General features: G+C 42.0%; 3 protein-coding genes, 1 long non-coding RNA gene and 2 pseudogenes across 15 annotated transcripts in view; 3 read left to right on the plus strand and 3 right to left on the minus strand.

The window, feature by feature from the left end:
* The window catches only part of CD1A (CD1a molecule), a 9,869-nt gene extending 917 nt beyond the window's left edge, over positions 1 to 8,952 (minus strand). Inside the window, exons 1-4 of one of the 4 annotated variants that reach the window (XM_063796441.1) lie at positions 8,876 to 8,952; positions 1,987 to 2,253; positions 1,055 to 1,333; positions 280 to 558 (exon numbers count right to left, since the gene is read on the minus strand). In XM_063796441.1, the coding sequence (XP_063652511.1) occupies positions 280 to 558; positions 1,055 to 1,333; positions 1,987 to 2,253; positions 8,876 to 8,900 (850 nt within the window). In that variant the 5' untranslated portion in view covers positions 8,901 to 8,952. Of the gene's footprint in view, positions 1 to 279; positions 559 to 1,054; positions 1,334 to 1,986; positions 2,254 to 2,583; positions 3,194 to 8,875 lie in introns of those variants that run through there. The other 3 variants (XM_063796442.1, XM_009434964.5, XM_001169121.6) reach the window with 3 other exon arrangements.
* Positions 8,953 to 41,412: 32,460 nt separating this feature from the next.
* Positions 41,413 to 53,326, plus strand: LOC107968850 (small ribosomal subunit protein eS10-like; annotated as a pseudogene).
* A 7,071-nt stretch (positions 53,327 to 60,397) lies between these two features.
* CD1D (CD1d molecule) lies at positions 60,398 to 67,541 on the minus strand. 6 transcript variants are annotated; one of them, XR_010152716.1, is made up of 8 exons: positions 67,222 to 67,349; positions 64,135 to 64,478; positions 63,572 to 63,838; positions 62,983 to 63,261; positions 62,141 to 62,419; positions 61,815 to 61,922; positions 61,262 to 61,364; positions 60,398 to 61,168 (listed from the first exon to the last, which is right to left on the minus strand). XR_010152716.1 is itself a non-coding variant. In XM_063798012.1 (7 exons), exons 3-7 carry the CDS (start codon positions 63,585 to 63,587, stop codon positions 61,147 to 61,149), a joined length of 696 nt encoding a protein of 231 aa, XP_063654082.1. In that variant the 5' UTR covers positions 63,588 to 63,803; positions 64,135 to 64,478; positions 67,222 to 67,541; the 3' UTR covers positions 60,398 to 61,146.
* On the plus strand, positions 67,449 to 69,537 carry LOC129144471 (RNA polymerase II elongation factor ELL2-like; annotated as a pseudogene).
* Positions 69,538 to 71,352: 1,815 nt separating this feature from the next.
* Positions 71,353 to 104,606, minus strand: LOC134808722 (uncharacterized). Of its 4 annotated transcripts, XR_010152210.1 has the most exons (8): positions 104,428 to 104,606; positions 92,615 to 93,595; positions 89,069 to 89,163; positions 84,722 to 84,838; positions 82,301 to 82,497; positions 81,134 to 81,312; positions 75,586 to 75,739; positions 72,095 to 72,215 (listed from the first exon to the last, which is right to left on the minus strand). It is a non-coding gene; the product is annotated as an uncharacterized LOC134808722 (long non-coding RNA). The 4 variants fall into 4 exon arrangements; XR_010152214.1 differs by lacking the exons at positions 72,095 to 72,215; positions 75,586 to 75,739 and adding an exon at positions 71,353 to 72,069; XR_010152212.1 differs by lacking the exon at positions 75,586 to 75,739.
* A 12,386-nt stretch (positions 104,607 to 116,992) lies between these two features.
* SMIM42 (small integral membrane protein 42) lies at positions 116,993 to 117,993 on the plus strand. The gene has a single exon (XM_054687255.2). It carries the CDS (start codon positions 117,220 to 117,222, stop codon positions 117,430 to 117,432), a length of 213 nt encoding a protein of 70 aa, XP_054543230.1. The 5' UTR covers positions 116,993 to 117,219; the 3' UTR covers positions 117,433 to 117,993.
* The last annotated feature ends 22,688 nt before the right edge of the window (positions 117,994 to 140,681 follow it).

Consider the following 140,681-nt stretch of genomic DNA (forward strand, 5'->3'; position numbering starts at 1 on the left):
CCTGGGCTTCTTTTTTTCATTTGAGTATCCAACTTACCAATCTCCTTTCTTTCTATGTTTTTCTCTCATCCCTGCTCAGAGACGGATTCTTCAGCTAACCCTCAGCATCCTCCTGCATCTACAGGGCCCTCATTTTCAACACTTCCGTTTCTTAGATTATCTATTTTTATTCATGTTTGGGCTATAATCCCTAAAATCCTAAAATTTTCAGCTTGCCCTCCCTCTATGCCTGAGGTCCACTTCCTGGCATTTCCAGCCTGGGCCTTAGCTTTTTCTCACCCCAGTAGAGGACGATGTCCTTGCCCTCTAGACTGCTGTGCTTCACCCGACAGGACAGGTCAGCTGCCCCCCCAGCGGCCACCTCCAGGGTTGCGCGGAGATACCATGTCCCATCAGCACTGGGCAAGAGGTCCCCTCGCTGAGTGCCCTGCTGCTCCTGCTCACCCCGCATCCACATCACCCACACGGGCTTTGGGTAGAATCCTGAGACATGGCACACAAGCTGCAGATGGCCAGGGCCAGGACTGGGGCCGTGGGACAGCCAGGCCTCGGGCTTCACTGCAAAGGACATAAAAGATATTCAAATACAGACTTGGAGTTTCATATCTCCACAACAGTTTAGAAGTTTAGATAGACACACCGTTCCCATTTCTCTTTTTTTGAGACAGGGTCTCACTCTGTCACTATGCTGCAATGCAGTGGCATAATTATAAATTATAGCTCACTGTAACCTCAAACTGTTAGGCTCAAGCGATCCTCCTGCCTCAGCCTCTTAAGTAACTGGGACTACAGGTGTGTGCCACCATGACTAGCTAACTTATTTTTATTTTTTAGAGACACTGGTCTCACTCTGTTGCTCAGGCTGGTCTGGGACTCCTGCCCTTAAGAAGTCCTCCAGCCTCAGCTTCCCAAAGTACTGGGATTACAGATGTGAGGCACTGCACCCAGCCTTTCCCACTTCTGGGTGGCTCTTCCTTATTCTAAATTGGAAGGGGGTGGTGGAAGGGTGTGATTTTCAAATCAAAAATTCTTGGAGGGAGAGTGCAGGACTGACCTTGCCGCTGGAGATGTGCCTTTCCTGCATCAGGAAGACCCAAGATGAAACGTGGGCAGGTGTCACTGAGGAGATTGTGTGTTATGTCGTTTTCATGCTGATTCTGATTGAACACTTTGCAGAAACGCTTGGCCATATTCCCAGCCACTGGATATGGCAACCATGAATTGTTCTGGAAGCTCACAAAGTCTGATCCTTGATAAGCTAACTGCAAGAAACTTCCTGAGACCTTTCCAGAGTGCAGCTCACAGCCTCCTGTCACCTGTATCTCAAAAGGATCTGGGGTTATGAAATAGAGGAAAGAGGGAGAAAAAAATATGAAATGAAATGAGTAGAAGCAAAGATTGTAGAAGCAGAAGGGGGAAGTGTGCAGGGTTTGACATAATGGAATAAAATTTGGTTTGGTCAGGGATTCAGAGAAAGAGGAATTGGTGGGAGCTGTAGGTGGAGGAAAAGATTAATAACATGAGGAAGAGGGCAAACTGGGCAAAGAAGGTGATGTGAATGCTGTGGGTGAGGAAGAACCTGGTGTAAGAGAACTGGGATTATAACGACTTAGGTTGAATGAAATGCAATGGGTTACAATTGAGTATATATAGAGAGACTGCTGAAGAGAATGAATGAGAAAGTGAGAAAGCTGAAGGTATCTGGTTGTAGGGCAGGCAGAAGGGTGGTCATGGGATACCTCTAAGAAAAGATAATAACGCACAACCCTGCAATCAATGAGAGAGGAGTTCATAAGTAGCAGAAGTGTTTGAAGAATTAAGGTCTGGATGATAGCCCTTGCCCAAAAATATGCAATTGCAGTTTTATGGTGGAAAGAATAGAATAAGATACAGAAGAGAGTCAGGCTGTTTCCGAAAGGAATAAGAAACATTGAGACAACCCCTCTCTCCCACCTCACCACTCTCCATGGAGGAAACTGAACTCACATTCAAACTGCAATTCATGGGCGTATCTACGAATTCCCTCAGATGACCGAATGGTGTGTATACGGAATAATGTTTCCAGTTCCTTCCACTCCTCATTGCTGAAGTTTCCCCTGGACCAGGGCCACAGGAAAATGATGGTGCTGGAATTGCTGTCCCAGGTATGAGTCTGCAAATCACTCAGCCAACCTGAGATCAGATTTCGTTTCCAGGAATGGTTGTAAAAGGATGCGATCCAGGTGACATGGAAGGAGAGAGGCTCCTTGAGCCCTGCGACAAAAGAACAGATAGAATGGGGAGAAAGACATTGAGAAAGAGAATGGAGAGAGAAAGGTGCCAGAGTGGGGGAACTCAGAATCTGGAGAAAAGGGGATCCATCATGATCTTAGCAGACATTCACTTGCCACACAGTCCCATGCCTTATCAACCACCTTCATAAGAGCTCGGGGACCTGGAGTCATGGATAGTCAGAATGGAACCAGCCTGGCACTCTCACTTTCCAGGTATATGCTAGGGAAACCACACACACACACACACACACACACACACACAGAGAGACCTTCACCCACCACCCAACTGGGCAGTTGTCAGAGTTCTTACCGTCTGCATTGCCATCACCTGGGAGAACAGCTAACAATGGAAGTAGCAAAAACAGCATGTCATTTGCAGATGTTATTTCCTTCTCTCAGAAAAATTGGTCTTTGATTTCTGTTCCAAACAAACCTACCCCACGATATCTCTATTCTGACTTCTTTCTGCAACCAACAGACAAACCTCCCCTGACTGCAACAAAGAAAATCCACTCCTTCAAAAACCCTGAGATGCCTACTCAGTCTCTCATTTCCCTCTGGTTCTGACTCTCCTGTCTGTTCCAGCTTCTCTCCTTGTCACCAACCTCCAACTTATTCACCTTCCCCTAATTCAACCGCTATGGAACAAGTCTGATGTGGCATTGAAAAGCCACTTAACCACTAAGGACATTTTTTTCTCAATCATACAATAAGAGCATAAAATGAAATGGCTCCTAGTGTGCTGCCCAATGCTCCCATGTCCCTACTCTTTTTGATCACTCTGTCCTTTTCAATATTTTCCCATGTATTCTCTTCCCCTGTCTCTTCAGCCCCTTACTACATTCACATTTCTGATTTAACATTGATTTATTTGCTTTTTCAGAGTCTCCTACGACTGCCCTGTGCGACAGTACAAACTAACACCTTTTCTCCATTATTCTTAGAGAAGAGCCAGTAACCATCACGAAAAAAAAAAAAAAAAAACACAGGAACACTAAAACATATAAAGAAAATTTCCTCTGTTTGATTTTCATTGATATACATTCACTCACCCAACAGTCTCTCTTAGCACCTGCCTGGAGTCAAGCATCTTGGTACACTTAAGAATATGCAGTGGTTGACAACACAATCACTTTATTGAAGGAGCTTCTTCTCTACTTAGGGAGAAAAACACGCCATGAACTATAAATCTTGGTGTACTGAGTTTTATTATACTGTATACACTCTCTGGATAAAAACAAGGCCTGCTTGAAATAATATTTTCTAAAATGGGGGCTCCTAACTAATGTATGCCAGCCCAGAATTTTGATTTCAATGTTTGACTTGGAGTGTTAGTTCCATACAGTTATCATACTGTATCCCCACCTAACAGAGCACCTCGCAAGTGGTAGGTGCTTAGTGAATCTTTGTCAAATGAATGAATGAATTCAGCCTATGCATCCATTTTTTAATTATGGAGGTGATATTCAACATGAAACTTTTTAAAGATATCATAAAAGTTACTTGTAACCCTACATAGTGAGATGAGAATCTCATACAGTTTTATTTAGGATAAAAGTACAAGTTACTGGCATGAGATTTACATAAAAGATCCTGCTATAAATTTCCTATTACTTATAAGAAACTAGTCAGAACTTGTGAGCAGTGAAGTTAATGGAGTATTCCAAAGTCTTTATCCCAGGATCCCTTTTTATTAGTCCTATTTGGATGTTTCAGGGTTGTTTTGTTATAAATGAGTCTTTGCTGGACACATTTACATTCCTCTTTTATGCTGCTTGTAACTGTTGAAGGGCTTCCAAATATATGTTTGTGCTTTGTAGGTATCATCCATATAAATGTGTTTGGGCTATTTACTTTATTTTTTGGTTTTCAAAAAACAAGCATCTGAAGCTAATTTAGGGGGGAAAAAATTTTTTTTCTTGAGACAGGGTTTCACTCTGTTACTCAGGCTGGAGTGCAGTGGAATAATCATAGCTCACTGTAACCTCAAACTCCCGGCCTCAAGCAATCCTCCTGTGTCAGCCTCCCAAAGTGCTGGGATTGTTGGCATGAGCCACCAGGCATGGCCTGCAAATAATTTTTTTATTTGTTTTGTTTTGTTTTGTTTTGAGACAGAGTCTCACTCTGTCACCCAGGCTGGAGTTCAGTGGCATGATCTCAGCTCACTGCAACCTCTGCCTCCCAGGTTAAAGCAATTGTCCTGCCTCGGTTTTGCAAGTAGCTGGGATTACAGGTATGCACCACCATGCCTGGCTAACTTTGATATTATTAATAGAGATGGGGTTTCACCATGTTGGTCTCAAACTCCTGACCTCAGATGATCCACCTGCCTCAGCCTCCCAAAGTGCTGGGATTACAGATAATTTTTTTAAAGTTAAGATTAGCATGCAAAAAGCTGGAAAGAGCTTCATTTTCATACTTGTAATTTTTTGAAGCCAGACTATCAAAATCATAACTTGAGTTTATCAAAGAACTGAAATATCAGGGCAACCAGTTAACCCAAAATATAAAGAAAGACAGACTCCTCCAAGGACACATGGAATGCAAACCCTTGTTTACTTGGGACAGATGCCAGATATTATACAAGACAGTAAGAATAAGAATTCAGCTAAAATTTTAGACAAATTAGTAAAGGCTAGCACGAGTATATAGAAGCCCTGGGAGTCACAAAAACAGGGAAATTCACATCAGTCTCTAAGCCCTTTTCTATGAACCTCACCAGGGTCTTCTGAAACATTAGGGTCAGAGATGTAGACCAGATAAATCCTCTCTCATGATGCGGGCCTGAGGTATGAGAACAGCTACTGCATGGGAAGGGTGGTAAGTCACAACCAGACCCATCTCCTCTATTGCAACATAGAAAAAAAAAAAAAAACCGTGGCCGGGTGCGGTGGCTCACACCTGTAATCTCAGCACTTTGGGAGGCCAACGTGGGCGGATCACAAGGTCAGGAGTTCGAGACCAACCTGGCCAACATGGTGCAACCCCATCTGTACTAATAATACAAAAATTAGCCAGTTGTGGTGGTGTACACCTGTAGTCTCAGCTACTTGAACCCAGGAGGCGGAGGTTGCAGTGAGCCGAGATCGCGCCACTGCACTCCAGACTGGGTGACAGAGCAATATTCCATCTAAAAGAAAAAAAGCCCTAACCTGGTGGGGAAAGGGCAGAAAGCCCTGCTGCCCTCAGGGCATATGTGAAAACCCACTGCAGCTGAGGAGAATAAAAACAATGGGAAAGAACAAGAAAACATCCTGGTTCCAGACTATTAGAGGTCCCAAACTGCTGGAAGAAAGGCAGGAACACTTACATGACAAAACTTCAAAAACTTCAAAAATAACTGACCTGCCTAAGAATGAGACTGCACCAGAACAAAAGACAGTGCTCTTACTCCTTCTCCCAAGCAGTATCATAAATATCAATTACAAGACGAGTCTGCAGCTAGAAGAATGGAAAGCATGGTGGTAGGTCCTCTAGAGATATTTCACAAAGAAAACACCAAAACCTGAGAGTGGAGACATTAACAAAACCTTCTGGCAAACCAGCCCCACCCTAGGAACAGAGCAATGTAGAGGAACTTGAAGACTATTGCAGCAACAGCAAAACAGCAAACCCAGTTAGCTCCAGACTAGATTGACTCAAACCCTCACACTGCAGTTCACTCTTGAATAACATGGGTTTCAACTGTGTGCATTTACTCACACGTGGATTTTCTTCTGACTCTGCCACCATTAAGACAAGGCAACTCCTCTTCCTCCTCCTCTTCTGCCTACTGTACATGAAGACAATGAAGATGAACATGTGATGATCCACTTAATAAATAGCAGATATATTTTCTCTCCCTTCTGATTTTCTTTAAAATATTTTCTTTTCTCTTGCTTACTTTAAGAATATCATATATAATACATATAACATACAAAATATGTGTTCATCCACTGTTTATGTTAGCAGTAAGGCTTCCAGCCAATAGTAGGCTATTCATAGTTAAGATTTGGAAAAGTCAAAAGTTATACATGGATTTTTGACTGCACGGGGCCGTCATCACTCCTAACCCCCATGTTATTCAAGGGTCAGCTGTACAAGTTTAGCAAGCTTATCCTGATTTCTCACGTGGAATGGGTCCTGGGAAAACCTTAGAGATATAGGGACTGTAATCCTTAAAAAGCTCTTTTAAAACTTTATGAGGCTTCTCCCTCATTCAAATGAAATAGAGCTGCAGGGATGGCAGACTTCACGCCAAGGTAACAAAATGAGGGCACTAAAGCTAGCATACACACACAAATGTTTCCCAAGTTAATGCAAAGAGCAGGGAATGAAAAGGTGAGGGAGATGGGAAGAGAGGAACAACGTTGGTCTGATCAGGCACAAGACATCCGCATGACTGAGACCAAGGTGGAAGATGGCAGAAATGGTTGGGGAAGACTGAGCTAACCAGAGTCGTAGGATGGAAAGTCTGAAAGAGGCAAAATTCTCCGAAGGTTGTAAAGAGGCAAAGTCAGGATCATCCCCCACATAGTGAGTTAATCGGTGTATTGTATATCCCGGGCTTGCTTCATGGGGCATGCAACCAATGCAGCATCATAGTTGATGCCCTATGATCATCATCCTTAAATTCTTCATAATTTTATCTTAATGTGTGTTTTATAAATGAAGTCAAATGAGCCAAAAAAAAACTTGTGTGAGGGCTTCTCTGCTGACATGTGGTCTTGGCTCCCATCACCTCACCTCCCCAGCACTGATTCTCTGCCATCTGCTCCCCAATGTCTGGGGCCACAGGCAATTCTTGCCCTCCTGTCCACCACTACCCTGCCACTGCCTGCCCATACAGCCGTCTGATCTCATCAGCAGAGGTGGCCCCTTCTGCCATCACCTTTCACAATTCCCTTGCTTTTGCCAGGGACACAGGGAGAATAAGATTTGGGGGCATGCATCCCACAGTGTCTGCACAGAGGTTGGCTTTAGCCATCCCCACCCAGGCTGCACCACAGAGTGTTTTGAGACAGATCAGGACGACATGCTTTCCCACCCTTGATCCAAGAATCAAGTGCATCTCCATACAGTGGTTGCAATTTCATGGTGGTCACCCATCTGTGGAGGGTTGGAGTGGCCACTGTGGGAAGGAGAGACTGACTTCCTCTTCCCAGCAAGGGGAACCCAGCAGCCAGTGGGCAGCTTGCATGCACCGGAGTCATGGAGTGAGGCCCCCAGGCACCTAAGAGCCTCTGTGCTCACACTGTGAGTATCCCTGTGCCCAAGGGGTACAACATCAGCAAATTAAACAAACAAACAAGAATAACAAAACAAAACACCATAACAGGTTGAGACAGAGAGAAAGAGAGAGAAACTTCAGAAGGAATGAAAAGGTTTTATATTTTAATACTTTTAAAAGCACTCTTCTCCTGCCTATTTGAATACAGACCTGCTATGTTCTGAATCTTTGTGTCTTCCCGAAATTCATATGTTGAAATTCTAACCCCCAGTGTTATGTTATTAGGAAGTGGGGCCTTTGGGAGGTGATTAGATTATGAGATTGGAGCCCTCATGAATGTGATCAGTTCCCTTATGAGAGACCCAAGAGAGACCCCTGACCCCTTCCACCATGTGAGGACACATCCAGAAAGTGTAGTCTATGTACCAGAAAGCAGGCCTCCACTAGACACTGAATCTTCCTTGATCTTGGACTTCCCAGCCTCTGAAACTGTGAGAAATAAATTTCTGTTGTTTATAAGCCACCCAGTCTGTGGTATTCTGTTGTAGCAGCCTGAATGGAGAAAGACAGGGCCCCAGATTTTTATTCTGCACAACCCCACAAATTATGTGCCCTACACCGTTGAATATGGGGTCAGAAAAGCAAAGAAGAGTCAGCTTAGGTTTGATAAGGAAAAGAAAGAGAATTAACTAATTGAGAAATGGAGTTCTGGGACCAAAGTTTTGGGAGCTGATCAGAAACACCAGGGGCATAAAAGATGCTAAAGAAGGAAGAAGCGGGAGAAGAGGAAGTTGGGCACAGATTGGAAAGAGAAGTGGAGACAAGCCACAAGTATCTCCACCCCAGCTTTCTGTGGGCAGAGCTGATCTTTATCAGAGACGCAGGCAGCAGCTGGTGAGAGCTGTAGTCCTACTGTGGGTCTGCAATTTTCCCAGCCAACTCCACTCCTGAGTGTTCACTCAGCTATGATGGGTACAGGGCAGGATCTGAAGGAGGGAACAGAAGGGAACAGGGCTTCTTGGGAGCTGGCTGGGGGTGCTGAGAAATTGGGGTTGAGGGCTGAGAAAGAGCAGAATGCTAGGCAAAAATCAAGAGATAAAATAGGTAAGGAAGGTGACCAGAACTGGAGAAAAGGAAAATAATTAAGAGAGAAGGGGATGGCTATCACTAATCACTGATAATTTTGTACTCCCTGGACACAGGAAACCCCAGAGAAGCAAACTAGTGTGAATAACATATACCCTGATTAGAACTCAATCAGACCGGTGTCCCAGCTATCCTAGGCAAGTCCATATTCTTCCCTTTGCCACCAAACCTTTCCCCAGGATCCACTTTCTTGAACCATTGGTGTTCAGGCCAAAAGCATGTTCCTGTTCACTGTAGCAGCGCTTACCTGTTGCTCCTCCAAACACAAACATGGCTCCTAAATTCTTCCTTCCCCATTGAAGCTCTCCTCAGAACTCAGATATGAAATCTCCCCTCCCCACATGGTCTCATCTCATCTGACTTCCTCCTCTTCACTAACAGAAACCTCAATTTCCTGGCCACAGAAACCACTGCCTCTCATAACCACATGCCTTTTCTGGGCTTCTCATTTTCCCTCTCACTCTGCTTCAAGTTTTTCCTTGCCATTCTGGCTTCTGGAAGGACTCGCTTTATCTGCCTGTGTGCTTCTGGCCTCTCACGCACCTCTCTTACAGTAAAAGGAGCTGTAGCGTGAGTCAAGATGAACCCCCACATGGGACACCTGTTGGATGTGTTGAATTGGAGAGATCCTTAACACTTTGGCCTCAGTTTCTTTATCTGTAAAATAACTAGATTGAAAGAACTGAATAGTCTCTAATATCACTATGGCTTGTTCTTTGTGTCTTACCGTGCTCCTGTTCCTTCCCATACATGTGTTCTTCTTCCTCCATCTTTCTCACTCTTCTGTGTCTTCACTGTCATCCTCCCTTAGCCTTTATCTCAGCTCCCAGAGCCTCCTCTTCATTTTCTCATACTTCCTATCCATTCAATCTAACCTCAGTCCCTCCTCCTGGACTCACTTTCCTAACCTAAAGCATTGCCTTGTCACATGATCCTTGGATTTCTGTGTGTAACACATAAAACAGCCAGGGATTCTGCTTCTGGAAAGACAGCACACTACATGACCTGCAAAGACATACTAACACAAAACACCCAGAAATGCAAGATTTTAAAAAATTATTTTTAAATTCATAGCTGCATTTACAATGAAATAAAGGAAGCCCTCTAGGGGAAAAAGAAATGGAAACCCAGAAAGGCAAACAGGATCCACACCTGGACATATTAAACATTGTCTTGTATAGATCCCTAGGAGTTTGGCTACTGTTAGTCACTTGGATCAGGAAACAAGGCCTTAGGATTTAAAAAAAAAAAAAAGGTAATAAGAGTTGCAACTGAGGCTTCTGCTATATCCTCACTTCAGTGATAGAATGGACAAATAGAGTAGAAAAAAAAATCCATCCAATTATATGGATTGGATTGTTTTTTGGTTTTTCTCCTTCTGAGAATTGCTAATCACAGGTCTGAGTTTGAAGTTCAAAAGTATCTACTTGCATGAGCCTGAAATTCACAAACTAAGAAATTAATTTTAAAAGTAATTCCATGCTGTGCACAGTGGCTCACGCCTATAATCCCAGCATTTTGAGAGGCCTAGGCGGGCGGATCACTTGAGTTCAGGAGTTTCAGACCAGCCTGGCCAACATGGCGAAACTTTGTCACTACTAAAAAGACAAAAATTAGCCAGGCGTGGTTGCGCACAACTGTAATCTCAGCTACTCAGGAGGCCTAGGCACGAGAATCTCTTGGGCCCAGGAGGCGGAGGTTGCTGTGCCTCTGCACTCCAGCCTGGACGACAGAGCAAGTCTCTGTCTCAAAACAAAACAAAACAAAACAAATGTAATTCCAGGCGTGCCACCTGGTGGAATTTAAAGCAAAGTTATCTCAAGAGAACCACCCTCAATACAAGCTGCAAAGGATATTTCACAAAAAGCCTTTCCTAAGATGAGGTCACCATCCAAAATTAGCACAGGGAGAAAGATTCCATGATGAAGGAAAGTTGGCAGACAGAATAAACAGTTTCATTTCCCTAAGATATCACATATAGAGGAATTTGTATTTTAAAACCTTAAAGTCAAAAGGTTTGAAAAGAAAAGAAGGACATTATCAAAAAATATCAAACATATTTTAAAGCAAATTAAACTTCTAGAAATATAAACACTAATTACTATAAAAACTCAATGAGTAGATTAAACAACAAAGACAGAAAGCAATTTAAAAAGACTTCTAAATTGGGAGAGCTGAAGAATTTCCTCTAATGCAATATAGAGATGAAGTGTTGAATACGAAAGAAGTTAAGATATATGAAAATTAGTATGAAATCCAATATGAGCCCAATAGGACTTTCATTAAAAGACAAAACACATAATTGGAAGAGGAACTATTTAACGAAAGCATGGCTGAAAATTTTCCAGAAATAATGAAAGACATGAATGTTTAGATTCAGAAAAGGCAAAAGCACCAAAGCAGAACTAATGAGTTTTTAAAATAATCTTTATTTTTCATAGTGAAGAAAAAAACTTAAAGATGTAGGTAACTCAGAATATAAGACAATAGAAAGCAAAGTTCCTTTTAATTATATTTCAGTTATTATATTTCAGTTATAAACAATCATCTACAAATATCAAATGTTATGCTAAACACTTAGATTACCAAGAGTAGACAGATAAAAGCTCAAACTCTACAGAAAGAAACCTGTAAATCAATCATAGAGTGTGATAATTCTCTCATGAGAGAAAGTATAGGGAAATGAACGAACCTGATTAAATCTTTCTTCTCCATATTTTCACTGTTTGCAGGGCTTTGCTCACTCTGAGCACAAGACTTTTGTCTGCAATAATCAGGCAGGAACTAGACAGTGAGACCATATATTCGTGAGAATATCTCAAGTGATTTTTTAATTCAGGAATGTATGAAGGTATTAAAAAGGATTGAAACTGCCTGGACATAATGAGCACCACATATGACACCTCATTCAGGTATCAACTTCTCCTAACTCCTCAGTGAGAAGCTGATGAGAATTCTTGGGCAATCAGACAACATCTTTTTAGCCATGCTTAGTAGTTCTCATCAGTTCTAGCAATAACTAAAGGATAACAGGTAACACACTTGGGAGATGCCAGGGGTACTCTTGTATCAGTTGTAATTAATGTTGCTTTTTTCTTGTTTGTCAGGGCCCTTATTACCATACAGAAGGTAGGTGAAGACACTCTTTGCTATGTGATTGCTCAAAGTTCTCCTTAAGAGGATTCTTTACAAATATTATGCTAAGAAGACTTTGATTTTCCCAATATGTTCTGAAAATGCTGCGTAAATGTTTAATTGTCTTGCAATGCCTGTTATATGCGTGTTTGCTCTCTTGCTTAACGACTAATCCTCTCCTAGAAGAAAAATTTGCCAACAGTGGATGTATTCCTTTACAGGACCATCATTAAAAAAATCACAGACTGGGTATGTTAAACAACAGAAATTGGTTTCTTGTGAGGCCTCTCTCCTTTGCTTGCAGGTAGCCCTCTTCTTGTTCCACCCTCACATGGTCTTCCTTCTGTCTATGAGACTATATCTGGTCTTTATCTCTTTAAAGGTTCTGTCTCCAAATATAGTAACATTCGGAGGAACTGGGAGTTAGGGCTCCAACAATGGAATCATGATGGGACACAATTCAGCCTATAACATGGGACATGCTCCCTTTCCAAATTCTTCTCCATTTTTGGAAGCTACGCTTGCAAAATTTTTTTTAAAACAGAAGTGTCTTACAGACATCTAGACTTCAAAGGCTCTTGCTAAGGCCCATGAAAATAACCTTTAACTTTCAAAAATGTTTGTAATTCCATACAGTTTTCTTTTTAATAATTGTTGCCATAAGATTTATGTTTAACATCTCTGTTTTCTAATATATATAATCAATTCTGATTTTTTTATTTAAGCCCAAAAGGAATATTATATTTTTCCCCTTTTTCACATGATTGCAGAAACAATAACTAAAACCCTTGATACTGCTAGATTACTTATTTAAGTAAAGAATTTGAAGATCTATCGCCTAAAATAATACTACCCTATTACTAAAATTATGCAATATTTTCTTTGTTTCTATGTTTTGTTATATAGCAGGTATACATGTTTATGGGGCACATGAGGTATTTTAATACAGGCATACAATGTGTAATAATCACCTCAGAGTAATTGGAGTATCCAATACCTCAAGCATTTATGCTTTCTTTGTGTTACAAACAATCCAATTATACTCTTTTATTTTTAAATGTGCAATAAATTATTGTTGGCTGTAGTCACCCTGTTGTGCTATCAAATACTAGTTCTTATTCAGTCTAATTATATTTTTGTACCCACTAATCTCTACTTTCCCCCACCCCCACTACCATTTCCAGCCTCTAGTAACCATCATTCTACTGTCCATCTCCATAAGCTTAATTGTTTTACCTTTTTAGCTTCCAAAATAAGTGAAAACATACAATGCTTGTCTTTTTGTGCCTGGCTAATTTCTCTTAACATAATGCCCTCCCATTCCATCCATGTTGTTGCAAATGACAAGATCTCATTTGTTATGGCTGAATAGTACTCCATTATGTATATGTACCACATTTTTTTATCCATTCATCTGTTGATGTACACTTAGACTGCTTTCAAATCTTGGCTATTGTGAATAGTGCTACAATAAAAATGGGAGTGCAGATATCTCTTCAATATACTGATTTCCTTTCTTTTGGGTATATACCTAGCAATGAGACTGCAGAATCATATGGTAGTTCTGTTTTTGGTTCTTTGATTTAATCCATGTGTATGGTGAGAGATACAGGTCTAGATTCATTCTTTTGTATGTTGATATCCAGTTTTCCCAGCACCATTTACTAAAAGGACTGTTCTTTCCTCAATGTATGTTTTTGGTACCTTTGTCAAAAATTCATTCACTGTAGATGTATGAATTTATATCTGGGTTCTCCATTCTGTTCCATTGATCTATGTGTCTATTTTTAGGTCATTACCATGCTGCTTTGTTTACTATAGCTCTGTAGTATAATTTGAAGTCAGGTAATGTGATTCCTCTAGTTTTGTGCTTTTTGCTAAAGATAGCTTTGGCTTTTCTGCATCTTCTGTGGTATCATATAAATTTTAGGATTATTTTTTCTATTTCTGTGAAGAATGTCATTGGTATTTTGATAGAGATTGCTTTGAATCTGTAGGTTACTTTGGGTAGTATAGATGTTTTAATGGTATTGATTCTTCCATTCCTGAACATGGAATATCTTCTTTGTGTCTGTGTCTACTTCAATTTCTTCCATCAATGTTTTATACTTTTCATTGTAGAGATCTTTCACTTGTTTGGTTCATTTAATTCCTAGCTACTTTTTAGGAATTTTTTAGCTATTGTAAATGAGATCACCTTCTTGGTTTATATTTCCAATTGTTTTCTGTTGGCATATAGAAATGCTACTGATTTTTGTATGTTGGTTTTGTATCCTACAACTTTACTGAATTTCTTTATCACTTCTAATAGTTTTTTGGCAAAATTTCTGGGTTTTTCCAAATATCAAATCATAGCATTTGCATAGAAGCAAAATTGGACTTCTTCCTTTCGAATTTGGATGCTCCTTATTTCCTTCTTTTTTCTGATTGCTTTAGCTAGGACTTTCAGTACTATGTTGAATAACAGTGGTGAAAATGGGCACCCTTGTCTTGCTCCAGATCTTAGAGGAAAGGATTTCAGCTTTTTCTCCATTCAGTATGATACTAGCTGTGGGTCTGTCATATATGGCTTTTATTGTGTTGAGGTTTGTTGCTTCTATACACAGTTTTTTGAGGGTTTTTATCATTAAGGAATGTTGCATTTTATCAAACACTTTTTCAGCATCAACTGAAATGATTATATGATTTTTGCCCTTCATTCTATTGATGATTAATGGATCAAATCAATTTATTTGCATATGTTGAATCATCCTTACATCCCTGGGATAAATCTCACTTGGTAATGATGAATGATCTTTTAACATGTTGAATTTGGCTTGCTGGTATTTTGTTGAGGATTTTTGCCTCAATATTCATCAGGGATATTGACTTGTAGTTTTTTTTGGTTTGTTTGTTTTTTGTTTTTCGTTTTTATGTGTCTTGTCTGGTTTTGATATCAGGATAATACCGGCCTCATACAATGAGATTGGAAGTTTTCCCTCCTCCTCTATTTTTTGAATAGTTTAAGTAGGATTGGTATTAGTTCTTCTTTAAATGTTTGGTCAAGCCCAGCAGTGAAGCCATTGGGTCCCAGGCTTTTCTGTGCTGGGAGACTATTTATAATGGCTTCAATCTCATTACTTGTTATTGGTCTGTTCAGGTTTTGGATTTCTTCATGACTCAGTCTTTTTAGGTTGCATGTGTCCAGGAATTTATCCATTTCTTCTAGGTTTTCCAGTTTATTGGCATACAGTTGCTCATAGTGGCCACTAATGATCCTTTGAATTTCTGTATTGTAAGTTTTAATGTCTTCTTTTTCATTCCTGATTTTATGTATTTGGGCCTTCTCTCTTTTATCTTAGTTAGGCCACAGCTTTGTTGGTTTTGTTTATCTTCCCAAAGCCAACTTTTCATTTCATCGATCTTTTGTATTTTTTATTTCAATTTTATTTATTTCTGCTCTGATCTTTATTATCTCTTTTCTTCTACTAATTGTGAGTTTGAGCTTACTTTTTTAGTTCTTTAAGATGCAACATTAGGTTGTTTATTTGAAGTTTTTCTACTTTTTCGATGTAAGGACTTACAGCTATAAACTTTCCTCTTACTACTGCTTTTGCTGTAACCCATAGAATTCAGTATGTGGTATTTCCATATTTGTTTGTTTCAATAAATTTTTTAATTCCCTTCTTAATTTCTTCATTGACCCACTACTCATTCAGAAGCATGTTGTTTAATTTCCATGTGTTTGTATTGTTTTCAAAATTCCTCTTGTTATTGATTTCTAGTATTATTCCATTGTGGTCAAAAAAGATACTTGATATGATTTCAATCTTTTTAAGACTTGTCTTGTGGCCTAATGTATGGTTGATCCTTAAAAATGATCCATGTGCCAAGGAGAAGAATGGGTATTCTGCAGCCAGTGGATGAAATGTCTTTAAATATCTATTACATCCATTTGGTCTATGGAGCAGATTAAGTCCAATGTTTCTTTATTGATTTTCTGTCCAGATGATTTCTCCAGTGCTGAAAGTGGGCAGTTGAAGTCTTCAGCTATTACTGTATTGGGAACTATCTCTCTTTAGCTCTAATAATATTTGCTTTATATCTGGGTGTTGCAGTGGTGGGTGCACATATATTCATTTATTATACCCCATTGCTGTATTTGATCCCTTTATGATTATAAAATGACTTTCTTTGTCTCTTTTTATAGTTTTCTTTCCTTGAAATATATTTTGTCTGATATAAATAAAGCTACTCCTGCTCTTTTCTGGTATCTATTGGCATGGAATATCTTTTTCATCTCATAATTTTCAGCCTATGTGTGTCTTTATAGGTGAAGTGTGTTTCTTCCAAGGAACAGATGTGTTGGGTCTTTGTTCTTTCATCCATTCAGCCACTCTGTGCCTTTGATTGGAGAATTTAGTCCATTTACAGTCAATGTTATTATTTGTAATAAAGACTTACTCCTGCCATTTTATTATTTGTTTTCTGGTTATTTTGTAGTCTTCTCTTCCTTCTTTCCTTCCTTTCTGTCTTCTCTTTACTGAAGGTGACTTTCTCATGGTATGTTTTAATTTCTTGCTTTTTATATTTTGTGTATATTTTTTATGTTTTTTATTTGAGGTTACCATGAGGCTTGCAAATAATATCTTGTAACCCATTATTTTAAACTGATGACAGGTTAACACTGATTACATAAACCAACTAATAAACAAGCAAAAAGAAAACTAATAAAAACTCTATACTTTAACTTAATCTCCCCACTTTTTAGCTTTTTGTCATTTCTATTTGTAACTTATTATACTGTCTATGTCTTGAAAAGTTGTTTTCATTATTATTTTTGATAGGTTCATTGCTTAGTCTTTCTAATCAAAATATGAGTAGTTTACACACCATAACTACAGTATTATAATGGTCTGTGTTTTTCTGTGTACTTGCTATTACCAGTGAATTTTGTACCTTCAGATGATTTCTTATTGCTCATTAACATCTTTTCTTTAAGATTGAATATCTCCCTTTAGCATTCCTTGTAGAATAGGTCTGGTGGGATAAAATCCCTGCTTTTCTTTCTCTGGGAAAATCTTTATTTCTCCTCCATGTTTGAAGGGTATTTTTGCTGAATATACTACTCTAGGATAAAAGTTATTTTCCTTCAGCACTTTATATATGTCATGGCACTCTATCCGGTCCTGTTTTAAGGTTTCCACTAAGAAGTCGGTAGTCAGACGTATTGGAGCTTCTTTCTGCTATTTGTTTCTTTTGTCTTGCTGCTTTTAAGATCCTTTCTTTATCCTTGACCTTTGGGAGTTTGATTATTAAGTGTCTTGAGTTAGTCTTGTTTGGGTTATATCTACTTGGCATTCCATAACCTTCTTGTACTTAAATATTAATATCTTTTTCTAGGTTTGAGAAGTTCTCTGTTATTATATTTTTAATAAACTTACCATGCCAATCTCGCCCTCTACCTCCTCTTTAAGGCCAATAGCACTTAGATTTGCCCTTTTGAGGGCTGTTTTCTAGATCTTGTAGGCATTCTTTTTCTTTTTCTATTTCTTTTTCTTTTGTCTTCTATGACTGTGTATTTCAAATAGCCTGTCTTAAAGCTCACTAATTTTTTCTTCTGCTTGATCTAGTCTGCTGTTAAGAGACTCTGATGTGGACCAGGCACGATGGCTCATGCTTGTAATCTCAGCACTTTGGGAGGCCATGGTGGGAGGATCACTTGAGCCCAGGAGTTTGAGACCAGCCTGAACAACTTGAGGAGACCACCATCGCTACAAAAAATATTAAAAAATTAGCTTGGCATGGTGGCATGTGCCTGTGTTCCTAGCTACTTGGAAGGCTGAGGTGGGAGGATTGCTTGATCCCAGGAGGTCGAGGCTGGAATGAGCTATGATTGTGCCACTGCATTCCAGCCTGAGTGACAGAGTAAGACCCATCTCCAATAAGGGAGAGAGAGACAGAGAGACTCTGGTGAATTCTTCAGTATATGAATTGCATTTTTCAACTCCAGAATTTCTGCTTGATTCTTTATAATTATTTCAATCCCTTTGTTAAATTTATCTGATAGGATTCTAAATTCCTTATCTGCATTATATTGGATTTTGTTAAGCTTCCTTAAAACAGTTATTTTGAATTATCTGCCTGAAAGGTCACATATCTCTGTCTCTCCAAGGTTGGTCACTAGTGCCTTATTTAGTTCATTTAGTCAGGTCATGTTATTCTGGATGCTCCTGATGCTTATGGACGTTCATGAGTGTCTGGGCATTGAAGAGTTAGGTATTTATTGTACTCTTCTCAGTCTGGGCTTATTTCTACCCATCCTTCTTGGGAAACCTTTTCAGATATTTGAAGGAACTTGGGTATTATGATCTAAATATTTGGTTATTGCAGCTATATTTGCTTTGGGGGACACCCCAAACCCAGTAATGCTGTGGCTCTTGCAGACTCATAGAGGTGCCACCTTGGTGGTCTTGGGTAATATTCAGGAGAATTCCCTGGATTGCTAGGCAGGGACTCTTGTTCTCTTCCCTTACTTTCCTACAAACAAAAAGATTATCTATCTCTGCCTTGAGCTGCCTGCAGCTGGGGGAGGGATGACACAAGCACCCCTGTGGCCACCACCACTGGGACTGTGCTCTGTCAGACCTGAGGCCATAACAGCACTTGGTCTTTCCCAAGACCCACAGTGACCACTGCCTGGCTACCGTCTGTATTCAGTCAAGACCTTAGGGCTCCCAAATCAGCAAGTGGCAAATCTAACCAGGCTTGTGCTTACCTTCTGAGTGGCAAGTTGCCCCCAGCCCTGGGCAGGTCTGGAGATGCTTCCTGAGAGCCAGGATTTAGAGTGGAGAACCTTTGTAATCTACCTACTGCTGTATTCTACTGCAGCTGAACTGGCACTAAAACCACAAGACAAAATCCTTCCTATTCTTCCCTCCCCTTTCCTCAAGCACAGAGGTCTCTCCCCAGGGCCACAACTGCCCCAGGCCTACAGCAAATACTGCTTGGCTACTGCTGATGTTTACTCAAAGAACAAGGGCTCTTCAGTCTGTTTGTGGTGAATGCTGCCAGACCTGAGTGTCTCTCTTCATGGCAGGGGACTCCCCTCTAGCCCAGGGCAGGTCCACAAATGCCATCCAGGAGCCAAGGTCTAGAATCAGGGACCCCCAAGTGACCACTTAGTGCTCTGCCCCACTGGCCAAGCTGGTACCCAAGTTGCAAGACAAAGTCCCCTTTACTTGTCCCTCTCTTTTCCTTAAACAGAAGGGTCTCTCTCCATGGCTACCACAGCTGGCAATGTGCTAAGTCACACCTGAAGCCAGCACAGCTCTGAATCTTTCACAAGGCCTGCAGAATGTACTGCATAGCTACCACTATTGATTATTCAGGGTCCAAGGGCTCTTTAGTCAGCAGGTGAAGAATCCTGCCAAAAACAGGTCCTTCCCTTCAAGGCAGTAGGTCTCCTTCTAGCCCAGGATGTGTCTAGAAATGTCTTCTAGGAGCTAAGGCCTGAGATGGAGGCCTCAGCGCTCTTCCTGGTGCTCTATTTATTGTGGCTGTCTTGTGGGATTTATGAGGATGAGAGAGACCTTGGGTTGAAACAGGGGAATCTTTTATTGAGTGCACTCGGGCCCAGCAGACTCACCTCCAAAGACCGGGCCCAGAACAAAGACAGCACTTGACTTTTATATGCACTTCACAAAACGGGGTGGGCTAACTTGAAGCAAGCTTACAGTGGCATGAAAGCAGGAATACAGAGGCAGGACAAAGACAGTTAATCAAATTGTAACAGGTTCATAACTCAGGATTGCATACCACCATTGCTATGCAACCCAGATGTCCATTATCTAGGTTTGCCTAGGCACGGGCTTATCCCATAACCTTCACTGTGGTGCCTAGACAGCTGGAGTTCAGGCCCGCTTAGGCTTCTCATGACCTTCGCTGTACATCTTAGATAAAACAGAATACTTGAAGTTACTAGTTACAGAGAACAAGAATCTATAAACTCATACCATAAAACAAAGGAAAATTTGTTTTTCTTCTCCCTATGTTGAGGGAGTGCTGGGAGAGTCTCCAGAGCACATTAGATAATATTATCAAGACTTTTCCTGGGTCTGGGCTGTGCCTGTTGCTGCCTCTGGGACAAGTCAGCCTAATACAGGAAAGTTTATTTTTCTTTCTTTTTAATTTTATTTTTCTTTAATTTCCCACCTCAGCTGAGCTCATATCCAAGTTGCAAGAAAAAGTCCTCTTTGCTTTCCCCCATCCTCTCCTCAAGCAGAGAGAAGCAGTCTCTCCTGGAGCTGTAAGCTTCACTGCCTGGAGTTGGGGAGGGGTGATGCAAGCACTCCCTCAACCACTCTGGCTGGTGTCTCATTAGGTTGCATGTACCCAAAGTCCACTGGCTCTGAGCCCCACGTAGCACCAGGACTTGCTCAGCAATTGCAGTCTTTGTGGCCTCGACTACCTTTCAAGTTTACTTAAGACCCCATAGCACTTTAGTCCAGGGCTTTAGCAGGGCTTACCAGAATGATCTGCTTCTGATTTGGGCTAATCTAAATATGCTCCCTCTGCGGGTTCTGCCCCATGTTGTTTTCCAGTAAAAAAAGCAACATGGGGCAGCACCAAGTTCCAATGCGAAGTCCCACAATCACTGCACTCTCCCTTTCCTAAGCACACAGATTCTCTCTCCATGCCAAGCGGCTACTGCTGCGGAATCAGGGAGGGGCGGTGTAGGTGATTCAAGACTGTTTTTCCTACCCACTTTAGTGTCTCTTTCCTTAATAGGATATTAAAGCCAAGTGATGTGAACCACTCACCTGATTTTTGGTTCTTAGGAAGGTGCTTTTTGTGTGGATAGTTGTTCAGTTTGATTTTTCTGCAGGGAAAATGAATGCTAGAGGCTTCTCTTTGGCCATCTTGCTGCACCTTCTATCAAGTTATATAATTTTTAAAGTTACAGCTGGGCACAGTGGCTCATGTCTGCAATTCCAGCACTTTAGGAGGCCAAGGCAAGCTGAGTGCAGGAGTTTGAGACCAGCCTGGGCAACATGGAGAAACCCATATTGACTAAAACAAAAGTTAGCCAGGTGTGGTGGTGTGTGCCTATAGGCTCAGCCATTTGGGTGGCTGAGGTGGAAGGCTCTGAGGTGGGGTTTCAAAAGAAAACATAACAAAATTAATCAGCTAATCCAAAAGAAGGCAAGAAAGAGGAATAGATGAATAACAAAAAAAGAACAAACAGAAAACAAATAGTAAAACAATAGATCTAAATCCAATTTATCAATAATTATAATAAATGTTAAAGGACTAAACACCAATTAAAAAGTACACGTTGTCAGAATGGATATAAGTGCAAGACACAACTATATGTTGTCTACCAAAAAAACCCACATTAAACTTAAAGACACATAATGTGAGAGCAGATTGATGGATTGATTGAAAAACAAAAATGATACAAATATTAAGCATTAAAAACTCGACTGGTTTTACTAATATCATGTGAAATAGACTTTAAAACAAAGAGTATTATCAGAGATAGAAAAAGGACAGTTTATAATGATAAATGGATCAACTCATTTGAAAACCTAACAACCATTAATGTGTGAATCGGAAACTTTAAAGAATAATGGATATGTTCATTATTTAGACGTGGTGATAGTTTCATGAGTGTGTACATTTGTCAAACATCAAATTGTACACATTAAATACAAGCAGCTTAATATATGTTAGTTAAGAGCTGAAAATATTAAATATAAGTGAAAAGAAAAGTTATGGCTATTTGTAAAGGTCTCTTTAATCAATCAACCTTCAATTAAGACAAAACAACCCCATTCTACAGAATTTAGATTATACATATTTCTGATATGGATGATTTACGACATGAGAAAGGTGTGTGTGATTCTATTCTGGGGGGTTCTGAATCAAATATATTGTAGAGTGGGGAGGCTGTTGAGATGGCACATAATATCTTTTCCTATTTCCAAAAAATTCATTGCCCCTGGGAATCCCTTAAGAACAAGCAAACAGATCACTTTTTAAAAGTGGAGCTTCTTTGTGATCCAGACAACAAACTCATGCTTATACTAATCTGCCACAAAGCCCAGTCTCTGTGGTGGAGACTGTTAATACCTTCTTCTCAGCAAACAAATGATTCATGTACTCATTCTATAATTCTTAGTATCCTCAACATCCTAGAAAATGTTCACTATCAGAAAATCTTGAGGTCTTTCACATAGCATTCTAAGAATGTGCTTTTGCAAACCCCACCCACAAAAGAATTTCAAACAACAGCATAACCATACTACATAAGCCAACATCTAAAATTTTCCTCATAAATTTAAGTAGTTCCAAACAATACAATTTCTAGTATGTTGTAGATATTGACACTTTAAAATGAACGTGTTATATCACCCTTTTCAGTATATCTATGGGAATCTAAATATGAGAATTTAATATTTACCATCATCCATTTAAAAAATACATAAGCAAACATTTTTAGACAAAAAAATACATAATTTATTTTTCACCTTGTATTAGTCCATTTTCAAGTGGCTGATAAGACATACCTGAGACTGGGCAACTTACAAAAAAAGGAAGTTTATTGGACAGCTCCGCATGGCTGGGGAGGCTTCACAATCATGGCAGAAGGCAAGGAGGAGCAAGTCACATCTTACGTGGATGGTAGCAGGCAAAGAGAGAAAGCTTGTGAAGGGAAACTCCAATTTTTAAAACCATCAAATATCATGAGACTCATTAAGACCCACCACCATAATTCAATTGCCTCCCACCAGGTTCCTCCCATGACAGGTGGGAATTGTGGGAGTTACAATTCAAGATGAGATTTGGGTAGGGACACAGCCAAACAATTCCATTCCAACTCTGGCCCCTCCCAAATCTCATGTCCTCACATTTCAAAACCAATCATGTCTTTCCAACAGTCCCCAAGAGTCTTAACTCATTTCAGTGTTAACCCAAAAGTCCACAGTCCAACATCTCATCTGAGACAAAGCAAGTCCCTTCTGCCTATGAGCCTGTAAAAGCAAAAGCAAGTTAGTTACTTCCTAGAAACAATGGGGGTACAGAAATTGGGTAAATACAGCCATTCCAAATGGGAGAAATTGTCCAAAATAAAGGGGCTACAGGCCCCATGCAAGTCCAAAATGCAGCGTGGCAGTCATCTTAAAGCTCCAAAATAATCTCCTTTGATTCCATGTCCTGCATCCAGGTCACACTGATGCAAGAGGTGGATTCACATGGTCTTGGGCAGCCTCCCTTCTGGCTGCTTTCATGGGATGTTGTTGAGTGTCTGCAGTTTTTCCAGATACACAGTGCAAGCTGTATGTGGATCTACCATTCTGGGGTCTGGAGAACAGTGGCCCTCTTCTCAAATTTCCACTAGGTGGAAGTACCCCAGAAGAGACTCTGTGGGGGGGCTCCAACCCCACATTTCCCTTCCACACTGCTCTAGCAGAGGTTCTTCATGAGAGCCCTATCTCTGCAGCAAATTTCTGCCTGGACATCCAGGCATTTCCATAAATCCTCTGAAATCTAGGCAGAGGTTTCCAAACCTCAATTCTTGACTTCTGTGCACCCTCAGGCTTAATACTATGTGGAAGCTGCCAAGGCTTGGGGCTTGCATTCTCCACAACCATGGCTCATACTGTACCTTGGTCCCTTTTAGAAATGGCTGGAGTGGCTGGGATGCAGGGCACCAAGTCCCTAGACTGCACACAGCATGGGGACCTGGGCCCAGCCCACAAAACCATTTTTTCCTCCTAGGCCTCTGGGCCTGTGATGGAAGGGGCTGCTGCAAAGTTCTTGGACATACCCTGGAGACATTTTCCCCACTGTCTTGGTGATTAACATTCAGCTCCTCATTGCTTATGCAAATATCTGCAGCCAGTTTGAATTTCTCCTCAGAAAATGGGATTTTCTTTTCTATCACATTGTCAGACTACACATTTTCTGAACTTTTATGCTTTATTTCCCTTTTAAAACTGAATGCCTTTAACAGCACTCAAGTCACCTCTTGAATGCTTTGCTGCTTAAAAATTTCTTACACCAAATACCCTAAGCCATCTCTCTCAAGTTCAAAGTTCCACAGATCTCTAGAGCAGGGGCAAAATGCCGCCAGTCTCTTTGCTAAAACATAACAAGAGTCACCTTTGCTCCAGTTCCCAACAAGTTCCTTCTCATCATCTGAGACCACCTCAGCCTGGACCTTATTGTTCATATCACTATTGGCAATTCTGTCAAAATGATTCAACAAGTCTCTAGGAAGTTCCAAACTTTCTCACATCTTCCTGTCTTCTTCTGAGCCCTCCAAACTGTTCCAACCTCTGCCTGTTACCCAGTTCCAAAGTCATTCCCACACTTTCAGGATTAATTAATTTTTTTAATTTTTATGGAAGAAAGCAGAGAGATAACATGCTCACATAAGTTAATATACAACAATGAAAGAATTTTAAATACAGTGTTACATAATTTCTTGTATTCCAGCTAAGTCATGCCTCAAAATTCATGTAATGATGTATCACCAAAAATTTTCAGCAACGCCCCACTCTACTGGTACCAATTTACTGCATTAGTTTGTTTTCATGCTGCTCATAAAGACATACCCGAGACTGGGAAACTTACAAAAGAAAGAGGTTCATTGGACTTACAGTTCCACATGGCTGGGGAGGCCTCACAATCATGGCAGAAGGCAAGGAGGAGCAAGTCACATCTTATGTGGATGGCAGCAGGCAAAGAGAGAGAGAGAGAGCTTGTGCAGGGAAACCCCCATTTTTAAAACCATCACATCTCGTGAGACTCACTCACTATCATGAGAACCATGCAGAAAAGACCCACCCCTATAATTCAATCACCTCCCAACAGGTTCCTCCTATGAGGAACTGTGGGAGTTATAATTCAAGATGAGATTTGGGTGGGGACACTGCCAAATCATACCACACCTTAAACTCATATTTTCACCTCACTTTCTTTACATAATTTTATGGTAATTTATTGTTTTATACTTGAAAATCTTTTATTAATCACCTTCTCATACATACTTTGCTCCAATAAAAATTTTATACCAATTGAAATTTTAAAAAATTTAATTTTCTGTGACTCTAACCTCCACATGTTAAAAGCTCTCCTCTAGATGAAGTTATTATTATTATTATAAATTCAAGATTGATCAAAACAGTCAAAATATATCATAAATTTTAATGTTATTATTAAGTCTATAAAATAGAAATGCATTGAAAATACATCTCTTAATGAGATGAATGAAATTGAAATTATCTTCAATTAGTCATATATTTATGGATGAATATTACTTATTGCTAGAATAAGACAGGGTTTGACACCAACTTTTTTCTAATTTTTTAATTTTTATGGAGGAAAACAGAGAGATATCATGTTCACATAAGTTAACATATAGTAATGAAAGAATTTTAAGACAGGAGGTGGAGCCAAGATGGCCGAATAGGAACAGCTCCAGTCTACAGCTCCCAGCATGAGTGACGCAGAAGACAGGTGATTTCTGCATTTCCAACTGAGGTACCGGGTTCATCTCATTGGGGAGTGCCGGACAGTGGGTGCAGGACAGTGGGTACAGTGCACCATGTGTGAGCCTAAGCAGGGTGAGGCATCACCTCACCAGGGAAGTGCAAGGGGTCAGGGAATTCCCTTTCCTAGTCAAAGAAAGGGGTGACAGATGGCACCTGGAAAATTGGGTCACTCCCACCCTAATACTGTGCTTTTCCAACGGGCTTAACAAATCGCAAACCAGGAGATTATATCCCGCACCTGGCTTGGAGGGTCCTATGCCCACAGAGGCTCACTCATTGCTAGCACAGCAGTCTGAGATCAAACTGCAAGGTGGCAGCGAGGCTGGGGGAGGGGCGTCTGCCATTGCTGAGGCTTGAGTAGGTAAACAAAGCCGCCTGGAAGCTCAAACTGGGTGGAGCCCACCACAGCTCAAGGAGGCCTGCCTGCCTCTGTAGGCTCCACCTCTGGGGGCAGGGCACAGACAAACAAAAAGACAGCAGTAACCTCAGCAGACTTAAAGGTCCCTCTCTGACAGCTTAGAAGAGAGTAGTGGTTCTCCCAGCACGCAGCTTGAGATCTCAGAACAGGAAAACTGCCTCCTCAAGTGGGTCCCTGACCCTCAAGTAGCCTAACTGAGAGGCACCTCCCAATAGGGGCAGACTGACAATTCACACGGCCAGGTACTCCTCTGAGACAAAACCTCCAGAGGAACAATCAGGCAGCAGCATTTGCAGTTCAACAATATCCGCTGTTCTGCAGCTACCACTGCTGATACCCAGGCAAACAGGGTCTGGAGTGGACCTCCAGCAAACTCCAACAGACCTGCAACTGAGGGTCCTGACTGTTAGAAGGAAAACTAACAAACAGAAAGGACATCCAAACCAAAAACCAATCTGTACGTCACCATCATCAAAAATCAAATGTAGATAAAACCACAAAGATGGGGAAAAACAGAGCAGAAAAACCGGAAACTCTAAAAATCAGAGTGCCTCTCCTCCTCCAAAGGAACACAGCTCCTCATCAGCAATGGAACAAAGCTGGACGGAGAATGACTTTGATGAGTTGAGAGAAGAAGGCTTCAGAAGATCAAACTACTCCGAGCTAAAGGAGGAAGTCTGAGCCAATGGCAAAGAAGTTAAAAACCTTGGAAAAAATTGGATGAATGGCTAACTGGAATAGACAATGAAGAGAAGTCCTTAAAGGACCTGATGGAGCTGAAAACCATGGCACGAAACCTAAGTGACTAATGCAAAAGCTTCAGTAGCTGATGGGATCAACCGGAAGAAAGGGTATCAGCAATGGAAGACGAAATGAATGAAATGAAGTGAGAAGAGAAGTTTAGAGAAAAAAGAATAAAAAGAAATGAACAAAGCCTCCAAGAAATATGGGACTATGTGAAAAGACCAAATCTACGTCTGATTGGTGTACCTGAAAGTGACGGGGAGAATGGAACCAAGTTGGAAAACACTCTGCAGGATATTATCCAGGAGAACTTCCCCAATCTAGCAAGATAGGCCAGTATTCAAATTCAGGAAACACAGAGAATGCCACAAAGATACTCCTCGAGAAGAGCAACTCCAAGACACAAAATTGTCAGATTCACCAAAGTTGAAATGAAGGAAAAAATGTTAAGGGCAGCCAGAGAGAAAGGTCAGGTTACCCACAAAGGGAAGCCCATCAGACTAACAGTTGATCTCTCAGCAGAAACTCTACAAGCCAGAAGAGAGTGGGGGGAATATTCAACATTCTTAAAGAAAAGCATTTTCAAACCAGAATTTCATATCTACCCAAACTAAGCTTCATAAGTGATGGAGAAATAAAATACTTTACAGACAAGCAAATGCTGAGAGATTTTGTCACCACCAGGCCTGCCCTAAAAGAGCTCCTGAAGGAAGCACTAAACATGGAAAGGAACAACCAGTACCAGCCACTGCAAAAACATGCCAAATTGTAAAGACCATCAAGGCTAGGAAGAAACTGCATCAACTAATGAGCAAAATAATCAGCTAACATCATAATGACAGGATCAAATTCACACATAACAATACTAACATTAAATGTAAATGGGCTAAATGCTCCAATTAAAAGACACAGACTGGCAAATTGGATAAAGAGTCAAGACTCATCAGTGTGCTGTATTTGGGAAACTCATCTCATGTGCAGAGACACACATAGGCTCAAACTAAAGGGATGGAGGAAGATCTACTAAGCAAATGGAAAACAAAAAAAGGCAGGGGTTGCAATCCTAGTCTCTGATAAAGCAGACTTTAAATCAACAAAGATCAAAACAGACACAGAAGGCCATTACATAATGGTAAAGGGATCAATTCAACAAGAAGAGCTAACTATCCTAAATATATATGCACCCAATGCAGGAGCACCCAGATTCATAAAGCAAGTCCTTAGTGACCTACAAAGAGACTTAGACTCCCACACAATAATAATGGGAGACTTTAACACCCCACCATCGACAGACAGATCAACGAAACAGGAAGTTAACAAGGATATCCACGAATTGAACTCAGCTCTGCACCAAGCGGACCTAATAGACATCTACAGAACTCTCCACCCCAAATCAACAGAATATACATTATTTTCAGCACCACACCACACCTATTCCAAAATTGACCACATACTTGGAAGTAAAGCACTCCTCAGCAAATGTAAAAGAACAGAAATTATAAAAAACTGTCTCTCAGAACACAGTGCAATCAAACTAGAACTCAGGATTAAGAAACTCACTCAAAATCGCTCAACTACATGGAAACTGAACAACCTGCTCCTGAATGACTACTGGGTACATAATGAAATGAAGTCAGAAATAAAGATGGTCTTTGAAACCAATGAGAACAAAGACACAACATACCAGAATCTCTGGGATACATTCAAAGCAGTGCGTAGACGGAAATTTATAGCACTAAATGCCCACAAGAGAAAGCAGGAAAGATCTAAAATTGAGACCCTAACATCACAATTAAAAGAACTAGAGAAGCAAGAGCAAACACATTCAAAAGCTGGCAGAAGGCAAGAAATAACTAAGGTCAGAGCAGAACTGAAGGAGATAGAGACACAAAAACCCTTCAAAAAATCAATGAATCCAGGAGCTGGTTTTTTGAAAAGATCAACAAAATGCATAGACCACTAGCAAGACTAATAAAGAAGAAAAGAGAGAAAAATCAAATAGACCTAATAAAAAATGACACAGGGGATATCACCACCGATCCCACAGAAATACAAACTACCATCAGAAAATACTATAAACACCTCTATGCAAATAAACTAGAAAATCTAGAAGAAATGGATAAATTCCTCAACATATACACCCTCCCAAAACTAAAGCAGGGAGAAGTTGAATCTCTCAATAGACCAATAACAGGCACTGAAATTGAGGCAATAATTAATAGCTTACCAACCCAAAAAAGTCCAGGACCAGATGGATTCACAGCCCAAATCTACCAGAGGTACAAGGAGGAGCTGGTACCATTCCTTCTGAAACTATTCCAATCAATAGAAAAAGAGAGAATCCTCCCTAACTCATTTTATGAGGCCAGCATCATCCTGATACCAAAGCCAGGCAGAGACACAACCAAAAAAGAGAATTTTAGACCAATATCCTTGATGAACATCAATGCAAAAATCCTCAATAAAATACTGACAAACCAAATTCAGCAGCACATCAAAAAGCTTATCCACCGTAATCAGGTGGGCTTCATCCCTGGAATGCAAGGCTGGTTCACCATGTGAAAATCAATAAATGTAATCCAGCATATAAACAGAACCAAAGACAAAAACCACATGATTATCTCAATAGATGCAGAAAAGGCCTTTGATAAAATCCAAAAACGCTTCATGCTAAAAACTCTCAATAAATTAGGTATTGATGGGACGTATCTCAAAATAGTAAGAGCTATCTATGACAAACCCACAGCCAATATCATACTGAATGGGCAAAAACTGGAAGCATTTCCTTTGAAAACTGGCACAAGACAGGGATGCCCTCTCTCACCACTCCTATTCAACATAGTGTCGGAAGTGCTGGCCAGGGCAATCAGGCAGGAGAAGGAAATAAAGGGCATTCAATTAGGAAAAGAGGAAGAAAAATTGTCCCTGTTTGCAGAAGACATGACTGTATATCCAGAAAACCCCATCTTCTAAGCCCAAAATCTCCTTAAGCTGATAAGCAACTTCAGCAAAGTCTGAGGATACAAAATCAATGTGCAAAAATCTCAAGCATTCTTATACACCAATAACAGACAAACAAAGACCCAAATCATGAGTGAACTCCCATTCACAATTGCTTCAAAGAGAATAAAATACCTAGGAATCCAACTTACGAGGGATGTGAAGGACCTCTTCAAGGAGGACTACAACCACTGCTCAATGAAATAAAAGAGGATACAAACAAATGGAAGAACATTCCATGCTCATGGGTAGGAAGAATCAATATCGTGAAAATGGCCATACTGCCCAAGGTAATTTATAGATTCAATGCCATCCCCATCAAGCTACCAACGACTTTCTTCACAGAATTGGAAAAAAACTACTTTAAAGTTCATATGGAACCAAAAAAGAGCCTGCATTGCCAAGTCAATCCTAAGCCAAAAGAACAAAGCTGGAGGCATCACACTACCTGACTTCAAACTATGCTACAAGGCTACAGTAACCAAAACAGCATGGTACTGGTACCAAAACAGAGATATAGACCAATGGAACAGAACAGAGCCCTCAGAAATAATGCCGCATATCTACAACCATCTGATCTTTGACAAACCTGAGAAAAACAAGCAATGGGGAAAGGATTCTCTATTTAATAAATGGTGCTGTGAAAACTGGCTAGCCATATGTAGAAAGCTGAAACTGGATCCCTTCCTTACACCTTATACAAAAATCAATTCAAGATGGATTAAGGACTTAAACGTTAGACCTAAAACCATAAAAACCCTAGAAGAAAACCTAGGCAATATCATTCAGGACATAGGCATGGGCAAGGACTTCATGTCTAAAACACCAAAAGCAATGGCTACAAAAGCCAAAATTGACAAATGGGATCTAATTAAACTAAAGAGCTTCTGCACAGCAAAAGAAACTACCATCAGAGTGAAAAGACAACCTACAGAATGGGAGAAATTTTTTGCAACCTACTCATCTGACAAAGGGCTAATATCCAGAATCTACAACAAACTCAAACAAATTTATAAGAAAAAAACAAACAACCCCATCAAAAGGTGGGCAAAGGATATGAACAGACACTTCTCAAAAGAAGACATTTATGCAGCCAAAAAACACATGAAAAAATGCTCATCATCACTGGCCATCAGAGAAATGCAAATCAAAACCACAGTGAGATACCATCTCATACCAGTTAGAATGGCGATCATTAAAAAGTCAGGAAACAAGAGGTGCTGGAGAGGATGTGGAGAAATGGGAACACTTTTACACTGTTGATGGGACTGTAAACTAGTTCAACCATTGTGGAAGTCAGTGTGGCGATTCCTCAGGGATCTAGAACTAGAAATACCATTTGACCCAGCCGTCCCATTACTGGGTATATACCCAAAGGATTATAAATCATGCTTCTATAAAGACACATGTGCATGTATGTTTATTGCGGCACTATTCACAATAGCAAAGACTTGGAACCAACCCAAATGTCCATCAATGATAGACTGGATCAAGATAATGTGGCACATATACACCATGGAATACTATGCAGCCATAAAAAAGGATGAGTTCATGTCCTTTGTAGGGACATGGATGAAGCTGGAAACCATCATTCTCAGCAAACCATCGCAAGGACAGAAAACCAAACACCGCATGTTCTCACTCATAGGTGGGAATTGAACAATGAGAAACATGGACACAGGAAGGGGAACATCACACACCGGGGACTGTTTTGGGGTGGCGGGAGAGGGGAGGGATAGCATTAGGAGATATACCTAATGCTAAATGACGAGTTAATGGGTGCAGCACACCAACATGGCACATGTATACATATGTAACAAACCTGCACATTGTGCACATGTACCCTAAAACTTAAAGTATAATAATAATAAAATTTAAAAAAATAAAAATAAAAATAAAATCAACTCACTTTTGTAAGAAAAAGTTTTATTTTTAATATTTATAAACTACAAATGTTATTCCACACTCAAAGAATATTTCTAAGGTATTCAGTCACAGTTTACTAAAATAGCTGTTTTCTGATTCATAAAATGAATAATAACACTTAATTTTAAGACTTATTTTGAAGATTAAATGAGGTAATACATTCAAATAAAACCTTTTAAACTGAAAGTACTTTCATTCTTGTGTAAGGAAACCATGAAAGTAAGAGACACAACATTCTATTTTGCCACTGTATCTTAAATTAACTAGCTTTTATTGTCAGTTTAGTGTTCAGGGCACCAAGGGTACATTTCATACTAAGATTGTGCAAGTGACAGTAAATGCCTCCTTAAATTTTCCATCTTAGGCACCTCCATTGCTTTTAGACCTGGCTATGTTTTATATTGCTTATATGCATTTTTTTTTCTTTTGGAAAAAAGATAAGCTGAAAAACGTTTTTGTTGATGACATGCTATTGCTGAAATAAAAACCCAGAACATACTGGTGTGTAGGAAAAAAAAAAAAAGAATTTTAAATACAATGTTACATAATTTCTTGAATTCCAGCTAAGTTGTACCTCAAAATTCATATAATGATATATCACCAAAAATTATTTTTAATAATTACACAGATGAAAACTCACTTAGATCTTATTTCAGTTTTTTAAATTAAAAAAAGTAACTCCAATTAATTTGAAAAGGGATTTCTTATCTAGCCAACAGAAGAACTTACTTTCTCAACCACATCAGCAATGTTTCAAGTTGTTCTTTTGTTTAGAACCCCTGAAGTTTAGCATCATTCCTTGACAATACACCAAAATAAGATTTTGAGGGGTGAGCTATATGCTTTTCCTCATGGGAAATCAATTATGAAAAGGGTCATGGGAAGTTAGAAGCATCAAGACAATTACCTAAGCATGTGAATTTTGGTGAAGAGTATGTATAAAATTTGGAAATTTATCCCCTTAATACTATCCATCCCTACACCCCCTTTGAAAGTTTTTATGTACCTACTAGGTATATATAAAGTCTTTATGTAACTACTAGAATATACTTCGGCAGAGCAATGATTTGTAGGCCTATGAAGATCCACAGAGGGACATCACGCAAAAGGGAGAATTCGTCTGGTTCTTGTCCATGTACATTTATGGTATCTCCTTGTTCTAGACACTGAAAGAATCTACCTGTATTTTTCTAAGTGATGGAGATTATGAGTCCTGCTATGGTCTTTGTGCTTGAGTTGACTCCTTCCATGAAACTTCAATCTGCCTTCTACCACCTTATGCTCTTAAGAGATTCACAAGAATCCACAAACCAGCCTAGACCCAGTGGGCTTCTGTCATTTGGGATTGGCTTCCAAATATTCCATATAAAATATTTTAGACTTCTATCAATAACATAAATGACTAGAATACTTAGTTTATACAGAAGAACTAAGAAATACCTTTTGAGAAAATGATAAAGGGGACATTCCCAACCAGAAATCTAGATTATCCTTATCCATTTAAGGGGTGAAAGTGTTATGGGATCTTTGGGGTGTCAATTTTCTGGCTGGAATCTTCTGTGGCCAGTGGCACCTTTATCCAACTTTTGCTCAGAGACTGCTGGGTTCATTCCACCCACTTGGTCTGGCAGGCTGCACTTGGCTCACACTACCAGTCTGGATCCCACACCTGCCAAGGGTGAGCCAGGTGCAGAGTAACAAGAGGTGTGTGAGAGAGTGTGGGATCCAGCCACTGTACACAGTCAGACACACCAGCTGCTGCCACGGGGTGGGCAGTTCCAGGTACTGGCATGGATGCTGGCTCTCTGCAAGGCTGTGGCTGGATCAGGTGCACTGCAAGAAGCTTCCCTGGCTAGCACCAGGGAATGCAGTGGCACCCAGAAAGTTTGAGACACCAGGAACCACAGGACCCCAAAAAGGAAGCCACAGCCCTGGCATGGGGAACTCTTCTTAGGTCTGGGCTCCCAAAGAGCCACAGCTCTTCTCTTCTTCTCATCACCCACAATGTGGCAAGTAAGGGGCATGTCTCAGCCCCATTTGTGTTACAGCTCTTTTAGCCTTGCCATTTGGTGGCTCCTGAGTTTTTGTCCTGCAACCAGGAAGAATGAGGTATGCAGACAAGTGGAGGATGAACAAGATGAAGATGAGCTTTACTGAGCAATAGAACAGCTCAAAGGAGGGCAGCTCCTCTCCATAGCCAGTGTGTGCCAATGGTGTTTTCACCTCCCAGCAGAGAGGGTAGCTCTTCTCCGCTGGGTAGGTCATCCCCACAAGTGTCCAGCTCTCAGCAGAGAGGGTAGTTTCCCTCTGCAACTGGTCATCTCATCATCTCCTCAGCTCTCAGCAGAGAGGAGACCCTGGGGTGTGCAGCTCCTCTCTGCAGCTGGTTGTCCTGTCCTGCCATCTCCCCATCGTCTCTACATCCTCTCCTGGAGTCTGGCTGAGTCCAGGGTTTTTACGGGCCTCAAAGGGAAGGAAGTGCATGCTGATTGGTCCATGGGTGGCCATCAGCGGGCCCAGGAAAAAGCATCATGGGTTCCCCCTGTGATCTGTAGAACTGGCAGACCATCCCCCAAGCTTCAGGCCTTCCGTGGCTTGAAGGTGGGGCTTCAGTGGGGACCCACCCCCTTCTGCCTCCTACTGCCATTCATGGCACCCAGGCTGTTTATGTCAAGAGGCACCTGAAGGCCAGCACCAGCCTGTCCTCAGCTCTCCCTTGGCCTCCCTCCCATGCTTGTCAGAGCCCAAAGTCCAGAGGAGGATGAGGCAGCAGGCAGCTGGTGTGTCAGGGCTGCCTGAGCATGTGCACCGTTGGCCAGGCTGTGACAGTGCCTTGGCTCAGCGCCACATTGCTCTTAGATCGGAGCAGGCACTGACAGCAGGGAAAACGCAGGCAGGAGGAGCAGGCACTTCTGAGCCTTCAAGGGCTGGGGGACCTTCCCAGGCCTCCAAGAGTGCAGAGATGCCTGGGTCCACAGCTGCAGTTTGGGCAGCTGCAGCCAGGCCCAGGAGGGCAGGGCTGTTGCCTGCTCCTGGCTCCTGCTGGCTCTGTGGAGTGCTACATCACTCCAGATCCAGCTCCACCTCGGGGCTCCTCTCTGCCTGCTCCTCTGTAGCCAATCAAGTTGCTCCCCCGCTGGTGGGTAACCCAGCCCAGTCCCATGGCAGCGGCTCCCAGGGCAGAGGGCTCCATGGGAGGATCCTAGGGGCGGGCCCCAGGGACTGTCTGCCTCCTCCCCATGCCCTCCCCACAGCAGTGGTGGGCGAGAACAGTGAGGCAGAGCCAGGATCCAGAGCGGCAGAGGCTCCGGGCCTGGGAGCAGATCCCACCTGGCTGCACAGGGATGGGGGTGGCACAGTTGGCTATCACAGGGATACAGGCACAGAGAACCCACCACCACCATTGCTGCTCCTGCAGCCCCTCTCGCTGCCACCAATCATGCCTCCCCACTGCAGCTGGCATGATGGCAGTGGCCACTCCAGGCAGCCCTCCACTGCCATCAAAAGGTTATCAAAATGACTTTCCATAAGTAACATATTGCTAGCCACTCAGAGGCACAGCCAAAATCAGCTCATCAAAAATTTGAGGATAAATGTGATACATCACATAAACAAAATTAAAAACAAAAATCATGTGATCACCTCAACAGACGCAGAAAAGGCATTTGACAAAATCCAGTATGCCTTTACGATTAAAAACCTTTGACAAAACTGGCATGTAAGGTACATAAAGTAATAAAAGCCATCTATGACAAGCCCACAGCCAACATCATACTGAATGGGGAAAAGTTGAAAGCATTCCCCTTGAGAACTGGAACAAGACAAGGATGCCCACTTTCACCACTTCTATTCAACATAGCACTCAAAGTCCTAGCCAGAGCAATCACATGAGAGAAAGAAATAAAGGGCATCCAAAACAGAAAGAGGAAGTCAAGCTGTCACTATTTGCCAATTATATGATCATAGACCTAGAAAATACTAAAGACTCATCAAAAAACTTCTAGATCCGATAAATGAATACACTATAGTCTCAGAATACAAAATCAATGTACACAAATCAGTAGCACTGTTATATACCAACAATGACCAAGCTGAGAATCAACTAAAAAATTCAATCCCTTTTACGACAGCCACAAAAAATAAAATAAAATACTTAGAAATATGTTTAGCCAAGGAGGTGAAAGATTTCTGCAAGGAAGACTACAGAATGCTGCTGAAAGAAATCACAAATGACACAGACAAATGGTAACACATCCCAGGCTCATGAATGGGTAGAAACAATATTGTGAAAATGACCAAACTGCCAAAAGCAATCTACAGATTTAATGCAATTCCCATCAAAGTACCATCACCACTCTTCACAGAACTAGAAAAAAAAATCCTAAAATTCATATGGAACTAAAAATGAGCCTGCATAGCCAAAGCAATACTAAGCAAAAAGAACAAATTTGGGGCCATAACATTACCTGACTTCAAATTACACTACAATACTATAACTATAGTTACCAAAAAAGCATGGTATCAGTATAAAAATAGGCATGTAGACCAATGGCACAAAATAGAGAACCCAGAAATAAAGCCAAATACTTACTACCAACTGATCTTTGACAAAGCATACAAAACCATAAAGTAGGGAAAGGACATCCTATTAAAGAAATGGTGCTAAGATAACTGGCAAGACACATGTAGAAGAATAAAATTGGATCCTCATCTCTCACCTTATATAAAAATCAACTCAAGACAGATCAAAGACTTAAATAGAAGACCTGAAAACATAAAAACTCTATAAGATAAAATCAGAAAAACTCTAAAAGATAAAATCAGACATTGGCTTAAGCAAAGAATTCATGACTAAGAAGCTAAAATCAAATGCAACAAAAACAATAATAAATAGAAGGGATATAATTAAGCTAAAAAGCTTCTGCACAACAAAAGAAATAATCAGCAGAGTAAACAGACAACCCACAAAGTGGGAGAAAATATTCATAGATTATGCAGCTGACAAAGGACTAATACCCAGAATCTACAAGGAATGCAAACAAATCAGCAAGAAAGAAAACAAATAATCCCATCAAAAAGTGGGCAATGGACATGAATAGACAATTATCAGAAGAAGATATAAAAACAGCCAATAAACATATGAAAAAATACTCAACATCACCAATGATCAGGGAAATGCAAATTAAAACCGTAATAAGATACCACCTTACTCCTGCAAGAATGGCCATAATTTTAAAATAAAAAAATATTAGATGTCAGCATGGATGTGTTGAAAACGGTACACTTTTACACTGCTGGTGGAAATGTAAATTAGTACAACCACTATTGGAAAACAGTATGGAGATTTCTTAAATAACTAAAAGTAGAAACACCATTCAATCCAGCAATCCCACTACTGGGTATCTGCCCAAAGGAAAGAAGTCATTATAGAAAAAAGACACATACATGAACAGGTTTATAGCAGCACAATTCTCAATTGAAAAAACATGGAATCAACCTAAATACCCATCAACCAACAAGTAGATAAAGAAAATGTGGTATATATGCACCATGGAGTACTACTCAGCCATAAAATGAAATGATATAATGGCCTTTGCACGAACCTTGATGGAGTTGGAGACCATTATTCTAAGCGAAGTAACTCAGGAATGAAAAACCAAATATTGTGTGTTCTCACTTATAAGTGGGAGCTAAGCTATGAGGATGCAAAGGCATAAGAATGATATGATGGACTTTGGGAACTTGAGGGGAAGGGTGGGAACAGGCTGAGAGATAAAAGACTACATAACGAGTACAGTGTACACTGTTCAGGTGACAAGTGCACCAAAATCTCAGAAATCACCATTAAAGAATTTATTCATGTAACCAAAAACCACCTATTACCCAAAAACTATTGAAATAAAGTAAGATAAAATTTGAGGATATTTGATGAGAGTTACAGAAAAACTAGAAAGGAAAAACAAAATGAAAATATATGAGAATATAAAAATGTGTGAATTTACAAGGACCAAAACTCTATTCTTAATGGAATATATGTCTTAGCTAGTACAGCAGATTTCTCTTTCTTTTCTTTGCCTCCACTCTACTGACAAATTCCCATATGAAAGGTCAAGAACCAAAGTTCAATATGTTTGGTCACACAAATTCCGAATTCTTCCATTAAACCATCTCTCTCCCTCTCCCTCTTTCTACCTTTTTCATTCGCTTTCCTTTTCACATATGAATTCCAGTCTTCATCCACAATGAAGCAGCAGGTACCTGTATATAAATACCCATCATTGGATAGGGATGAGAAATTCACGTTTCTTTGGATGCATGAGCACAACAATCACTGAAGCCATCATAAAGCCCAATGGCATATTTCCCCTTAATTGAGAGGACAAAATATATATCTCTTTAAAGACTCAAACCACAAGAGTTTAGTATCACATGGCTAAGAAAAAGGAGAATTTAAAAGCTACAGAAAAGATAAAAATAGTTGCTTTTAAAAAGAAAGGATTTTTTGGCCACCAATTACTCCTGTAAAGTTTATGCAGAATTCTGCTTACAGCCATGATGAACTAATTAGACCTGGACTTAACTTCCCACTATAAACAACTAGGAAATGACAAAAAATATGAAACAACTGTTTTCAGATATTAACCATGATCCATTAGCAAATAGAAACAAACAAAATCAGCCATGTGACAGCTGTAGTTCAATGCACAGATGCACTTTCCAGACTACTATGTTGGAGGACAAAGAGTCTCAAAGAGAGCATGACATGCATGCTGAGTTAAGGAGATAGAGAGGGAGTTTGGGGAGGCTGTGGTGGCTGTAATTTGTAAAACAATGTACTAGAAAAGGGGCACTTAGGTACACAAAGACTGCATAGGACTTCCCTTGAGTCTGTTGACAAATACAAAGCTGTCCACACATACTACAAAAGTTCACAAGGCATGGCAAAGAATGACTAAGGTTTCATGAGCTGTAAAATCAAAATCCCCTGAGCTCACACAGAGTAGGAAAATTTTTGAATTCTGAATAATTAGAGTGGGGAGTCTTAATGGAATAGCCAGGGCATTCAATAATAACTCCAAGATCATAATGACTTGTAATATGATGACATAGCCTCAAAATAGACTATTTTACACCTACCCTAATAAAGCTTCAAAACGAGCCTTGTAAAGCTCAATCTGATCCTTAAATAATTTAACAGCATGCCATAACAAAGTCCAACACTTTAAAATAAGAAAACAAAATCTTGAGCTTAACAATACAAAATTCATAATGTTTAGCATCCAATCTCAAATTGCTAGACATTACAACCAACCAGAAAACCATTAACAAAATGGCAGCAATAAGTCTTAACCTACCAATAATAACTTTGAATGTAAGTAGATCCAATTTCCCATTTAAAACATATAGACTGGCTTAGTGGATTAAAAAAAAAAAAAAACTACCCAACAATATGTTTCCTAGAAGGGATTTGCTTCACCTTAAAGGACACTTATAGACTGAAAGTAAAGGGATGAAAAAAGATATTCCATGCAAATGGAAATCACAGGAGAGCATAAGTAGCTATACTTATTTCGGCCAAAATAGACCTTAGGTTAAAAAAAAACTATGAAGAGAGACAAAGAAGGTCATTATAGAGTGATAAAGGGATCGATTCACCTTAAGGATATAACAATTGTAAATATATATGCACCCAACATTGGAGCAACTAAATATATAAAGCAAACATTAATAGATTTAAAAGGAGACACAGACTGCAACACAATAGTAGTGGAAGATTTCAATAACCCACTTTCAACAATAGCCATACCATCCAGACATAAAACAATAATAAGAAACACTGGACTTGAACTACACTTTAGACCAAATAGACCTAGCAGAACTATATAGAACATTCCCCCCAACAGCAACGAAATACATATTATTTTCAAATACATATAGAAAATTCTCCAGAATAGATTATATGCCAGGCCACAAAAGAAGTCTTAATAAATTTAAGAAGATTGAAATTATAGCAATTATCTTTTTGGCTACAACAGAATAAAACTAGAAAGCAATAACGGAATAAATTATGGAAAATTAACAAATATGTGGAAATTAAACATTATGCTCCTGAATATTGAGTCAAAGAAGAAATTAAGAAGAAAATTTAAAAATATCTTGAGGCAAATGGAAATGGCAACATAACATACCAAAATGTATAGGATGCAGCAAAACAGAGTTCTAAGAAGGAGGTTTAAAGGAATAAATTCCTGCATCCAAAAAGAAGAAAGATCTAAAATCAACAACCTAACGCTACACCTCAAGGAAACTGGAAAAAGAAGAACAAAATAAGCCCAAAGTTAGCAGAAGGAAAGACATAACAAAAATCCAAGTAACACCTAGAAAAACAACAGACAAGGTCAACTAAACTAAGAGTTGATTTTTTGGAAAGCTAAACAAAATTGACAAACCCTTAGATATACTAAGTAAAAAAAAAGAGAGAGAGAGCAAGAAAGAAGACTCAAATAAATAAAATAAAAAATGAAACAGGAGGCTCACACCTGGAATCCCAGCACTTTGGGAGGCAGAGGCAGGCGGATCACTTGAGGGCAAGAGTTTGAGATCGCCTGGCCAACATGGAAAAACCCGGTCTCTACTAATAATACAAAAATTAGCTGGGCGTGGTGGCAGGTGTCTGTAATTCCAGCTACTCAGAAGGCTGAGGCAGGAGAATCACTTGAACCTGGGAGGCAGAGGTTGTAGTGAGCTGAGATTGTGTCACTATGCTTCAGCCTGGGCGACAGAGCAAGACTTCATCTAAAAAAAAAAAAAAAAAAGAGGCTGAGCACAGTGGCTCACGCCTGTAATCCAAGCACTTTGGGTGGCCAAGGCGGGTGGATCACCTGAGGTCAGGATTTCAAGAACCAGCCTGTCCAACATGGTGAAACCCCATCTCTACTGAAAATACAAAAATTAGCCGGGTATGGTGGCACCCACCTGTAATCCCAGCTACTCGGGAGGTTGAGGCTGAAGTGAGCCAAGATCACACCACTGCACCGAGCGAGACCCTGTCTCAAAAAAAAAGAAAAGAAAAAAGAAATTACGAAGGCAAACAAAAAATAGTACTGGCCAGGATTCCTGTAATGTGAAGTTCAAAAATAGAACTAATAGATTATTAGTTCTCTTTTAAAGAGCGTTGAATGGGAAGAGGAGCCATGAAGGAGAGTTCTGGGTGCTGAAAATGTTCTTTATCAGGGTAGTAGGTTATGCTTGGGTTTCTTACAGGAAACCAACTCTAAAACAGGAAAGGAGAGGAAGCCAAAGTAAACTATATTAACGTGGGGAGCTTTATAAATGACTTTACTTTGGGGCATGTTACCAGATACTAAGGCTAATATATTGGAAAGAGTAAAACAAGAAAGGAGAGAAAGTCAATACAGTGGTGCTATCAAGCTGGTCGCCACTATGGAAAACTGGATCTGACCTCACCGGAATCCTCTGATGAGCAATGAAGATCTTGCCTCAGAATTGTCCACCTGAGGGGTATGAGAGGAACACAAAGCCCTGACTCCCATCCCCTAATAGTCACGGATTGCCCATTGGGTCTTAATTCCCCCACACTTGCAGTTTTGAGCATTCATAAATGCTAAGTAGCTTCTCACAGGTGTCCCAACCACATTGGGAATAAAGACTTCGTGCAAAAAAGCAGGGGATATGCAGTGAGCTGAGCTGAGGTTCTGTAACCAAGAGCCTCACCAAGAGCTGGAGGAAAACAAATGGGCTGAGGTGTAAGGCACGGTACAAGAGATGTCTGCTACTACTATGTTTTAAGGTCAAATGAAGAATATATAGACACAAAATAAAAAATCAAATTTTTTTCCATAGGAAAACTTCAATATTCCACAGCCTGTTCAGTAACTGTTTAACTTTCAGTGCCACCTAGTGGTGACATTCACAAGCATCATGTTACAGCTCTTTAATGGTTTCAAGGGAAAATCCTCATAATATTGTATGTGGTTCAACGTCACTCCATTATGAGTTGAAAATCCCGTGCCTGATGTAGAACACTCACCTGCAGTAACAGCTGTTCATCTGTTGGGACCCTTATCTTAACTCACCACTTTCAGAAGAGCAGACAAACTCAATTTGGTACTTGTAAGTAAACTACCTTGATGTGGGGAGCTTTGTAGATAAGACCTCACTGTATATGGAGGATTTTAGCTGCCTCTGGGCTACTTCCCCCGTATTTTATCTCAAAGTTACCGTCATTGTTAAATGAGATCTCCATATTGCATCTGTAATCTAAAAATCCTAATTTCTCTAGCCTCCTGGAGTCACTGTTTACTTAAATCTCCAAATTAAAGTATACCAAATGAATTCCATTAAGCCAAGTTAATTATTATAAAACCAAAGTTAAATAATGTTTTTCTCATTTTATCTTTGTTGTATTAAAAGTATATTCATTAGCATCAAGTCTTTTTCATATGAAAAAAATTATTCATGGTGGAAATAAAAACACTAATTGGTGAATCAAATACGAATTTCACCTATACAAAGGGTTTGCATTTGTGAGTTTTCTTTTGTACCCATTATTTCTTAAAAATTCAATTTTTCCAGATTTCCAAATTGATTTCAATGTTTCTATATGACATTTTATCCATTATAATCCATTATAAATCATAGTTTGTGTTGGTTTTGCTGCTATTCATAGTTATTTAAAGTTTTAGATAGAGCAAAGGTAGCTTGTTAACACATTAATGCATTTCTAATCAAATTTCTATGATTGTCCTTTGTCCTGAATTTGATTACCATATTGCTAATTTGGTTCTCTTACCAACTTTGCAAATTGTATACTAATTATGCAGGCTAGGGACTGAGTAAAAAGCATAGAATGGAATTAAATGTTCTTTGTTGTATAGACAATGATTATGTCACCTACAAATAAATGTAGTAGACTTATTATTTTCCAGTTTATGACTTTAACTTCTTGCCTTTGCCTAATTAATTCTTAACTAATGAGATTGGGACATCCAGTACAGTGCTGAATAGATATGCAGAGCACAGACATTCTTGCCTTGTTCCCAACATAAGAAAAGTATACAATATCACCATTAAGTATTATGTTAGCTATAACTTTTTGCTGTTGCTTTTTGTCAAATTGAGGAAATTCCTTTTTATTTCTAATTTACTAGTAGCTTTTTGTCATAAACAGATGTTGAATGTTTCGAAACTTCTGTTTGTTCAAATAAACACATGATTATTTTTCTATAATTCTCTACATTCTCCAATATTTTGAATATAGGAATTATATAGGAACAAAATATAGGAGAATATAGGAATAAAGTATCGGCAAATTATTGAGATTAATTACACTTTAATTTTCAAATATTAAGACAATATTTATTTTCTGTGATAAACCCCACATAATTATGATTTAATAAACTTTTATATATTGCTAGATTTTATTAAACTATTTAAAGATGTTTGTGTCTAACTTTATGAGTAATATTATTCTGAATTTTCTTTTCTTCTAATTTGTTTATAAAGTTTCAGTATTAGGAATATGCTATCTTCCTAAAGTAAGATTTTAAGTAAGATTGATATTTTTTCTTCTTTAAATGTTTGATAGAATTCACTAAGCCTTCTGGGTGATGCTTTTTCTTTATGAGGGGTTTTTAAAACAAAATATGTTAATATTTTTTATTTATTATTTTATTTTTGCTTTATCGTACTTATTATTTACTATTTATTTTAATGACAAATTATCATCATAGAGCTATTCAAACGTTCTGTCTTTCTGTCTCACTTTCAGTAAATTGAGTTCATTAAGGATTTTTTTCATTTAAAAGTACATTTTCAAATATATTGGTATAAATTTTTTCATTAAATTTTCAACTTATCTCTTTAATAGTAAGATTTGTTATAATATTCTTTTTTATTGTTAATACTGGTAATTTGTTATTTTTCTCTTTTTTCTTGATCATTCTTGCCAGGAAGCTATCAATTTTATTAATCTCAAAACTAAACATTTGGCACTATTTATTTTCTCTATTGTTTGTTTTCTGTTTTATTGATTTCTTCTTTATCTTTATTATTATCTCCTATTTATGTTGGGTTTACTTTGCTCTTTTTGTTCTTGCTTTTTAAGGTGGAAGTTAGCTCACTGATATTAAACATTCCTTCTTGTTGTTCTATAACATTAATATTTGAAGCTCTGAAGTTCCTGTTTTCACCACGTTTAAAGTATCTCACATAATTCGATATGTTGTGTCTTTATTATCATTTATTTAAAAATGTTTTCTAATTTCTTTTTTGAATTCTTTACTAATCCATGAAATATTTAGAATTGTGTTGCTTAATTTTTAAATATTTGGGTATTTTTTAGATTTCTTATTGTTATTGATTCTAAATTCAATTCCATTGTGATCAGAGAACATACTCAGTGATTTCAGTCCTTTCATGTTTATTTAGACTTTTTTATGGCTCAGCATGTGGTCTACCATGGTAAATGTACTATGTGTGCAGGAAAAGAACACATATATTCAGAAGTTATTAGATGTAATGTTCAATAGGTGTATATCAGGCCATATTGATTGGTAGTATTGTTCAAACCTTCTATATCTTTATTGATTTTTGTTCAGTTTATCAGTTGCTGAAAGAAGGTGTGTTAAAAATCTCCAACCATGTTTGTGATTTAATTTTTACTTTGTTTTTATTAATCTTTTTATCATTAATTTTGAGTTGTTATTATTAAGTGCATTGCCATTTATAATTTTTATTTCTTCTTTGTGAACGATTAATTTATTATTATAAAGTATTCTACTTAGTTACTATTTTCAGTTCTTTTCCATCCTTCTTTTATATCTGAGTTTATAACTTGTATTATATCTCTTCATCTTGACAGACTTCTTTTAGCATTTCTTAGTAGGTCTACAGGCAACAAATTCCCTGCACTTTCATTTTCATTTTCAAAATGTCTTTATTTCACTTTTATTTGTAAAGGATATTTTTGCTGCAAGTAGAATTCTAAGTTGATGGGTTGTTTCTTCTTGCTTGTTTGTTCTTAGTAATTTAAAGATGTGTTTTATTCCCTCTTCTCTGGCTTCCATTTCTAATAAGAAGTCAATTGCCATTCTTCCCATTGTTCCCCTGGATGTGCTGTCTTTTTTCATGGTTGTTTTTAAAATTATCTTATCATTGGTTTTCAGCAGCTTATCTATGCTGAAAAGTTTCTCTATGCTTTGCTCTGTCAGCAGTTTGACTATGACATGCCATGGCATAGTTTCTTTGTATTTATTCTGTTTGAAATTCACTAGGATTTCTGAACTTATAGATTAATATTTTTCAATTTGGGGAAAATTTGGTCATTATTTCTTAAAAGATGATTTCTGCCCGAGTCTAATTATTATTTTAAAAAGTTGTAGACACTGTATAGATTTATAAATATTTCAGTATTTTTTCTCTATGTCTTATCTTGGATGATTTCTATTGACCTTTCTTCAAGACAACTGACTCTTCCTTCTGCATTGCTTGTTCTGCTGTTAAGGCCACCAGGTATGTTTTTGTTTTTCAGAATTCATTCTATGAGTTTCTTTTCTAATTTTTATTTATTTTACAAGATTCTTCATATATTCATCCATTCATTTCATCTTTTACTTATAATTTCCCAAATATATTTATAATACTAGTTTTTAAAATCCTTTTCTGTCAGTTCCAATGTCTGGGTTATCTGTGAATTTGTTTCTTTTGATTTGTTGATTTTCTTATGGGTCCCTTTTTTTTTACATCTGTGGTCATGTTTTATGTCATACTGAACACAGTATTTACATCTGTGGTCATGTTTTATGGTATACTGAACGTAGTACATGGATAACAGTGAAGAGTGAGTTATGCAACTCTTTTGCTTTGTTTTTATTTCCAGGCATGCGCAATCTCTTCTATGTGTGGCTGCCAAAGTAGGAAAGTGATTATTCATATTTCACTGAGTATCAGGTTAATCTTGAACTAAGCAGCAATTTTTAAGATTGAATTCATCACTGGTTAGGCTTTCCTCCTGATGCCACAGCTGATTCTACCAAAGCCTAATTTCTTTTTACTTTTCTTTTTTTTTTTAGACGGAGTTTCGCTCTTATTGCCCAGACTGGAGTGCAATGGTGCGATCCCGGCTCACTACAACCTCCGCCTCCCAGGTTCAAGTGATTCTCCTGCCTCAGCCTCCTGAATATCTGGGATTACAGGTGCCCGCTACCATGCCCGGGTAATTTTTGTATTTTTTAGTAGAGATGGGGTTTCACCATATTGGTGAGGCTGGTCTCGAACTCCTGACCTTGTTATCTGCCCACCTCGCCTCCCTAAGTGCTGGGATTACAGGCATGAGCCACTGCGCCCGGCCTCCAAATCCTAATGTCTTTGATCTTATCAATGTTCAATCCTGGAGCCTAGTGTGTCTTGGACCTGCGTTTTGCCTTTTGAATCAGTAGGAGCAGAACTCTGTTGCCAGGCACCACAAGAATACGTAAGACTAGAAAGTTGTTTCTGCTTTTTTCTTTTTTTTTCTTTTTTTTTTTTTTTTTTTTGAGACGGAGTCTCACTCTGTCACCCAGGCTAGAGTGTGCAGTGGCGCGGTGTGGGCTCACTGCAAGCTCCGCCTCCCGGGTTCACACCATTCTCCTGCCTCAGCCTCCCCAGTAGCTGGGACTACAGGCGCCCACCACCACGCCTGGCTAATTTTTTTTTTTTTTTTTTTTTTTTTTTTGGATTTTTAGTAGAGATGGGGTTTCACCGTGTTAGCCAGGATGGTCTTGATCTCCTGACCTCGTGATCCGCCCGCCTCGGCCTCCCAAAATGCTGGGATTACAGGCGTGAGCCACCGCGCCCGGCCGTTTCTGCTTTTTAGCCCCACCCTATTCTTAGTAAAATGGGAATGGGACGCCAGAAAGCATTTCTGAGTTAAGTATATTATTGCTGCATTTGGGAGTCTTCTAGACTCCAATGTCCCTGCCTGGCCACCAAAGTGCCAATAGCTCATCTATCTCAGTCTTTGGCAGGCTTTCTTCTCTGCCTTTGCCTCCACAAACTGCCACTGCTTAACGGTCACTCACAAAGGGCTCCCCTCTCTGAAAATTGGTCCTTCTGGACTTTTCTTGCAACTACCATTCTTCAGTAGTTTCATAAATGAGTAAGAGTTTTATAACATCTGAGGGGTGGGGGTTTTTTTATGTTACCATAGGAGCAAATGTGTTCCACATCCTTTCACACGCTACACAGAAAATTGTATATTGTGTTTAAATCATAGCCAAATTGCAAAGAAAATTATGGTTTCTTTATTTTGTTCATAACTGATCTAATCTTTCTCATTATTATCTCCTTCTAGGTTGAAAGGATTATAAAATGTAATTATGTTTAAAATTCCATGTGATCTAAAATTCCATCATTCTGTCATGAGCCCAGGAGCTCCTGCTGCATAAAACATATGCTAATCAATAAATGTGATACATCACATCAACAGAATAAAAAACAAAAAAATCATATGATCATCTCCATAGATGCAGAAAAAGCATTTGATAAAATTCAATATCCCTTCATAATAAATACTGGCAACAAATTAGGCATAGAAGGAACATATTTCCACATAACAAAGGCCATATATGACAAACCCACAGCTAACATTATACCGAACGGGGAGAAGCTGAATGCCTTTCTTCCAAGAACTGGAACAAAACAAATATGCTCTCTTTCACCACTCCTACTCAACACAGTGCTAGAAGTTCTGTCTAAAGCAATCGGGCAAGAGAAAGAAATAAAGGTTTTCCGAATTAGAAAACAGGAAGTCTAATTGCCCCCTTTTTGAAGATTACATGATCTTATATCTAGAAAAATGTAAAGACTCCACCAAAAATTCTCAGAACTGATCAACACAGTAAAGTTGCAAGATACAAAATCAGTCAACATGCAAAAGTCAGAAGCATTTCTATATACCAACAACAAGGTAGCTGAAAAAGAAATCAAGAAAGCAATCCCATTTATAATAGCTACAAAAAAAAAAAAATACCTAGGAATGAATTTAACCAGGGGAGTGAAAGATATCTAAGGAAAACTGCAAAACATTATTGAAAGAAATTGAAGATGACACAAACAAATGGAAAAAACATCCCATCTGCAAGGAATGGAAGAATTATATTGTTAAAATATCCATACTACCCAAAGCAAAATATAGATTCAATGTAACTGCTATCAAAATGCCAATGACAGTCTTCACAGAAATAGAGAAAACAATCCTAAAATTTGTGTGGAACCACAAAAGACCCCAAATAGCCAAAGCAATACTGAGCAGACAGAACAAAGTTGGAGGCCCGTCACGCCACCTGACTTCAAAATATACTACAAAGCCATAGGAAGCAAACGTCCTCGTATTTGTATAAAAACAGACACACGGACCAGGAGAGAGAAACTAGAAATAAGTCCACATTTACAGCCAACCGATTTTTGACAAAGGCACAAGAACATACATTAGGGACAGGACACGCTGTTCAATAAATGGAGCTGGCTCTACTACTATTTGGAAGGTCCTTGGGCTCTACTTTGTCCTTTGCATTGAAAACAGTGTGGGATCAATGTGTGTGTATGTGATTTGGTTGTTGGATTGGCTTTGCTTTTTCATTTTTTATTTTCCTTATTTTAAAAGTACATCTTTTCCTCTCACATTTTACTAAGTTAATTTCTGCTTTTGAAAAGTTGAGTCTCAAAGCATAAAAACTAAGCCTTCATTTCTAAGGTGGATGTGAAAGTCATTTAACTTTATTCATGCCTTATCTTACAGCTTTAATATCAAATAGGTTAGGAGAGCCCAGGGGAAGTAATGGGGGAGGGGAGAAGGAAATTCTTTCTGAATGAATATATTTTTTGTTGTTTTGCATGTTTAATGTACAAGATCCTCGAGAGATCATGGCCTTTGAATATGCATACAACCTTTAAATTGTGCCTACTAATTTATAGCAGGATGCTTTGGTGTCTAAAAACTTCTGACTTTCTGGGATTATAATAATAATTCCCAGCCATACTCCTACTTAATTTTACCAACCATAATTGAACACTGTAAATTACTGATATATTAATGTTTTATAGCACTTGGGTAGTCTAACTGTGACTTTAATTATGTTTGCCAGTTATCTGTTTGAAATCAATTTGTATCTGAGCAGCTACTGAGACTGTTAAGTTGTACAGATATTATTCATGACAGTTTGTACCGTGGAAGGTGCTTAATAAGAAACAAAAGGTTTGGCCTTTGTCCAATAAATCACTAACTAATGTCAATAAATCAAGTACAGTATGATGCACTAAAATAAAATAAAATATGGTGCTGTGAAAACTTGCTATCCACAAGCCGAAGAATAAGACTAGATTCCTATCTCTCACCATATACAAAAATCAAATCAAAACAGAATAAAGACTTAAATGGAAGACCTGAAACTATAAAACCACCAGAAGAAAACACAGGGGAAATGCTTCAGGACATTGTTTAGGCAAAGATTTTATGGCTAAGACCCCAAAAGCACAGGCAACAAAAACAAAAATAGACAAGTGGGACTATCTTAAACTAAAAAGCTTTATTCGCTCAGCAAAGGAAACAATCAACAGAGTGAAGTGACAATCTGCAGAATGGGAGAAAATATTTCCAAATTATTCATTTGGTAAGGGCCTAGTATCCACAAAATACAAGAAATTCAAACAACAGCAAAAGGAAGGAAGGAAGGAAGGGAGGGCGGCTTTCCAGCCCCAGACCCCGACCCTGCAGCCGCCAAGATGTTGATGCCTAAGAAGAACTGGATTCCCATTTATGAACTCCTTTTTAAGGAGAGAGTCATGGTGACCAAGAAGGATGTCCACATGCCTAAGCACCTGGAGCTGGCAGACAAGAATGTGCCCAACCTTCATATCATGAAGGCCATGCAGCCTCTCAAGTCCCAAGGCTAAGTGAAGGAACAGTTTGCCTGGAGACATTTCTACTGCTACCTTACCAATGAGGGCATCCCGTATCTCCGTGATTACCTTCATATGCCCCAGAGATTGTGCCTGCCACCCTAAGCCGCAGCCATTCTGAGACTGGCAGGCCTCAGCCTAAAGGTCTGAAGGGTGAGCGACCTGCAAGACTCACAAGAGGGGAAGCCGACAGAGATACCTACAGGCAGATTGCTGTGCCCCCTGATGCCGACAGGAAGGCTGAGGCTGAGGCTGGGGCTGGGTCAGAGACGGAATTCCAGTTTAGAGGCAGATTTGGTTGTGGAGGTGGTCAGCCACCTCAGTAAAGTTGGAGAGGATTATTTCGCATTAAACAAACTTACAGCCAAAAAAATTAAAAAAAAAAAATCTCATTAAAAACTCGGCACAGGATACGAATAGAAATTTCCCAAAAGAAGACAAACAAATGACCAACAGGTATATCAAAAAATGTTCAACATCACTAGCCATCAAGGAAATGCAAATCAAAACCACAATGAGATATCACCTTACTCCAGTTAAAATGACTACTATCAAAAAAAAAAAAAAAAAACCATAACGAATGCTGGCGAAGTTGTGTAGAAAATGGAACTCTTATACATTGTTGATGGGAATGTAAATTAGTATAGCTATTATGGAAAACAATAGCACTAGTCACAATAGCCAAGATATGGAATCAATCTAAGTCCATCAATGGATAAATGAATAAAGAAAATGTGGTGTGGCCACATTAATGCATACAAACATACAGTTAGATAGAAGGAATAAGTTTGGTGTTCAATACTATAGCAGGGTAACTATAGTTAACATATTGTATATTTCAAAATAGCTGGAAGAAAAGATTTGAAATGTTACCAAGCACAAAGAAATGGTAAATGTTTGAGGCGATGGGTATATTAAACACTCTGATTTGACATTACACATGTATACATGTATCAAAATATCTCATACACCCCATAAATACATACAATTATTATGTATCAACTTAAGAATTTTTTAAAAAGTAAATAGGAGAGGTTATTCTTTATGAGAGGGACAATGGGAAGCGGAGAGGAAGGGATACTAATTTTCTTTTCTGTCAGCATTTGTTTGAATTTTTAATCATATGTATGTTACATGATTTTTGTCATCAGGACTTATCTGCTGAAGAGGCACAATTTATTTTCTTTGTGTCACTAATTAAACTAGCTATTAATTGTTTTTTAAAGAAATGGATAAAGATGTCAAATCAACAGCTTCAGCTTTTATCTTTAAAAGCTAGGGGGAAAAGAACAAACTAAACCCAAATTAAACAGAAGAAAGAAATCAATGAAAAGATTAATAAAACCAACAAACCTCTAGCCTGATTAATCTGTGGAGAAAGAGGAACAATAGAAATTATCAATATCAGAAAAAGTTATTCAGATTATCTATTTCTTTTTTTTTTTTTTTTTTTTTTTGAGACAGAGTCCCACTTTGTCACTCAGGCTGGAATGCAGTGGTGCGATCTTGGCTCATTGCAACCTCCACCCCCCAGGTCCAAGCGATTCTCCTGCCTCAGCCTCCCGAGTAGCTGGGACTACAGACGCCAGCCACTGTGCCCAGCTAATTTTTATATTTTTAGTAGAGACAGGGTTTCACCATCTTGGTCAGGCTGGTCTTGAACTCCTGACCTCGTGATCCACCCGCCTTGGCCTCCCAAAGTGTTGGGATTACAGTCGTGAGCCACCACGCCTGGCCATCTGTTTCTTTTTGAGTGAACTTTGGTAGTCTGTATTTTTCAAGGTGTTTATTCATTTAATCAGAGTTGTTAAATAACTCTATATCTGCTAAAGAAAAGTGCATTTGTAGTTAAAAGCCTGCCTAAAAATGTCCCAAGACTGCATCTAAATGTTAAAACCAAATATACATCCAAAACTGAAAATGAAAAGTAGTCTGAGAAATGTGCTTTTGCCTTTCCAGTTTCAGCAAACCAATTCATAGCATCCACGACCCTGCGTTTTAGATGAAGCATTTCTTCACCTAGATTCCAATAATTTGGAAAAGAAAAGAGAAAATGGTATCTCTACAAAATAAACTATTTTTCCTCCATTTTGAAAAGCCCTTGAATGACCTGCAATTGATTAATAGATTCTGGAGCAAGAGAGCCAGCACACTGATCAGGGGAGCTAACAAAGAATTAATAGATTCCAGGAGGGTGAGGAGTAGAGCCCAAAAAATGGTCTCCAGGGTGTTAGATACCAGAAGTCAGGAAGATGTGCTGTGGTAGCACAAAGCCATGCATTAAGATTTTACTTATCGGCCAAGCACCGCGACTCACGCCTGTAATCTCAGCACTTTGGGAGGCCAAGGTGGGCAGATCACCTGAGGTCAGGAGTTCAAGACCAGCCTGGCCAACATAGCCAAACACCATCTTTATGAAAAAAAATACAAAAATTAGCCAGGCATGGTAGCGGGCGCCTGTAATCCCAGCTACTTGGGGGGCTGAGACAGGAGAATCGCTTGAACCTTGAACCTAGGAGACAGAAGTTGCAGTGAGCCGAGACTGCACCATTGTACTCCAGCCTGGGGGACAGAGTGAGACTCTGTCTCCAAAGGAAAAAATATATATTTTACCTGTTCTTTTGAGGTGATAACTATTGGGGGACCTGCCCCAATAATCATGTAGGTTCATTTCTATTTTCCTAAGCGTCGGCTGGCTTGAGAAATAAAGGGACAGAGTACAAAAGAGAGAAATTTTAAAGCTGGGCATCCGGGGGAGACATCACACATTGGTAGGATCCGTGATGCCCCACAAGCCACAAAAACCAGCAAATTTTTATCAGGGAGTTTCAAAAGGGGAGGGAGTATACGAATAGGTGTGGGTGACAGACATCAAGTACTTAACAGGGTAATAGAATATCATAAGGCAAGTGGAGGCAGGGCGAGATCACAGGACCACAGGATGGAGGCGAAATTAAAATTGCTAATGAAGTTTCAGGCACCATTGTCATTGATAACATCTTATCAGGAGACAGGGTTTTGAGATCAACCGGTCTGACCAAAATTTATTAGGCGGGAATTTCCTCTTCCTAATAAGCCTGGGAGTGCTATGGGAGACTGGAGTTTATTTCACCTCTGCAATCTCGACCATAAGAGACAGGTACGCCCCGGGGGGGCCAGTTCGGAGACCTACCCCTAGGTGCGCATTCTCTTTCTCAGGGACGTTCCATGCTGAGAAAAAGAATTCAGGAATACTTCTCCCATTTGCTTTTGAAAGAAGAGAAATATGGCTCTGTTCTGCCCGGCTCACCGGCAGTCAGAGTTTAAGGTTATCTCTCTTATTCTCTGAACAATTGCTGTTATCCTGTTCTTTTTTCAGGGTTCCCATGTTTCATATTGCTCAAACACACATGCTGTACAATTTGTGTAGTTAACGCAATTATTACAGGGTCCTGAGACGATATACATCCTTCTCGGCTGACAGGATTAAGAGATTAAAGCAAAGACAGGCATAGGAAATCACAAGGATATTGATTGGGGAAGTGATAAGTGTCCATGAAATCTTTACAATTTATGTTTAGAGACTGCAGTAAAGACAGGCATAACAAATTACAAAAGTATTAATTTGGGGAAATAATAAATGTCCATAAAATCTTCACAATCCACATTCTTCTGTCATGGCTTCAGCCGGTCCCTCCGTTTGGGGTCCCTGACTTCCCGCAACAGATAACCAAGAGTAAAAATTTTGTAAAATTTTAGGAAAGTAAACGGAGGTATTATCAGAGTCATATGGTATCTATTGTCTTAATGTTTTATCATACTTTCATATTAATTTAAATTGTGGTATCATATTTCATCATGCTAAGATGTCACCAATTGTAATTATGCAAATATTTTATGTACCACTAAGAAAAGAAAAAAACTGTCAAATAACCAACACAATATTTTTATCTCTTTGTGTTTTAACTTTTCAAGTGGTCTTTTGAACTTTTTTAGACAAGCATATTAATTATATATAATTTTTGTGAATAAACAAAAGAAAATGTAAGAGAAATAAATTGGTTTACAGATTCTCAAAACTTAGTAAAGTTGTTCTAGTTCTTTCAAGTCAAAGTTAATATATCTAACTCATTTCTTTCAATGACTGCCCCTTGTTCCATGGTTTGCCTGTAACAGAAACTGCAAGTTGCCTCATCAAATTCATTAGCAACAAAATCTGATTTTTAGTTAGGCGTATTCTCACCAGATTAAATGCTAGCTATCCCAGCCTCACTGGCATGTAGATGTGGTCGCATGAATGCTTCTTATCAAGACAATAGAATAAGGTTTGTGTTCATGTATCCTACTTCTGTTAATTCACTTTAAAAGTGGGGATAAAGGCGGTGTCCTTTTTTCTTCCTCCATCCTGCTACCCAGAAAACTCTTGTGATGGATCACACTTTAGCATTTAACATGGGGCATAACAACAAGTAACAGAGCAATGAGCTCGACAAAGCCGGGTCCCTATTAACCTCAGGAAGCTAGCCTTTGAGTGCTTATGTCTGGACTTCTATTCTGTAGGATAATAGAAGTCTCGTTTAAGACTTTTACTTGTTTAAGTCTCCTTTTTGGGGTGCTGTTTTTGCTTTAAGCAACTGCACCTATTCCTAATTAATGTCTATTTTCAGTTTTTGGCCACTACAAAATGTACACATATATACATAAAGGGCTGCAACTATCATCTTGTACATACATCCTCAAACACTGGTGCTTTCGTTTTAATAAAATATGTTCCCCAAAGTAGGATTTTTGAGTTCAAGGGCCCATTAATTTTTCATGTAAAGAGATTTTTGCCAAAAAGCTTTCAAAAAGCTGTTTAAAAAAATAATATATTATCCTCCTTCATTGTTATCAATTTGATAAGTTAGAATGGATATCTCATGATTCTTCTGTGACTACTAATGAGAATAGTTATCTTTGTTATGTTGGCAATGTTAAATTTTTCTTCATGAGTTATCTTTTCATAGTCTTTTCCCATTTATTATCTGAATGTTGAACTTATTCTTATAAATTTGTGAGTGACTATGCTCATTATTAATATTAACTAACACTATCTGTCATTTGTAATATAGATATTTTCCCAATCTATAGTTGGTTTATGCCATCTATTGCCTTAAGAACTTTTTATTTGTTAGTATATCTATATTTTATTTATAGTTTCTGTATTTCTGTTTTGATTAAAAATATTCAAAACTTCCATGTCTTTAATACATCTGGAGTTTATTTATGGTTATTCTATGAGGCAAAGTTCCAATTAGTTTTTTTCTACATGAATAGGAAGTCCATCCATTAATTATTCTTTGCAGTAATATGCAATAGCATCTCATACATAAATTTCCATATATATTGAGATCTATTTCTTAGCTTTCTATTCTATTCCTCTATTCTTCTATTTGTCAACTTCTATTTTGTTACCATGATGTTTTGATGACATTGGCTCTGGGTTTTAATATCTATTATGGCAGACTCCCCATTTGTACTATTTTTTATATGTTGGGGTCATTTTAATACTACTTAGAATTTTATTTAATTTACAAATTTGAAGAGATAATTAATATTTAACTATATTAAATGTTCTAAACTAAGACTATAGCATGGCTTTTCATAAATTCAGAACATGTTTATTGTCTTTCAGAGGACTCTATACTCTTTTTCATATGGGTCGACAATATTCTTGTGAAAGGTATTCTTAAGTCTTTAAAATTCTTGTCTTTTTTTAATGGACTATTAATAGACTATTATTTCCCATTTACATTTCTACTTGGTTATTGTTAACAGGAAAAATAGCTTTGATTTTCATATATTCATCTTTTTTACCTGCTGAAATTCCCTTATAAATTCTAGTATTTGTTTTTCCAAATAAGGTTGCTTGGGTTTTCCAGGTATATGGTGACATCATCAGTGAAAAGAGCTAAGTGTATCTATTCCTTTTCCATGCGTGGGTGACATGATGGTTCCTTTGCCTTAAGAGCCAGCTCTCAGGCCCAATAGAAGGCTGCTTTTGCTTGGCTCCCCAAAGGCTGCAAAGTCAGTAGGCTATTTCAACCACCACATTTTTTAACTACCTCACTTGGTCTAGAATTATACCACCAACATGACATTAACTGTGTCAAGTTTCTTTTGATCATGGTGGTGAGAAACCAACTTCACTTCTGTTTCTCCTTTATGAGCTTCAGTTCTTTGAAGGTCTATAAGGCAATACGATTTTACACCTACCCAAAACTGTTCCCTATGAGCCAGATTCACATTTTTCAGTGGAAATTTCTCCAGGCCCGTGCCCATCTCTTACCAAGAAGCTGATGTTGCTGTGATAGCTGTGTTACTATTGTTACTATTGTTGAAATGTACAGTCTGAAATACAGGCCATTTATGTAACTTTCCACTTTCCTTCATTTCTAGTTATTTTTCTGAAACTAACAGAATTTAATCTTCTCAGAAAATTCTAACAAGACTGGTTTTATCCTGTTTTTTTCATCTTCCAACCACCGTATGTCCACTATGGGCTATCGATCATTCTATAGTCATCTTGCAAACTGTGTTTACTATAGTCCACAGAAATTTCAGGAATCAGTATTAAATTCTAAGTCCATCTCCAGACTTCAAATAAATGTCCCCACACAGTCACAGCAATTGTCTCAAAATGTACTGGCTCCAGTGCTAGAGGTTATGATTTATCCAGGAGATAGACATGTTCTGTAAAATAATTCTTGGTAATCCCACACAAATCCCACAGGTAATACATGTGAATCTTAGACAATATGTTGGATATCACTTTATTTTCCATTAGTTAACATAATTTCTAACTCTGAGCATCATTCGTCCAATGGTAGAAAACATGTAATTTTAGTTCTTCCTGATTTCTGCCCCCAATCCGTAGAATTCTAACCTTATACTCACTGACACTCATTTGTGAAGCCATACTGATTATCCCTGAAATAAACATATCACTTTCTGCACAGCCTTTTAAGACACAGTATCCTTTCTGATATTTCTGTGCCACAATTACAGGTATGGGTGTTTTGCTAAGGCTACCCATGACCTGTTGTCCAGCAGGTCTCTGGGTTTTTGTCCCCTCCCTGATAGTGCTGCTGGAAATAACACAGAATGACTGGGAAACTATTTCTGTTTTCTATCTTGCCACATTCTTCCCCTGAGGCAAAGAGAAATGTGTGAATATCTTGCATAGACAAGGAGGAGAAAAGAGGAAAAATGTAAGGAAAGAAATAAATACATATGTTAAAATGTCAAAATATTATCCTCTGCTGAAGCAGAGGGCTCTCTTGAGCCCAGGAGTTCGAGGCTGCTGTGAGCTTTGATTCTACCACTGTACTCTAGCCTGAGTAACAGAGCAAGACCCTAACTCCAGAAAAAAGAGAGAGAGAGAGACAGATTGCCCTACAACAAAAAACATGTAGAAACTCATCAAAATATATTAAACAAGTGTTTTCAGACATTGAGAAAAACAGAAAGTGAGTGTTGTGATACTGAGTATGGGAAAATAATCTAGGTGAGCCATTAATTATTCCCTGCGTTTCCACCTAGAGGCAATTTTCAAATCACATCACAGGGAATGGGAAGTGAGAAGACATATGTGGCCTGAGAATAGGGTCCAGACCACAAAGGAAGAAGAGCCAGTTTAAGCAACTGCACAGGACAAATAGAAAAGAATAAATGAGCAAAGTTTGTCTGAGCCAGTCTCAGTTTACACCTGTCATCCTGCTTAATTATTAAGTGCGCCCTCTCAATTACAGTTACCCTAAGCAACAGAGACCCCAGGGGATGAGACGAGAGGATACACTAAGAGTGGGGCAGCATCAACTCCAGATTGGATAAAGAAAATGTGGTACATATATTCACCATGGAATACTAGGCAACAATTTAAAAGACTGAAATCATGTCCTTTGCAGCAACATGGAGGCAGCTGGAGGCCATTATCCTAAACGAACGAATGCAGGAACAAAAAACTAAATACCACACGTTTTCACTTATAAGTGGGAGCTAAACATTGAGTACACATGGACATAAAGATGAGAACAATAGACACAGCGGAGCACAAGAGTGGGGAGGGAGGAAGGGGGGCAAGGGCTGAAAAACTACCTATTGGGTACTATGCTCACTATCTGGGAGACGGATTCATTTGTGCTCCAAACCTCAGCATCACACGATATACCTTTGTGACAAACCTAAACATGTATCCCTCGAACCTATAATAAATGTCGAGGCTGGGTGTGGGGGCTCATGCCTGTAATCCCAGCACTATGGGAGGCTGAGGTGGGTGGATCACGAGGTCAGGAGTTCGAGACCAGCCTGGCCAACATGGTGAAACCTCATCTCTACCAAAAATACAAAAATTAGCCGAGTGTGGTAGTGTGCGCCTGTAATCCCAGCTACTTGGGAGGCTGAGGCAGGAGAATCACTTGAACCCAGGAGGTGGAGGTTGCAGTGAGCCGAGATCACGCCACTGCATTCCAGCCTGGGCGACAGAGCAAGATGCCATCTAAAATAAATAAATAAATAAATAAATAATTGAAGAAAAAAAAAGGTGGAGCAGGCACTTCCAAGGATGGTTTTGGCAAAAAAAGAACATCCATTCTCAGGTCTTAAAGAAAGCGCTACACTGCAAAGCAAAGCAAACCAATTCCATGCCATACACTCATGAGCAAAAAGCAAATTCAAGTAGTAGCTTTGGGAAGTTCACAGATTTCTGTGTATAGCTGAGAAGACACATGTATCCTCCTGAATCCAATCAGGAAATAGAAACTCCACCATGAGTTTAACAGAGGAAGTTTAACAGAATTATTAAACATAATAAGAAAATAATTATAATATGTAAGAAAACTCAACAAAAAACCCTAGGGTGGAAGGAGAATATACAAAGAAGAGCAACTCGGAAGTGTGACTCCTCCCCAAGTGTGGGGCGCAGATCTTATTGGAGAAGGTGTGGTTCAGTCCCATACCTTGGGTAGCAGAGACATTCACAGGTTTACCCAGGCCAAAGCTGGCCTGAAGTAGCTAGACAAGCTGGAAGAAACCCTCCTGGCTTGAGGCAGGGGCTTGCAGAGGAAGTACTGCTCAGTGGAAACCTCCAGGCAGTGGGTGGATTAAGCACAGGTGATGCGAGGGTCTGCAGATAGAATGGGGTATAGGGAGGGGCAGGGACCACAGGCAGCGCCACACAGGATGTCTTCCCACCCCCTTCATTGACCCACCATGCAGTAGATGGAAGCTGCAGGAGAGCCCCTTCCTCCTGCTGTGTCCCTCCAGGGCCCTTTACTGAAAAAGCTTAACAATGTGCTGACTTTTTAAAGGAACTCTGTTCATTGTCACTGAGCCTATTATGAAGAATGAATTTGGAGCAGAGTGGTAATAAATTGACAATCAGCACAACACTCAGTAAGAAACATGATATTCATAAAAAGAGTATTAACATGTTCTAAAATGAATTCTCAGGATTTTCTGAGATATTTGGAACTGAGTATTTATTTGAAGGAAGAAAAAATTTCCTGGAGAGATAAGCCTTTATTTTCTAAATAAATTAAAATTGTTTAAAGATGAGTCAGAGCTACCATAAATTCATGCAGAAGCATTTCCAAAAGGACGTCAGCAGAGACTTTAACACACGTGCCCTCAGAATGCAGAAGGCCAGTGGGGTTGGTTCACAAACTTGACACTGCTAGAGGAACCTAAGCTGAAGAGCGCCACGTGAGGGCGGGCAATGTGGTACCAAACACAGCAACAGCCTCCACATCTTTTAAGGCATTACACACTTGAACTCCACAAGTCTAGGAGATAATCAATAATAGATAATTATTATCCTCCTTTGGCACAGGAGGAAACTGGTTCAGAGGCTAGAACTCCAGTCCCCTCAGCCAGTGCACTTGCTGGTTCACCTCACTGCCTTTGTTTTTCAAAGCTCTGCTTCAAATTCCCCTCCCTCCAGGACGCCTTCCCTGACTAACGCCAGGCCAATGTCCTTTTCACTTAGCACTTTGAGGAAGTTGTTGTATAACATTGCACAATGTCTAAGAACAGTGGTTCTCTAACTTTAGCTAAGCATCAGAATCACCAGGGGGCTTGACTATTGAGCCTGCTCCCAGACCCAGAGTTTCTCATTCAGCGGGTATAGGATGAGGCCCAAAACAATTTGCATTTATAACAAGTTCCCAGGTCCTGCTGAGGCTGTTGGTCAGGTTACTGCAATTTGGGAACCATTGATTTAGAAGCTAGCGTAATTTTTTTTTTAAGACAGGGTCTCCCTCTGTCATCCTTACAGTGTAGTGACACAATCACAGCTCACACTAACCTGGAATTCATGGGCTCAAGGGATCCTCCCACCTCAGCCTCCAGAGTAGCTAGGACTACAGGCGCTCACCACCATGGGTGGCTAATTTTTTAATTTTTTTGTAGAGACAGGGTCTCACTATGTTGCCCAGGCTGATTTCAAATGCCTGGCCTTAAGAAATCCTCCTACCTCAGCCTCCCAAAGAACTTGGATTATAGGCATATCCAAGTGCTTTGGGATATGTTGAAGCTAGCAGCATCTTCACCCACATCCTAAATTCATATGTGCAAGTCTAGTATAGAGAGTGTGAAATGTTACTTTTCTCAAGCAAACACTCTCCAACAGTTAAGTCTCACTTATTTTTTCTGGGTGTTCAGGGGCCCTGACTGCCAGGAGATTTACCTCCCAGCTAGGCAAACATGATTTTGGCCTCCTTATTTCTTTGGCATCAGAAAGGTCTGCTACCCCTGTAAGTTTCCTGCTCTGTCCTCTCTAAGATAAGAACACAGCATGGCTGGGCTACCATCACCATCATCGCTGCAGCTCATGCTTGCCCAAGTGGTGTTGGCCCTTTCCCTACATTGTTTCTTTTAATAGCTGTAAGTAAAGGAGACTGTTGTTGCTGTTGTTGTTTTGGGAAGGAAGGGATGCCTTCATGACAATCTTCTTCCAAGGAAAAAAAGTGATGACCATTTGAGAGAAATATCCTTACTCAGAGTAGCTGTTTTCAACATAATACACATACACTACGATTTATCTTCATTTATTAATTACACTAAGTAAAAATGTGAGACCCCTCTGTTTCTTATAACCTAACTTTCTTTTAAAGAGAAAATGTCCTTCTTCAGTCGTAAATCCAAATTTACAATAGAAACTGTGTCCTCCAACTACCAATATGACATCCAGGGCAAACTTTTTATAAAAGAGACACAAACTCCTGGGTTTGTCATCAGTCAGTAGGTATGTATTTGAGGTGTCCCACATAGTATTTTGTAAAAACTTGAGTCAACCTTTTAAAATCAGGCATGTTCGCTGAAAATCCAGATTTCCAGTTTTCTTGAAAAACGGTTAAAGCCAAGCCAGGTCCTGACTTTATACTTGACAACAAGCAGCTGCAGCTGATTCCTTTGGATAGGATATGTGTGTTCCAGTTCCTTGCAGATCCCATCACACACACTCACATCAGCTCTTACCTGCTTGTCTCTGGTAGGTCTTCAGATACAAGTTTGCACACCTCTGCACTTCTGATTTCACAGAGCCATTTGGGCTTATAAACTTGTAGTGTAATTTTTGAAAAAGAATTTAAATTCTTTTAGATAAATGTTAAAAGGGTGTGATGAAAGCTGCCTCATGACTGTTCTCTACTTTTTCAAGGTATCTCTCCTTTCATCTTCAATTCCTTTCATCTTCAATTCCTGAGCAGACCAGGACTGAAGTCTTGGGAACCTGAGGTCCAGAGGTCCTGGGTTCCAGAGACACAGATGTGGCAAGGCGAGTCACAGGACGCCCTGATAGGAACTGTGAGAGAATAGAAAGGGAAAGACCATTAAGGAAGAGGGAAGCCAGGAATGAAGAGGAGAGAGGTTGAGGAAAGGGAAAGGGGAGACTTACGTTTGCCTCTTAAGCCGGGAGGTAAAGCCCACAATGAGGAGGAACAGCAAGCAAGCCAAGACTGCCAAGACAATCAAGCCCACGGAGGTGTAGCTCCCACCTGCTTTGGAGGAACATAGGCTGTCTCTCAGCACAGGACCCCTCTCTACATATATCCAATCCCCTGGTCTAGGCATGTGTGAGGGTATCAGGTGCTTCTTATTTCCTCCTCCACTTAAAACACCAATTTCTATTCCTCATAAGTTTAGATTCCCCATCTTGTTTTCAGTGCCTGGGCGTCCCAAATTCAGCCCACTTTGGCATTTGCTAGTGTAGCATAGAGGGAAAGGGCAACAGCTTTGTAGCAAGGCAGACCTGAATCTAAATCCAGCCCGTCCACTTTCTATGTGGCTCTGGGCAGTTAACCTATCTCGGCCTTCATTTCCTCATCTATAAAATGAAAAGAGCAGTACTGGCTTCAAAGAAAACTGTGAATGATGAGATGAGATATTATATGCAGATTCATTGACCCCTACACAGGGAGCGCTCAACCAACCAAGCTATCTTTGCTAACCTGCCTTCCCAAAGGCCTGGCTCCCTTTATGCCAAGGAATGAATCGTCCTGGGATTGTTTATTCGCTGCCTACTTCTGGATCCTTGAGTTTTGTAGTCTTGTTTCTTCCTGTATATAGAAAGCACTATTTCAATCCTTTTTGACTTTCAGATCTTTATTTCCCTCCTTCCTGTATCTGGAACCCCTCTCTCTATCCTTTTATTGGGGGCCTCATCTCTGAAACTCCTCTAACCTGGGTATATCAAGCCACATCCCTCCCCAGTGCCTCCCTCTATGCCTGAGGACCACCTCCTGCCATTTCCAGCCTGGGCCCAGCTTTTTCTCACCCCAGTAGAGGATGATGTCCTGGCCCTCTAGACTGCTGTGCTTCACCCGACAGGACAGGCCAGCCGCCTCCCCAGCCGCCACATCCAGGGTTGCTCGGAGATACCATGTCTCGTCAGCATTGGGCAGGATGTCCCCTGGCTGAGTGTCCTGCTGCTCCTGCTCACCCCGCATCCACTTCACCCATACAGGCTTTGGGTAGAATCCTGAGACATGGCACACCAGCAGCAGACGGCCAGGGCCAGGACTGGGGCCACGGGACAGCCAGGCCTTGGGCTTCACTGTGTCCAACAAGGGAATGGGGGGGATCTTAAAGTGAAAACTCTGCATTAGAGGCTCCAGGCCTCATATCATCCTTTTTGACTTTCAGGTCTTTATTTCCCTCCTTCCTGTATGCCCCTGACATGTTCACTTCTGGAAATGAAGTCTCCCACAACTTTCAATCCATTTGTCCCACCTTCTTCAGGGAGCCTGCCCTGATACTCCTTCTTCTTCTCTGGTCCCAGCCTCCTATGAATGCCCCTTGTCTGTTCCCCTATAACACCCTTTGTTTTGAAGTAACATATGTAGCCTATTTCAAGCATTGCATTAATTAACATCCCCCTACCAAGCAGGGATCCTAACTGCCTGACACCTTTCACCCCCAGTTGTTCATTAATTGAATTCATAGAACCCAAGAGGTGCTCAGTTGATGTCTGTGAAATGAATAAATACCCTCACCCCTTATCCAGCCCCTCCTGGGCCTTCCTCTTCTTTGAATGCTCAAAGGGATGAGAACCCTGGAATGGAAAAGCCCGTTTGGAGCCCTGAAGTGGAATGTAGGGAGTAAGGAAGGCAGGCTGACCTTGCTTCTCCAGTTCCGACTTCCCTGACTCAAGGAGGCCACTGACAAATTGGGGGCAGGTGCCATTAAGGAGCCACTGCACTGTTTCCCTCGTCCACTTGTCCTGGTTGAGCACTTGAATGGCCAAGTTTACCCAAAGTGGGGCCTCTTGGGTTGGCTCCCAAGAAGTTCCTTGGAAACTCAGGATATCTTTTCCTTGAAATGCTACATGGAAGAAGTTATTTGAGGCGTTCCCAGGGTGCACCTCACAGCCAGCGGACACCTGGAGCTCCAAGGGATCTGTGGAGAGGAATGGAGAAAGATCAAAGAAGGGTTTAAAAGACTGGGAGAGATGAAAGAGAAGAAATTGATGTGCAGGTTATAATGGGGACCCAGACTTCAGGGAAAGGAAAGTAAGTGACCTGGAGTAGGCAGGAACGAGGGACACTTTGAAGAGTCAAAGCCTGGGACATCTCCAGGTAGAAGGGAAATCAGAAGAGGGTGGACAGAGCAGAGAATCTCATCAGGTGGTGCCACAGTCTCCCAGTTGAGTTTCTGTGGCCATTCTCTCCCCTTGGGTACCGGCCCAGGATCCTATCCCTCAGCTCACAGGATAAGCGTAGCATTTTGGCGAATTCCTTCACGTCCCTGGTGAAGCTGCTTCGATAAACCCGAAATATATGCTGCAGCGTCTCCCACTGCTGGTCGCTGAACGTGCCCTGGGACCAAGGCTTCAGAGAGCGGACGGTGTCCGAGTCGTTGCTCCAGCTATGCGTCTGCAGCTCCCCCAGCCACGCCAAGCCGTCGGTGCGCGTCCAGCTGCTATTGGCGAAGGACGAGATCTGGAGGCAGCGGAGGGGGAAAAGCCTTTGCGGGACTGGGAGAGAATGAAGATTGGAGGCGCGTAGCAAGTGGCCGGGAGAGCAGCCAGCATAAAGAGAAGGAAGAAAGAAAGAAACACGAGGAGATGAGCTTCAGGAGGCGGCTGATGCCAGCGAACTCTGTGCCGCGCTGCCTCTCCCCGGAGCCAGGGAGCAGCGAGTTTTCTACCTAGATCGCGCCAGTGCGTCCCGGGTCTCACCAGTCCCCATCAGGCGTTGCCCTCCCAGTCCCTACCCAGCTCCCTCTCTCCGCCCTCCGGCGAGTGCACTCAGGGGCCCTCGTTCCACCCACCTTCAGCGCTTCCCCAAGCCTGGAGGAGCGCCCAGAGCAGCAGAAACAGCAGGCACCCCATATCGCCCGGCGTGGGGACCTCGCGGAGCGCCGCTGCGCGCCGCCCTCTGACCTGCGCACTCTTCTCCCCTGCCGCTCAGCTCACGTCCCTTTCCGCTGGGTGCCAGCCAATTCCCAAGCCCAGACCCCGGCAGCCCTCCTCGCTGGGCTTGCCGGCGGTTTGCTGCTTCTGCCGAAGGGCGCCCTCGCCCTTAGCTGTGCGAGCTGCAAAGAGGTCGGGGTCCCAGGAATCCTGGCGCCGCCGCTCACTTCAGTAGGTTTCACAACCGGCGTGTCTCACTTTCCTGTTTCAAAGGAGACTTTGGGTCAACGTGTGGGACGCTTTACAACCATTATTTATGTTTTGGAAGCAGGACATAAGGTTGTGTCTGTGTTACAATTCCAACCATGTTAAAAATGCAAAGGGAAAAAAGGATCAAAGTCCTTGCTTTAGCAGTACATGTCTCTAGGTGGAAAGACTATGAGTGATCTTAATTTGCTTTACATCTTTATGTTTTCCAAAATTTCTCAAGTGCAAGTACCACATTTACAATAAAGTAAACGCATGAAAATTAATTTCCTCAGTTGCACATTGAGAGAACTGGATTAGGTTGGCTACAATTCTTTACAACTGTCATATCCCAGGATTCCTCCACCTCAGTGTTCCCTAGCCTCTCTTTCCTCCTGTCATGGTCCTTGCTCTCCCCTCCCCGGCCTCTGCTCTGTCTTCCCTGACTCCTTTTTGGGGGCGCGCCCCCAGACTCTCTTCCTCCTCTCCGCCCTAGCCTCTGCCGGCATACCTTCTCCTCTGGCTCCTGACTCATTCACTTTCCAAATATGCGCCTCTGTCTTAAACAATAAGTGTAAGATGACAGTGTGTACCTGGACAGCCAACTCGCCACTTCTCACACTGAAAATAAGAAAAAGTGACCAAAAATCGTGGTTCTAAGCCTTAGCTCACCTGGAGGAAAAGACTCCTCTTTGGCAACTCAGAACCTGGGCTGCAGCCTGACAGCTCCCTCTCCCTCACTCTTTTTATCCAATCTATCTCCAACTCATCTCTATTTCACTTCTTTTTGAATACCTCTTGAATAAATTCCTTTTTCTATATTTCCACCGTCACCATCACCCTAACCTTTTGACTGATCTCCTGAAGTAGCATTCTTGGGTAGAAAACAAAATCATTAGCACGGCCTGCAAGATTATGCGCCCTCTGGCCCTGGTGTCTACCTTTTGACATCACCTCACACCCCAGCATCATTTGCTCTGTACTGTAGCCTGGCTGTTAGCTTTCAGTTCCTCCACTATGCAAAACCTCTTCCTGACTAAGGTCTCTGCACAAAGTTCCCTCTACATGAAAGTTCTTGACCTTCTCCTCACCTCACCCGCTCCCAATGCCTAGTTATTTCCACTAAGGTATCAGTTCCAAGGTCACTTTCTCAGGGAAGTCTTTCCAGATCTGCCAGACTGTGTGACCCTATGCAGGAGAAGTAGGGCAGTCCCAACCTCCGCTGCTTGTACACTAACTGGCTTTGAGAAGCCATCCTCTCAGCATGTAGCAGAGTTTATAATTATAGAAATGGCCATATGTCTGTCTCCCTCTGTGTCCTCTTCTAAATCAGCTGGAGAGGTGCCAGAAGGCAAGGATCATGTCTCCATAATCTGATTCCTCCCATTCTGCTAACGTTAATGTTTCCCTTCTCCCATATCCTGTTGCAGCAAGAGTCCTAGAGAAAATAGGCTACTGCACCACACTCTAGGCTGGGATCTTGTCGACAGCCCTAACCCAGCCTATCTAATTATGTGTAATTTGCCCAAAAAAGCTTAAAATAACATAGTAACATGTTCTTGTAACAAGGTGTTAAATTATTAAATTTGGATACAAAATTGCCTAAATAATGCATAGGAGGGAAGCTATGAGAAATAAAAAGAAAAATAATTATATGACTCATGGGGCAATATTTTTAAACTTTCTTCAAATTTCCAAGCTCCCTTTAAAAACTTGAACAGTTCTGTTTAGTTTTTGTGTATCTTAAAAATTTTAAGTGCTAACATTCTTGCACACTTAAAGACAAGAAGCTGGCTTGTGTGTGTGTGGTTTTTTTGTTTTTGTTTGTTTATCAACAGAGGCCAGGCTGTATTACCTTCAGAAGTTAGGACTATCTGGAATTATACGGATATTTTTTCCCAAAGGTCAGTTGAGTTAGACACTTTTTGGCTATTGGAACTTTCACTGCTTTTTTTCTGGGAAAGGAACCATTGAATTATGAAATGTTTTGCAATATGTTACCTAAACAAAATATTTTATAACAAGACTGACTCAGAATACCCTAGCACAGAGAGATGATGATTTACTCAGAGCCTTAAAATAAGCCCACGGTGGGTACTACATGATCTCACTTATATGTGGACTCTAAAATAGTTTACTATTTTATGGAAACAGAGTTAGGGTAGTGGTTTTCAGGAGCTGGAGGGAAGGGGCAAATGGGTTAATTTTGGTCAAAGGGTTTCAGCCTCTCAATTTTGAGAGGCTGACCAAAACCTTGGAGCCTGATCATAAGGGACTTACTTGGTTTCAGTTCAGAATTCACAATTCACAACGTCAAATTAGTTGGAATCTTATATGCTTTCTTCATGTTTTTGTTATCCTAACCATAAGGAGACCATTTAATGTACAAAGGATAGCTGCATATGAGAATTTAAGATGCTTGAGAGGATACATCAGGGAAATTTTATAATAGCTATCAGGAGGATAATACCAACGAACTAAAGAACTCTTCTTAATAGGACTTTCCACAAGCCAAACTGATCAAAATCAAACAATTCAAAGTTCAGTCAATAAAGAAAGTTCAACAGCATTCAAGTGCAATTGGTCATAGTCTTTATTCAGAGCATAATGGTGATCAAGGACCATAGTTTGCTGTAAAATGGCCTGATTTAAAGAGGCTACTTCATTTTTGTAAGTAGCCTGATAATACAAACCACAGTAACCTGGAGATCCACTAAAAGAAACATAAGGATTAGAAAACCTTGTGATAGCTCTCTTACCTCTCGGACGTCCAGTCCCAGGAGCAAAACTCCAGCGACTTTGGGCCCCGCTCCCGTGAAAGTGGAGGGCGGCCGATGAGGGCGGTTGTGAAGGGAACGAGACCAATGAGACTAGCCTGGGGCGGGGCGCGGGGCCAGAGGGTGGGGCAGGTGGCGGCGGTGGCAGTCCGAGGTCTGGCTCCGCGCAGTAGATGACAGTACGTCAGCAGCAGGATGGCCCTAGCTGTGGCGGCAGCTGCAGAAGCCCAAGCAGCTGCGGCCGCAGTGGAGGCTGGAGCTGGACTGGCGGCGGCGGCACCTCTGGGAGTTTAAGATGTCGGGGGAGGGGGTCGCGGGGCAGCGCTATGGGCTCTCGTGCGGACGGCTGGGGCAGGACAACATCACCGTATTGCATGTGAAGCTCACCGAGTCGGCGATCCAGGCGCTCCAGACTTACCAGAGCCACAAGAATTTAATTTCTTTTCGACCTTCAATTCAGTTCCAAAGACTCCAGGAGCTTGTCAAAATTCCCAAAAATGATCCCCTCAATGAAGTTCATAACTTTAACTTTTATTTGTCAAATGTGGGCAAAGACAACCCTCAGGGCAGCTTTGACTGCGTCCAGCAAACATTCTCCAGCTCTGGAGCCTCCCAGCTCAATTGCCTGGGATTTATACAAGATAAAATTACAGTGTGTGCAACAAACGACTCGGATCAGATGACACGAGAAAGAACGACCCAGGCAGAGAAGGAATCCCGCAACCGAAGCACAAAAGTTATCAAACCCGGTGGACCATATGTAGGGAAAAGAGTGCAAATTCGGAAAGCACCTCAAGCTGTTTCAGATACAGTTCCTGAGAGGAAAAGGTCAACCCCCATGAACCCTGCAAATACAATTCGATAGACACACAGCAGCAGCAGCGTCTCTCAGAGGCCATACAGGGATAGGGTGGTTCACTTACTGGCCCTGAAGGCCCACAAGAAACCGGAGCTACTTGCTAGACTCCAGAAAGATGGTGTCAATCAAAAAGACAGGAACTCCCCGGGAGCAATTCTGCAACAGGTAGTCAATCTGAATCCTAAGGACCTCTCGTATACTTTAAAGGATTATGTTTTTAAAGAGCTTCAGGGAGACCAGCCTGGATACAGTGAAATAGACAGATGGTCATTGGAGTCAATGCTCTCTAGAAAAGTAAATCTATCTCAGAATGCTGCAGGCACCAGCCGTTCAGAATCTCCAGTATGTTCTAGTAGAAACGCTGTATCTTCTCCTCAGAAACGGCTTTTGGATTCAGAGTTTATTGATCCTTTAATGGATAAAAAAGCCCGAATATCTCACCTGACGAACAGAGTACCACCAACACTAAATGGTCATTTGAATCCCACCAGTGAAAAATCTGCTGCAGGCCTCCCGCTGCCCCCTGCGGCTGCTGCCATCCCCACCCCTCCACCGCTTGCCTTCAACCCATCTGCCCGTTTCACATCCTCCTCAGATTGTAAATTCTAACCCCAATTCCCCTAGCACTCCAGAAGGCCGGTGGCTCAAGACCTACCTGTTGACAGTTTTAGTCAAAACGATAGTATCTATGAGAACCAGCAAGACAAATATACCTCTAGGACTTCTCTGGAAACCTTACCCCCTGGTTCAGTTCTATTAAAGTGTCCAAAGCCTATGGAAGAAAACCATTCAGTGTCTCACAAAAAGTCCAAAAAGAAGTCTAAAAAACATAAGGAAAAGGACCAAATAAAAAAGCACGACATTGAGACTATTGAGGAAAAGGAGAAAGATCTTAAGAGAGAAGAGGAAATTGCCAAGCTAAATAACTCCAGTCCAAATTCCAGTGGAGGAGTTAAAGAGGATTGCACTACCTCCATGGAACCTTCAGCAATTGAACTCCCAGATTATTTGATAAAATATATTGCTATCATCTCCTATGAGCAACGCCGGAATTATAAAGATGACGTCAGTGCAGAGTATGATGAGTACAGAGCTTTGCATGCCAGGATGGAGACTGTAGCTAGAAGATTTATCAAACTAGATGCACAAAGAAAGCGCCTTTCTCCAGGCTCAGAAGAGTATCAGAATGTTCATGAAGAAGTCTTACAAGAATATCGGAAGATAAAGCAGTCTAGTCCCAGTTACCATGAAGAAAAATACAGATATGAATATCTTCATAACAAGCTGGCTCACATCAAAAGGCTACTAGGTGAATTTGACCAACGGCAGGCAGAGTCATGGCCCTAGAACTCTGCTTGGACCAGAAGATGTGAATAAACTTAAGCTTATTTATTTAAAATTCCAAATGAGTTGCTCTAGATTCTAAAAAGGTGAAACTTTGGCTGTTGAAAGTTTCAGTATTAGTAAACTTCAGTTACTTTTTCTTTTCCATTTTACTTTGCTTCCCTGCATTTCAAAGCTGCTCTTTCTGGTTCTCCCCACCACCCCACCACCGAGACTTGTGTTTGTTAATGGAAATAATTTTTTAGGAATTGGGGATCCATTGTCTATATTTCAAATCATTTTTTCCTCAAAAACTTGTTTTTGTTATTAGAAATAATTTTTTAGATATTGGGGATCCAGTGTCCACACTTAAAAGTTGTATGTGTTTAAAAAACAACAACAGTAATGTGCAAGGTGAAATGCTTTTGGATAAACGTAAGCCTATTTTCTGACCTTTCTTAACGCAAACTCTTTGCCTTAAATGGTAGAATATTTAGAAATTTGCACAAAATTAAAAAAATAAACATTGTCTTGGAGGGTTAAAAAATAGAAAGATGTACGTGTATAGATTCACATACACATATGTATATACAGGCTGACTTGATCTAGAACATTAAATCCGCCCTGCAAGTTAACCCCCCATTGCAATGGTTGCCTTAAAGTGTTTGCTAGTTGTGTATATAGTGTGGTTAACCACTAGCTACACTGTTTCCCACTTGATTAGAGCAATGGGAAGCATATTGTGGCCTACCAGCATCTGGAAGTGTGTGCTCAATCTGTACGTGTGCAGAGGTGGTATGGATGTGAGCGTGCATGAAGGAAAAAAAGCTGCTACTCCTAGTAGGCCAAACGCTCAGGTTAAACAACTGACAAGTGTTACTGTAGGGTGTTTTTTTGTTTTGTTTTGTTTTTTCTATCAAATTGCAACTTTTGTTGTGGAAGACAAAAGCATTTCCATTTCAACGAGTTTGTCAGCTTTATTAATGTTGGGCAAAAATTGATATGTCATGAAAATGAAACAGATCTATAGTTTTGGGACAAAATTATAAAATTAAATGTGCAGGTAACCTATTTATATACTGCTGTAAAGTATTTTTTGAAGAGAGATATGCAAAGAAGCTATTACCTACATAAGATGTACACTTAAAGATTTTTTTTTTCATCCTGGTGCCAGGAATATAAAAAAGAGTGGATATATTTAACCATAACATACTGTGATTCATCAAGCAGCACAAACTTTCATTTCATGCAGTTTATGTGTTGACGTTGATTTAAACTGTCACTTGTTTTATCATGTGGGAACATAAGTTATGTGGTCAAAAATATAAGGATTTTGAACTAATGTTGATTCAAGTTGCATTGTCTTATTGTATTGTCTTTTCAAAGTGCTGCCAGTTGAAAAGGGAAGCATTATGTTTACAAATCTGTTTTGAAATGTTTGCCAAAATTTTGGTAGTGTCTTTAATAAAGATGTTTGTCTCCAGCATCCAGAAAAATAAATAAATAACTTTGTTGTGGAAAAAAAAAAGAAAACCTTGTAATAGCCAAGTTTGCCATCCACTATGAAGGATGCCTGCAAACCAATTGTTAGCTGCTCCTGTAAATACATTATGTGTCTTTCCCCTAAACAAAAAAAAATTCCTTAATGTATTTGGTGGCAGCATCTAGAGGAACAGCAATATTAGCTACCTTTTTAAGTAAGTGTCAGATAGTAGTAAAATCAGAGAAAAGATAAGTGCAACATTCCGTTTTGTTCAACACCACATACAATGCCCAATAGGGGCATAAAGGAGATCTAAGGCTATAAGATGCTTCATTAAGTGTTTAGTTAAACAAAAATGTTTTAGAAAGTGTCTTCGACCCTGGAGATCTCATTGGCTCCAAATTCAAGATTTTTCCCCAACTTGAACAGATTGGTTTCAAACTCCATACAACTAGTACCCCACTGCTGCCAACAGTGAGCCCCCAGGAACTTTATTGGAACCTTTCCTTCATAGAAAATAACTGATCTTCATCTGTTTTGAGGTTGGTTCTAATTTCAGTTATTGACCTCTTTGGCCTGTGAGTACCATGGGTAATTCCAGGCAGAGCTTTTTGGAAGGCAGGAGTGAGCAAGACCAAACAGAAAGATCCAAGCCAGCAAGAAGGCAATGTACAACAGAGTACACAATTTCTCCATAGACCCAATATAGGATCTCAGGGGCTGAAAATGAGGTGAAAAATACCTAGTGGTGTTTGAGCAGAGGTCAAGTTATTAATAAATTTATCTTCCTATAAGTCAGCATAGCTCCTGAACAAGGTCCAGTGGGAAACTGACCTTCTTGTGGTCCTTTTATAGCATACTGTAAGGGTACATAAACACGTTTAGTGGAAAGACACCTCACTACATTTAATCTAGTAAGATCATATAAGCAATTACTCTTACCCACATAGGTAGTCCCCAGGTCTTGAGTTTGCAATACCTGGAGGCAAAATATCCCTTCTGCAGGCATCACTTGGATAGATTTCATATACTTGGTAGTGATTAGGTTAATTATTGGAAAGGTTAGGGTATTGTTTCCATTGAGTGCAGGAAGCCAAATAACAGTGATGCTAGAATATCAGGGATAGCTTTCCATTCTTCCTTTGAGATTTCAGGTGGACTCTCGCTGGGAAAACAAAGAGGCATTGGCATTAATGGAATTGTTTTATCATTTGGGGGCATTAGTCCACACGCCCCAAAATTGCTCTGGTTTCTTGCTAGAGCATAAGCCTTCACTAAAGCCATTCACAGATTATGGTCCCATGGATTTTCCTGTAAGAAAAGAGAAGAGATTAGAATAAAAAGAAACACAATAAAAAAGACAAGACTTTTGTGATACCAGAGAAGTCTTGATCATCAATCTTGGGAGAGCTGTCCGCATCTAGAATGCCATCTGCTTATGGCCAAATCTTCTGTAGTCAGTTTCACCTTAAGATCTCTAATAGGTGTACAGTTTCAGGAGTCTCGAGGGCCCACTTTGAGCTGAGAGATGTGGATCCAATACTTAAGGCCCTGAAGTTTGCTGCAGAAAACTTGGTATTGTCCCCTTCCACTAGAGGTCAAGAGCAGTCTTTCCCAGGTGTCACTTCCAAAAGACCCAATTTCTGAGTTTTAGACTGTGAAAGATCTGATTATCATCATTTGACAGGCCACAATGGGTTTCTTTTAGCTGGTGAAAATATGCTTTGGGATAATGCATTAAAGCCTGGCACTATTCAGCCATGTCAGAGTTTATAAGAGGGGCCAATACCTGAGTTTCCATTATTAAGGGCATAGGTATTTCAGTAACTCTTTTATAAGAGATCAATGTATGTTTTCCAGTGGTAGCGGATCTAATGGCCATCAACTGGTAACATCTTTGAATAAAGCAATTCAATCAATTCAGTTAGCCGTACCTAATACCATTGTGTTTGAAATATCTTATTTGACTGACTTATAATTTGATCAGTAAAGTGGGTTCCTCTGTTGCTGGATATTTTTCCAGGGATGCCCCATAAAGGGAACACATTTTCTAATAACTTCTTTTTTTCTTTCTTTTTCTTTTGTCCTTTTTTTTTTTTAGACATGGGGGTTTGGTTCTGCTGCCCAGGCTTGAGTGTAGTGGCACAATTATAGCTCACTGCAGCACTGAACTCGTGGGCTCAGGCTCAGGCAATACTCTCACCTCAGCCACCAGAGTAGCTGGGACTACAGGTCATGCTACCATGCCTGACTAATTTTTTTTGTTTTTGTAGAGATGAGCTCTCAGTATCTTGTTTTAAACTAGAATGGTTTGTTGTTCTAAAATGAGAGGAGTAAAAGTATAGGACAAAAAGTGAATGAATGAAAAAGTTGTAGAAGGTTTGTGGAAGATGAATCTTGTGAAAGGAATTTTATGTGTGATCAAGCTGGCTAAGATTAGAAGAGAATTAGTTATATGTTTGCTCAGGCTGCAGGCTGATCTTGAACTCCTGGCCTCAAGCAATCTTCCTGCTTCAGCCTCCCAAAGTGCTGGGATTACGGGTATGAGCTACTATGCCCAGCCACTAATAACTTCTTAACTATCATCATAGCATCAGCTTTTCTACATGGGAAAGCTTTTATACAATCAGAAAACATGCAAAGTATTACAAGAACATTATGACACCTCATTAAGGGTAGAAATCGAAATTCACAGTCTATCTGTGAAAGTTCAAGTGATCCCTCAAATGGTAAAAATACACCACTTAAACTTTTGATTGTCTTATCAGAATTATGGGTTTGACAAGCCAAACATTTAGCACTTTTAGAAGAGTCGCCCCATCAATATTTTTTCACAATTTGGATCCTTTTATCTCTCCCATGATAAGTCATGGAGTGCAGAGCTTTTGATAATGGAAACTTTAAGGACTCAGGAAGAAGCAGGTAGCCATCCAGGTGCATAGCATTGTTTGTTAAATAAGTTATCATAGGTAATTTGACTTAACTCAATCTTTTTGGAGTTCATTCAAATTGCATATCTTAATAATTTCAGTACTGGCTGACTTAGTAGGAAAATCCGCCAGGTCATTTCCTTGGTATTTAATTAATTCTTGTTCTGCCTGATATTGGGTTAGTTTTGTGAACGAGTCACCTGCTCCACTAAAGTTCTGGGAGTTCTTGCCCAGTCCAATGGTATGATCTTGAAGTTATCAGAAACCTGTACTTGTTAGAGTATTTTTCATTACTCTCCATGAAGATGAAACACTTTAGGCTCATAGTTAGGAAAGTATCAGAGTAAACAACCACCTGTGAATGACAAGACCTGAAATGTCCATGGTTAAAGATATGATGACAGTTCATTATAATAATGATTCAATTGACAAAGTGTTTTGGTTATTTCTGTTGCATAAAACATTTTAAGATAATAACTAGAATTATAACTGTTAGAGTTATACTAGGACTATTAGATTTCTATAAACTTTATACAGTTTCTGAAACACATTAATAACATATCTATGCAAATAGGGCTCAAAGAAAATTTGGCATTACTTTTATTATTTGACAATCCTTCCCATATAATTTAATATGTCAAATAAGCCCAGTTATTTTAGTATCTCTCTTTTTATCAGGAGAGGTATTCCTTTGAAAAGTTCCAAAAGTTCAACTTGAAAATACCAAAGTTTATTTGAGGTCCAGAAAAAGAATTAATTTAGAATTTGATTTTAGAAGTTTATCAAAAATATCAAAGAGTTAAAATATTTGATCAAAATAGGATCACAGGTCACTGTGAACAATTCATTTATTTAACCAAGGTAATATTAAAAGACTTCAAAGACAAATATAGAAAGTTACATAGTTATAGAAAAACCTGAGCTCTTTTAGTAGAGAAGGCTCAGCGTTCTTAAGTAATGAAAAACCTGAAAAAGACAACATAAAGCAAAGGAAATTATCTTGGTAAAACATGGAATCTTTGTTTTTTGGGCCAATTACGCAAAAGGTAAAGGAAGACCTTTCCCAATTTCCTATTTAGAGCAGATAAATACTGCAAAAAAGTTGTGTTGTTTTAACAGGTGGACCAAGTTCTAGTTTTGTATCAATGTATTTTTATATTAATGCTCAATTTTTAGAAAAACATATAAATAATTCCATTCACATACATAAACATCTAGACAGAAAAAGACTTCAGAGCTTTTATTCAAAAATTTTAGCCATGTGCCAGGTACAATAATGCAAACTCACTAATTTATTAAGGAGTATCTAGGCTCAAATTGTTTTTCTAGACCATAGAACAAGATTTCCAGCACAGATGGCTAAAGCTTTTGACTAATAATTATTAAAAAGACTTTTAAGATTTGTTTTCATTTGCCTTTTTTAAGGAACCTTTTAAAGAGGCAAACTTTGATTTAATTTAAATGTTTAGACACTTCTATGCACCAATTAAAGAATGTATCACCTTTCTTTTTTGGCATTTTGGATCCTTTCTTTCCTAATGCACCTCATAAGTGAATATTTTTAACTAGGTTAAAACTTCCACATTGTGATGACTGTAATTCTAAGTTGTTCTTAGTAAAATTAACCAGTTTTTTCCAAAAATGCACAGGTTCTGAGCTCATAATTTTTGTATAAAACATTAGCTATTGTCCCAAAAAATGGAGTCCTAGGCTTCTTAGATTTGGAGGAACTCATTTCAAAAGGTACTTACCCGAGGTCTCTAACTGGAACCAATCTAGTTAGTTATCAGATACAATCTGATCCTGGATCCAGTTCAGTAAAAATTCCTCAAATAAAGTTGAAGAGGACACAACACAGTTTGACGGAGGTTGAAACTGGGAAAGAACTTATCCAGATCCCAGTTGCTATGAGAGATCAATGGGCACATTGAATGCTAGTAAGTACCTTTACTTGGTAACTCAGTGCTCCTGTTGGTTACTAGACATCTACTTCAGATCCCACTTCTTACACCAATCTATTAAAAGAAAATCTTTAGACAAATTAAATTTAGCAGAGTTTATTTGAGCAAGGAAATGATTCATGAATTGGGCAGCACCCTGAACCACTGAAGATTGAGAGAGCTCCACCCAGCAACATTGACAGGCAGTATTTATAGAAAGAAAAAGGAAATTACATACATAAATAGCCTGATTGGTTACAGCTCTGCATTTGCCTTATTTCAACATGTTTGAGCAGTTTGCAGCCTATAATTGGCTGCTATGATTGGCTGAGGCTTGGTTACTTGTTTGCTTGTTTTTTTTTTTTTTTTTTTTTTGAGACAGAGTCTTGATCTGTCACCTAGGCTGGAGTGCAGTGGCACAACCTCAGTTCACTGCAACCTCCGCCTCCCACTTCAGCCTCCCAAGTAGCTGGGACTACAAGCATGCACCATCATGCCCGGCTAACTGTTTTTGCATTTTTTAGTAGAGATGGGGTTTCAACATATTGTCTAGGATGGTCTGGAACTCCTCATCACAAGTGATCCACCCGCCTCAGCCTCCCAAAGTGCTGGAATAACAGGCATAAGCCACCACGCCCTGCTGGTTACTTGTCATAAGAGTATACTGTTAAGTTGTGTTGCTGTTTGTTTACATATTAAGTTAGGTTATACTTCACTACATACAGAGGCAGCTTTAGGTCAAATTTAATTTAACACAATGTATACAAATATCAAAATACCAAATTCTATGCCTTAAACATATACAATTTGTATATGTTAATGATATCTCAATAAAGCTGTTAAAAACATTTTAAGAAAAAGCCCGGGGTGGGAGCAAACTCAATCCACTGTACTTTCTGCTTTTCCCAGGGACTGGCTGTGATCTATGCCCTTAGACTACTAATCACTTCCTTCACTTTTAAAGTAGTTTTAGTTTCCAAAGACCTTTCACATATACCATTTTGTTTAATCCCCACAGCAACTATGAGAGACAGGGATTACTATTCTTAATTTGTAAATGAGGAAACTAAATCAAAGAGAAACTAAATCCAAAGCAGCACACAGTTAATGATTCGGGGATGGAACTGGAATTTTGATCTTCTAACTCCTGCTCCAGCATATTTTATTCCTCATAGCTGCATTCTGAGGTTGCACCTTCCCCTCTGAGGAGGTGTTTCAGTGATATGAATGGTGTGGTTTCTTTTCTTTTGGTATTCTATAATCCTGGGCCATCACAGCTGGAGGAGAGCATAAGAATTTCTTGGATGGGAGGAAGACAGAACTAGAATCAAAGAATTACAAATGATTTGAGTAAAAATAGCTACAGATACAAATTGTCATTGAATAGTTAAGGTATAAGAAGCCCAAGTAATATGAGGGCAGTGTATTTTTTTTTTCATTTTATTAGTGAGAGGAATAATGGGTGCCACCTGCTTACTCCTGATTAGCTGTCTGGCATCAAAGTCCCCTGTCTCTCTAGATTGTATTCTGATTGGTTCTGATTGCCATATGTTGATTTGCTTAGTTATCTTTTAATGACCAGCATTACATTTTGATTCTTTTTTTGCTCCTAGCCATACTGTTCAGTTGGCTGGCTTGATTTAAGTTTCTAAAATAAAACTTTCCCATTGATCTCCAAACTACTTTTTGTTTGCTCTCACTGATTTATGTGAATTATACACCCATATCACTATCTGAAATTAAGTGGCTCATTTATGTTGCATGTTTATTTACTGATCTCTTGCCTCTGGTCTTAATACTCTGTTCCCAGTGCCTACTACACTGATTAGAACATTATAGATACTCTTCTGGGCATGGTGCCTCACGCCTATAATCCCAGCACTTTGGGTGGCTGAGGCAGGTAGATCACCAGAGGTCAGGAGTTTGAGACCAGCCTGGCCAATATGGTGAAACCCTGTCTCTACTAAAAATACAAAAATTAACCAAGCTGGCAGCATGTGCCTATAATCCCAGCTACTCGGGAGGCTGAGGCAGGAGAATTGCTTGAACCTGAGAGATGGAGGTTGCAGTGAGCAGAGAACGCACCAATGCCCTCCAGCGTGGGTGACAAAGCAAGACTCCACCTCAAAAAAAAAAAAAAAAGAAGAACGCAATAAACATTTGTTAAACAGATAAATTTCCAAGCATATATCCTACATCTGCAACTATTGTAAGTGCTTTATAGCCATTTTCTTATTTAATCCTGGTATAGACTCTACAAGAAGCTGGGCACAGTGGCTCAGCCTGTAATCCCAGCACTTTGGGAGGCTGAGGCAGGCGGATCACGAGGTTAGGAAATCGAGACCATCCTGGCTAACACGGTGAAACCCCGTCTCTACTAAAAATACAAAACATTAGCCGGGCGTGGTGGTGGGTGCCTGTAGTCCCAGTTACTGGGGAGGCTGAGGCAGGAGAATGGTGTGAACCCGGGAGGTGGAGCTTGCAGTGAGCCGAGATCTCGCCACTGCACTCCAGCCTGGGTGACTGAGTGAGACTCCGTCTCAAAAAAAAAAAAAAAGACTCTACAGGAAACTTTCTTGGTTTTGTTCACTGCAGTCTTCGGCACCTAGAATAGTTCCTGGGAGAATTTAGGCACTCAATACATATTTTTGAGATGAAGGAAGTAGGATAGAGTGAGGGAAAGCAGAGCTTCAGCCCTGAAGAAACAGGAAACTTCCTTTCCTAGGAGAATCAAATCTAAAACATATAGATAGTGAGTGCAAGCATGTTTGTAGGGGGAGGATATAAGGAGAATGTTTCTGCATGTAGACACAGTATTTGGGGTAACATGACAATATCAAAAGCATAGCAAGCATTGCTGGATAAAATAGAAGCCTAGGGAGCTATGAACACTGTAGATATACTCTTTATATGTTCTACAGGTAACCAAAGAAGAAATGTGCCCTATAGGCTAAGGTCATATAGCAGAGTCAGAGAATCTAAAATTGGATCAAAGAGTCTCACACCACTTCTGTAGATCCACAGTGGATAGAGACCTACTATACACCATAAACTGAAATAGAAACTATATATATCAAACAGCAATCTAGTCTAGATTTGACCTAGCAATTTCACACCTCTGATTTTATTTATTTGGGTATTTTCTTTTTTTCATAGTTAGTCTAGCTAAAGTTTTGCCAATTTTGTTTAACGTTTTAAAAGAAACAACTTTTCATTTCATTGATTTTTGTACGATTTTTAGTCTCAATTTCATTTATTTCTGCTCCGATTATTACTATTTCTTTCCTTCTACTAATTTTGACTTTGGTTTGTTCTTGCTTTTGTAGTTCTCTAAGGTGCATCATTAGATTGTTTATTTGAAGTCTGACCTAGCAATTCCACTCCTGAGTAAAATGCATGTCTACATGTGTCAGGAGATATGCACAAGAATGTTCACAACTACCTTGTTTGTAATGACCCCAACCAAAAATGTTTTCATATATTAACCCAAGAGTAGTTGTACTTTTTAGAATTAAACCCCAAAATTTTCTTTAGTTTTGTGATTTTCTCATTGTTTTAATGGTTGCTTTGCCGTCTTATCCTCTATGTCTCTTTAGCTTCACTGTATAATTTCCTTATGTTTATCTCTGCTATGGGTTGAATATGGCTTGTCCCCACCAAAACTCATGTTGAGACTTGGTCCCCAATGTGGCAGTGTTTTGAGGTAGCACCTTTAAGACATAATTTTAGAATTATAAAATCATTAAGATGGATTCATGTCTTTCTGATGAGACTAGGTTAGTTCTCGTGGAAATAGATTCGTTCCTGCAAGAGGAGGTTCATATAAGGCAAGGTTGCCTATCATGTTTTGCCCATTTTTGCACATGCCCAGTTCCCCTTCCATTTCTCCACCATGTTTTGACCCAGCACAAAGCACTCACCAGAAGCTCAGACGCAGCCACCCAATTTTGAACTTCCCACACTGTAGAGCAGTGAGCTAAATAAACCTCTTTTCTGTATAAATTTGACAGTCTCAAGCATTCTGTTATAGCAACAAAAAAATGGACTAGGATAATCACTCAATGCATTTTTGAGTAGTTTCTTCAGAGCTATCTTCTACTTTGTTAAATTTACCATCAACTATCCCTGATCTGTTATTTATTTTTAACTTGTCCATTGATTTGTCAATATTTTTCACTTCTTGAAAATATGATTTTTTAAACATCTTTCTGTTATTTTTATCATACTGTCTTCTTTTTCACTATGGTTTCTGTTCCTTTCTTTTGGTCAATAAACATTTTAAGCATACTTACCTCTTTCATATTGCTTTATTACCCTTAATTATTGGGATGTGAATTATCTTGTTGTATCTGTTGACTCTTTTTCCCAATGTAACTTGTGCTTTCTATTGTGTCCTCATCTTCATAGATATTTTTATTAATGTTTTATCATTATCTTCCCTTGTGGAAGTACCATCCTTTAGGTTATGAAAAAGTCCATGTAGAACTATTTTGCAATTGCTTCTGCCAGGGCCCTAGGAATGACAATGGCTCTGGACCTGTTCTTGTGTTTCTCAGCTTTTGGTTCACGCCGTATGAAAACAACAAAATACTGAGGCCCCCAAACCAGTGCATATTACAGGCCTGGGGTTTTCATTTCTCCCAGATCCTTTTTTTTTTTTTCTTTTTCATTAACCCAGAGCCCTAGCAATTTTTCTCATCACTTCCCAGGACCAGTGGGCAAAGGTTTTATTCCCTTTGTAATAGACTTTACACTTATTAGAGGATATAGTTTTAGGGGACCTCTTTTGCAGAGTGTCACCTCCCACTATCCCAAGGTAAAGTCTTCTGTCCCTTCATGGACATTAGAAACTCAGTCCCCAGCACCTAGGCAAAACCAGTACCAAGACACTGTGAGCTGCTGCTCTGTCTGCTCACTATTTAATACTTCTCTTTGTTATAGGAAGGCTCCCTTGAGCTCAGCTGTGTTGTTTTAAATCTTTAGATTACATTTCACTCAGTATTTACAAGTCTTTGAAGTATGCATTGGGATGGGTGGGCAGTCTCTATTATCTTACTCCGCCTTGTTGCCATGAATTGTCCACTATGATGTTTCATATTGTATTGTTTTGAGCACTTTGACTGAAGAAGAACATTTACAATTACAACCTTCCTAGAAGAGGCCCTACAGAATGAGGAAAGGTCTTAAATCATCAAAAGGAAGAACAATTTAAAAGACTAGCCAGTATTTAAAGATCTGTCAGGAAGAAATGGGAAATCACTTTTCAGTTGCTTTGGCTGGTGACATTAAGCTCAATGTGTGAAAGTTATCAAAAGGCAAACTTTAGTGCAACTGAAAATTGTATAGCTGTTAGACTTACCCAATAAAGGATGGTCTGATTTTTGTGAACTCTGCCAGTAGTGATATCCATACTGGACCTGGATGATCATCTGCCAAATATGCTGTTGAAGAGATTACTGCATGGACGGGGGTCTTCCAATTCTGAAGTTCTTCCACTTTTTAACAAAAGTTTAATTTCATGGGCTCACCTTTCATGATCTATGGTTCAAATAAGATGGAAATCTAAGACATATCAGGAGAATAACCACCAGTGAAATGGAACAAAGCTCATAGAGAACCCAAAAAATGGAGAAAAACTGGTTTTAACGGGTGCCTTCTCAGAATCTCCAATTTTTATTTCAAGGAGAGAAAGGAAGCACTTGTCATTTTGTCAACTTCCTTTTTCTACTCCATGACTCACAAATTTACAAAGCAAATGCCTCTGAAGAGTAAGTTTCATGTAACAGACACCTAGCTACACCTGCAGAGATTTTTTAAAAACTGTATGTTGCCTTATCTCTTGGATCTTTCATTCCTCTGGATTCCTTCTCCCCCATCACACTCTCATCCTCGTCCTCCTCTTCCTCCTCCTCCTTCTCCTCTTCTTCTTCCTCTTCTTCCTCCTCCTCCTCCTTCTTCTCTCTCTCCCTATCCCTCTTCCACTCTCATTTACCTATCTCATTCTTCTCTCTTTCTATCTGCCCTTCATCTGCATCTGTATCCAGCCAGGTCATCCCATTTCTCCTTCCCTCTCCACATTCTTTTTCCCTCCACTTCTTTACTTCATTGTCTCATCCCTCTCTCAGCTCTTGACTAGGTAGTCACCCACATCTCAAATAGAAATGTGCCTATACTATTCCACAGTGGCATCAAAACTGAGTTTCTATCTAGCTGGCTTCTCTGGCAGAGCCCTGGCCCTGACCCCTGTGGTCAGTTTCTGTTTCATCCACAGCCTACAACCACAGTGTAGGCTTCAGAGAAGATGAAATGTCAACCAAGGTTCAAATCAATGAGTGAAACTTGAGTTTAGGGAAGTGAATTTGCCTGTTCACTTTAAAGTGTATAACACTTTAATCGCCAATATTTCTCGAGCAGTTTCTATGTGCCGGCAATACATTAAGCAGTTTACATTTATTTTTCTCTTTTGATTCTCACAACAGCCTGACAAGTTAGGCACCATTATTAATCATATTTTTAAAAAACACACCTTAGAAGTGCAAAGTAACAGTTAGAGAATGGTAGCCATGGGATTGTAGCCTGGCACCAAGTTCTTGACTCTGAAACAATAAGCTTCCCACTAGGGAAGGGAAACGTGGAGAAGATGTTTCACAGGTCCTCTTTTCTATCTAGTGTTATGCTTGCAGCAGAAAAGGTCGAGATTATCCAAAGTGAGGCCAGACATCCCTGCAAACAATAATGACAGAGTTTTATTTTTCATAGTGACACTAAGAGAAATTGGGCTAGAAGATTAGCTTTAACTATATCTTTTTTAAAAGTGGAGACACTGTGGACTAAAAGAGGACTTTAAAACATGTTTTTTTTCCACTTTATGGGCAAGCCGTTTAATCTCTTCGAGCCTCAGCTTTCTCATTTATGAAATCAGAATCTCATATGAGTCTTATGTAAGAGATTACATAATGTGTATAAATCACCTGGAACATAGTAGATACTTGGTATTTTTTAGCTGAGTCTTAATCCAATTTCTCTTAGTAACACATTCCAGCTTCTCCAACCTACCCATTCCCATCTGCAGGCTAATTTCAAGTCACTCATCAGTCTCACGCCATTTAATCCACGAACCTCTCTCATCAACCCCAGTCCTCACCCAATCTGAGCTAAGTGATAGTTCTGTTTTTCCATAGAATCATGTGCATGCCTCTATTACAGCTCTCATCACACTGCCACTATCTACCATCCTGTCTCCCTAACTAGTCTGTGAGTTCCTGGAGTATGGAGACTTCTCCATTTATCTCAATATCTTCAGTGCTAAGCACAGGGTCAGGCACATCTCAAGTACTCAGTAAATGTTTTCTAATTAAGCCCTACTTTTAAAATATGTTAAACTGTGGACCTAATACACTTTGGCTTCAATGGAAGTATGAGAGGAGTTGCCCAGATGAGCCAATAGCTATTGTGAGACAAAGACTTAGTCACATGGTTCTCACTTAGGTTAGAAATACTCAGAATGCAAATACTACCTTAAAAATATTCCAGGCTTGGTCCATATTCTTCTTGGTTTTATACACTAATCATCTGTACCCTCGTTTTTCTTAGTATTCATCTTTAGATGCTAAAAATTCAAAATCTTTTAAGCCTGTGCTCAGCAGGTCAATTCCTTTTATCTAGCTCCCCAAATAAATATATAAAAATTCCCTCCCCTTCTTTCAGGGCTACTCAATCTTCTACCAAGATCCTGCCTCCTTTCTCTTTCTAGCTCTGCTGTCCTTACTTTGTTTAAGCATGGATTTGCCCAATAATAAAACTATGTTTATTGTTTGGCTTTCAAGACATGTAATTCCTAATGGTTTCTGGCATTGTTTCAGCTGCGGCAGCTTAAAATTAAGCGTCTCCAGAAAATCAGCTGTAATGAATCTGAGATTCATTCCTGTCCTGGTATGTGGCTGGTAACTTTGAACAAGGTAGCCTGTGTAATTTTGAGTCCTTACTTTAAAATTGCATGACTTCATAGATTACAGCTATAATCTTGTCTATGTACAATTAGCCTTTGGAGATTTTTTTAAATGTAGAGGCTTTTGTTTATTAAATATTATTGTTAGTACTTCATTTTTTTTAATCTAATGCTAACAATAGCTTGCATTATTTTCTTCCAAATTATGTTACCTTTATATTTCTCTATTTAAAGGCTTGCTTTGCACTATAACTTACTTTAACCTATAAAGTTTTGTAAGAATTTTCTTCCATTTGAAACCCCTCTCTTTTCCAACTGAATACTGAAAGAATTTAATGTAATCTATGAACTTGGGGCACCTGGCAAAATTATTGAAGAAGCACTGACACAACACCAATGCCTTCTGTGTCATGACTTGCCCTGCATGTTTTTTGCTGCTTCTTTCAAAGAAGGGGAAAGATCACGGAACTAATCTGTATTGAAAATCCTGTGTTCTTCTGACTACTAAGAGCACAAAAAATCTATTATTTTCCATTCAAAAAAGTATTCATTTATCCCCACCCTATATTTGGTATCTTTAAACAGCTCCCTCACACTATAACACAACTAGCCTCCAATATTTCTACAATTCAATCTTTCAGCAGTCTTTGATAAAAAATTCTGTTTAAGTCCTTCATAAAACAAAAATTTGTATAAAATAAGTTCTCTGGGCATGAAGAAAAAAATTAACTTTTTAAAATGCAATAAATACCTAATGAACACTGAGTAGATCTTAAGTTGTTTTCCACTGACTAGATCTTAAGTTCTTTTTCCCCTGGGAAGAGGAAGTGCTTAGCCTGAGCTCTACTCCGGAGGCTGGGGACCTTCCATCTTGACATCCTGTCTCACCCCCAGAACTCTCATTTTAACTGCCTCCCTGTCCCTCACCATTTCTTTAAAGCTTTCCACCACAGAATCCCAACCACAGTCAAACAAGTCCTCTTCTTTCCCCGGACTCACCTGTTCTTGACTCTAAACTTTGTCACTGGGCACATGTCTCCTCATTAGTCTTCATGAAGGCAGAGATGTTTTATCAGTTTTGTCCACTGCTATATCTTCCAACACTCAGAATAGTGCCTAGCATTATTGAATGAAGGAATAGTTGAATGCAATTATTACTTGGTGTTTAAGACCAAATAATAATGTAATTATTGGTCTTAAACGCCAAGTAATAATTGCATTCAACTATTCATAAGTCAAAAATTGCACAAGTTTATCTCATTGAATAAAGAGTATATCTCAGGAAGTTCAGTGAAAATTAACCTAATGAATATCAAATGTTAGTTTCAGATTCACATTGCTATTTCAGGCTATTCTAGCTTGCCTTTCAGATTCACCTCCAATTGCAAAGTTTTATCTTCTCTTTGGGTTGTGTTACCTTATTGCTTCTCTGCCAAGTTGCTAACTATCTGGTAGCAAATACTCATCTGTAGAGAAAAAATTCCATATAAAAAAAAACCTAGCGATTCATCTTTTTCTATAGTTAAGAATTATCACCTAATATAATTGTTTGGTAACTGCCTGATTTTTTAAGCTTTATACTGTCAAGTTAAATCTATGAGAAGCTAAAATGATCATAAAGATATCACCCTCATTCAAAGCTCAGACCCAGCAAAATTGCTATATGAATAAAATATGTACACAAACTAATCTTTTTAAAAAACTTTTCCCAAGGCTGTATATGAATATAAAAACCCAGATTTGAATTATACATGCAAACTGTAAAAGCAGAGACACATGCTCCCTATTAAGTCTGTGTTTTAAAATATCCAGTTACCAATCAAGAAACCCCAGTAGATTCCAAAGAAGCATAGTCTGTAAGAAACCATGACAAGGTAAAAGATTATTATCTGGCAAGTAGTGCCTAGAATCAGGTCTGAGGGCGCCAGAAGGGACTATGAATCACAAGGTGAGAAAGATAATTTGCAGCAAATTGGTAAGATATGTGGGAGGAGCTAAAGTAGTTGGGTCTGCCGGGTGAGGTGGCTCACACCTGTAATCCCAGCACTTTGGGAGGCCAAGGCAGGTGGGTCACCTGCGGTCAGGAGTTCTAGACCAGCCTGACCAACATGCCAAAACCCCGTCTGCACTAAAAATACAAAATTAGCCAGGCGTGGTGGTGCATGCCTGTAATCCCAGCTACTCGGGAGGCTGAGGCAGGAGAATTGCTTGAATCCAGGAGACAGAGGTTGCAATGAGCTGAGATCGCACCATTGCACTCCAGCCTGGGCAACAAGAGTGAAACTCCATCTCCAAATAAATAAATAGATAAGTAAAATGAAGTAGTTAGGTCAGGTCATGAACAATAAGAGGACATTAGAGGCCTGTTTGTGTTGCTTTATTGTGGTGCTATCAACTGTGAAAAGCTGAGGCAAGCCTGAGAGCTTGTGAGAACTACAGGACCAGCCAGTAAGTCCTTGTTTCAGCACCAAATTTAATTTATACTGGCTGTGTTAACTTGCACAAGACCCTTACCTTCCTGAATCTGAATTTCCTCATTGGAAAATGGAGTCCATTAATGCCCCCTCACAGAGTTGTGGTACTTGGATTGATCACAGTGGTGCACATATTTACTACATTATTATGCGCTGGAGAGGAGCCAGGCCTACCCTATACCAGTTTTCTCTTCTTAATCACTGGCACCTCCTTTCCTACAGTTGTTGAAGCAAAAAACAGAATCGTTATGTCCTCCTTTCTTTTCTCCAGCTCACATCCATCCCATGAGGAAATCTATCAACTCCACCTTTAAAATATATCCAACAACATGCTACCACCGCTCACCACCTCTACTACAACTACCTGGGCCCCTATCAGCAGGTTTCCTTTTTCTTGTTTTCACTCAGGCTATTACAAGAGCTTCCTCACTGGTCTCTCTCTCTGCCCTACCTTTGCATCCTACAGTTCTTAATCGTAACACAGAGAGAGCCTTTTAAAATATGTCAGGTCACACATAGGGTTCATGCCTGTAATCTTAGCATTTTGGGAGGCTGAGCGGGAGGATCACTTGAGCCCAGCAGTTCAAGACCAGCCTGGGTAACAAAGCAAAACACTATCTCTGCAAAAAATTTAAAAATTAGCTGGGCATGGTGATGTGTGTCTTTGGTCCCAGCTACTCAGGAGGCTGAGGCAAGAGGACTGTTTAATCTGGGTAGATTGAGGCTGCAGTGAGCTATAATCATGCCACTACCCTCCAGCCTGGGTGACAGAGTGAGACCTTGTCTCAAAAAATAATTAAAAAAAAGAAACTAAATGTGTCACATCACATTATTCATATGCTGAGGCCCTTCCAGTGGCTCAGATCTCACTCAGAGCCCTTACAATGGCCCACAAGGCCTGTGGGATCGGGTCCCCTGCCATACCTCCCTGACCCAAATCTCCTCTTCACTAACTTGGTAACAATCACATTGAAATAGGAGTTCAGCAGGACTTGGTTTTTAAGACACAGGTCACAATGACCCCACTGATAAAACAACATACAGTAAAGAAGCCAGCCAAAATCAGCCAGAACCAAGATGGTGACGAAAGCGGCCTCTAGTCATCCTCACTCCTCATTATATGTTAATTATAATGTATCCGCATGCTAAAAGACACTCCCACCAGCTGCCAAGACAGTTTACAAATGCCAGGCAACATCCCAAAGTTATGGTGGAAAGATATGGTCGAAAAACGCAGGGAACCCTCATTCCAGGAATTCCGTGCCCCTTTCCTTTCCCAGAAAATTCATAAAGAGTCCACCCCTTGTTTAGCTATGATCAAAAATAACCGTGGAAATAGCCAACCAGCAGCTCTCAGGGCTACTCTGCCTATGGGGTAGCCACACTTTTTATTCCATTACTTTTTACTAAATTTGCTTTCACTTTACTCTGTTGGCTCAATCTTGAATTCTTTTCTGTGTGAAGCCAAGAAGCCATGTGGCCTCCCAGGCTGAGCCCCAGTTTTGAGGTTCACCCTGTGACAACATGTCCTACTGATGCCTTGAGTTTAGCACAGTGAGACTCATTTCAGACTTCTTACCTCTAGAACTGTAAATTTGAGAAATTTCATTGTTTTAAGCCACTCAGTTTGTGCCTGCCATCAACACTGTCTCAAATTATTTATTCCTACACCTTATGGTCCATTGTAAATCACAAGCCTGTGAACCCAGAAAATCTTAGACAAGTCTCAGTTAATTTAGAAAGCTTATTTTGCCAAGGTTGAGGACACACGCCCATAACACAGCCTCAGGAAGTCCTGATGACATGTGCCCCAAATGGTCAGGGCACAGATTGGTTTTATACATTTTAGGGAGACATAAGACATCAATCAATATGTGTAAGAAGTACATTGGTTCACTCTGGAAAGGCGGGACAACTTGAAGCAAAGTCCAGAAGACTGAAGTCGGGAAGGAGCTTCCAGGTCACAGACAGGTGAGACACAGTTACATGTTGAGTTTCTGATTAGCCTTTCCAAAGGAGGCAAATCAGATATGCATCTATCTTAGTGAGCAGAAGGGTAACTTTGAATAGAATGGGAGGCGGGTTTGCCCTAAGCAGCTTCCAGCTGGAGTTTCCCTTAGTGATTTTGGGGTACAAGATATTTTCCTTTCACAAGCACAACTCATGCTTCCTACTTTGGCAGCACATTAAAAGATATGCAACATCTTTACATGATTCACAACCTTAGTGCCAAACCACTTACACTATCCCTTTTTCCACTACAAACTTCAACTTTCTTTAGATCTGCACTACTCAATATCATAGCCATTAGCCACTTGTACAACTTTCTTCAGATCTGCATTATCAAATATGGCAGCCATTGGCACCAGGAATATGGCTAGCCTGCATTGACATGTGTTGTTAGTGTAGAATACATAGCAGATTTTGAAAACTTACATATATAAAGTAATGTAAGACACCTCATTAATAATTTTTTTTTTTTGAGATGGAGTCTTGCTCTTGACATCCAGGCTAGAGTGCAGTGGCACAATCTCCGCTCACTGCAACCTCCGCCTCCCAGGTTCAAGAGATTCTTCTGCCTCAGCCTCCTGAGTAGCTGGGACTACAGGCGCATGCCACCACGGCCAGCTAATTTTTTTTGTATTTTTATTAGAGACAGGGTTTCACCATATTGGTCAGGCTGGTCTCGAACTCCTGACCTTGTGATCCACCTGCCTCAGCCTGCCAAATTGCTGGGATTACAGGCATTAGCTACCGCACCTGGCCCTCATTAATAATTTTTAAACTACTGATTACATGTAGAAATTAGTTTGGATATGCTGGGTTAAATATATTATTAAAATTAATTATTGCCAGGCACAGTGGCCCATACCTGTAATTCCAGAATTTCGTGAGGCTGAGGCAAGTATTACTTGAGCCTGAGTCCAGGAGTTTGAGACCAGCCTATGCAACCCAGTGAGATCCTGTCTAAAAAAATAAAAATAAAATTGTACCTCGTTCTTTTTACCTTTTTAATATAGCTACTAGAAAAATTTCAATTACACACATGGCTTGCATTATACTTCTCTTAGATAGTACTATATATTCTATAGCCATTCTAACTTCTAAATTTGGGACTAATCATATTGTGCATAGCCTCACTCAACCCTCAGGCCTGACTCAACAATGTCTGGCTTCATTCCTTGACTGTTGCTGCCCATCCTGTGCCAGATTGATAAGACACTCCCATCAGCCACCCAGCAATAGGTACAGGAAACATAACCATGGACAACAGTGCTGCCTTAAGGCAATTGTGCTCTACTTATTGAAGCTCTACTATTCTATCTATAGTGTAGCTTTACAATTTTTACAATCCTGTTTTATCAGTCCCATTTGATGTTAAGTGTTTATATAAGGAAAAAAGCACTAAAAGAAGACAACTATTAGGAACACTTTGGTTCCTTCTCCCCAGCCTTGTTCAAACTTTTTAATTTACATCTTATTAAATGTAGCTGTATATATTAATATATTTTTATATATGTGCAGATAAAACTATTGGAAGGGAAATTTCTAAAATGTTAACAATTTCTAAAATGTTAACAGTGTTTTCTCTAGGTAAAGATAAAAACAGGTGACTTTTGTTTCATAATTTTATGATTTTTCTGAAATGTCTATAATATACATATATTGCTGTCATAATCCAAGGGTAAGAGACCTCAATTTATAATCAATCACCCAAGCCTGATAAAGCAGAGCAAGCAAGTCTGTTCCACGTCGCTATGAAGTCAAGAGAAAGAGTGGGTTTCCTGTGGGGTTTGCTCACCCAAGAACCAAATGAAACAAGTCAAGCTGTTGGCTGATTCTCTTTAACCATCCCAGTAGACTGTCTGCAAAGACTCTTAGTGGAAAGAGAAGGAGGTAGTCCAGGATTTTGAGGATGAAAATATAGATTCAATGAAGGTGAAGGGGGAATTTCCTGAGTAGATCTGCCTACATCAAGCAGCAGATGAAGTCATAGGTTCCAGAACACTAGATCCCATCTTATTTAGGCACCAGCCTATTTAGGCACCAGCCACCTCACCCCAAACACACAAATGATCAGAAAAAAATGGGGTACTTGAGGAAAAGCAGCAGAATCCCCAAAGACTCCCAAGGACCAAGATCATTTCCCACTCTGCCCAAATATGCCTCCCTTGCCTCGATGTTTGTCCATGCTGTCAAGGTGCTGTAGTGTGAGTATGTAACCACTGGTATGTCTGACTGAGTGATGAAGGGTCAGAACACAAGAAGAAAAAGGACAGGAGACAGCAGTATAATTTGTCCTCATTTAGCATGTCCATGTTCACATCTGCATCCCAACAACCCCTCCCTACTAATGAAGAACTCCAGGAATGTACCAGAAATGCCAGTGACTCCACCCCACCCTAACCCCACCATACCTTAGCCAACAGAACATAAGGAAAAGAGTAAGAGCTTTTTAGTCAAACAACGCTCAAACCTTGGTTCTTTCATCTCCTCTGTCACTAACAGCAGTGAGATTTTGAACAAGTTATTTGTTTCACAATCTATAAAATTGTGGTCAAAGTGCCTCCAGTGGGAGGGAGACCAGCCAGGACCCCTTTCCTAACAGGCAACTTTGTACATTTCAGTAATGCTCCCCAGGTACAGTAAATACATAGTCCAGGTAAAATGGACCTCCTTGTAGTCCCTTCTACCTCTCCCTCACCCTCCCTTATTCCTTTCCTCTCTAGACTCTCCTAATGGACTAAACATCCTCCTCATATTCATTTTGATCGGAAAAAAAAAGGGAACCAAAGCTGACCTTCTACATCTCCCCTGCACACTGCTTCCAACACACACACCCCTGCCCCTGCCAAAGCTTGTTCACAACAATCCTGATCGCGTTCTTGCACCTTATCAGGATTCTCTGCACATGGTATGTTTCAAATGGACACATCATCTAGGAAAAGTTTTCACTGGGCCTAGAAAGAATCCTTAGACCCAAAAGAAAGAGGATAAAACGAATGAATAACTGGCAAAAGGAAAAATGTACGCTTGACTTCATAGCATCTCTGAAAAGAAAACTAAACTCAGAAGTACCATTTTGAGTAAAATTGTTCTTCCCTTTCTTGCTTCCCCTTCTGCTGTACAGTTTCTTTTCCCAACAATCTTTTCCTCAAATAGAGTTGTATGAGCCACCTGGGGAGAGTCAAAGGAAGGTTGGTGTGTAACCCCAGGGAATTCCCAATATGAGGGAATTCAAGTGAAAATGAAATGAACTGAGGGAAACTATTTAGTGACAAAGAATATAAATTCCAGCTTCTGAATCCCAGAGCCATTTTTCAGACATTAATATGAAAAGAGAAAATACTGGCAATATTGAGGCCATCATAAAGAATATGCTTTTACAATGAATTAGGCAGTTGAACAAGGAGTGGTTTTTTGGTGTGCCTTGCTCCAGGGCACCTACATCTATCCGGGAAGACATGTCATAATTAGTATAGCTTAAAGGGTGGCAGAAATTGAACAGGCAGTGAAATGAGGAAGATTTCTAGTGCCTCCTAAATGGGGACTTCACATTGTGGTGTCATGATATGCTAGGAAGTAGTATGAATTCCCAACATTAAATATAATCAAATGAAAACACTACTCCCAAACTAAAGAAAGATGAGCCTCTTCACAAGTCTATTCTCTTCACAGGATGTAAGGATGACTCAGAGTTGATCATCCTTACAAAAATGGCCTACAGTTCAATATCAGCAACAAGCAAGAAACTATTCTATTCAGAGAATATTCAGAGAAATTCCATTTTCAAGTGATACTAACTCAAGACCTAGAGAGTCTTCATATTTATTTTAATTTCATAAAATAAGCCTAAGGCTGGAAGAAAAATATATAGGCACTTCCGACAGATTTTGATACTAAAAGCAATCATCCATATCCAGTACCTTTCCATGTAGCCAGTGACGAGCAAGCTGGGTTTAACTAAGCAAAATGTATGAACATAAATGGTGGGGGAAAAACTCAGATCTGTGGAAAAATGATGGGGACTAATGGGGGACGGGAAGCACAGAGCTGTGAAAAAATGATGGGGAAGAGGGATGCAAGAAGGTTTAAAGGGGTTTAGCAAAAATAAGAGCTTTACATTCACTCATCTACTCATACTGACTGTATGCCAGGTACTAGGAACACAGTGCTGAATAGGACATATTCCATGTCTGCATGGAGATTACAACTAGTAAGGTGGGTATACACCTAAGCCTGACATAATACAGCATAATTAAGTACTAAAGTTGGGGCAAACCAACTTGAGGAAAGACCCCTTAACCCATCGTGGGGTGTGAGAGGTCACGAAAAGCATCCCAGAGTAAAGAAGGTCAGAAGCCAAGGCAAATGCCAAGGTGAAAGGCATTGTGAACAAATCTCCTTTCCTACTCACCTAATGTCCTTTTTACTTTCACTTATGGCCCAGACAAAAGGCGATGATCAAAAGAGGTGGGTAAACGGACCAGAGGATGAAACCAGCTGAAACCATGATGTTATAATCACACATACAACTATGTGAAAATTTGAGAATACAGGAGGGAGAGTGTAACTCTGAGACTGACAGAGGTGATGTTTAGGCCAAATAGTGGAGGTTGGGTAAAAAAAAAAATGGCAAGAGAATCGTAGTGGGAGACATTGACAGAGTATTCATGGCTGATCGATTTCATCAGCCCAAACAGAACTGTCACCTAGAGTCCACTGCTCAAATTGGCTCCTTTTATTTTTTCCTGGTAAACTAGCCAACATATGTGGAGTATGCTCAATTGCCCCTTCTAGAAGGCCTTAAAAAAAAAAGTGGTTTTTTTCTCTCTTCAGTATTTTATTTGATGTTTCTGTTAGATTTCTTATCCCTAAGCAATGGCAGAAAAATATGTTTGCCAATATACAATCAGCTCTGAGAGTCAAATGAAAACTGTCCTTCTTTACATGTGTAGGTTTCTCCAGTGCTGCATGAGGGTGCAGTTGTGCTCAACTTTTTCTCAAGGTCAATACTACATTTATAGATTTCTTCACCATTGAGGATTTTGGTGTTGGATGAAATGAAGGCACCAAAAGATGCTTCACAGCATTGGACATAATATATGGGACTTCTCCTTCAAGTGGATTCTCTTGAAGCTGAGGAAGGACGGCACACTAAGTGAAGATCTTCCCACTTACTGCCTGCACAGACCCACTCCCCTGAAGAATGCTTCTGTGGAACAATCACATCTTAGGGGAAATCACTGACATATTCTTCTTGGTGAGTTGCCGTCTATCTTTCACTGTCTTCCTGTTGCTGAACAATTTACAGATTGGAGGATGTACAGCATTTATGGACCTTTCTTGTAATATTTCAGTATACTGTGATACCCTGGAAATGTCCTGCTAACCAAACCTGAGTAAAAAAAGAAAAAAAAAATACATGTCTCAAATGTATATTAGTATTATGGGAATCCAACATTTTTGAGAATTCAAAACAAAGGAAGAAAACCAAAATGAGGTATAGCCAAATTTCCAACTTCCTTCCTTCCTTCTTTCTCTTTTTTTTTTTTTTTTTTTTTTTTTTTTTTTTTTTTTTTTTTTTTTTTTTGGAGACAGTATCTCACTCTGTCGCCAAGGCTGGAGTGCAGTAGCATGATTATGGCTCTCTCTGCAGTCTTGATCTCCCAGACTCAAGTGATCCTCCCACCTCAGCCTCCCGAGTAGCTGGGACCACAGGTCCAGTCACCACCGTGTCTGGCCAGTTTTTGTATTTTTTGTATAGATGGGGTTTCACCATTTTGCCCTGGCTGGTCTCAAACTCCTGGGTTCTGGTCAACTTTCATTCATCCATTATCACTCTCCACTTTCAACTATTACTCTACATATTTTTAAAATGAAAAATAGTATTGGTTTTATTGCATATTTCATGCTTTGAAAGAGATAATAAGCAGATTCTGGAAGTTCTTTGAAAATACAACCATGGTGTTTTTGAGAGCTAGACTAAAATATGACTTTAACATTATATACAAAAGAAATAGCTTGGGTCAGAACAAAGGGAAAGGGGCCTTAAGAATGGGAAGTGGAGTGTATAATAGAGAAAGATGTGAAGAAGCAAAATACTTTGGAATTAGCTGGGGTAGGTGTGGGAAGGAGCAGAAGCACACACAGAAAGGTAAAAGATAAATCGATGTCATTCTGCAATGTTGCTCATCTGTATATCTGTGTTCTCTACAACTGAACTCTCAGCATCTAGGATTCTAACTAATGCATCCCCACCACAGAGCTCACAGACCCCTGCACACAGCCAGCACTAAAGAGTTTTTGAGGGCACAAGAAGTTTTACTCTCTCTTCCCCCTCTTTCACCATATATCTCCCTGACGACTTCTTCAAACCTAAATACATCAGTTTCCTCTCTTTTTCCAGTTTCTTTCACTTCCCACTCTCTGACCTAGAAGTCAACCCAGGGTTAGGTCCTCTGTTAAATGACAGGCTGTGGAGGCCAGAGACAAAATGGCAGGTCTGAGAGTTCCTATCTAAGGCCACCAGACTTCAAAGAAGCAAAGAGGCTACAGAGAGGTAGAACATAGAGGTGGAACCAGAAGAGACAAGGATCAGAAGAGAAGCAGAAATAAGTGAAATGAAGTAGGATGGTTCCGATCTGCTCGTGCCTAAAAACATTTACTGTGGGATCCTTTTCTTAGGGTCCTTGGCGTGACTCCTGGGGCAAGGGCAGAGTGTTAGAGGAGCACTGTCTAGGACAAAAACAAGAAAAGGTACTCACGAGGGAGAGAAGGATGAAGATTCCAGGAACTGCATGTGAGAAAGAGGACAGAAACAGAGTATTTACGACTAGTCGGAGCCAGTATGAAATAATAAAGGGAATCTGTAGGTTTTATAGAGGGAAGTCAAAGATGTGGGAGGAACTGAGCGTTAACGAAGGCAAGGCAGAAAGTGACCCTAGAAATGCTGTCGGGTTTCCAGTCCCTGTTCACACTTCATTCAATGTCTCATCCAAAAGAGAAACAGCAGAATTAAGCCACACCCACGTAGCTAGTCCACACTCGATTCCCCCGTGCAAGCAACTTTTTCTCAAATGATTTTCTCAAAAATCTTCGTGACTCAACTAGTCGCGAAGATTTCCTCTTAAAAGAACAAATTGCTACCACCCTGCAAAAACTACAACACCCATAGTGCCCCGCGCACAGCCCGAGTGACCCATTCTCTTCCGATTCCCACTAGCTAACGGTCTTAGCCAATTTCCTCGGCCGGGAAATGATTTGGAGCACATGCGCACTTCCTCTCCTTGTCCTGGGCTGGCCTCCAACTTGGAACGCCAGCGAACCGCCTGACCTCTTCCGGCGGCCTCAGCCTGGGACGCATGCGCACATCGAGGCTCCCCGACATCAGGGCGCGGGTCTTTAATTACATATTTTGCTATGCTCCAGGCTATGCATTTGGAACAGTGCTTTCCTTTTTATCTTTATTTTGTTTCTTTTGCTTAACTTCGGGATGCAGCAATGAAGTGTTATTAAAAGAGCCCTAAAGCTGAGGGTGAAATTTGGACTCTGTAACAAACCAGCTGTGGGGTCTTAAGCAAGTCACTTAAACGTGGGGACCTCGGCCTCCAAACCAGATGACACTCGAGGCACAGCCTGCCTCCTATCCCTGCTGGAAAGACTGTGGAAATGGTACAGTTGGTGCCCATAGACCTCCAGACCCCCATGGGACAGCAGCTGGGCATTCCTCCACCATTGAATGAAGTGTGAGCAGGGACTGGAAACCGGACAGCAATTCTAGGGCCAGTTGGAAGGAGAGGTAGGGAAAGAGAAGCTTCCTTAGCCTTTCCCTCGAGCCCACGTCTCATCAGTAAGCAATTCCTGACAGTTCTCCACCTACATATCTTCCCACTTTTCTCCATCCACACTGCCATTTCTCTATCTCCACTGCCATACCATTTTCTCTTGCTTAAATGATTTCCCTGTTTCTAGTCCCTACCCTACTGGCTGTGGGATCATTCTAAGATGCAAATTTGATCATTAAAATATTTCATGGCTTCTCTTGGCCCACAGAATAAAGTCCGAACACCTTAACAAGGCTGTCATTGCCTGACTTCTTCCTAGTCTTCCAGACTTCCTTCTCTCCCTCTGTGTTCCAGTCATCTTCAGAAACTATCAGTTTAACAAACCAGGCTGCCTCTTACTTCAAAGACTTTTTGCATGTAGAAACAACTTAATGAACATTCTGAACTCTGCTGAACATATTCTCAATGAGGTTTTAACCAGTGCCTTCAACCATACTCTCAGTTCTTCCAGCCCTGACGGATTCTGTAGTTTTCTGTTTACTTAATTATTAGAAGTCCAGTCTAATGCAGTCCACTTAAAATCTTACATCTCATTTCAAGTTTTGCAGTGAGATTTGCAAAACTTCCTTCCTTCCCCTCAGCACCAGCCAGACTTGAACAGTGGAACTTGGTTTGGGGAAGTGGTGTATTCTGTCCTTTAATAGAAGTCTGCCTTTCCCAAAAATACTTATTGTGTTGGGACCCCGAGGAAAAATCAGGGAGGGCTGGGAAGTGAGGGCCAAAAGTCATTTTGCCTAACTGGGCATTTAATTGCAATTGTCTGTTGGTTCTCTCCACCTCTCAGTTGAAGGCTGATTGGTCACGAATACCTTCCATTTGGAAGGTACCCAAATGCTAGTTCTTAATAGGCACATGGGTTAGTTCCCTGGGAGCTCTCCCCAGTACACAATTCCTTGATGGGAGATCTGCTGCAGCTTAAAACTGTTACTGGTAGAGGGTCTTGACTGCAAGTTGTCCAGATTTTTGGCGTTTTCAACAAAGGATTGGACAAAACGCACAGCAAAGCAAGGAAAGAAGGAAGCAACAAAAGCAGAGATATATTGAAAGTGGAAGTACACTCCACAGTGTGGGAGCAGGCCGAGCAGAGGCTCAAGGGCTCTGATGCAGCATTTTCTTGGGTCCAAATACCCCCTAGAGGTTTCCCATCGGCCACTTGGTGTTCACCCCATGTAAATGAAGTGGTGGCCCACAATCAGTCTGATTGGTTGTGGAAAACAACCAATCAGAGGCTGAAGTGAAGTTACAAAGTTACACTCCTATGCAAACATCTGATTGATTGCAAAAAGCAACCAATCAGAGGTACTTTCAGTTTCCCATCTGCCCTGCAGAAAAGGTAGGAGTTTTTAAAGGGAGCAGCTTCTGGTCCTTTTGTTACTTAGGCGTGGAAAATTAAGGCTTTCCTTTCAATTTAGTTCTAAGGAAGTCGGCATGAAACCGCCTTAGGTTCCTTGCCTTCAGACCCTATTCTCCTGCCTCATAACTATTTCCCACAACCCCTCAGCCCTGCTCTTGGTGGTATAACTAGGTTCCCTGGCTTGGCAGCCAATTCTCTTGGAAGGAGAACCGGCAAGATGGCCCACACCCTGTTGAGTTTCACACTGTTCATTTAACTCACAGTAAACTCACACCGATTTCCACACTGTTCATTTGACTCACACATCCTTGCTAAACCAAGTGGTAAGAGTGATAGCTCTTTCCCTGTCATCCTTCTCTCCCTGCTCTAGTGATCACAGAGTACAGATCAACAAGCTCATCAGCAGATATCCAACCAGAGATTGAGATAACAGTCTCTTCTTGCCAGCCCACCAATTTCTATGAGTGATTCTCTTGGAGACCCCTCACTTGGAGGAGGTGAGAACAAAAGTCACATCACTCATTTCCGTGGCTGGGTTCACACAACTCCCATCAGTGCCCTTTCTCTTTTTACCTCCATATTATCTTCTAGGGGATGGTTTTAAATCTAGGAGATGTTAAGGATGGGGAGCTGTAGTATGGTTCGGGGTAGCAGAACTAACTTTCCACTTTTAATGGCACCTCTAGGATGTTAGTGCAGGACAATATATTCCAAGTGGCCTTGGACAAACCCAGTTCTCCTCTCTTTCTTGCTTGTAATTCTCAAGAAAAACTGTAAAATGTGCTGGGAATACAATATCCTGAGAAAGGAAGGAACCGCTTGAAATAGACTGGGCCTCCTTGTTCCTGTCCCTCCTAGGGAATGTAACATCTGGAGTTAGAGAGGAGGTGCCAGGGACAGCCCAGGCTTTGTACCTCTCTCCCCTGGAAGCAGGATGCCCTTCCCAGCTTTGTCCAGTGAGTCACATGACCCCTGAGGTATATAACTCATAGTGGGCTGCCTTTTGGGGCCCCTCACTTGTGGTGCACATGGGGCATGTACGGGCAACACTCAATCCTGCCCAGGAAGCTTCCTTGAGCCTTGAGGGCTGCCTCACAATGGATCCTAGGCTTCTTTTTTCCCTTGCTGCTTGCCTATAAGTAATAATCCCACCTCACAAAATTTGTTGCATGTGAGTGTATCTCCAGCAGACATTGGTAGACCTTCAGGCCAGGATGTAGTGGGCAGAAGTGTGTGGGCTCCTATTTCTGTCGATTGGCATAGTGTCGATCTCTGCTGTCCTGCTTGTAGTGGGAGTCTTCTCTTGGGATTGGTTATTAGTGAACCTGCCTCACAAAATTGATGCTATGAGCAGGGTCTGATCTGACAGAACCATGGCTTTCTGGTGAAGTGGGATGGTGATATCCCCCTGTATCTGACCCAAGGCAGAGATGTCAGCCTGGGCATTCAGGAACTGACTGGACATGCAGCTGGATGAGTCATGGGGAGGGAAGGATGATAAGCGAAACATAGTCTCCCCACCTCCCCTGCAGATGGGAGTGAGCTGGCTGCATAGACCGAGGAGAGGGTATGGAATGTAGAAACAGGATAGAGCAGTGTACAATTCCCTGGGTGTTGGGCACTTACGTAATCGCTCATTCCCAGGCCAGAGAGCTCAGGAAGTGGGTATTCTGATGGACCCTGAGGCACTTGAGAGAGAATGGGAAAGAGGTCCTCAGACAGTCCCTGGAACATCTGAGAGGGAACCAACACACACAGGGTGGGTCTTCACAGATGGGGAGACCGCCTATCTAAAGGATGGATATGGAGGAAGGCCAGGGAAGTCTTACGCAGCCTGGGCGGTGTGTTTGATAAAGGACATTGCAGACCCAAATGTCTCAGGCTGAATGGTGCAGTTAGAAATGGAGCCAAGGTCTCTGGGTCCCCACTGAGTACCAATGGCTCCATACTCCTCTCAGGATAAAAGGGGGAAGGAGAAGGATTCAGACTTTTCTGGGGTTCTTGTGCCCTGGGGCCCACATTACAATATTTCCAGGTCCCCTTAGGGGAAAAAAAGTTAAACTGATGACATCAGGAAGTTTGGAAATGAATATGGTAGCTCATGGTGCCTATTTGCTTGTGGTGCTTATCTGCTTGTGGGTGGGGCCCTTTGGGCCATTTCAGGTGCCAGTGATCATGATTCCATCACTAAGTGTATTGTAGGCACTGACATTTTGGCTGCTTCTGGAACAAAATATCACCACTGCCTGAGGGGGTATGTCCTTTCACAGCTAAGAATTCAAGCCATTAACAGTGGGGTATAGGCACTCCTGCCTGCCACCTAAGCTAATCAGGACCCATTGGGTTACTAAAAAAAAAAAGCAGTATTACATATTAAATGGAGAACAGGACATTACTTAGCTAATTCAAAACTTGCTACAGATAAAAATGTTATAAGCTACACTTTCACAGTGTAACTGCCCAATTTGGCCAGTCAGAAATGCCTTTGGGGCATGGAGACTCACAATGGACTGTCCCAGGCTGAATGCCAAGGCCATCTGGGCTGGAAGCCAAAGAAGTATCCCAGATAAAGTCAAGCAAAAATGTTTAACCCTCATAGCATCCACTAATAAAAAGGAGGCCCAACAGCAACAGCTGGTCAACCTCTTTGGATACTGACAACAGTATGTACCTTACCTAAGTGTCCTTCTGGCCCCCTTAGTCAAAGTGACCAACAAATTCCCCACTTTGAACAAAGAGCCCTTTGCAATGGCAGGCCTTGGAAGCCATTCAAAAAGTTGTGGCCCAGGCATTGACTTTAAAACCTTGACAGCCTGCTAGCTTAATGGAGTTAGAGGTCCACAACCCCCATGCCTGCTGACTGGAGTCTGTGCCAACAGAAAACTGCCATTGGGTTATACCAGCCTCTCATTTTAAACACATAAGTTGTGCCAGGCATGGTGGCTCACGCCTGTAATCCCAGCACTTTGGGAGGCCGAGGCGGATGAATCGTGAGGTCAGGAGATAGAGACCATCCTGGCCAACATGGTGAAACACCGTCTCTACTAAAAATACAAAAATTAGCCGGGTGTGGTGGTGTGTGCCTGTAGTCCCAGCTACTCAGGAGGCTGAGGCAGGAGAATCACTTGAACCCAGGAGGCAGAGGTTGCAGTGAACTGAGATCGCACCACTGCACTCCGGCCTGGGCAACAGAGCGAGACTTTGTCTCAAAAAATAAATAAATAAATAAATAAATAAATAAACACATAAGTTGCCTGAGGCAGCCACCAGATATGTCTGTTCTGAATTCAACCCCTTGCTTGCTATTGGGCACTCTTGGGGACTGAACATCTTACAGCCTGAAGGACACATGTGACACTGTAACCTGAAGTGGCCATTCCCACTTGAGGGCTCACAAACCCCAACTATACAATTGGATGTGCATGACAGATATCAGTTATCAAATATAAATGGTACATTCAAGATTGAGCCCAGCCAGGACCCCAGGGGACCAGTATGCTCCATAAACAAATGGCTGGCTTATCAGAAGGAGCCAAGCTAGCCATACTGAATGCTCCAGAATGGCTGGCTTGGCTCCCTCTGAGGCCATCCAGGGCCCAAGACTCAGAGACTTGCCTACTGATGGCATGGCAGGTTTACTGACGGAGCTGTAAAACAAGAAGACAGGTCCACGAGGTTGTGGCTGCCATCTGGCCAAGGGATGGTCATATATTGATTGAGACAACATGAATGTTCTGCCCAATGGGTCAAACTACAGGAAATGATGATGGCCATCCAGGCCACCTCTACCATCGTATCTTGCTATATTTTCACGAATTTATGGGCTGTTGCCAACAACTTAGCCATTCAGTCAGAGGAATGGCAACTAAGTGACTGGACTATTAATGGATTCCTTGTATGGGGAATAGGACTATGGCAGCAGCTTGCTGCTTGGAAGGGAGACATATATGTCACTCATGTGAATGCTGGGACTACCATAGAGCCCCTTGAGAGGAAATTATGTCATATTTTTGGACACTTCATGGGACTTTACTCTGACCAAGGAACATCCTTCACTGCCCAGGGAACGTGATGAGCACACTGTTAGTGAGTATCATGGACTTTCCATGCACCCTGTTATGTGCAGGCCAATGGAGCTATTGAACACTGGAATCACTAGCTGGCTCAGACAGCAATGAAAAAAGGACATCAAGACAGCCTGCTGGTGTGGAATACCTGCATCTGACTAGAGCAGTATGGACACTAAATTCTACACTCCAATGCAAAAGAAACATGGCACTGCAGCACATGTTGGGAAAACACTGAGCTTGGTGGAGATGGAGGTGAACCAGGCAACCACCTGATTAGGCTATGCCTGGGAAATCCTAATCTCAGTATTCCCAACCATTCTTTTTCTGTTTTCCCTTAAGAGTGCATATTCTGGAGGTAAGTTCGAGATTCAGGCCATTTTGGCACCCTGAACAGGGCCTCCCCAACTCTAATCTTCAGGTGATACTTCCCCTGCTGCCTCCCTTCTATGGGATACTACAGGAGTGGGAGACAGAACCAAGGAGTACCAGGTGTTAGGGTTCCTCTAGTGGCACTGGGAATGTCTGATCTTTCCAGTCAGGTGGGTAGTGTTATCAGATGTCAAATTTGTACCTGACTTAATTTCCCTACATGGGCTAGATAACTGAGGCTGCAAGGCCTGGGTCAAGCAACAAGGGTAATGGTGCCTACAGAGGTGGTAGCTTGGGAACTGGGACAGACTGGATCACTACACCACCTCAGCCCAACCCCTATCTGTTAGGCAGGAACTACCTGGACCTCAGGGAAGGGGAAGGGGAAGTAACCTGTCAATCTACTTCTTCCATGAGGACATGGCAGTAGAAGCCTGGAGCATAACACTTTCATTAGGCATTCCCAAGCTGTGACCACTGCAGGTTGCCTGACTAAGTGCTGGATCCTCCATCCCAGACTTTGTTCTGTTGCAGACCACACAGACCCTCTCATCCTGCCAATGGTAAAGTACACAAGCATTCCTAAAGCCACAACGTACACTAACAGAATCCAAGCCCTGGTTACTGAGTGAGGATCTGGCACTTGCCACTTAAGAGGGGGCTAGAGGTGCCTGTTACAACTTAACTGACTCAAAGTGTCAGAATCACACCTAACAAAACCTTGGTGGGCTGGTGCTTTGACGCAACATAGTCCTTTGACTACTTGGATCAGAAATGTCCCAGCAGTGATGACAAAAACAAGGACTGAACAAATGCTAGTCCTCTGTGTAGGGCTTCATGAGCAATATCGAATGGGAGAACTCAGCTCATACAACTATGTGATTAATGAGGCCTAGCTGGTGAATGCCAATGCCTACGTACTATGAACAGGTCACTGAACAATGAAACAGGGGAATGGATGCTGTGTGCACCCGAGGGCTACATCTTTCTCTGAGGGCAGCTGGAGGTGACCCAAATATGGGAGGGGCAATGTCATGCCTGAAAAGCTGATGGATGAGGGGATTCCATACATTGGGCCTGCTGGAGTTGCCCCTAGACAGCACTCCTTGGGGTGAGATGAACTGTTGGGCCAGCAGCCTAAACTTGTACACCAGGCTACCTAGGGACCTGCTAGGAGGAGGAGCTGACTCTGGAATTATGTCCTTTATGAGAGCTTTGGTACCATACATAGGAGTCAGAGCTGAAAAAAAAAAAAAATCTGTCCCTGACCATGAAAGATATTGTTTCTTCCACTGACCCTGCCCCTGCCCCCGCCCCTGCCATAGCAGCCCAGCAGATATCCTTCAACTTATTCAAGAAAGTTGTTTTGGACAACAGAATTCTTCTAGGCTTCCTTTTAGACCAGTCAGGAGGAATGTCATTGCCAGCACTTCCTGCTCTAGATAGATAGACAGATAGATAGTTATTGTGGAGACACAGGTGGAGGAGATCCGAATGCAGCCCCACCTTGCTGCAGACAGTGGGGACAACTGAAGAATCCTTCTTTGGCCTCTTTAATGAATTCTTATCTGGATCACTGGAACCTTGGGTAGGTCACTGCTCAGGCAGGTACAGCCACCCTGCTTGTGGTTATAATACTCCTGGGCCTAATAAAATGTACTCTGGCTCACTCAGTGATGTTGCACCAAGATTGTGTCAGTGAAGGTGTCACATCGGCCTGACAAGGCAAACCTCTACCTCCAGATCTGGGGAAGTCTGTGGACGTACTAAATGCACTAGCTTTGCTAAGAGGGATATCTGGGTTGGTGGGGGGTGACTGCAGGACAGTCCTCCAGGGGGCCTTGGACTGACCTAATTCTCACCCCCTTTCTTGCTTGCAGTTCTCAAAAAAACTGTAGAATATGCTGAAAACGTAATACCCAAAATAGGCCTGGCATGGTGGTTCATGCCTGTAACCCTAGCACTTTGGGAGGCCGAGGAAGGCAGATCACTTGAGATCAGGAGTTCGAGACCAGCCTGGCCAACATGGTAAAACCCTGTTTCTACTAAAAATACAAAAATTAGCCAGGTATGGTGGCAGGCACTTGTAATCCCAGCTATTCGGGAGGCTGAGGCAGGAGAATAGCTTGAACCCAGGAGGCGGAGGTTGCAGTGAGCTGAGATCATACCATTGCACTCCGGCTTAGGCAACAGAGCAAGACACCTTCTCAAACAAACAAACAAACAAACCCAAAATAGGCAGTAACTGCCTGAAACAGCCCAAGCCTCGTTTCTGTCCCTCCTAGAGAAAGTAACATCTGGAGCTAGAGAGAAGCTGCCTGGGACAGCCCAGGCTTTATTCCTCTCTCCTCTAGAAGCAAGATACCCTTCTCAGCTTTGCCCAGTGAATCACATGACCCCTGAGATATGTAACTCAGGAGGAATTGCCTTTCAGGGCCTCTCAGCTGTGTTGTGTGGGGTGCATGTACAGTCAAGACTCTATCCTTCCCAGACAGCTGTCTTGAGCCTTGAGGACTGCCTCACAATGGATCCTAGGCTTCTTTTGTCCCTTGCTGCCTGTCTGTATTATAATAAAGCCACTTCACATTACTTGTTGCATGTGAGCGTGTCTCCAACAGACACTGGTAGCACTTCAGGTCAGGATGCAGTGGGCGGAAGTGTGTGGATTCCTATTCCTGGCAGTTAGCATAGTGATGATCTCTGCTGTCCTGCCCATGGTGGGATTGGTGATTAGTCCTGCTTCATAGTTATGTGAATGCTCCTGTTTGTCCTCAGTTTGAGGTCATAATTGACAATTCCAGGGTTCCAGATACATAACATTCTGCTACACAGATGCTGTTTCCTTTGCCCAGCACACCTGTCACTCACCTCAACCCTTTCTCTCTTTTCCCCATCTTTCTATGGCTAGCTCCTCCTCATTCTGCAGGTCTCAGTGTAGATAGCACACTATCAGGAAGGAGTCCAGACACTGCCAGGCCTAAGGTAGGAGACTAATCTGCTTCCAAAGCTCCCTGTGCCTTCCTCATCACAGCGCTTCCCAATTATGTTTCAAATTAGTCTGTCTTCCCAGACTAGACTAAGCCCCGTGAGGGCTGAAACAGTGTGAGCCCGTTTTGTTCATGTTTGCACCCAAAGTACCTTGTGTGCAAAAGGCACACAATATTAGTTGACTAAACTTGTGAACGAATTTTTTTTATGGTTTTGAGGAAGAGGGAGCTTGTGTGTGTTTGGAAAAAGCCTGGACTCCTATTGATAACACCACCATCCCTGCAGCCCCCTCCTCTTCGAGAGCCACTGCCCTTTATTCCTGCTGCACATATCAGATTATGTTTGCAGAAAAATATTTGAATATCTCAAGGGCTATGTTTGAATCTGTACTTCTATAAATCAGATTTATTTGGTCAACCCCATCCTGTAAAGGCTTGCAAAAGAGAAAACTATGAGACAGCTAAGGATGGTGTATTATCCTGAACTTTTTGCTCCATTCCTCACAAGGCTTTTCTTGGTTAATTAAAAGCCTGACTCGGGCGGGTGGGGTGGCTCACACCTGTAATCCCAGCACTTTGGGAGGCCGAGGCGGGCGGATCACAAGGTAAGAGATCGAGAACATCCTGGTCAACATGGTGAAACCCCGTCTCTACTAAAAATACAAAAATTACCTAGGCGTGGTGGTGTACACCTGTAGTCCCACCTACTCGGGAGGCTAAGGCAACAGAATCGCTGGAACCTGGGGGGTGGAGGTTGCAGTGACTGGAGATTGTGCCACCGCACCTCAGCCTGGTGACAGAGCAAGACTCCATCTTAAAAAAAAAAAAAAAAAAAAAAAAAGGCCTGACTCAGCCAGTAGGAGCTCCCTTCCCACCAACTGACTATAATGAAAGGGAAATTATGGCTTCTTCTACTACTACACAACAGCCTTTGGATGCAACATTCCACCATTTATTTGTTCAACAAAATACTATTAATATTAACTGACCTCGAAGGGCCGAGAGGGCTTTAATGTACATCCAGCTGGGGCCCTTCATGCTACTAGGGACACAGTGAGTGATGAAAACTTCCCCAAAGTAAGGATATTCCTATGCTTGGACACTAAGGTAGAGTTCTCAGGGGCTAGGGCCTGTCATTCCTTCTCTTTCTCTTCTTCTCCACACCTCCACAATGGAACAGAAACCAACAGTTGTGCCCCAGAAAAAAATGCCTCTTGGCCTTCAGAACCCTGGGATGAAACAGAATATCATTCCCAGGAAGTAGCTCCAGACATAAAATTCTCCCCATATTATCTACCCTGGGTTATCTATTTTGTTCTTTAAAATAGGGGCAGCATTTTTGTCTAAAAAAAAAAAGTTCCTAGATTAAATAAAACATTAATTAATCTAGAATATTGCACTCATCTGTTCACCCAATGAATACATATTGAGGAATATTTATATGCAAGTTTCTGTGGATACTTAAAGATATAATTCCTGCTCTCAAGTTGCTCACGATCTAGTGAGAAGAGGGAAACAGTTTCAGCACTAAGCACTATGATAGGGTTATACATTTATGGCCAGAAAGTAGAGGAGGTCAGGGGAAGCTTCCCAAGGAAAACAACACTGGCTTAGTCTTAAAGTTGGGGTGACTGAGCAGAGAAGGGTGGAGGGAGGTGATGCAGAATTGCAGACAGAGTGAACACCAGGGTACAGAAGCCAGGCGATCATAGACATAAGCCCTTGCTGAGCACTTATCCTGGGATGGATGCTACATTAAGAGCTCAACCACAGATCTTTGAAATAGGGCCTATGCCCCCTTTCATATATGAGGAAACTGAGGCGTGGAAGGGCTAACTACATAAATTGAACAAAGTCGCAGTTTTCTTAACAAGTGATGAAGCCAAGACTCAAACCAGAAAGTTTGAGTCCAGAGTCACTGCTCTTCACCACTTCATTACCTGGAACTTGCTATTGATGTAAAGTGTCTTTTGTAAAGGAGTATAAGATGCCCGAGAAAGTAGGACAGGAAAACAGACTAGGCAGTGGACAGAAAAGCATGTCATGAATGTAGAGTTTATAAGCCCTGTGGTGGCATTGGACTTATATTAAAGGCAACAGGGACCCAAATGATGGATTTTGAGGAGAGAAGTGGCCTGACTTATTTATGTGTATTATTCCATTAACATTGAATAGTATGGATGATAACAGAATAAGACTACTAGAAGTAAGAAGACCATTGGCAAACTGTTGTGGTGACCCAGGCAAGAACTGATGAGGACCAGGAAGTGAAAGCTTGAACTAAGGTAGAAGCAATGAGGATAAGGAGGAAGAGATGGGTATGGTGGGTGTCTCAGAAGTGGAATTGACAGGACATTGAAACTGAATCAGTGCAGAGAGTCACGAAGAAAGAGCAGTCATGAATCCCAGGTTCTTTGTTTTAGAGGTAGGGTATGGAGGAGAAGCAGATTTGAATGAGAAGATAATTAGAGTGGGTTTGGGTGTGATGGGTTACAGATGCTTGTGGGAAGATTCAACTAGACAAGACAATGGGAAGTTCCCTATATGAGTCTGGAGTTAGGAGTGAAATCTGAGTAGAGATATATATTAGAGAGCCATTGGAACATAGGCTGTCATTGAGACCATGAGAATGGATGAGATAACCCAGAGAGGATCTCAAAAGATAAAAAGACTGAGGGTGGACACTAGGGAAACACCAAACACACAGAAGGAGAACTGGAGGCAGGAGGCAGAGGAGGAGCTGAAATAGGAGGAAAATTGTGTGGGCATGCCACCACTGAAGCGAAGAGGAGAAAGAGGTTTAGAGAATGAGGAATTGATCAATTCTGCTATGTCAAGGTAGAATTGGAAAGGGCTCTTATATATGGGATGAAGTTGTTTGTTGTTGGCCCTGGGAAAAATTGTGTGGTGAGGATGGAAGAAAAATCAAAGTGGGTTTCAGAGCATGTGGAAGGGAGGGAATGGAGGCAGCACTTTTCAGGAAGCTTGGCTTTGATGGAAAGTAGGAGAGAACACAGGAGCAAGGGAGTTGTTGTTCAGTGTTTTGGTTTGGTTTGGTTTGGTTTTTAAATAAGAGAGACTTAGCATGGTGTATTAGTTTCCTATTGCTGCTGTAACAAATTATTACAAACTTATTGACTTAAAACAATACAAATTTACTGCCTTATAGTTCTGGAGATCAGGAGTTCTAAAATGGGTTGGCAGGGATGCATTTCTCGGGGAGACTCTAGGGGAGAATCTATTTCCTTTCTTTTTCTAGCTCCTAGAGTCTTCTTATATTCCTTGGTTTGCATCCCTTCATCAGTCTTCAAAGCCAGCAGTTTACCATTTTCCAATCTCTCTCTATCTCTCTCTCTCCCACTACCCCTTCCCTCTCTCTGCTTCTGTTGTCACATTGCTTTATGTCTGATTTTTTTAAGAACCCTTGTGAATTCATTGGGCCTACCCAAATAATCCAGGACAGTCTCCTCATTTCAGGATCCCTAATCATATCAGCAGAGTCCCTTTTATTATATGAGGTAACTTATTCACAGATTCTGGGGACTAGGATGTGGACATCTTTGGGGGGTTATTACTCAACTAACCACATATGGTATCTCTGCCTGGCATATAGTAAGTGCTCAAAAATATTATTACAATAAAGGTGCTGGGAAAACTGGCTAGCCATATGTAGAAAGCTGAAACTGGATTCCTCCCTTATACCTTATACAAAAATTAATTCAAGATGGATTAAAGACTTAAATATTAGACCTAAAACCATAAAAACCCTAGAAGAAAACCTAGGCAATACCATTCAGGACATAGGCATGGGCAAGGACTTCATGTCTAAAACACCAAAAGCAATAGCAACAAAAGCCAAAATTGACAATTGGGATCTAATTAAACTAAAGAGCTTCTGCACAGCAAAAGAAATTACCATCGGAGTGAACAGGCAACCTACAGAATGGGAGAAAATTTTTGCAATCTACTCATCTGACAAAGGGCTAATATCCAGAATCTACAATGAACTCAAACAAATTTACAAGAAAAAAACAAACAACCCCATCAACAAGTGGGCGAAGGATATGAACAGACACTTCTCAAAAGAAGACATTTATGCAGCCAACAGACACATGAAAAAGTGCTCATCATCACTGGCCATCAGAGAAATGCAAATCAAAACCACAATGAGATACCATCTCACACCAGTTAGAATGGCGATCATTAAAAAGTCAGGAAACAACAGGTGCTGGAGAGGATGTGGAGAAATAGGAACACTTTTACACTGTTGGTGGGACTGTAAACTAGTTCAACCATTGTGGAAGACAGTGTGGCGATTCCTCAGGGATCTAGAACTAGAAATACCATTTGACCCAGCCATCCCATTACTGGGTATATACCCAGAGGATTATAAATCATGCTGCTATAAATACACATGCACACGTATGTTTATTGAGGCACTATTTGCAATAGCAAAGACTTGGAACTAACCCAAATGTCCAACAATGATAGACTGGATTAAGAAAATGTGGCACATATACACCATGGAATACTATGCAGCCATAAAAAATGATGAGTTCATGTCCTTTGTAGGGACATGGATGAAGCTGGAAACCATCATTCTCAGCAAACTATCACAAGGACAAAAAACCAAACACCGCATGTTCTCACTCATAGGTAGGAACTGAACAATGAGAACACTTGGACACAGGAAGGGGAACATCACACACCAGGGCCTGTTGTGGGGTGGGGGGAGGGGGGAGGGATAGCATTAGGAGATATACCTAATGTAAATGACGAGTTAATGGGTGCAGCACACCAACATGGCACATGTATACATATGCAACAAACGTGCACGTTGTGCACATGTACCCTAAAAGTTAAAGTATCATAAAAATTTATATATAAATAAATAAATAAACATTTCTATGCTGAGGAGAAAGAGCCATCAGAAAGAAAGACATTACAAACATAGGAAAGAGAGAAAGAGAGAGAGAAAGAGACTCTGAAAGAGAGAAAGCAAGAATCCCTTAGGCCAAAGGGATGGGACCCAGAACACAGCCAGAAGGAGGGACACTCTGGACATTAAGTGAGATAATGTACACACAGCTGGCAATAATTTTTAAAATGTAGCATTCATTACATATTTGTTTGCCTGCCTTATTCCTCAAGTGTTGCTACACTAGTGAAGGATTATGATATCATCCCTGCCTCAACCTGACAACCCAGCCATATACTATTAGGTAAGCTCCCCAAAATTTCACCTCTGATTTATCATTGCTTCTTCCAGAGCTCCTGGCTCTTTCTCCTCGGCAACAACAACAACAACAATAATTAATTAATTAATTATTTTTAAAAAGCAAGCTCAATACATGTTTTGGGATAAATAAATTAATGAATTAATGAAAGAACAAATGAACAGCCTTGTGGACTGGAAGAACATTGATTTAGGGTGATCAGAAAGTAGCAGCTTCTCAGTCTTCATTGACTTCTTCATTGCTCCCACCTGGGACACCTCCCTTCCTGTTCTTTAAGTTTTGTCTTTAAGAACAGGAAGGGAAGGTGTCCCAGGTGGGAGGAATTCTTCTGAGATAGAAAAAGGAAAGAGGGCAGGGCAAAGAGGTATGTGGGAGTCAAGTGAAAACACTGGCTGTGGCCCAGTGCGGTGGCTCATGCCTGTAATCCCAGCACTTTGGGAGGCTGAGGTGGGTGGATCACTTGAGGTCAGGAGTTCAAGGCCAGCCTGGCCAACATGGTGAAACCCCATCTCTGCTAAAAATACAAAAATTAGCCAGGCGTGGTGGTGCGCGCCTGTTGTCCCAGATACCCAGAAGGCTAAGGCAGGAGAATAGCTTTAATCCGGGAGGTGGGGGTTGCAGTGAGCCGAGATCACGCCACTGCACTTCAGCCTAGGCGACAGAGCGAGACTCTGTCTCAAAAAACAAGCAAACAAAAACAACCAAAAAAACACAAACCACTGGCTGAAGTAATTGAACGGGTAATTAGTAGAAGGCACTACAAGCCCCTAAGAATGAGTTTGCAATGGCACAAGATATACATTGGTGATAATAATACTGTACTATAAACTGGGAAATTGCTAAGAGAGTAGATTTCATGGGCTCTTACCACTTAAAAAAAAAAAAAGGAAAGATAAGTATGTGAGGAAGTGGACATGTTAATTTGTTTGACGGTGGTACTCATTTCACTATGTATATAAAAAAACTATGTTGTATACCTTAAAAATATATTAATTTTACTTTAAAAATTTTTTAAATAAAAATTAGAAAAAAGCTAATGACTCTAGATTTCTCAGAGATACATGAACAGCACTACAACAGAAGAAGCATGAGAATAAAAAAAGCACTCTGCTGGAAAAATTTTTTTTAATCATAAATTAAATTCTTGATTCTAGCACTAATTTCTGCATGAACTTGAGCAAATTACTCAGTCTCATTGAGCCTCAATTAGCCGAAAGGACAAAGCGAGCTGATGCAGGTATAACAGCCCAGTAGCTAGCGTAAGAAAAGAAAGAATGCCAGTGGCTCACGCCTGTAATCCTAACACTTTGGGAGGCCAAGGCAGGTGGATCGCCTATGGTCAGGAGTTCGAGAACAGCCTGACCAACATGATGAAACCCCTTCTCTACTAAAAATACAAAAACTGGTCGGGAGGCCTGGTGCGGTGGCTCACGCCTGTAATCCCAGCACTTTGGGAGGCCGAGATGGGCGGATCACGAGATCAGGAGATGGAGACCATCCTGGCTGACGCGGCGAAACCCCATCTCTACTAAAAATACAAAAAAATTAGCCGGGCATGGTGGCGGTCTCCTGTAGTCCCAGCTACTGGGAAGGCTGAGGCAGGAGAATGGCGTGAACTCGGGAGGCGGAGTTTGCAGTGAGCCGAGATCGTGCCACTGAACTCCAGCCTGGGTGACAGAGCGAGACTCCGTCTCAAAAAATAATAATAATAATAAATAAATACAATTTTTTTAAAAAACTGGTCGGGAGTGGTGGCAGGCACCTGTAATCCCAGCTACTCAGGAGGCTGAGGCACTTGAACCAGAGCAGCAGAGGTTGCAGTGAGCTGAGATCGTGTCATTGCACTCCAGCCTGGGCAACAAGAGTGAAACTCCATCTCAAAAAAAAAAAAAAAAAAAAAGAGAAAAGAAAGAAAGAATGCAGTAAATTATTGCTGTTACTATCTCTCAGAGTTGTTGTTTTAAATAAAACACCATGTCAAAGCACCTAGGAAATCATCTTAGTGGAGGTTCGGCAAACTTTAATCTCTTCTCTTCCACATTAGAAATGTAAACTAAATGCTCTCAAGGGATGAGAGACACTGGAAGCTGGGAGGCTCTTGGAACTCTGTTGCCATCATCAAGGTGAGAAAACTCAGGGCCTGGTTCAGAGTCCATGGAGGACTCAGGTATTTGAGGTTTAAGTGGTTGGTACGTAATGTCTCCATTTTCCACCTTAATATAAAACGTGTCTCTTTTTCTCATCCAAGTTTTGGACCAGCGCAGACAAAGAAATGAGGCAGATAGCAAAACTCACCTTTATAACTGATTTAAAAAAAACATGGTGGACTGACTCACCACCCAACATAATTATCGATGGAAAACACAGGTCTCTCACTCCTGGGGACATAGCCCTGGGAAATGTACAGAAAGCAGCAGGTGCATGGGGTGCTTTCTGCATCCTGGGGCCAAGAGTGACAGCCAGAGCCTAGAGAGGCCAGGAGTGTTTGTTTAATAGGGTTTCTGCCCCAAGAAAGAAAACACCAGCAATGGAGAGAAAGTGTTCCCCCAATGGCATGTTCTATTTCTTTTTTTCTACTTAGGCTTCCAGATACAGCCCTCTAGGTCATCCAGAGGTGCCAGCCAGCCCTCACCAGTGGTCAGCTTTTCCTCAGTGGAGTGGTGGGTGAGCCAGTGGAGCTTGCTCTGAAGATACTAGAGGGAGCCAAAGCTGTCTGGCCCTTCAGTGTGACTTAGTTTCCAGACTCTTTCTCTTTAGACATAAATGAAGAACAAGTCAACCTTGATACCTTTGAGGGTTGGTTCAGGGGATGATGTGTTGTGGGGTTTTCCCACAGGTCAGCAGTCCAACTACCAGGGCCAGAGCCCCATCAAAGAATCTTCAGTGCCAGCCGGAAAGAATGATGAACTCCTTGTGTAAAGGGAGTTTGGGGCAACCAGTCAAACCATGGCCTCATGAGAAGCAGCTGACTAGGGAATGAGAGAGGAATACAAAAGACAAGGCACTGCGAAGCCAAGTCTGGTTGGGGAGAAGAAACCAATATGCCTGAAACAGGGAACCAGAAAGGACTCAGACAAAACTGCTGACAAGTATGGGGTTTCTTGGGGTAGGTGGTGAAAATATTCCAAAATAAGATTATAGCGATGTTTTAATAATCCCCTGGATACAATAAGAAAACATCGAATTGTACACTTCAAATGGGTGAATTGTGTGGTATGTGAATTATATATCTCAATAAAGATGTTTTAAAAAGAAGACACGGCTGGGCACAGTGGCTCACGCCTGTAATACCAACACTTTGGGAGGCTGAAGTGGGCAGATAGCTTGAGCCCAGGAGTTTGAGAACAGCCTGGGCAACATGGTGAAACTCTGTCTCTGCAAAAAATACAAAACAAAACAAAACAAAAATAGCTGGGTGTGGTGGTGCTAGCTGTAGGTATGGTGGCATGCACCTGTAGTCCCACCTACAAGGGAAGCTGAGGTGGGAGGATCACCTGAACCTAGGTTGAGGCCATGCCACTGCACTCCAGCCTGGGCAACAGAGCAAGACCCTGTTAGTGTGCCAAAAATTGTGTGACTTTAGTCACTTCCCTTCTTTATGCCTCAGTTTCCTCATCTATTAGGTGAAGGAGTGGGAATAGATGACCTCTCTAAGGTTCCCGTATTAACTTCCTGGGGCTGCCATAATAGATTACCACAAATTTGGTGGTTCAAGGCAACAGAAATTCATTCTCTCACAGCTCTGAAGGCTAAAAGTCTGAAATCAAGATATAAATACCAGGCTCCCTCCAGAGGCTATAGGGGAGAATCCACTCCTTGCCCCTCCCAGTTTTTGGTGACTGTTGTCATTCCTTGGCTTGTGGCCGTGTCTCTCTCTCTGCTCTGTCTCCTTCTCCTTTGTGTTCTGTCTCTCTCAAAACTCCTTTCTCCTTTCTCTTAGAAGGATATATGTGATTATATTTAGGCCCCACTTGGATCATCCAGGATAAACTTCTCTTGAGATCCTTAACTTAATCACATCTTTTGACATTCCCATGCTCTAGGGAATTGACATAGATATCTTGGAATTGGGGGTGGGGGGCAATTTACTTATAGATCTTTGCATGTTTATAAGAGAGTGAGAGAACTGACTTGAGAAAAGTTGAACTACCTTATTTTTTCCAGAAACCCCCTCTTCACTTCCCTTCACCTCCATCCTAGATCGTATTTAAAATAACTTACACTTGTATGGAATTTTATGGTTTGAAAGTTATTATGCATTTATCAGCTCATTTTATTCTCATAAAAACCTATAAATGTGGTATTATCACTATAATTCCATTTCAGATGAGTAAATGGAGGCTCAGAGACACTAAATGACCTAACCAAGGTCACTAGCATGTAAAGTACTAGTGCCCAGACTCTGATCTGAGTCCTTGGACTTCAATTCCTGTGACTCCCGCACTGCCATCGTTTGCCTGACCCTTGGTATAGCACCAAGGGGTTCTACACAAAGAAGAGTGGGTGCACTTGGAGTAGATTCCTTTCTTCCCATTCCTCCTGCTAAACTAAACACAGCTAAAGCCCCTGGACATTATATATAAAACTAACATAAAAAGACAGAAAGGTGCAGAAAAAGAAGCAGACTGACTAGCAACCTTGGAACCTTGATTTTGGAACCCAAAAATTGAATGGCAGTGAGTTTGTGGATTTTCTTTTTGCCTCACAAATCCTGAACTAGGTGCTAGAGAAGCAGCCCAGAAATGCCAAAGAGCATGCACAAAATAAGGTCCCAAGAAAAGCCTGCTTGTTCTCTTTAGCCAAAGCACTAGGAAGGCAATTCAGCAAGGCAGAAACTTTTAGAGAATAACTTTCCTACTCTAGCCAAACACCATGGAAAAATATCACAGCCCTACCACCATCCCTGTTAGCAAAGGCCAAGTGGGGAACCTAAACTTCCACCTTTAATTAGCTGTAAGGAGGTACCCTCCCCAGACTCCACCCCTCACCAGGGTGTTATCAGAGAATATGGAGTGGGGAGCTGGGACTTTCATCCCTATCCAGAGGTAACGAGCTCTCTATCCAGCAGCAGTAACAAGGCACCCTTCCAACTCTGCCAGGACGAAGTCAGAGGAGGCCATCTGGGAAGTCTGGAATCCCATATCCACCAGTAAAGCACCTTTTTCCCCACTCTGGGTAGTCAAAGGAGGCTGAGTGGAGAACCTGGACCTTCACCCTTGTTTGGCATTAGCAAAATGAAACTCCCTCCCTTAACAGGCATGGTGTCAGAGGAAGCCTGCTAAAACAGAAGATTTAAGTAAGATCCAGAGTCTCATAACACCCAAAATGTCCAGTGTACAATTAAAAAATCACACATCATACCAAGAACCAGGAAAATCTCAACTTGAATGAAAAAAAAATCAGCAGATGGCAACACCGAGATGACACAGATATTGGAATTATCTGACAAAGATATGAATACTCTTGGCACAAAAAATAGAAAATCTTATTGAATAGAAGCTAAATGGAAATTTTAGAACTGAAAAATATAACCACCAAAGTAAAAAAAATCCACTGGATGAGTTCAATGGCAGAACAAAGGGGACAGAAGAAAGAATCCATGAACTTGAAAACAGAACTGTAGAAATGACCCAAGCTCGGTGCAGTGGCTCACACCTGTAATCCCAGCACTTTGGGAGGCCGAGGTGGGTGGATCACTTGAGGTCAGGAGTTCAAGACCAGCCTGGCCAACATGATGAAACCCTGTCTCTACTAAAAATACAAAAATTAACTGGGCTTGGTGGCGGATGCCTGTAATCCCAGCTACTTGGCAGGCTGAGGCAGGAGAATCCCTTGAATCCGGGAGGTGGAGGTTGCAGTGAGCCAAGATTGTGCCATCACACTCCAGCCTGGGGGAGAAGAAAGAGACTTCATAAAAAAAAAATAAAAAATAAAAAAAGAAATGACCCAAGCTGAATAACTTTAAATTGTGTAAATACACAGACTTTCCTTATCTTCTTGAGTTTTCTAAATTGTTTGATGGCTGAAGCAAAAAGTATAACATGGCCTGAATGTGGATCTCAATGTATATAGATGAAATATTTAATACAATTATATCATAAGTGGAAAAAACAAGGGACTTACAAGAAGGTAAGGTTTCTACTTTTGTATTGAAGTGATAGAATATGGACATCAGCTGATCTTTTTTTTTTTTTTTTGAAACAGAGTCTCACTCTGTTGCCCAGTAGTGCAGTGGCACCATCTTGGCTCACTGCAACCTCCACCTCCCTGGTTCAAGCAATTCCCCTGCCTCAGCCTTCCGAGTAGCTGGGATTACAGGCATCTGCCACCACGTCCGGCTAATTTTTTTGTATTTTTAGTAGAGATGGGGTTTCACCATGTTGGCCAGACGGGTCTCAAACTCCTGACCTCAGGTGATCCACCCACCTCTGCCTGCCAAAGTGCTGGGATTACAGGCGTGAGCCACTGGGCCCGGCCAGATCTTTGTGGTGATAAAATAGTTCTGTTATCTTGATTGCAGCGGTGGCTGCAAGAATCTACAGGTATGATAAAACGGCATAGACTACACATTGTACCAATGTCAACTCACTGGTTTTGATTGTGTACTATAGGGCAACATTAAGCGAAGAGTACACAGGACCTTTTTTTAGTATCTTTGCAACTTCCTGTATGTCTAAAATTATTTTAAAATCAAAAAGGTTTTTAAAAAGAGGACAAAAAAAAGAATAAAAGAGAACTGAAGGGGCATCATCACAGGCAACTGGGGAACCCCCTTTTCAATCTGGAAGCCATACGTGAGGGGAGATGGTGCTCAGAGAGCACAGGTTTCCGGCCTGGAACCTTTGGCTCAGGCCCTAGTCTCACCCTCCAGTGACATCACAAAGCCTCAGAAGCCCCACCGACCACGCAGAAGTTTTGCTAATGGAACTATCATCTGTGTTTGTATTGGAAGCAGTTGTTTGGCCTTGCTGAGCAAACGTCTATGCCTTCTCCATTACATCCGAAGGAGAATAGCCCCATGTGAAGAATGGAATCAGTAAATGTTTGGTCGCTGTACCATATCCACTCCTAGGATACAACAAGAGCAAGCCCAATTCTCTTGGCGGTGTGGACAGTCGGCTTGCACCACGTACCTATCTCCACTCTTTTTGGAAGCTTATGTCCTCCCCACAACTTCCAGCTTTCTTATGGGACAAGGGTACACTCACCACTGCCGTATCTAATCCTGCTTGCCTGGTAAATGTTCTCTTCTTCTTTACACCCCTGATGACTCTGATCACTCTACTCATCCTGGTCTGGAAAGTAACCAAAGACAAAAGCAACAAGAACAGAGAGACACACCCAAGAAAGGAGGCAACATGGCTGCCATAAAGATCTGGATCTCTTGGTGGGGACTACACTGAGGTGAAGACCTGACTGTACAAGAGGCACGGCCACTGGAGCTGTCTCAGAGCCCAGAGCCTGGGGAGCCAGAGCTGCTTTAGCCACCCTGTTCCTCCATTGCCAGATGTCCCCCCAGGCCTCATTTCCTTCCTCTGCCACCATCCCTCTTATAATGCACTCCTCCTGCGGTTCTTTGGCTTGTCCCAGCTTCTGAGTTTGAATGTCTTTTTTGTTTTTGTGGATCTTCAAGACTGAAATAGTAAATGGCTCTTGATTTCTGCACTAACAGAGGAAAGAAACAAGTACATGGAAAAGTAAAAATTGATTACAAAGCCTAAATTTTCCTCTATAAATTGGGCATGTGCTGACTGTGGGATATTGAAATTATTGGGAGCTCACAGCATCTCAAGTTATATAATGAAGCTATTCTGGAAGCTCATTTCCAGAAGATCCTTAAAATGAAATGGTTCACTCTATGCTGAATTGTAGGTACACTCCTTCCTCCTCTTCACTTAATGCTGGGAGTAAAATGTATTTTTTTTTAATTTATTTTTTTTATTGATCATTCTTGGGTGTTTCTTGCAGAGGGGGATTTGGCAGGGTCATAGGACAATAGTGGAGGGAAGGTCAGCAGATAAACAAGTGAACAAAGGCCTCTGGTTTTCCTAGGCAGAGGACCCTGCGGCCTTCCGCAGTGTTTGTGTCCCTGGGTACTTGAGATTAGGGAGTGGTGATGACTCTTAACAAGCATGCTGCCTTCAAGCATCTGTTTAACAAAGCACATCTTGCACCACCCTTAATCCATTTAACCCTGAGAGGACACAGCACATGTTTCAAAGAGCACAGGGTTGGGGGTAAGGTCACAGATCAACAGGATCCCAAGGCAGAAGAATTTTTCGTAGTACAGAACAAAATGAAAAGTCTCCCATGTCTACTTCTTTCTACACAGACACAGCAACCATCCGATTTCTCAATCTTTTCCCCACCTTTCCCCGCTTTCTATTCCACAAAACCACCACTGTCATCATGGCCCGTTCTCAATGAGCTGTTGGGCACACCTCCCAGCCGGGGTGGTGGCCGGGCAGAGGCGCCCCTCACCTCCCGGACGGGGCGGCTGGCCGGGCAGGGGGCTGACCCCCCCCCCAACCTCCCTCCCGGACGGGGCGGCTGGCCGGGCAGAGGGGCTCCTCACTTCCCAGTAGGGGCGGCCGGGCAGAGGCGCCCCTCACCTCCCGGATGGGGCGGCTGGCCGGGCGGGGGGCTGACACCCCCACCTCCCCCCCCGGACGGGGCGGCTGGCCGGGCGGGGGGGCTGACCCCCACCTCCCTCCCGGACGGGGTGGCTGCCGGGCGGAGACGCTCCTCACTTCCCAGACGGGGTGGCTGTCGGGCAGAGGGGCTCCTCACTTCTCAGATGGGACGGTCGCCAGGCAGAGGGTCTCCTCACTTCTCAGACAGGGCGGCCGGGCAGAGACGCTCCTCACATCCCAGACGGGGCGGCGGGACAGAGGTGCTCCCCACATCTCAGACGATGGGCGGCCGGGCAGAGACGCTCCTCACCTCCCAGATGGGATGGCGGCCGGGAAGAGGCGCTCCTCACTTCCTAGATGGGATGGCGGCCGGGCAGAGGGGCTCCTCACTTTCCAGACTGGGCAGCCAGGCAGAGGGGCTCCTCACATCCCAGACGATGGGCGGCCAGGCAGAGACGCTCCTCACTTCCCAGACAGGGTGGCGGCCGGGCAGAGGTTGCAATCTCGGCACTTTGGGAGGCCAAGGCAGGCGGTTGGGAGGTGGAGGTTGTAGCGAGCGGAGATCACGCCACTGCACTCCAGCCTGGGCACCATTGAGCACTGAGTGAACGAGACTCCATCTGCAATCCCAGCACCTCGGGAGGCCGAGGCTGGTGGATCACTAGCGGTTAGGAGCTGGAGACCGGCCCGGCCAACACAGCGAAACCCCGTCTCCACCAAAAAAATACGAAAACCAGTCAGGCGTGGCGGCGCACGCCTGCAGTCGCAGGCACTCGGCAGGCTGAGGCAGGAGAACCAGGCAGGGAGGTTGCAGTGAGCCGAGATGGCAGCAGTACAGTCCAGCTTCGGCTGGGCATCAGAGGGAGACCGTGGAAAGAGAGGGAGAGGGAGACTGTGGGGAGAGGAAGAGGGAGAGGAGGGAGAGGGAGAGGGAGAGGGAGACTGTGGGGAGAGGGAGAGGGAGAGGAGGGAGAGGGAGAAAACGTATTTTTTTAATTAAGAAATGAAGTACCATACACTTTTCTCTCCTCTTCTCTCTCACCCTCCAACTTAGTGGGTTGACAAAATTTTAAAATATCATATCCTAAAATGATAATTTTTCTTTTTCTTTTTTTGTCCTTTCAGAATTTGGAGCAAGTTAACTCCTTTTTCAAATGAAATCCAAATTAAAGAGGCAGTCTTTTTGAAAAACCAAACTCTTATTCAATTCGGTTTGGGTAACCCTAGGGAGAATTTTACTACTTGCCTGAAATGAATGAATATTTTTCTAGGAGAAGAACCTCTTTGCCCAGTCTATTGTTAACCCTTCCTTTTAGAAGCATCATATCAGGTGTCCCCTTGCTTCAACCCTCATATGCATTTGACTCTGGAAGTCTTAAACCAGGGCCCCTTCCCTCTAAACCTTTCCCCCATTGCTTACAATCATGGAACTGTGTTTGGCCACTGGAAGAATAAGTCACTCGGGGTGTGCAGCCATGCACTCTGCATCTCAAAGCATGGGTCACTCTTTCACCTCCACTTTAGCCCATAGAAATTTGGAAGCTTGGTCCTTTGGTGCTGTAGAGAGGCTAGGGTTGCTACCAGACCCAAGGGGAGTCCACCCCAGTGAGGGCTCTCACCTGCCTCCTGGAGTGCCTGTTGCCAATGGTGGCGGTGGGTGTTTGTTTCTGTGGTTGACCAGCTTTGGCAGAAACAAACCACCAAGTAGCTGGCAGATGAAACTGAAAAGCCTCATGACTGAGAAAGACATAGCCTGGTTGCCTCTGACAGCTGAGGCCCTCTTTATTAAAAGCCACCAGCATTCCTCCCAAGCATGGTGTGCTTGGAAAATAGTGCATGCTAGGGGTGGGATGGGGAGTGGTGTCTTGACATGAGTGGGCATGGGTTCCATGCCTTTCCTTGTTGGGGAGGAGTTCCACCAAAGGTCTGTGCATGTCTTAGAATTGGCAGAAAGATCTTCAGCACTCCTAACACTCTTCAAATCTTTCTTTCCTATCATGCAGATGCCTCTATTCACCCAGCAGATATTTACTGAGCTCTCACTGTGCACCAGACTCTGTCCTGGATGCTGGGATACAAGAATAGCAGAAAGGTGCCCATCTTCTCTCTCCTAGAGCCCATACAGCACAGTGAGAGAGACAGATGTTAACGAAATAACTGCATACATGATTTTTAAATTATAAATGGAGAAAAGTGCTCTGAAAAAGGAATCTGGCTTTATGAGAGTATATATGAAAGGAATCTGACCTAGACAGAGAAAGTTTACCTGAGGAAGTAATGCTTGGGCTGAGAACTGAAGGGTGAGTGGATGAGAAACAGGTGAGGGGCAAAAGAAGGGCCAGGCCCCCTGGATAGAGAGACAGCACCGGCCAAGGCCTGTGAAGGGAGCAGTCAATGGGATAGAAAGATGGTCAGCAGTTCTGGAACACAGAAATTGAACACAAAAATAAAGCATTATGAGGCTGGAGACATAGGTGGGACTGTATCTCACAGAACCCTGGTGGGCAGTAATCACTGGTGACTGAGCTGTGGAAGGGGGATGGGGATAGATCTCTAAGGCTCCTTCCAGCTGGTGCATTTCTGCACTTACTAGTTAGGTGCATGTATTAAAAGACTCCTGGCCAGGCGGGCGCGGTGGCTCATGCCTGTAATCCCAGCACTCTGGGAAGCCGATGTGGGTGGATCATGAGGTCAGGAGATTGAGACCATCCTGGCCAACATGGTGAAACCCAGTCTCTACTAAAAATACAAAAATTAGCTGGGCGTGGTGGTGCATGCCTGTAATCCCAGCTACTCTGGAGGCTGAGGCAGGAGACTCTCTTGAACCCGGGAGGCGGAGGTTGCAGTGAGCCGAAATCGCACCACTGCACTCCAGCCTGGCAACAGAGCAAGACTCCATCTCAAAAAAAAAAAAAAAAAAAAAAAAAGACTCCTGGCCCAGATTGTTTCACACTTCCCAAAGACTCAAAGTTCCCCTCCTCCCATGGAACTCAAAGCCATTTCCTTCCATCCTCCAGGATTTAGTTACTCCCCAAACTCCTCAAGCCCCGCCTACATTCTTCTGTTTCTATTATTCAGACTTAATGACAAACCGGCCAGGCTGCACTGTAAGCTTATGGCCATCAGATGGCAGCAAAAGATCAGCAAACCTGGTCCTTGTAGCACCCGCAAAGGCAAAGGGACTCAGCTGGATAGTCAGTCCCTCCCTCCACCTCCATAAAGGCCTATAATCAAGTCATCCACAATAATGGGAATCTCTTTTCCAGAAGATCTCCAGGGCTGGAAATTTCAGAATTTTAAAAACATGTGTTATATATTAAGCATCAATTATACACTGGTTCTTAACATATGGTATCTTTTTGCTACCTAGCTATGCTGTGAAAAGGGCATTATCCCTCCTATACAAGGAAAATTGAGGCTCAGAGCATCAGGGAGGCTGGTTATCTGTTCAAAGGCTCATAGCAGAGCCTGAATTCTTTTCCTCTCCCATGCTGCTCCCTGCATTCATCATGGAATAAGACATTTTCAGCTTCGAGGAAGCTCTTCTTTCTCTATCAGAAATCATTTTGCTCTAAAATGCTGCTGGCATTAATTTATAGTATTCTCTTTAGGGAGATGCTCTGCTAGGGGTGCCTTGTGTCTGCCTCCCTTGCCTCCTATGGCTTTTCTCCAACACCCTCCAAGAGGTCTGTCGGCAGCTCCAGCTCCTGCACCTGTAGGCATCAAGTCAACAAGCACTGACCATCATAAAGCAGCCAGTGAGCAATGAGCAGCAGAGAGAAGGTGGTGAAGAGCAATGAGATGTTAATCCCTTCTCTGAGGAGCTTTAGTTCCAGATGTGGCTAAGGGCTTCCCTTGGACTAACAGCAGCCACAGGTGGTTTCTGAGACAGGCCAAGGATGGGGTGTTGGCATTCTAAAGCCTGAAGGGTCCTTGTGGGCTAGGGAAAGCATCCAGAAGCAGCTGCAATGTTAGGGAAACAGCTAGCATAGACTTAAGAGTGGAAGGGAGTTCATGAGGCATGACAGGGGGGCAGTGAGCCAGCTGCATGACGCACGCAGGGAAACAATGGGAAGTCAGGTGAGAAAATAGCACTTGCCCATGGTAGAGACCTTGAATATCAGGCTAAGGTGTTCAATTTCAAGCTAGAGGGAGCCAGGGAAGGAAAGTGACACATGAAATAAACACTCAAGGTTAATCTGGCATGGCTGATGAATAGGAATAGGGAACAATTAAGAAGATAGGCTATAATGCTATAGTTTTATCATAAAGGTTTCCAAAGTTTTATCAAAAACTTTCCAAAGTTCCCTAATTACCCTTTGGTAAGAAATAGGGAGAAATTAAGTCAAGAAGATAAGTTAAAATGCTATAGTTTTATCATAAAATGTTCCATAGTTCCTGGTTCTTTCCTGTTTCTCTGACTTTGCCTGTTGTATATTTTCCACCTGAACTGCCCTTTTGTAAACATTTCTCTGCTCAGTTTTTTGTTTTTTGTTTTGTTTTGTTTTTGTTTTTTGAGACAGAGTCTCACTCTGTTGCCCGGGCTGGAGTACAGTGGTGCCATCTGGGCTCACTGCAACCTCCGCCTCCTGGGTTCCAGTGATTCTAATGCCTCAGCCTCCCAAGTAGCTGGGATTACAGGCGTGCACCAAAACGCCTGGTTAATTTTTGTATTTTTAGTACAGATGGGGTTTTGCCATGTTGGCTAGGCTGGTCTTGAACTCCTGATCTCAGGCAATCCACCCACCTTGGCCCCCCAAAGTGCTGGGATTATAAGAATGAGACACTGTGCCCAGCCTGTTCAACAGTTTTTTAAGAGTGTGTGTGGAGAGGTAGAAGTTGAATTCAAAGGGGTCCATCTTCAGAACTTTGTCAAAAAGCAGGCAATACCAATAAGGACCTTTGCTGACTCCCATCTTCCTAACTTGGAGCATCAGCTGGTTGGGTCAGTAGCTGAAACAGGTGATGCCACAAATTGGGGTTGGGGTGAGAAACCTAGAAAAGTTTGGGAGTCACAGAGCTGTCTTCTCAAGCGATTGTGAGATGCTCTCTAACTGTTCCAGCCCACTGAAGCTCAAAAACTGTGGATTCCCTAAGTGGGCAGGGGCAGCAGCCATAGAATCAGCACTGCCCAGAGCTGCCATCATCCAGACAGACTCATGGAGTGCCAGAGCCAGAAGCTCCTTGGCCCACCCGGAACTTCACTCTCACTTTACAGAGGCCTCTGGTGCCCAGGGGTAAGTTGGGGAGGCCTGAGTGTGGAGGTGTGTTTCAGAGAAACTGGGAGTGGAATGCTGGCTCCACCCTTCATTCATACCAGCTGTGCATCCACAGCAAATTACCTAAGCCAGTGGTTCTCAATGTATGATTCTGGGATCCCTAAGGATACCCCAAGACCCTTTCAAGGGATCCATGAAGTGGAAACTATTTTAATAAAAATATTAATTTTTTTCACTCTCTTTCATGAGTGTACAGAAGAGCTTTTGAAAGACTACATGTTGAATTTTAAAGAGATTTGCAAACATGTAAAACACTGTTATTCTTCTTTCCAAATATGTTATTTCTGTTAATATGTAATAAGTTTATCATAGTTATTTTTACATAAAATAAGTATTTTTTAAAAGTTTAGTGTTAGTTTCTAACAAACTGAAGTTCCTTGGGGTCCTCCATAATTTTTTTTTTTTTGAGGTGGAGTCTCACTCTGTTGCCCAGGCTGGAGTGCAGTGGCGTGATCTCAGCTCACTGCAACCTCCGCCTCCTGGGTTCAAGTGATTCTCCTGCCTCAGCCTCCCAAGTAGCTGGGACCACAGGTGCATGCCACCACGCCTGGCTAATTTTTGTATTTTTTAGTAGAGACGAGGTTTCACCATATTGGACAGGCTGGTCTCGAACTCCTGACCTCATGATCCACCTGCCCAGCCTCCCAAAGTGCTGTGATTACAGGCGTAAGCCACCACGCCTGGCCTGGGATCCTCCATAATTTTTAAGATTGTAAAGGCAGACTTAAAAAGTTTGAGAACCACTGATTTAAACTCTTTAGTTTAAATTTCCTTATCTTATCCATCTCTCTATCTGTAAAATGGACACAACACTTACTTCACAGGATAGTTGAGGCTTTAAAAAGACACCTCATATAAAATGCCTAGGCAAGGTTTTTGAAACACTGCTTTCTCCAACATCAGCTCAGAGCAGTTCTTGGCTTTCTCTGGCATTCAGTCAAGATCTAGTGTCTGGGAAACAAAACTTTGTGGAGTACAAAGATGCTTTCCTGCCGGAAGCCAAGATCTGGGTACACAAGGTCCCATCTGTACCTGGGGAAGACCCCTGTGTCAAAAGCACCACACGGTGACAGTCCAACTAGACACATCACAGTAAGGTGCCCATCGGCAACAGCTGAGTTCCCAGAACCTGCTAGCGCACCTGTAGCTCACCTCTCTCACCACCTGAGGGCAGAAACCCCACACAAATAGAAGAGCAGAGTGGGCTCAGGACAAAAACCAAATTAAGCTCTTAAAATGGGCACTTCCAGAACAGGAAAAGTCACTTCAGATGATGTGTCCCTTAAACAGCTGTTTTAGGAGCTGTGACATTTTCCAACCATGGGTAAATGGGGCAGATGACCCGGCCATGGGGATGATAAACACCCAGAATAGGGGAATAGGGGACACATCCATGCAGAGTCCCAGTTACCAGTCTTCCTTTAAGCAAGAATGATTTTCATATTGTAATGCCTGCCTAGGCTTTTTTTTTTTTTTTTTTTTTTAATCACTGCTACCTCCACCCCCCGAATCTCCCGAATGAGGCTTTTTTTTTTTTTTTTTTTGAGACGGAGTCTCGTTCTGTTGCCCAGGCTGAAGTGCAGTGGTGCGATCTCGGCTCACTGCAACATTTACCTCCCGGGTTCAAGCGATTCTCCTGCCTCAGCCTCTTGAGTAGCTGGGATTACAGGCATGTGCTACCATGCCAGGCTAATTTTTGGCATTTTTGGTAGAGACAGGGTTTCGCCATGTTGGCCAGGCTGGTCTCAAACTCCTAACCTCGAGTGATCCACCCGCCTCGGCCTCCCAAAGTGCTGGGATTACAGGCATGAGCCAACGCTCCCCAGCCGAATGAGTCTGTCTTAATTCTAATTAGATACTGGAAGGAGTCAGAAGATGGACTCCTAGACTGACCTGGTCACTAATTCCCTGTGTAAGTGAGCTTCAGTTTCCTCCTGTGTAAAATGGAGAGGAAAAAAAAAATACACACATCTCATAGGATTGTAAGGAGCTAAGGAAAGAGACAGAAAGGATCTTTGTGAAGTCTAAAGTGCCCTTCAGTATTTCTTACTGTAACTGTCTCAAGCAGCAAAAGCTAAATAGTTACATCCTTTTCATACATCAGTAGATCCTTTTTAATATATGCAGAAAAACCAATATGCCTGGCTTGGGTTCAGAAAGGAGCAGTGATTTAGCAAGAGCATGTTCCTTGGAGTTTAGTTGGTCTCCTTGATTCAATTAATGCTCAATCTGAGTGAAATGGTTCTAGAAGACAGCCATACAAATGTGATTTGGGAAAAACTGTACTTTCCTGTTAATGAGTGCCTATTTAACACTTTAGAGTTTAAAAATGATTTTACCTACATTATCCCAAGTCCTCCTAAGAATACTGAGAGGAAGCTAGTCTTCTTTCTACAAGAACAGGCTGAGAGAAGTAAAGTAACCTGCTGAAGGTTTCAAAGCAAGTCAGAGGTGCAGCCAGATCTGCTGAGTCTAAGGTTTGCATTCTTTCCACTGTCTGACCCCAGAAGACACCACCTCGATTCCCAGTGAGATCATGTGGGCAGCTCTGGTCACTGGAAGCACAGCTGGAAGGCAGCGGGTGCTGAACTGCGGGAGTGGCTTTGTTCAACCCAATTTACCCAATCTGCCAGAGGAGAACCAAGAGGGCCTCTGACCCCCACTCCCTCATCCCCAGTAAATGCCACTGTTTTTTGGTCCCAAATGAATGGTAACCCTGCCTTTCTCTGCAGCTTGAAGGGGCTGCCATAGCTCCTCTGAGGCCGGCTCCCCACTGCCACCCAGACAAATATCTCAAGCAAGGTTTCCTCACAGCTGTGTCACAGTGAGCCACACAGGGGGAACCGCACAGCGTGCAGGAGTAGGGAAGCAGGGCTCAACCGAGTGGGCAGAGGAAGAGGGGGACCTGAGACACCCTGCCCAGGGAGGCAGAGCTCACAGAGGATCGGGGTCAGGGGCACTGAAGGGTTTGAGCCCTGCTTCCAATGCTTACCCCTTAGGGCTCTTGAACAGTTCACCGGCCTGGTCCATAAAAATGGTCCCAGGTCCATAAAAATGCCCTGTATATTCCAAAAATCTCTTTGGGGTAGAACAAAGCAAAAGGTAGGCACTCATACTGTCAAATCCCCTCTGTCTGAAGAAAGGCTTTATTTGATCTCCCCAATTATCTATTCCTTTAAAAAATACCTCTAGCTTGTACTTTAAAAATTTACATTAACATGGATTTCAACCAGTTACTTCTACTCTTAACCTGGGATCCATGGATACGTTTTGAGGGTTCTTAGTACTTGGATGGGAGGATGACTAGATTTTCACTAATCTCTGAGTGAACTTAGTAGATGTTTATTACAAGCCCCAATAGTATTAGCAATACCTGTGTCTCTGTCACTAATAGAAATCAAAATGTTTCCATATTCTATCAGTTGTTTTAGTCTCTTGAAATATTGTTTATACTCATCACAACTTGGAAATTATAGTAGTCATTAGGTCTGCCACTAGATCTGGTTATTGAATGCATTATTAAAGAAGGCAGTAGATTACTATGTCACAAATTTGTTTTTTGATGCCTTCAATAACGTATTTCAGTAAGATTGGCTTCCTTTGTAATCCTATATATTTCAGCTTCTGTATTTGGAAACACTGTAAGGAGTCCACAGGCTTCACCAGACTGCCAAAGGGGGCCTGGACACAGAAAAAGTCAGGACCCCCTGACCCAAAATGCTCCTCTGAGTCCTCAGGGACCAACCAAGCTCCCAGCACCAAGCTCCTCTCTGTGCAGTGGGACAACGGAGGTCTGAAGGATGAGTCACCTAATTTATTGAGCTCCAATAAGTACCAAGAGTTGTTATTTCGTTTAATTCTCACAAAGATCCAAAAAGATCTCAAGAGAAGAAACTGAAGCTCACAAGGAAGTGAGCAACAGCTACCCCAGCCCACCCCCTCCCACTCTGCAGTCAAGGGCCCCGCCTCCCATTCACCACCACCTCCACCCCCCTACCACTCCCCCATAGAGCCCCATCTGCTAATGGTGAAAAATTGGACTGCGAGTTAGGTACAACCAGCTGTGTGACTGGGAGCAAGTCAGTCGACGTCTCTGAGCCTCTAAGTCCTCATCACCACAATGAGGATAAACATCCATTCCACAGGGTTTTATTGTGTGGGTCCAATAAGAAAGCATGTGTAAAGCGCTCAGCGTGGTGCCTGGGACCCACAGGCTGGCTCCTAAAAAGTGGCTGTCATCACTATCACTATCACAGAGCAGGGACTCAGTATATTGCATGCGTAGCTGCATTACAGTCCATTTTAGAAATTATAGGCAATCCTAAGGCCTCTCTCACCTCCAACAACTCTAATCAGAAATAGCCAAGGGTTTGTTTTCTTTCTCTCTGGGCATTCATGACTTCTTAGAAGCCAGATGGACTTCCCCTCCTCCACAGCAAGGAACACGCTGAAAGATGAAAGCTTCAGCGGCAGGGTCTCGAAGAGGGGAAGATAGGTGGCCGACTCCAGTGCAGGTATCAGCACCCTGGGCTCGGCTGAGCAGAGTTTTTTCCCCCAAGCTCGCTGGGGGCCCAGGGGAAGATGGTGCCGCCGTGTCTCTGCGTGCTCGTGTATAATTTATTTTCCTGCATGGTTGCAGGGAGGTGGCTGAGGTTTCACAAGCTGTACCTGACAGATAATTACACGAAGACAAATTGTGCCCTGCCTTACCCTTCTCCCAGTATGGCAACCTCCAGACTGCGTGTGTTGGGGCTGGGGGTGGGGGATATGGAAGGCAGCGGGTGCTGAACTGCGAGAGGGGAGGGGCTGGGCCACGCTGGCAGCAAGCTGGGGCAGACTAAGGAGCCGGGAAGAACTGGGGCGAGCTCTAACTGAGGCACAAACACTTCTCGGGACTGAGTAGTGGCTCCCTTAAAGGATGACAGACGCAGGGGGCGCTGGTGCCTGGTTCAAAATTATTTGCTTTGTGGGAAGCCAGAACCAGAAACAGACCACTCAGGGCTGCGCTGCCCCGGCACGGGATTCTCTGCAGCTCCCCCTGGGGGAGAAGCAGTGCAGAGGGTGGAGGAGACCAACCCCGCTCCTGGTTCTGATCTAGGAGCTGACAGAATTCTAGTTTCTCACCGGGTTTCTCTCATGCCCTAGATTCCTGCCCAGACTCTTTCCACTCCTACTCTCTTCTCCCTGATCCTCCCCATCTTTGTTATTGTTGCCTTGTAAGATTTTTAAAAAATGTTCCTGGGCGAAAACCTGAAAGATGGTATATACAACCTCCAAATCTACCTTTTAAAACAGAAATTTAAATGGTAGTAATTTTCACTGTAATTTTTTTTTCTTTTCTTTTTTTTTTTTTTTTTTTAGACAGAGTCTCACTCTGTCACCCAGGCTGGAGTGCAGTGGTGGATCTTGGCTCACTGCAACCTCTGCCTCCTGGGCTCAAGTGATTCTCCTGCCTCAGCCTCCAGAGTAGTTAGGATTACAGTCGCGTGGCACCACGCCTGGCTAATTTTTGTATTTTTAGTAGAGATGAGGTTTCACCATGTGGGCCAAGCTGGTCTCCAACTCCTGACCTCAGGTGATCCGCCCGCTTCGGCCTCCCAAAGTGCTGGGATTACAGGTGTGAGCCACTGTGCCAGGCCTTCACAGTAATTTTTAATTGATAATTATTTTATGTTGACCAACATAGAAGCTAATAAAAATAAATCAAGCCTGTAAGCATATTCAGCTTTTTTTTTTTTTTTTTTTTTTTTTAGAAAAACAGACTGTTCGAGGAGCCCAGGGATGCTAAGATTTTAGTTTTAAATCCTCCCAAAGCTGAAGGACAGCCTCAGCTTCCTCATCAATTAAGTGGAAAAAATACCATCTTCCTTGGAGGGAGGGCTCTTCCTGGGTGCAAGGCATACTACTTCATTTACTCATTTATTCATGGAGCATCTGTTAAGCACCAACGGAATGCCTGGCACTGGGCATGACATAATTTAGTCTGTATCATCAAAGAGAAGAGCTGAATATGTGAGAGTCCTCTGGGAGGAGCCACCAAGGCAGGAGTGATTGATGTCATCCACTGAGGGGGTCAGGGAGAGCTTCAGTGAGAAGGCTTTGTGATCAATACTTATCTCTTGGGCCATTTTCTTTAGCCCAGAGCTTGGCCTCTTCTAGTCCCTCAAAATAGATTGCTCCCTGCCAGACTCCCTCTCTCAGTATATCTATATAATGTATCTCAGTCTCTCGCTCATCCTCCCCTCCAGCTTTCTCTGAAACCCCAGGCAAGATTAGCAACACATCTCTGCTCTCACAACCCCACACACCGACCTTTAGCTCATAGTGAAATTACCTGGGGTTGTATGCGGTTCCCTACAGGACCCCTGGACCTAAGGGCAGGGATGGGTTCCTCCTTCCCCAGCTGCAGGCCACCCCCCAGCACAGACCAGGTTCACAACCACAGCTGAACTGACTGGGCCTCTCCTTGGATCAATCTCCTCTGGCCCTGTCCTTCCTGCTCTCCGTCCCGCTCTGTCCTCCTTCTCCATTTGGCTTCTGCTCACCCTCCTCTCTCTCCCTCTCTGCCGCGCCTCCTCCCTGCTCCTTTGTTCTCGTTAAGATCTGTAACTGAGGAAAGATTCTAGCTCCTTGTCGGGCCCATTCGTTCTCCTCTCTTGCCTGGGCCGGCTCCCTTTGAAACACTTCTCTCGCTGTGGTCCTGTGTCTTCTCTTGGCTCCTCCTTCTTTCCCCAGAGCTAAGGGCTGAGCTTTCACAGGTGTTCCCAAGCCCCACTCAGCCTCAGCAGCAACTCCATTCCTGCACAGGCCCCCACCCACAAATTCCCATCCAGGCACAGCCGAGTCCACACATATGCCCATTCGCTAACACAGATGTCACTGTGCACACACGTGCCCCCACCCAAACATACATACCTGGGGACTGCCAGCCTTTCAGTGAGGAGCCACTTTTGCACCCCTAAAAAGGGATAAAGGACATGGATACCTTGAGGATAAACCCACAAGTTCTTTGGAGGACACCCCCTGTACTATTGAAAATTCCAGCAAACCTCAAGGAACAGGGTCCTCACATGTCAACAGGTTTGGAGGAGATTCAGCACAGGAGGACAAGGTCCCCCACAATACAGCTCTTCCCTACATTGAAAGCCATGTGTCCTGGAGGCTCCTGGTCTAGTGGTCCCTGGTCAAGTCTTGGCCTGGTCACTGCTCCTCAGATGTCTTTCTTCCAACCAGCACAGGTCTTTCTGATTCTGCCTGACACTCCCTCCCAGCTCCTTGCTCCCTGAGAGCCTTTCGACTTCTTCCGCATTGAGCATATCACCTCTGGGGTGTCCTGAAGCTCTGGACATCAACGCCCAGCCCAGTCCCCATATTCTTCTTGTGGCTCCCCTGACATTCCAGCCCAACCCCTCTTGCCCAGATCTGTTAGATACACACCTACCCCAAGCCTTACCTGCTCCTTTTCCTTTCCTACCCCCAGCCTACTCAGCCACTCTCTTCTATAGAGAACCTTCCTAAGTCCACAAAGACACAGAGGACACTCTCTTGTTGGGATATTCTCCTTGGTCTCTACCCCTAACATAGTCATAGATTAACACAGTTGTAGACTTCTGAGTCCATGGAATACAACCTCCTTATTTTACAGAGAAGAGAACTGAGACTCAAGAGATGAGGTAAGTAACCAAGGGCCCACAGCTCAGTCATCTGTATGTAAATGGCATGCCGCCACTCACTCCGTTCAGTGCTCATACACCTCTATACAGACATCTGCACGGACACATCATCCATGGCCTGGTGTGATGGTGAGGGTATGGGTGGGGGTGAGAGCTGGGAATAATTCTACACGGGACCCCTGGGAGACAGGCCAGGTCTCCTCAGTTCTTTTTAATTTTCATTTATTTGTTCATTTTTTGAGATAGAGTCTCGCTCTATCACTCAGGCTAGAGTGCAGTCTCGACTCACTGCAACCTCCACCTCCCGAGTTCAAGTGATTCTCCTACCTCAGCCTCCAGAGTAGCTGGGATTACCGGTGCCTGCCACCATGCCTGGCTAATGTTTGTACTTTTAGTAGAGATGGGGTTTCTCCATGTTGGCTAGGCTGGTCTCGAACTCCTCACCTCAGATTATCTGCCAGCCTCGGCCTCCCAAATGTGTTGGGATGACAGGAGTGAGCCACTGTGCCCGGCCCTTGGCCCCCTTTTTAAATTTTTTACTTTTTTTTTTTTTTTTGAGACGGAGTCTTGCTCTGTTGCCCATGCTGGAGTGCAATGGCACGATTTCGGCTCACTACAACCTCTGCTTCCCAGGTTCAAGCGATTCTCCTGCCTCATCCTCCCAAGTAGCTGGAACTACAGGTGCCTGCCACCATGCCTGGCTAATTTTTGTATTTTTAGTAGAGATGGGGTTTCACTGTGTTGGCCAGGCTGGTCTCGAACTCCTGACCTCATGATCTGCCTGCCTCGGCCTCCCAAAGTGCTGGAATTACAAGCGTGAGCTACCACGACTGGCCAATTTTTTAAATTTTTGTGTGCACTCCTCAGCTTTCTGAGCCATTCTGGGAATCTTACAGTTGGGAAGATAGTCAACCGGCCAACTGGATGAATCAGTCACCCCACACTCCAAAGAACTCCCCAGGAGATGTTGGCCCGGCTTGGCTGTCTTTAGATCTCTGTCTCTCTCTGTCTCTCTCTCTCTCTCTCTGCTTCAGGGAAGGAAACATTTCTGGTGAATGAGGAGGCAACGGGCGAGACCTCAGGAGACAAGGTTGTTCATTCTAGGAATCTGTCTCAGACAATCTTCATCACCCGGAAACGATGGGAGGGGTGATGGGGGTGTCTTTCTGTGGGCATAGGGACAGAGGCCAGGGTCGACTGAGAAACAGACGATGAAGAGACAAGAAGGAAAAGGAGAGATGGCCTAGGACAGGCAGGGAGCCAGCTAAGTTTCCGCCAGGCTGAGTTCCGTGAAGGAAGAGATGCCTATTTTAGTCATCCCTGTATCCCTCCTGCCTCCTTCCTCACCCCTAGGTCCCCAGCACTAAGAAGAGAGAGTGATGTGGAGAAATGGATGGGGGCACCCAACGAATATGAAGCTGAAAGACAGGGGAAATGGCAGAAACAAAGGACAACCTTTAGGAAGCAAACGGGGTGGCAGAAAGGAAGAGTAGAGACGTGGAGGCAGCAGAAAGGCGGGCCACAGCTCAGGAGTTACGGAGGAGCAGAGGAGGGCAGGGGAGGGCTCGGCCCGCGGAGTCAGCGCTCCTCCCGCGCCGACCTCGGGCTCCGGGCGGCCGCCGGGGGGCGCCGGGCGCATCCTTCGCTGCCAACTCCCCGCCCGTGCCCCCGCTCGCGCCTGGGCCCCGCCGCACTCCAGCAGAAGCCATTACAGAGAACAAACTACCTTCTTGTCTCCGAGATGGGTCCCCGGGGAGGAAGGCAAATTGCCTGCCTCGTGCATAATAAGCCAGGCGTGGAGAGCAGCGCGGAGGAGGCCGCGGCAGCCACCGAGCCGGCAGAGCCTCCCGCCCCCACCCGCCGCCCGCGCCTGCCGAGCCCCGTGCCGAGCGGGCGGCGCGCAGGTCCGGAGAATCTCAAAAGGCTTGGAACACCGGGCTGCTTCCCGGTACCCCCATTCCTGCACAAGTTTGTGACTGTGGGCTTATCCCAGGAGAACCACACCAAGAGCTCAGTGCCTTTGCCCGGGATGCCTTTCTTCATGAGAAAAAGCCGGCTGCCCTTCTCATCCTTCTCGGAAGTTACAGTCTCCTCACTTTGAATTCGACCATCAGAAGTAATCGCTTCCTCTTCCTGCTAAGGTAGCACTTTGTTCAGACTCCTAGTATTTAGCGATGACATCACGTTTATAGTTATTTGCATACAGGTACGTCTCTGCTATTGGACTACACATTCCTAAAGGACAGAAACCATAATTTACTTCTGTCCATACCCCAGAGACTTAGCACGGTGTCCAGTACCGAATGCATGAATGAATGAGTTTTAAAAGAAGAACCTAGCCTCTCGAATCACCAACCCATCGCAGGTTTGTCTCCTCCACCTACGATTATACCCTTCTTGCAATTCCTGGTCTCCCCTAAGATACTATATACGGTTGAGGGTCTTTGGGTGAAGCCTCCTCAGGAGATTTAGACATTCTCAGGAACTGTGTAGAAGGAGAACATTGAAGAGGGCAGAGAGGGGTATATATTGAGCCCAGTGCCTGCCTTCAAGGAGCTCCTACTCTCATAAGGAAGCCAGGCAAGTAGACAGTGACAACCCAGTATGCTAAGTGCATAGAAAGAGAAAAGCAAGGGACCACAGCTGTTCCCGAGATAAGCCAACAACCACAAACTTGTGTGTGACTCGGGCGCAAGGATGGGGGTAGCACCTAGGACAAGCCGACAATCCGGACAGGAGCAGGAGAGAAGGAAATCTGGGAGGAGGTGGAGCCCAATATAGTTTTGTAGGATGATCATGAGTCAGGAAGAGATAAATGGGGGTGGATAAAAGTGTTTCGAGGATCCATTCCAAGGAGCTGAGAAAGGCAAGAAATGGCATGGGCCCTATCATGGAGAACTATAAGTAGACTCAGGTGGCTTCCTAAAACCCTATGGAGGGATTCAACAAGAGGTGAGGCCACAGAAAGGGATACTGAGGTCAGTTTAAGGAGGCCTTCAACCAACTTGTTAGTGGGCTTAATTTTATCCCGACCTTCACAGAGAGCCATGGAATGATTTCAGAGATGAGAGCATCATATCAGATTTGCGTTTTAGGGTTATTTCAGAAGCAGCAGAGTCAAGTACGGATTACATGGGGTCAGGCTGGAGACAGAAAGATCAGATAGGAGGTTCTGGTATTAATCCAGACGAGAAGTGAAGAAAGCCTGAACCAAGGCAGCCATAATAGAAAGAGAGAGAAGCAGCCAGGCTGAAGTGTAAGCGAGAAGACAGAATTGGCAGGTACCAGAAGGTGACTGATTGGACATGAGGGGTGAGGAAGGGGAAAGAAATAAGCCTGCTGCGAAGAGTTTAGATTAAGGATATGTGGTCATGGTGGCTCACACCTGTAATCCCAACACTTTGGGAAGCTGAAGTAGGAGAATCATTTGAGACCAAGAGTTTAACACCAACCTGGGCAACATGGCAAGACCCTGTCTCTAAAAAAAAAAAATTAGCCGAGCATGGTGGCTCATGCCTGCATTCCCAGCTACTCAGGAGGCTGAGGTTAGAGGATCACTTGAGACTGCCATGAGCTCACTTGAGGCTGCCATGAGCTGTAATGGCCACTGCACTCCAGCTTCGGTGACAGAACAAGACCCTGTCTCTTAAAAAAAAAAACAAAAAACAGAAAACGAAGGACCTGGGTAAAAGGTCATACCACCCCAGGGAAGAAAAAGTGTGTTTTGTAGGTAAGGCATGTTGTTTTGAGGTACTGCAGGGATATAAAAAAATTAAATGTGGTTCTGAGCTCAGAAGGAAGCTGTGCTGGAGATAGAAGTTTAAGAGTTATCAGCATGATTTTGGTGGTTCGAAGACAAAAAAATAGATGAGATTACCCTCAAAAGTGTGAGTACAAGGAGAGAGAGCCCAGGAGAAAACACTGGAAAATATTTATATTTAAGAGATAGACTGGCTGAGTGCGGTGTTTCACACCTGTAATCTCAGCTCTTTGGGAGGCCAAGGCAGTTGGATCACCTGAAGTCAGGAGTTCAAGACCAGTGTGACCAACATGGTGAAGCCCCATCTCTACTAAAAATACAAAAATTAGCCAGGCATGGTGGCACATGCCTGTAATCCCAGCTACTCAGGAGGCTGAGGCACGAGAATGTCTTGAACCTGGGAGGCAGAGGTTGCAGTGAGCCAAGACCGTGCCATTGCACTCCAGCCTGGGAAACAAGAGTGAAAATCCATCTCAAAAAAAAAAAAAGAGAGAGACAGACAGAAGAAGAGGAGTCCACTTCTGCTAAGGATGGATAGAGAGGTGAGGGGAGAATCTGAGGTGATACCACAGAGCAAAAGAGGAGTTTGAAGGAATGGTAATTAGTGTGAAATGCTGAAGATAGGTCAAGGAAGTGTCAGGAAAAATTGTCAGGAAAGACTTTAAAATGGACCAAAAAAGATTATTGAGTGTCCGGTCTAATTTACCCATCAGGGTTATCTCTGCCTTACATTGTCTATGAGCTATTTTACAACTCTTTAAGTTGGAGAAACTGATAATAATGCAGATTATTTTTGCCCAAATAAATGCAAATTAGTTGTGTCTAGTGGAATGCAATTGATTAGTGCCCTGTGGATAAACCAGTTTTATGACTATTTGTAAATTCATTTCAATTCCTGGTTGACCTATATAAGCGTGGTACTTTGAATTTTCCTTTGAAATCAGCTGGAATATGTTACTGGAACCCTCATTAATTAATGGATCAAATGCAGTTTTTGACGTGTTCATTTTATATCTGTATGAAAGTTGTGATTTAAAATTTGTTTAGCTGTGCACGGTGGCTCACGCCTGTAATCCCAGCACTTTGGGAGGCCAAGGCGGGTGGATCACGAGGTCAGGAGTTCCAGACCATCCTGGCCAACATGGTGAAACCCCGTTTCTACTAAAAATACAAAAATTAGCTGGGTGTGGTGGCATGCACCTGCAATCCCAGCTACTCAGGAGGCTGAGGCAGGAGAATTGCTTGAACCTGGGAGGCGGAGGTTGCAGTGAGCCAAGATCACGCCACTGCACTCCAGCCTGGGTGACAGAGCCAGAGTCCATCTCAAAAAAAAAAAATGTTTAAAAAATTCCATAACAGAAGAAAATAACTGAAAAGTGACCATTGAATTTGACCACTGGAACAATATCTTTTTGGGAAGGTTGAGATGAGCAGAAGGCAGATTGTACTGTGTTGAGAAGGGAGAGAATAAAATGAGCAAGTAAAGACAATGGCTTTCCAAAAGCTTAGATGTGGAGGGAAGGAGAGCAATTGGGCCTTAGGTGTAGGGCATTTTCTTCTTTCTTTTAAACAGGAATTTTTTTTTTTTTTTTTTTTTTTTTTTTTTTTTTTTTTTTTTTTGAGGCCAAGTCTCACTCTGTAGCCCAGGCTGGAGTACAGTGGCACCATTTCAGCTCAGTGCTAACTTTGCCTCCCAGTTTCAAGCAATTCTCCTGCCACAGCCTCCCCAGTAGCTGGGATTACAGGCATGCCACTATGCTGGGCTGATTTTTGTATTTTAGTAGAGACAGGGTTTCACCATGTTGTATAGGCTGGTCTTAAACACCTGACCTCAAGTGATCTGCCCACCTCAGCCTCCCAAAGTGTTGGGATTACAGCTGTGAGCCACTTCACCCAGCCAAGATTTTTTTTAAAAAAACGGGCATGACTTCATGATGTAGATGACAGCTGGTACTACAACTCCTTTTTAAATTGTGAATAACTTAGTAAGCTGTGCTGGATATAAAAACAATAACAGAGGCACATGAGGCCATAGGGAGGGGCACTATGAGATGACAAAGGAGGGACAGTTAATTTGGCATGGTGGGGCGCAGACCTTCTGTGAGGAGATAGGAGATAATGCCTGATTTGAGTCTTTAAATAAGAATGAGCCAAGCCAGGCATGGTGGCACATACCTGTAGTCCCATGTACTCAGGAGGCTAAAGTGGGAGGATCACCTGGGCCCAGGGAGCCGAGGCTGCAGTGAGTGAGCCATGATAGTGCCACAGCACTCCAGCCTGGGTGACAGAGCAAGACCATGTCTCAAAAAAAGAAAGAAAGAAAAAAGAATGAGCCTAGTTGTCTTTTTAAAAGACAGTTATGGAGGCTCAAAAACAGTCAAGAGATATTGCACAAAGTCAGTACCAAATGATAAAGTTTGGATCTGTGTCGCCGCCCAAATCTGAGGTTGAATTGTAATCCCCAGTGTTGGAGGTGTGACCTGGTGGGAGGTGATTGGATCATGTGGGTGGATTTCCCCCCGGGGGCTGTTCTTATGACAGTGAGTTCTCACGAGATCTGGTTGTTTAAAAGTGTGTGGCACTTTCCCCTCTCTTGCTTCCTCCTGCTCCAGCCATGTAAGACATACCTGCTTCCCCTTCACCTTCTGCTATGATTGTAAGTTTCCTGAGGCCTCCCCAGAAGCAGAGCAGAAGCTAGCCTGTAGAACCATGAGCCAATTAAATCTCTTTTCTTTATAAATTACCCAGGCACAGGTATTTCTTTATAGCAGTATGAGAACAGACTAATCCGTGTTATGAAGAAATCAAGCTGTGGAGGGAAAGCTTTAGTGCCAAAAGATCTAGATCCTTGCTCTTGCCGCTGATTTGCCATCAACACTGTAGATACAGAAACTGAGTTCCGAATGGAAAATTGGTGCAGGACATTTGGAATTGTACTTTTCTGAAATTTCAAGTGGCTTAGTTGCCACCACTTTGACATCCCTGAAAGAGACCAGAATCATGGAATCCTACATGTTAGTGTTTAGAGAGAAATTAGAAATCACTGATCCAATTCCCTTTTAAAAATGCAATTCTAGTCCTTTAAATTTCAGACCCCCAATTTGTTACAGATAAAAAGACATGCAGGTGTTTCCCTGCCCTGAGAGTGCTTCAGTGTTATTGATGGACCCCACACACCTGAATTAGACATGCGTAACCAGCCCATTGGCCTAAACTTGAATACTAGTTTGTTTTTTCTCTTCAGTCTACCAAAATCCCAGTGGGTCTACACTTGCCTTTAAGATCTTTTACCCCTCTGAAGATTTTAAATGCAAGAGGAACCCGTGCCCAAAGGTGAGGGTCTGTGTCCTCCCATCAGAAAGAGACTGATTCTTGAACAATGAGGTCTGTTTTTCTTTTCGTACCCTGATGAGGGGCTGTCCTTTTAAAAGGAGGATCTGGGATTTCAAGCTTTTTTTTGGCATGTAGCCAAGACCTAAGGGACAGTCTACAAAAAAATTGTGTTAATAAGTGAAGAGACTGTTAATAGCCCTTTAGGTTATGAGGAGGAGAAAGTTGGAGCTTCAGGGGCCCTGAGGCTGGAAGCCTCTCAGGTTTATTTGCTGAGCTTTTCTTCTAGCTGGCTCACTGGGTACTGGGGATGGAGGATAGGGGAATTCCCTGTAAGGTCTAACTTCAAAGGCCCATTATACTGAAAATTGCATGTAATCACATATATGAAAATGCCTGGCTCACTTATTAAATATTAACTCTTTCCCTATTGCAAGCCCCCAACCTGAGCATCTCCATAAGAGGGTTTGGCATTTTATCCCATGATAGAATGTCACAGACAGCAAGGTCAGTGAAGCTGGAATGGCAGGTGACAAAGTAAGAATGGAGAGAAGGTGGGCAGGGGCCAGCTAAGGTAGGGCTTATAGGAAATGAAAGAAGTATGGATTTTATTCTAAGTGGGATAGGAAACCATAAGGTCTGAAGCAGAGGAGTGATGTGATGTGATTTACATTTTAAAAGGATTACTCTGTTGTTGTCATACAAAAAGGTTGTATTTTATTGTTGTTAAAGCCTTCTATGGCTTGAATGCTTGTGTCTGCCCAAAGTTTCTATGTTGAAATCCTAACTCCAAGGTGATGGTATTAGGAGAGGCCTTTTGGGAGATGAATAGGTCATGAGGTCGGAGCCCTCATGAATAGGATTAGTGCTCTTATAAAAGAGGCCCTATACGCGGTGGCTCACGCCTGTAATCCCGGCACTTTGGGAGGCCAAGGTGGGTGGATCACAAGGTCAAGAGACTGAGACCATCCTGGCCAACATGGTGAAACCCGTCTCTACTAAAAATACAAAAATTAGTTGGGAATGGTGGTGCACTCCTGTAATCCCAGCTACTCGGGAGGCTGAGGCAGGAGAATCGCTTGAACCCGGGAGGCGGAGGCTGCAGTGAGCTGAGATTGTGCCACTGCACTCCAGCCTGGTGACAGAGCGAGACTCCATCTCAAACAACAACAAAAAAAGTGGCCCTATAGAGCTGCCATGTCTCTTCCACCATGTGAAAACACTGATGCTGCCATCAGTGTCTTGGACTTTGCAGCTTCCAGAACTGTGAGAAGTAATTTCTACTGTTTATAAGACACCTAGCTTCTGGTATTTTGTTATAGCAGCTCAAACAGACTAAGACAAAACCTAATGAATTTTAGTATTGATAATGAAACTAACAATAGGTAGGGGATTGCTACCAATGCCCTGCTGTGGAGAACAGACCCCTGGGGCACAAAGACTGGAAGCAGAGACCACTTAGCCACTGTAGGAGTCGAGGGAGAGCTGATGGACCCTTGGACTTGGGGAAAGCAATGGAGGCCTTGTACAGTGGTAGGATTTGGGTTACATGCTCAATACCCGTCTGTGCTAGCTCCTCCTTCTGCTAGTGTGGTAGTATCATTATTCTCATTTTATGGATAAGAAAGCTAAGATCCAGAAATTTCCAGTAACTTGTCCAAAGTCAAATGGCTAATAAGTGGAGTTTAGACTAGAACTCATGTTTTGATTTAAAAACCAAAGAGAAAACAGATCTGGATTCTGAGAGCAGAAAGGATCTGGGTCATTGTGATGCTGACCGTGTTGTTAAAAAATTACAAGTAGACCCACTACATAGAGCACATTAAGTCTTGGGATACCCCAGGAGAATCTAGGTTGTAGTGCCTGGCATGGCCATAGCTGAGCTGCTGGACCTGGGAACCCCTCTTATTTCATCTCCCTGGGATTTCTGCCTGAGAATCTGGCA

The sequence above is a fragment of the Pan troglodytes genome, chromosome 1 (genome assembly GCF_028858775.2).
Source record: "Pan troglodytes isolate AG18354 chromosome 1, NHGRI_mPanTro3-v2.0_pri, whole genome shotgun sequence".
Lineage (NCBI taxonomy): Eukaryota > Metazoa > Chordata > Mammalia > Primates > Hominidae > Pan > Pan troglodytes.

Coding starts and splice junctions, on each gene's coding strand:
- CD1D (XM_009433861.5), bottom strand. CDS start 64,195: ATGGGGTGCCTGCTGTTTCTGCTGCTCTGGGCGCTCCTCCAGGCTTGG. Junction 63,839..64,134: donor GGCTTGGGGAAGCGCTGAAG/GTGGGTGGAACG, acceptor ATTCTCTCCCAG/TCCCGCAAAGGCTTTTCCCC. Junction 62,420..62,982: donor GTCGGAACTGGAGAAGCAAG/GTCAGCCTGCCT, acceptor TGTTGGACACAG/TGAAGCCCAAGGCCTGGCTG.
- SMIM42 (XM_054687255.2), top strand. CDS start 117,220: ATGTCCTCCCCACAACTTCCAGCTTTCTTATGGGACAAGGGTACACTC.